Source organism: Chelon labrosus (assembly GCF_963514085.1).
Source record: "Chelon labrosus genome assembly, chromosome: 5".
NCBI classification, from domain to species: Eukaryota; Metazoa; Chordata; class Actinopteri; order Mugiliformes; family Mugilidae; genus Chelon; species Chelon labrosus.
In genome coordinates this window covers 4,763,545-4,907,723 of record NC_140341.1, presented here as the reverse complement: position 1 = coordinate 4,907,723, position 144,179 = coordinate 4,763,545, and the positions used below count along the sequence as shown (strand labels likewise).

Below are 144,179 nucleotides of genomic sequence, written 5' to 3'. Positions count from 1 at the left end.
TGTGCCTCTTACCTGCAGATGTGTCTTCCATGATGTGATCTGAAGACCAAGAAGAAAAAAAATACGTGATACGTGAATAAATCTTAATAATGTCTCTGAGACAACCTCCAACTCAACTGTAACTGTCTGATCTGAGACCTATGAAGTAAATGTCGTAGTATTCAAACGTGGAACAAGAAAAGCAAAGAATATCCTCCTCCATCCAACAGTCTTTACTGCAGCATGTGAATCCATGTTCACATAAAGCAGAAGAGATTCCACACACACAAAGAAAAAAAAAAATACAAAACACACGAATGTAAAGTAAACGATGTAAACAGTATTTTTGTTTCCATTTCAAAGCTGCGCTCCAACAACACTAGTCTCTGTCTGTTTCTGGGTTCCTACCTTTGCTTTAGAGCCTCAGCTGCTTCTGCTGCAAGAGAAGAAAGTGAATCAGCAGCTGAGAGACGGTGCCTCGGTTATAGAGCGACCTCGCACTTTCACTTTCAATATTCCCTAAATCCCCCCTCACTATAAATAGCATGTACTGACACATGGTTTATAAGAAACCCTTCAGCAAAGGATTTCTTGTAACGCCCACCAGGGCCCACCATTTCATTGCATAATTGAATGACAAATAAAGCCCTTTACTTTAAACAGTGAAAACTGAAGATCTTTTGAATGTGCAACCTCAAATTAGAGGTAACATCAGTGAGTTGGTACATACCACTTTCAGGTTGAATATTCTCTTGCTGCAGAAAGTTAAGGCCACACATAATTCCACATATTTTCTCTTGACCAGACACACCTGCTGATTGAAAACCTTTCCAGGTGACTGCCTCATGAAGAAAATACCAAGACTCTATAGTAAATGGAGGCATCTGCCCTGCCCACAGACAACTATGTGTTTGTGTTCAGGAAAATATGTTACATGTTCTACAACAGCTACTAAGTGATCGTTTCTGTTCAGGTAAAGGTACATATATGTGCCAAAGCGTTTATAGCTGTCAAGTTTATAGTGGTGACAGATTCACACCCTGAGTCTGATGGTTGTAGCGTTCACTGGCTTTTAATGAAACTACCTTCGTGGGGTCATGTGGTGTAAGAGGCACGAGTAAAGCAAACGGATCTCTGTCCCACTGTCCTACATTAATGAGCTATTTCACTTTTAACTCATGATCAACTCTTGTGCCTTAACTATGTTTGTACTACAAAGGAATTTAATGTGTGATACAATGTTTATGTGAAATATATGTTCCATTTCAAAGCTGCACTCCAACAATAGTCTCTTTCTGTTTCTGGGTTCCTACCTTTAGAGCAGGGATGGGCAACTGGTGGCCCAAGGGCCACACATGGCCCGCGACCTCACTCGAAGTGGCCCTTAGATTCATTCATTCATTCATCTTCTGTACCCACTCCTGTTAAGGGTCGTGGGGGTCTGCTGGAGCCTATCCCAGCTGTCATCGGGCGAGAGGCAGGGTACACAGGTCTCCAGTCTATCGCAGGGCTAACACAGAGAGACAGACAACCATTCACACTCACACACATCTATGGCCAATTTAGAATCACCAATGAACCTAACCAGCATGTCTTTGCATGGTGGGAGGAAGCTGGAGTACCTGGAGAGAACCCACGCAGACACAGGGAGAACATGCAAACTCCACACAGAATTTTAAAAATGTGTCCAGTTGTAATGACACAGTTGGCCACAGCTGCCGCCTCGTGTAAGCTTCCGCTGAGTCATCTCCACCAGTGAGGAAGAGACTTTAAGCATGGCTAGGAGTGGAGGAAGAGAAAACAGGATCGACAAAATTGTACTTGAAAGATTTGTACAAAGCTAAATACGAGAAGTATACTGAAGGTGCAAGGGCTGCTGTCGTAGCCGACCTCAAACCAAAAGTACACCAACAACAGCGACTTTTTACCAGTGCCACAACCACACAGGAGTTTGCACTCAAGGCTTATGCCGCTGCGCTTGAGCTCGCCAAATAGGAAGCCCCTGTCAGATGGTGAAATTGTGAAGAGGTGTGCTATGGAAATGGCAAGAGCTTTTGGTGACGACAACCTGGTTCAAAACTTTGAACAGGCTCACGGATGACACACTTGTGGTCCCCTCCATCATTAAAGTTGCCCATCCCTGCTTTAGAGCCCTGGCTGCTTCTGCTGCAAGAGGAGAAAAAGAAGCTGCTGAGAGACAACAGGTGTCTCTGTTATAGAGCAACTGGCCACTTTCACTTTCAGCATTCCCCAAATCCCACCACATTATAAATAGCATGTAGTACCACATTATAAATAACATGTAGTACCACGTGGTTTATAAGAAACGCTCCAGCAAAGACTTCTTGTAAATCCCGTTGTTTTTCCCACCAGAAAGAGAAAGAGAAAGTGGCTAATGTCTCTATAAAAGAGCCCTTCCCTCTCTTTCTTCAGAGTCTATTGATCTTCTCTCTGAAACATCACCGCATCACAGGTAGGATTCAGTATTGTCAGTGTTTATTATCTTCTTAGAACAGAGCTGTACTGATTAAAGTCATTAGAGTTTACTTGCAGAGGTTTAAAAAAACTGCTATATTTTAAAAGGATTTAAATAGAAAATTACATGACATATACCTGTCCAGGGTGGACCCCTGCCTCTTGCCCGATGACAGCTGGGATAGGCTCCAGCAGACCCCCGCAACCCTTAACAAGAATAAGCGGGTACAGAAGATGAATGAATGAATTACATGACATATTTCTTTTCTCAATTGTTTGGTTTTAAATTTGTGTTTCGTTTTTAGTAAATAAGTACGTATGTATTTGTTTCTGACCTGTTTTGATGAGAGCATGTTCAGTTGCTGAATTGACCTTTAGATTCTGATTTACTCTTTTTTTCTTTATAAGGGACTTATTTTTTATTGTTTTTACAAGTTCAGGTCAAATAATTCACAAAAATGCAATTTAACCTTTTAATGTTAATATTATTTTCTAGCCATGGGAGGTTCAGAATCAAGTAAGTAAAAAATAAACCACCTGCATGACATAATTATGTGCAGCAGCATTCTTTTCATGCTCTTATTTTAAAAGACACATGTTAAATGTCACTGAATTCCATTTAAAATGAAACTATATATATATATATATATATATATATATATTATTTCTTCTGTTCTACATTGCATGTGATTTAAAACCTTTTAATCATACATTTAACTCACTTACACACATTTTTTGGTGTCTCGAATGACTTTGCTTTATTTGCTCTACAATAAAAATATAAATGTATTTAAATATATATATATTCTTGTCAGTGCTTACATCTCCATGGAGAGAACTACGTTGGGGGTGAGTCAGTGTATATTTGTGTCCATGTCAGTTGCTGTGTTCTTGTATATTTGTGGTGTGATAAATCAAATCTATTCTAATTCATGAATGAACAAGGACACAGGCCTGTTTATGATCTTTGGAAGAGATCTTTAGAGTATCTCCCTGTATATGCAGCCATGTGATGAACATAGAGGAACAAATTATCTTCTGTCTTAGCATGAAGGATCAAAATCAAAAGTCCCTAAATATAGGGATTAATTATCTAAGATGACATAACATAGCTTGTTTGCTTCTCTATTTATTTACATTTGTATTTATTTATTAATTCTATTTACTGTCCTCTAAAAGAATGCCGTGTCATAAATGCAGTAGGCCAACTATATTTGTCCAAGACCAGAATTTTTCTAGACAGACACTGTGAGGGCCAGATGCTCTGGTAAAATAAAATAAAATAAAATAAAATAAAATAAATATTGTTTTTTAGCCTTTGTCAGTGTTAATCATTGACTGCATATAAATATGGACAATGAGTCACCACTTCCTTGCGTCGGTCAGCGTCGTGTTTTCATTTAATTAATACTACGCTCTGTTCTACCTCCACCAGTTACAAGGAAATGTTGGATTATACACTGTACTTATTTTATTTATTTTTTACAACTCTCAGAGCAGTTGGCATAGCAGCTGGTAGTCGCCAGTATGTCACATCCTGTTTCTAGAGTGTCAAATAACTACCTAAAATGAAACTTAGCCAAAAATTTTACATTTGAACATGTATCAACATTATATCAACTGCCTAAAATGACTGAAACAAATTGAAACAAATGAAAACAATTATTTGACGTGTATTTTTAGTGTTTTAGCCCAAGTCCCATCCACTAACATGGAGGGGGTGGAGCCTTATGACCTATACTGGAGCCAGACACCAGGGGGAGCTCTACTTGCTTTGGCTTCACTTTTGAGGAGCAGTTCCATACAGTCTATGGTGTTAACAGACTCATATTACCTGTACTGCCACTAGCGGGGCAATTGCAGTATTTTAGCCTTCATATTCCTGAGGGTGTCAACCGGCCCATCATGTGTAACGTCACATCTTTTTGGCTTGCCCCCAAAATATTCCAATAGTCCTGTCCCACCATCACTAGTTTTAAATCAAATTTAAAGACCCATCTATTTTCTTTGGCCTATAATGTCCATTAATTTATCCCCTTGTTTGTTTATTTATCTTATTTCTATTTCTTTTCAGTATTATATTAACTAGTTCTTTAACTTTACTGTAGGCTACATCTTTCTCTAGTAGTAGTAGTTTCAGAAACCATATGTTCTTTTATCTACAATCATAATCTGTTTATTATTCTAATTATTATTATTATTTTATATTTTTGTTTTTATTACTGTATATATTTTATTTTATTTCTGTGAGCACCTTGGGTCAATTACATTGCGTTTAAGTGTGCTATATAAATAAACGTGACTTGACTTGACTTAGACTCACAGCTGTTATCTTACTTCTATTTCAACAGAAACAATGGCAGTGATCTGAAGTATGCGAAGGATTATCAGCCTCAAAATGCTGAGGTTCAACATCTCAGAGTCTTACTCTATGGGGCAGTCGGTGCTGGAAAGTCCAGCTTCATCAGTTCTGTCAGCACTGTCCTACAAAGGAAAATTGTCACTCCAGCTTTGGCCAGCTCAATCACCTCTGACCAAAGTTTCACCAAAAAAGTAGGTAAACCCTCCTTTATTGATTCTGCCTCAATGGGTTTCACATCATTTCAGGTTTCTTGGCACTAACGTTAACATGCATGGTTAAAAGTCTGATATTCATCTTTCAGTAACATCCATGAAAGCATCAGTTACAACATCACATGTGTTTCTATGTACTTTCATACAACAGACATGACAGAACAGTTCAAGGATGACTGACATGAGTTCTGATTCTTTCTTAATTATTTGGTTCCAGATCTAAAACTTCAGCATCAGCTTAAGTTTAAATCCAGATACAGATCATATGCAGAGTTTACATATCAGAAGGAGAAAGTGTCTGAGAAACAGACCAGAACCCAGCAGAAGATCAACATGAGTAAAAATAAGGATTTGGGGCAAAATATAAATAATTTCAAATAATTTTTTATGAACAAAAGTCAGTGAAACTTGTCTACTTGTCTAATGTTTGGGTTGCCACATACAGCCTCAATAAACGCAGCACTTCTCACATAAACAACATTATAACATTTAAATATTTGTTGTGCTTGTTTTTGCTTTTTGTATCAGTTTGTCATTATGTAGGTCTAAAATTACAGTCTCTGTAATATCCTTCATTCAACGTTTTTGTTCACATATCTTTTAGTATAAAACCCACAAAATCCCAAAAGAAGGCATTGGGAACTTTTATCCTTTTGTCTTCAATGACATCATGGGTCTGGAGGAAAACTCTGGAAGAGGAGTCAGAGTGGAGGACATCAAACTGATCATGAAGGGACACGTGAGGGATGGATATGAGGTACTTTTTTAACATTTTATTTTCTCTAATTTCTCTACAGTAAAAACTCTACATTTAACCCATCCATTTGTTCACACAGCAGTTTGTACACTCAGAGCACTGGGCTGCTACTATATGTGGCGCCTCTGGAGTGGTTTGGATATTACTTAGACATGTAGCACCCACCGAGACCAGACCAGGCACCCCCACCCCATAGCAATGACACTCCTTGATGGCAGCAGCCATCCCCAGCAGGATGCAGCCTGACACAGACACACACACAAAAACACTTTAGGAACAACTAAAAAAAAAACATGAAGAACAGCACAAGGTGTTGACCTGGCCTCCAAATTCACTAGATCCCAAACTGATCAAGTATCTGTGGGATGATCCACAGAGGCCCCTCCCCTCAGAGGCCCCACTGACAACATTCTGTTACCAGACACCACAGGACACCCTCAGAAGGTCCATGTCCATTCTCTGATGAGTCACCACAAAGGAGACCTACACAATATTAGGAAGGCAGTCATAATGTTATGCCTGATTGGTGTATAGTTGTTCATGACAGAACAAATATATTTGTTGTATTAGTGATCATTTATTTGCATTTTTTTCACAATATTTTTCAGTTCAATCCTAAGTCTCCATTGTCCCCTGATGATCCTCACTACAACCCTTCACCCTCTCTGGAGGACAGAGTCCATGTTCTGGTCTGTGTGCAGCCTGCTAACGTAGCAGAAATTAAGGGTTCAGTCTTACAGAAGATGAAGGACATCAGAGAGGCAGCCAGCGACTTAGGTAAGAGCAGAAGGGAAAATTGTGTCTTATTTTTCTGTAATGCTTTAGCTAAACAAATATGTGTAGGTGGTTGAACTTGTGGACTGTGATTTAAGAGCCTAAGAAGAATGTTTCTTTTAACGTCAGGTATCAGAAGTGGTTATAACAGCTGAGTGGCTACACTTGAAGGTGGAGGAAAACTGAATATTGTTTAAATGTGGGGATAACTGCACAGATGTAGAGACAGTCTCTCCAGGAAGGAAGTTATAGCATTGTTCATATAAAATAGACAGAAACTAGAATAAAAGAAAGCTTAGAGAGAAGTTCAAAGCCCTCACCCACACACAGCTGATCACAGTGTGTGGTGTGTAGATGTCTCTTTGACTCTATGCATGTCTATTAAGTTGTGTTGCATTCTTAGACTCCTCTGGAGTACAAAGTTAGTTTCTGGCCTTTTCTCTGCCTGTTCTCTCCCAGTGAAATGTCTCTGACACAGTGAAATGTATAATCCATAGTTTTTCTTTGTTCTGACAGATATTCCCCAAATTGCTATTCTCACCAAAATTGATGAGGCCTGCAAGGGAATTGAGAAGGATCTGAAGAACGTGTACAAGAGCAAGCATGTGAAGAAAAAGGTGAGTTTCATCTGGACCTGTTTAAAATATAAACTGGGTCAGCAAACTGAGGTCAAGATTGAACTGATATATATATTATTTTAAACATAGATGGAAGAACTGAGTGCATACCTGGGAATCCCAATGAACTGCATCTTACCTGTGAAGAACTACAGTCAAGGAATTGACGTGAAAGACGTCATGGACACTCTGATCCTGAGCGCACTGAAAATGATAATTAACTTCGGAAATGACTACATTTGCCATCTGTAATCCTACAGAAACAACTAAAATACTACTAGTATTATACTGCTAGTAGTATTATTATACTAGCTTTGGACAGTATTATTATACTACTGATAATATGTGTTTTTCTATTTAGCCAGCCAGTATTAGATGAGGCAGTGTCAGAGAAAAACTGTGATACAGGGTAGGCCAGAGATATTATCCTGTACCTCTTTCATTCAACATGTAATCTTGTGTAATCATTTCTTAGGGATAGCTAACTTGAACCATTAAATATTCTAATAGATCCTCCATCCTCAGTTATACGTTCACATTGGAACTCAGCAACACTGGTTGTATTACATATATTATATAACGTTTAGGTTGCTGATATGGACCTATGCTTGTTTTCATAATGTGTGCTGTTACTGTCTTAGTGAACTTTGACTTGGGAAAGTTTTCTGATGATGTTTAAATGTTACAGCATGGTACTCATAAGTAGATTTTAATATTTGAAATGTCATTTTGGTTCAAAGAGGTCCAAAGTTAGATGTGATAAACAATAAAGACTTTCATTACTGAGAAAGTGTCTGAATTTTTTATATTTTTATACATTTTTAAAACAAAACAAATGTAGATTATAAGTCTCACACATTTGGCATGGATATAAATGAAGTCAGGATTAACAGTATTTTTCCATGAAGCCATAACAGCTGCTGGAGCAGATTTTAACTGGTATAGAAATGACCGTGCTGCTTAGATTAATGAACTAGTACAGAATCTAAGCATCACTAACCCCTAAAACAGCTCATTCTACAGGATCAGTCTAAACCAAAAGATTTAGATTATTTATTGACTGTTTGGAAATTAACAAAATGAAATGTGGTTGCGGCCCTGCGATGGACTGGAGACCTGTCCAGGGTGTACCCCCGCCTCTCGCCCGATGACAGCTGGGATAGGCTCCAGTAGACCCCCGCAATAAGCGGGTACAGAAGAAAAAGATGAAGAAGAAATGTGGTTGCATGCTGGCTACAGGTTTACTTTCTATCATCACAGTCGCTGTCCTTTTGATTAGCTGACAAACATCAACCTCCCAAATCCCTATGCCTCAATATTATGAAGTATGTGCAGGATACATTGGAACAAGCCTGATCCACAGAGGCCCCTCCCCTCAACCCACAGCACACAAAGGGTCCTACTAATAATGTCCCAGTGGCAGACACCACAGGCAGAAGGCCTGAGTATTCCCCAAATAGTTTTGGAGGCACAGCGGAGAATTGCCTGACAGATTATAACCCTTTGCCTCAATTTCATAGATTGTCATATGTCTCCATCTAGTGGGTATATGGTGGTACTACAAAAGGAAAATACTAAATTGCTTTCTTAGACTTAGACTAGTAGATATTCATCCACAAGGGAAATTGGTTGGTCACAGTAGCTTGGTTGTATAAAAAAAAAACACTCTTAAGAACCACAGATAAAAGAAATATTAAATAAAATAAAAATAAGTAAAATAAAATCTAGTAAAATAAAATAAAAATAGTATTAGCAAAAATTTACAAATTAGCATATTAGCATATTTCTTCTATGTATCCAGACATGTCTTGGTGACTCATTTCCCTGGGGAGTTACATACGTGCAAAACAGCAATATGGTGGAAATATCAATATTTTATGGATTTCTCAATTTGCACAATGGTAGAATTTTACAATGAACTAAAATGTACAAAGCTTGAATTGTGTGCTCATTACCTCCTGTAGAGGACATCAGAAGCATTTTGTTGCCAGATTCCGCCTGGTACTATTCTTTATTAAAACCTTTGTAGAACATGTGTGATTTGTGGCATTTCTTAAGCTCTTGGTACAGTTATAGTTGAGGGGTTATGTTTTGAGGTGTTTTTTTACAATCTAATCAATAAGAAATTTTAGGCGAGGATTAAAATATAAATTTCTCCTTAAGTCCATCACAAATTAATCAGACAAAGAAGAACAAGGGAACTAATGTGATACTAGTGGAAGTTTGTTGAAAGGACTAGATGTTGTGTGTCCCGAGGTTAGCTGTTAGCCTTATTGGCCCAGATGGTGTTGTCTGCAAAGCAAGAGGTCTGGTCGCAGGGTGGTCATCATAATGTCCGGGGCTTTTGCCAAAAGCTGTCGGAGAGGGCAGCATGTCATACGCAGCTTAGACTATGAAGCTCAGCCTGTTGGATTCCATGCCTCAGAGTTCACTCCATGTCAGTTTCCTCTTCTCATCACCCTCCCATTTCTTCCAGCGACCCTGTGTGTCCTATGCTATGGCTTTGGAATGTCTGGCTGCTTCCTCCAGTCAGCGCACCTCCTCTACCACCATGGTTCGACGTTTGGTTGCAGATGCCTTTTGCTAGAGCGGTGTTACAGCTCCAAGGCCAAGGCCTTCTCTGCCTTGTTGGATGTGGCTCACTACGTTGTGATGGAGGAGAGCAGATTTGGCCTGTTGCACAGCTGTGGCTGGGGTCCACTTCCTCACTTTAGCTAGGGTAGGAGTGATGCCTCTCACTCAATTGGGGAGTCCAAGCCACCTTCGCACATGTGAGTTCACTAGCCTTTCCAGTCAGTCGGCATGGGTCATTGAGACCTCGTACATGAAGTCTGGGTAACAGCCCAAACTGGAAGCACCAGACCTTCAGTTTATCTGGTAGTGCAGTGTTGTTGATCTACCTGAGGCTGTTAACCGTGTCCTGCTGGAGTTGTTCAAGTTGCTGGGTGTTGTTTAGGTCTGCATTATACCACACCATCCATGTCAATTTCCCTGTGGGAACCTCCCAAAGGGATCAATAAAGTTGTCTATCTATCTATTATACCAGGCTCTAATTGGCAGACTCAGGCCACTGATGCCATGGTGAATGCCAGAGGGGAAATTGTGCAGCCTGCCATGATGCTGATTTCCAGATGCTGCCAGCTGGTGTTGTTGTTCTCAGCTGTACAGAACTGGAGGTCCTGTGATTTGGTTTGGTACGCCGAAGTAGCTGAAGGCCGTCAACAAGTTCTTGTGAGGGACCGAGCCGAAAGCATTGGCAAAATCTTTGAAAACTACATGCAGGTCACTCCCAGGTCACATTCCTTTTTGGCAATTTGTATCTGGTGCCAGATGATATTGGCATGCTCCAGACATCCTGAGAAGCCCTGGATCCCAGCCTTCTGCACCGATGTATCCACAAATTTGTTGCTTTGCAGGAATGTAGAGATCCTTTGTGCCAGGACAGTAAAGGAGATCTTTGCCTCTACATTCAGCAGCGAGATCTGGCGAAACTGGCTGATGGATGAAGAGTCCTTCTCTTTGGAGACCAGGATGCCTCCGGCTCTTCGCCATGCCTTTGGTATCACACCCTTCTGTCATGCTACCTTCGTCAGCATCCAGAGGTGTTTAAGGACTCCGGGGGGTGTTCGTATAGAGCCTATACGGGATACCATTGGGCGCTGGTGCTGATGCTGATCTTGCCTGCTTCACTGTCTTCTCCACCTCACTCCATGTGGGGGCTGGCTTTGCTCTGGGCTGAAGACTGCTGCTGGCTGTGGCTGGCTGGGCTCTGGTCTGGAGCCTGGCATTGTCTGCGGCTAGCCAAGCTCTGGCCTGGAACATGGTGTTGTCTGTGGCTGGCTAAACTCTGGGCTGGAGACTGCTACTGGCTGTGGCTTGCTGGGCTCTGGTCTGAGCCTGGTGTTATCTGCGGTTGGCCAAGCTCTGGCCTGGAACATGGTGATGTCTGTGGCTGGCTAGACTCTGGGCTGGAGACTGCTACTGGCTGTATCTGGTGAAGCTCTGGGTTGGAGACTGCTGGAGGGTCTATGCAATAGTGAACTTCATTCAAGGTGCTGATACCCTGAGGACTGGGGGGGTTGTCCTGCTTCACTCGACTGATTTGGCCTACTTCTTAAGAAGTATTGGTCAATGCGAGGCCCCTTGTTTGCTGAGGCATTTCTTTAAGCCGTGATATTGTTTGAGGTCCCTCTCTGTTGTAAGCTTTGATCAGCCACAACTGCAACTCTGCAGCTTTTTTCTGCCAGTGTTGATGGTTCATCAGTTGTGGTGCTGGTTGTTTTACCCATTGTCAGATCCATTCCATGGTCTGTCACCGTAAGAGCCATAATGGGTTATCTTGTGCCCCTGCTCTTGCCGACCCTGGGGGTATTTTCTTCCTTGAGGTTTTCGTAGCAATGATGGGTGGACCCTGAAACACTGAGCAGCGCTGGGTACTGCCAGTATGAGTCGCTAACCCATATCAGGCCCGTTGTGGTCTATTCCCTCCTGTCAACTGTCTTTCCAGGCCATCATTTGGTCTTTCCCTGATTGTCATCTGCTCTTTCGCAGCTGTCATTGGATCACTCCAGAAATCAAAGTTCACTGAAAGGACTAGATGTTGCAATCTCTTGTGTAGTTATATTATTCAAATGTCTCTCCTCCAGCTAGACTAGCAGCATTCAGTTATTTGTTTAGCAATATTATTAATTGTCATTATCTGTTAACTTACTTCTTTTTCTTTATTTATACATTCTACATGTAACGTGATTGAGAGTGCACAGTTGTGTCAGGGAGGGATCACATTGCCACTGTAAAGTTTGGCAGCCTTCGACTATCACTATTGGCCTGCGACCCCACGTAATTTCCTGCCTTGCTTGTTTATATCTCTGCTTGCGACCATCAGAGCTGCAGGTACCGGACAGATGAAAGGTATTGATTGCTTACAGGCAGATGTGAGGGAGCAGCGGGCAGCGTTATGAAGGGCGGAGAATATTAGGAAAAATAGGAAAAGGACAGAGTGGGCTAGAATACCATTCTATAAGGATCCATTTGGATTTATGAATTTATTTTTTGGTAAGGAGAAGAATGGTAGCCTCACGGAAACAGAAGCTTGAGGAGTATTTGGAGGAGGTGCATAAAGATAGGGAAAGGTCTTGAAAGTCGGCACTCCCCTCTGATATTCCACCAATTTGTGAAAGGTGGCCAGTGTGATGACAATCCACCAAGGTGGAAAGATTTTCAAGAAGTAGTAAGACATGCAAGAGCCTCTTCAGCCCTGGGACCTAATGGAGTCCCCTACCAGCTGTATAAGAGTGCACTAGATTTGCTGAGGTTCCTGTGGAAATTGATGCAGGTAGTATGGAAGAAACAGCTTATTCCCAAGGCAGGGCAGAGGGATTTTTATTCCCAAAGAGAGGTACTAGTTGGAGATAAATCAGTTTAGCCCAATTAGTCTACTTAACGCTGAGGGGAAGGTTTTCTTCAGTGTTGTGGCACAGAGGCTGTCCAGTGACTTGGAAAAAAACAGACTAGCTGATACGTCGGTGCAAAAGGCTGGGATCTCAAAAGGCTTCTGTGGATGCTTAGAGCACACCAGCATGATTTGGCACCAAATTCAGACCTGCATGTTGTATTCCTAGACCTGGCTAATGCTTTTGGATCAGTACCGCATAGTCTCCTATGGGAAGCATTCATCCTCTTTAGAGTCGCAGGTAGTATAAAAAGCCTAGTCAAAGTCTACTTTTCAGATTTCTACTTTACCACAGCAGAATACACTAAAGCATGGCAGCAGCTGGCATCATAGCAGGGTGTACAGTTTCACCACTAGCTTTTACAGTGGCAATGGGGGTCATTATTAAGGCTTCAAAACGGGTGGTGGGTGGAGAAAAGCTGCAGGGAAGGCTTTGCATCCCCACAATTAGGACCTATATGGACAACAATGTTAACCGCTCGTGGTACCAGCAGACTGCTGGACAAGTTAAAGTAGGTAAAGGAGTAGTAAAGAGGTTGAGTTGGAGTGCTGCCTGGAACCATATATCTTCTTTTGTTGTTAAGATGGTGCTCTTAGGTTGAGGGCTTAATCAAATGTAAAAACCTAGGCACTCATCCAATGAGAAAGTTAAAATGCCTTTATTTTATGGGCAAGTCATACTTAAAAGACCACTTCGACGCGTTTCGGCTCAAACAGCCTTCGTCAGGAAGTGAACAACTCTGTCACAAGTCTGTTTTAAAAAAAATCATCAGTAGCAATGAGTGAACAGGTGTGAGACATTTAGATCAATCAGCCAATGGCAGACAAAGATGGCCAATGATCAGACAGGAAACAAAAAACACAAAACAAAAATCATAGGTGGCCATCAGGGGTCCTCAAAAACGCCTAGTATAATAAGGGTCCATTAGGCAGATACACATCACATAAATACAATAGCAAAAGCATACATTTTTACAAGAAATGGCAATATTCTATATCTTCATTGAGACCTGGATAAAGGGTTGCTTTTAAACTAAAGATCCAAAAGCTCTCTCTTTGATTTAATTGTTTTAATCTATTCCCTCCCCTTATAGACTGTGGGATGTGGTCAATGCCAATTGCCCTTAAGACTGAAGGATCACTTCCGTGTCTGTCCTTAAAATGGCGAGCCATTGGATAGTTGTCATTTTTGGTCCTTATGGCGTACTTATGTTCTGAAACACGGTCCTGTAGTCGGCGTTTAGTCCTGCCAACATAAAAAACGTTACAGAGTGGACATTCTAGCTTGTAAATAACAAAAGTCGTTTTACAGTTAATAAAATGTCGTATTTCATATGTTTTGTCTCCATGTGTATCTCGAAAATCTTTACATTTGACCACATTTGAGCAGTGATTACACTGACCACACTTGAAACTACCACAGGGTCTACCTGACAGCCACGTGTTTCTTGAGGGTGCTGGAAAATAGCTGTGTACAAGTTTATCACTCAAAGTAGGTGACCGTTTGAAGCTGAATATAGGGGGTTCCAAAATAAAGGCATTTTAACTTTCTCATTGGATGAGTGCCTAGGTTTTTTCTATTTTTTTACATTAGGTAAAGGAGTATTTCAATTATTAAAGGAAAGGTAGTAGATAAGAAGTTTGCTCTAAATGTTGAGTTGGTGCCTGCAGTTGTCATGGTTTGTGTTTAGTTTTCCTGGGTTTCTGTTTCCTGTTTTATTTTGATAAGTTTTTGGTTTCCTGTCTTGTGTTATTCCCTGTGTTTTTCCTTGCCCTTCCTGTATCTTCTCACCTTTGTGATTGTCTTCCTCGTCCTGATTGTTTTCACCTGTGTCTCGTCACCCCTATTTCCCCTGTGTGTATATATAGCCCTGCCTCCCCTTTGATTCTCTTTCATGTTGTACTTGTCGTACTCATGTCATAGCTTTGTCTCGCCATGTTAGCTCTGTAGTCATGATTCTTGTTCCTCGTCATAGTTTTATCTTGTCACGTTTAGCTCACTTGTCTGAATACTTTTTTGTTGTTGTTGTTGTTTCATCAAGTTCCTGCTGTCTCTGCAGTGCTTTTTGTTTTGTCTTGCTTTTTAGGGGTCCATGCAATGGTAGAGGATCCCTATTGTTTTTCTTCTGATTTTTATTATTATTCTAATTATTCACCTTAAAATCCTCCCAGCCCGTTCATCCAATTCTTACAAAACGTGGCATGTATCATTTATGGACGAAGATAATGAAAAGTTTTCAAAAGAACTTTAGCAGGGTTGTTGATTACATAGTTAATGGCTAATTAATTTTTACGGCGTGCTGCACAGTATAACTCCAAAGCTAATATTTTGTTAAGTATATACCCAAACTTAATCAAACTTCATATTATTGATAATAATATGATTCTGTAAAAGCACCCCAAGCTTTGTGACCCTTGGTCTCTAGGGGCCCTATATCTCAAAAACTACAATAGCTAACTTCATGAAATTTGGCATGCACATCTGTAAAATACTGCGTAGACGCCCAGGGATTGCTTTGCGTGACATTACATCTACAGGGGCGCTGACATGGAAACCTTTCATATGACTTTAAAGGCTATAACATTTGAAGTACTCACCCAATACTTATGAAACTTAGCAACAGTCATTATAATATACTTGCGTACAATCATGCCAAGTTTCATGAAATTCAGGCTGTAGGGGGCGCTACAATCATTACATGTTTATATCTCACAATCACCACAGCAAACTGCTTGATATTTGACAATAATAATCTGTGGATGACTCCTTACAAGCCCACCAAGTTTTGTGCAATACGGTCTATAGGAGGCACAACTGGTGACGTGTAAATATTTGAGTCCTATCTCCTACTCAGTTAGCAGACCCAGCTTTCCCCTAGTCACACTTGACCTCCTGTCAGGTCCTTTCCCACCAGCTTTAGCCTATGACTCCCTCTAGTGGCAAAGTGAGGCAATGGCACCTGTTGAAGACTGCATACAAGCCCACCAAATTTCGTTGTTTCCGACCGTGTCCGGCCCACTTATTACATTTTGGTTTATTGCCTTAAATGAGCCTCAGCTAATGTGGCTGCTGACAGTGTATGAGGTTTGGGGCTTTTATTTTAATACAACCAAACTATTTTATATTAAAATACTCCACACAGTGCCTTTTCATATTAGCCTATGCAACACATGAAAAGCAGAGTTTTACTGTGTGTGTATTGCAAATGTATATTGTATTTTTCTGTCCATCTTGGGTCCTATATGGATTCTGTAGATTTCCCTTTGAACCTAAAAAGTCCAGCAAGAATAAACCCCTCAAAGAAGCCATGTACATGGGTTTGGTCCATCTACTAAAACATGAATTCCTGCAAAATTAGTGGAATTCGGTATCCCTTTCTGGAAGGAATCTGGGATAAAAAACTCAAATGCCCCGCTCTCTACCCGACTGGCCTTAGGCAGATGGGTCCCTCCATATGAGCTTAGGGTTCTGCTCAAGGTTTCTTCCTATTAAAATGGAGTTTTTCCTTGCCACGGTCGCCGTCAGGCTTGCTCTGGGGGTTTCAGGACAGGTTTCAGACCGGAATTTGTAAAGCGACAATTTGTATTGTTATTGGCGCTATATAAATAAAATTGAATTGAACTGAATTGAATTGAAAACATATTATTATCTTATTGATAAACTATTGATAGCAGGCTGACAATAAAAATAAGAAAGAAATAGAAAGAGAAATAAAAAACATAAATATCATTATCATTCTCAAAGTACTGTTCAGGTTTTTCTCCACTTATCATCCATCCATCCATAGATGCACATGTCTGTATGTAAACAAAGACTCCTCCAAGCAGGAGGAGTCATAGTTGTTAACAGATCTCAAATAAAAACAAATGTTCTTACAACAACAATGTGTTAACAGTTTTCACTCTAGAAATAACTGAAGATTCAAATCATTATCAGGAAATGTTATTTATTCATTCATTTTAATAACACATTTTGTTAGACCTTCATCATCTGAAGTTTTGTCACATAATTACACGTTTTATTTCATTTATGCTCGTATTAACTCTAGACTACACATTTATATATGAAGATGAAACAAAACACTAAGAAAGAACATAATGATCATTTAGACTGTGTGTATTTTGTTATTGTTGCTGCTCTGCTGAAGCAACACTTGAACACCAATGCTGCTACTGTCACTATCACAGTGTGTTATTAAGTAATGCAACATGAATCAGAGTTTTTGGACTGGTTACTGGACTTCTCAGACCTACAGACAGTGCCTCTGTATTTCAGTAACTGTCTTTGCATTTGATTGACAGCCTTCTGGTTTTGTGGACATTCCAGTAATCCTCTCTTTGTCTCGTGGTAGAGAACGTCAACATCCAGGACAACCTTCCCAAAGGTTTCAGACCACTTCTTCTCAGGTGTTGAGTAGTCCACTTTGCGCGTGTGGTGCATCAGAACCAAAATGACTGGTTTACCACCTGCTGACACTAGAAGAAAGGAAATGAAAAGGAGATGAGGCTGGACTTAATGACAGGAGGAGGAACATGACATTCTCCTTGGTCTTCTCCTTGGAATAGTTCAAAGACTTTCTGCATGGAGCTGCCTACATTAGTTGTTGTGTGAAAATGATTTGCATCCAGGTGGTTTCAGAAGGGCTTTGTCCACGGTGAAACACCTGGACCAGTTAAACCCTGAAGCCCTAAGATGTTTCCAGGCTGCTTGTCTCTATCACCAGGTCAGAGTGGTAGTGGTTTAGAAATCTCCAGCCAGAACTGACACGTTTACTTCTTCACACTCCTTCTACTCATCAAATACTAGACTCAAAACTGTAAAGTAGAGAGTTAATAACTGCCTCGACAGAAACTCAACAACATTTTATGAAACCAAAGAACAACACTGGCTGCATCCATTCTGGTCCTGGTATTCCTTGGATGTGTCAGGTTGGGATTTAATAATTAACACATAACACCTGATTCCTGTAAAACAACCGTTAGAAAGGAAATGGAAAAATCTCTTTTCACTTAGTGAACTACTAATCTGCATCAAGCTGGAACCAAGCTGCACTTTGACGTTCAACCCTGCGAGCTGTTTTGTAAAAGCTTAGTTTTAGAAAGAAACAGAGAGGATGGAGGCTGAAACTGAGAGAACAGATGGATTTACAAATGTAACCCCCTAAATGTGGACATACTCTGAAAACTGAAAACAAAGCAGTGATGTACTTTCATGTGTCTATGCTGAGATTTACAGAGAAACAATATAAAAGACTGATCAGTCTTTGTGTTACCTGACATCTTACTCATGGCTGCATCCACATCAGAACCAACACGACTAATGATTGGACAGAAAAGGATGATGACGTTGCAGCTCTGCTGGTCTGTTCTCTCCAGCAGAAACTCCTCAGAGTTCTTCACTCGTCTCAGCAGAACTTCATCAGCTCCAAATGTTTCTCCTGTAGTGACTGTGTGGACCTTAACTGTGTATCCACCTAATAAAATATGAAGCAAAGCATGAAGATGGAATCACTGTGAGCTTCATTTTTATATCAGCTGAGACGCTCTCTCACCTCCACGGCTGAACACCCTCTCCTGACTTCCTGATGATGAACCTAAAGCAGCAAAAGAAACTTCAATTCATATTCAACATGTACTGACTTGACTAACCCTACATATACAGTATATACTGTACTGACTTTAATTTACACTGGTACATATAGCTGATGGAGCAAAACAATGAAATACAACTGTGATACAAGTTAAGTTACTTGATCACAGAGCTGATGAAATTCAGAGGAGTCATGTGAGTGTTTCTTCACTGTTGAACACACCTGTGTTAGTGTTAGAGCCCAGAACTGTTGCAAACAAATCCTCAAAGAATCTTTGGATGTTGGGGTTTGTGTGGCGCTGATCATAGTACTTCTTCAAAGTGTTGGCAGCTACAAAGAAAGAACATGTCTGTAAATATTCTCAGTCATTCAGGTCATGGCATATTGTGGTGAAACATCTTCAAGAAAAGTCAAACAAGTCCAGTTTTCTTTTCTTCAGCTTTGTTTCAGATACAGACAACGAGCATAACGGTGTTTAAAGGCTGCTGAACGTTTCATGATTTCTGACTGACTGAGACAAAAGTCGACAATCATCAGAGAAACATAGTCAGATCTGTGGCTGTCAATCAAAACAGTGACCCTAGAATTGTTAGACACATTGTGACACATTTGGTGACCAAAAAGGTCTGTACTGGTTGAATGCAGTGGTTGATGTGTGTGGAAAGGAAGAAACTTTGAAGCCTCAAACTCAGATCATCCAGTCTGACAGGATTAAGATTTTATTAAAGACATCTTTAATGAAAAAAGGCCTCTTTAGACTCTTCAGACTTGTTTAACAACAGTGGAATCTTAAAATCTGGATTTAAAACCTTAAATTAAAAGTAACGGTAATGAATTAAAAGTAACGGTAATGAGTTGGTACATACCAGCCACAAGGTCAGGTGGAACGTTCTGTCGGTTCGTTCTCTGAAAGTTAAGACCACACATATTCATGAGGGTGTAACATGCAAAGAGTGACAGAGGTTTAAAGGAGGAATTTATCATTGTTAATTATCAGTGAGTAACAGCACAACAGCCCTAAACACAAATTTATGTAATATATACATGGTTAATTGAGATGTAAGACAGCAGATGGCGGTGAGGAACAGAGTACGAGCGCACACAGTTATGAGTGACACTCGTAAAGGAAGCAGCATCTCGCTGAAATTTAAAGACATTGGGAATGGCAGAGCAGAGTGTCTTCACTGCAAAATGGTTCCACAAGGACATGTATACAGTTTGGTTCTGTTTTTTTTTGTTTTTTTTCTAGTGTGGATTTGATTACAGTGTTTTGTTAATTTGTTTGCACAATTAAAGTTTTATTGAAATATTAAACAAAATTAAGAGTGCTTTAGTGACAGAGTACCTGTACAAAATGAGACAGTTATTAGGCTTTATATAAAAACATTGAATGCAATATGTATTTGCTGTGTTGGGCTAAAATAGTAAGCTATAAACTAAATAAAGAGCCGTTTGGGAGCCGAAAGAGCTGACTCTTATTCGGGAGCCGTGGCAAAAGAGCCCCGACTTCCCATCACTAGCATATTTGTTTGTAATTTAGAACATAACAAGAATAAAATAATGTTTTCTAGGATTCATTGCTTCGTTACCACCGCTCCCTCTCTTCATTTACTCTTTATCTCGCTCTACCTCCACTGCTCTCTCTTACTCATTGAGCCTGGTAGGAGCAACCGAGTGTGTTTTATACCATGATCTTATCTTGAAGTCACATGTTGTAACCTTGGTTCTATGAGTGCAGGTGCAGCGCTCTAACAGGTGTGTTACAGCAGGTTAACTAACCTGTTGCCTCAACTGTCCAGATGAAGTGTAGCCACCTGGGGAAACTGACATTTGTCTGGATGAAGTGTGGTCCCCTGGGGAAACCGACATTTGTCCGGATGAAGTGTGGTCACCTGGGTAAACTGGCATTTGTCTGGATGAAGTGTGGTCCCCTGGGAAAACTGGCATTTGTCCGGATGAAGTGTGGTCCCCTGGGGAAACTGGCATTTGTCTGGATGAAGTGTGGTCCCCTGGGAAAACTGGCATTTGTCCGGATGAAGTGTGGTCCCCTGGGAAAACTGGCATTTGTCCGGATGAAGTGTGGCCACCTGGGGAAACCGACATTTGTCCGGATGAAGTGTGGCCACCTGGGTAAACTGGCATTTGTCCGGATGAAGTGTGGTCACCTGGGTAAACTGACATTAGAGTTATAAAGTTAATTTTACTAACCTTTGTTGGACCAATGCAGATGTTTACAGTTCATTTCACACAAAGTTTTACTTCTAATTATTTACAACCCCTGCATTTTTGTGTGTATTTATGTGTAGATGACCTTAATGCTCATGATGAAGATATTCAGGAGGAATGTATTCAGTCACACAGATTTATTTAGTCAAAAAAATTTAATAAAATAAAATAAAAAAAAATTTCTAACAAATTCAGTTGTTGAAAAGTAATTCTCTTCAACTAAGAAGATGGTTTAAATGTCCAACAATGATGAGTTATATGACTTTTAACTCATAAACTTTTGTGCATTGACTATATATGAAGTGTATTTGAATTGTTTATGTGTGAAATATTGAAGGTTGAATGTTTAAACATAAAATCCAGCCCACTGACACTGTTGTAACCCAAGTGTAAAAAAGAAACCCTTGATTACATGAAATATAAATATGATTATTTCATTGTGATCTGATTGTGGCTCTTACCTGTATATGTTTTTTCCATGATTTAATCTGAAGACCAAGAAGAAGAAAAATAAGATGCAGCAGTGAAAAGATTCTAAAGACTTTGTGCTGAATATATCCTAATTATGCCTAGTAAACGTTATCTGAGTTATCAGCAACCTATAAACTGTGTGTTGTAGCGTTTATCGGTGAAACAAGAACAGCAGTCTTTTCTCCTGTATGTAAATATATGTTCACATAAAGCAGAAGAGATTACACACACACACACACACACACACACACCCACACACACACACACACACACACAAAAAAAACCAAAAACTAAAATTATTTCCATTTCAAAACTGCGCTCCAACAACACTAGTCTCTTTCTGTTTCTGGGTTCCTACCTTTGCTTTAGAGCCTCGGCTGCTTCTGCTGCGACAGGAGAAAGTGAAGCTGCTGAGAGACGGCAAGTGCCTCTGTTATAGATCGACCTCCCACTTTCACTTGCAGTAATTTTCTGGACTGCAGGCCTTTTATTTAAGTCAGACAGTGGAGGTAGATGGCAAATGTAAAGTAAATATACAGCCAGGAACCAGGAAATCACTCATTAGGGTTTTTGTGCACATCCACCTTAAACCCACCTATCAGTGTTTCTTTATAAACTGCACGTGATTAACCATGTGATTTATTATAAATCTCTCCAGTCATAACTAACCAAGACTTCTTGTAAATCATGTGGTTCATGCAAGCTCTCTTTCTCTCTTGTCAGGGTTTCTTATCAAGTTATAAAAAGTTGCAATGATTAACCCTTTATAGGCCCCTTAGTGAAATACTTGGACATTCTTAATTTCATTTTCATGTAGAAAACCAAGGTCAATGAATTTACAATACGTGGTTCCTTGCCCTTAAGTGATAAACAAAGGTAAACATGTATTTAGACCATTAGAACATAAGTGATGATTCAGACACTTGCCAACAGTGGCTTCGTGGAACCTAATAAAGCAGTTATGCTCAGCGTTCATGCAGAGGTGGACCTTGCAGACCACATTTGACCTGAGAATGTTGCATTGATCCTCACTGAGAGGCACCGGGACGCAATTTAAAATGTGTGCTGACGTTACCATATATGGTTCCTCGCCCCATAGAGGGTTAAAGTACAAATGTATTCCATGTGCCGAAGTCTAAATGTCATACATTTTGAATTCAATAAAACACAAAATTATGCAATATCTTTTTAAATCGTGTAGGTTTTAATCAGTTCTGTGTTTTAGTAAATGATTGCACTTATTTCCTGTCCCGTCTTGCTGTATGAATTCACTTTTCCACGGTTATATTCTGATGCTGTGTTCAAGTTTACTCTCAGTTGTTGTCATTGGTGATTATATACATATATATATATATACATAGTTGTTATATTTTACATCTTTTTCTAACCATGGTGAAAAAACAATCAAGGGGGCTTCGTGCCTGTGACTATCTCTGTCTGTCACCAATATAATGTTTAATTGCCCTTTTAACCCTAACTTTCCATAGTTTCATGTATGCGTGTGACATATTCAGTCTTGCTCATCCGACATTAAACCGAACTGATGAGGCAGCCGGAACTTCTGCCTCAGAAACCACGGGTGAGCCATGGGTTCATGCTTTTTCTGCTGTGGCTCTTCTTCTACACTGAGGTGGCAAGCACCTATAGGCTAGCTGGAAGATGAGAGTCAAGTCCACCTACACTAAATAGGCACATTTGCACTATTGTATGATGTTTAGTGTTTTAAAAGGCTGCTATTGCTCGCTACTGTGTGCCTTTATTATATATAATGTATTTTATTGGGTATAACTGCTATCGTATTTTTTATCTTTATGCTGCTATCATTTCTATTTTTATTGCTTCCAAAGCAAAGAGCTGCCAAACTGTATTTCATTCTTTTTCACCATGACAATAAAACTGTTGCACTGTTGCAGTACGTTTATTTTTTTATCTTTTATCTAACTGTCAGTTTACTCCTTTTCAAAGCCAGGCTGCTTTAAAAACTTTTGGAAAGTCAAGGATAGATTTGGCTTTGAACAGCTATTGGAACAGGAAACACGTGAACTGAGCAATTTTTTGATCGAGTCATACAGAAATTCACATTCAGTTTATAGCACAGACGAACAGACCAATACTACGATTTATTAATCTATTTTATTTGATCATCATTCTTTTTCACCTGCCTCCCCCCCAACCGCATATCCCTGCAGACCTGGTGCAGTTTACAGTATTAACGGACGCCGATTAACCATCAGATATATCTCTGACAGACTATTAATTAATGGTTGACTTAAAGTTAGCCCCTCATCATTGCTGTTTGGCTCAAATACAGCCATGGACTATGATGAAAATGGGGCCTGGAAGAAGACATCGTCCAGTAACTGTGTCTGCACAAAAAACTGTAAAACCTTTTTGGTTATTTGGTGAACATGTTCACTTGAGGTTGCATACCCGGGAAGCTATTTTCTCCGTTGTTAACTGATTATGCTCCGGCAAAGATCTACGGCTCTAGTAAGTAAGTAGTAAGTAACAGCGGCGTAGTTATACACGTTGTCTAAATGCCCCATTGACTTGAATGCCATGGGAGAAGCAAAGTTATTTAAAAAGATACTGACAGCAAAATAACTTTATGTAATCATTCGTTTTAATAGTATTGAACACAAACAACCCAAACGCTTACAGGACAGGGACAAAACAACAGCTACAAATCATACCCTTTTTAATTTTTATTTGAGAATATTGATGATAAAGTAGAGCAGATGCTCAAGTCTCGTCTAACAGCTAGGCCGCTGTTAACATTCAGGCATTATTCCCAAGTCAAGGATCACAAAGACAGGAAATGTACGTTTCTTGTTAATGAATTAACATCACTCATTGTTCCTGCTGCCTCATCTGATACTGACTAAATTAAAGAAAAATCCTTTCATTGTGCACTTTATATTCTTTTAAACTGTTTTTTGTGTGTGTTGTTTCTGCAGGATCACAGATCACAAGTGAAGTCATCTCCCAAGTCAAGTATCAGTTTCAGTGCGCTCAGGATCAGAGTGTCCAGGTCGTCTTTGGGCTCACTTTCTTCACTGTAGTTCTTCACAGGGTAGATGCAGTTCATCGGGATTCCCAGGAATGCGCTCAGTTCTGCCATCTGTGTTTTAAAAAAACACAGTGTGAGTTCAATCTTGACCTCAGTTTACTGACCACAGTTTGCATTTTAAACAGGTCCAGCTGAAACTCACCTTTTTCTTCAAATGCTTGCTCATGTACACGTTCTTCAGGTCTTCTTCAGTTTCATCGCTGGCCTCATCAATTTTGGTGATGATGGCAATTTGGGGAATATCTGTCGAAACAAAGAAATACTATGGATTATACTTTTCACAGTTTCAGAGACACTTCACCAGCAATTTGGTGAGGGGTTTCAACTTCTCCCTCAGCTCTCTTTTATTATGCTAGCTTGACACGTGTTTCTGTCATTTTCAGCGCGAACAAATATGTAAATTCTTTTCTCGGGAGGCATTCTTAATGATTGCACTGTTCAGTGATGCGCAGTGAGGTCTCTGGGTGGTGAGGCACCGACTCTTTCAGTCAGATTTACGACGAACCCAATTGAATAGCTTAAATCTGCCATTCAGTTGGCCATTCACCTGGCAGTTCATCAGGAGTATCCAGTGTTCATTTTGACAAAAGTGTAATGAGACTACACAAACAAATACCATGTCCTGACCTTAATCAGAATATAAGTGTTGAACGACTTCTGAATTTTTTTAAAGTGGACTAATATGTGGTGAAAGTTGAGTTGACGTCGACTAGTAGATGACGTCACACACAAAAACACAGTCGAAAGTAATGCTTTGAAATGAAATCTATATTCTACACCTGAATACATATTGTAGCATCTCACAAAAGAACCTGTGGAGGCTTTTCTGCAAGGTAATTTTAGTTTGAACACGGGCTACTGTTGACTGTAGCCCACACAGACACCGTAAACACCGCCAGTCTGACACTCTATTATGAGGCCCTCTCAGCTCTAAGATTAACCTCTGTCTCTGGCATGGTGCATTCACTGACATCAAGGACAAAAAAACCTGCTCTACAACCACATCAGCAAAGTCGATACATTTACACATGAGCTTATCAATATTGTGTTGTGTAGATATGTTTTTCTAAAATGACCCACAGGGCTCCTGATCTGTCTTCCCTGAGGTGTCCATGTTGTTATTTTCACATGATCAGCGACTAGTCGACTTCCTGCTTAAAGCGTCTTGGCACAGCAGTGAAGTCCACTAGTCGGTACAACCCCTAGTTGTTAAAGCTTTAACTTCTCAGAATTTTATCCATTTTTTTTTTTTTTTTTTTTTAATACAGACTGTTCAACAAAGGTCTTTCATTGTTTATCACTTCTGGTTTTGACTGAAAGTCCAGTTTTGAGAATTTCTTAAGCTTAGATATACAATCTAATATTTTTCTGCATTCAGTTAGAGAGAATAAATCAAAACACAGTCTGCGACTGTGCTGTGAGCTTGACTCAGTGTAGAAGAAGAGCAACAGCAGAATAAATATGAACCCACGGCTCACTAGCGCCCTCCTCCATGCTTTTTCAGCGTGGTTTTATGTCAAATCAGCAAGACTAAATATGTTACACACGTACACGTGATACATTAAATGTGTTTAGCTGTAAAGTAAAATAAAGGATTTTACTCAGTTGTATCATGAAAGATCCCACCCTTCTGCTCTTACCTAAGTCGCTGGCTGCCTCTCTGATGTTCTTCAGCTTCTGTAAGACTGAATCGTTAATTTCTTGTGCATTAGAAGACTGCACACAGACCAGAACATGGACTCTGTCCTCCATAGTAGGTGAAGAGATGTAGTCAGGATCAGTAGGGGACAATGGAGACACAGGATTGAACTGAAAAATATTATGTATAGTGGTTAGTGAAGCAGCTCTGGGACTGTAAGATCACAGGTTTGCCTATCCTTATGTCTATGACTGAGGTCTGGGCACCACACAAAGTAGCAGCCAACACTGCTTCAAGTGTTTCAAAAAATTAATAAAGTAAGTTTAAAAAGAAAAGTACCTTATATCCATCCTTCACGTGTCCCTTCATGATCAGTTTGATGTCTTCCACACTGACTCCTCTTCCAGAGCCTTCCTCCAGACCCATGATGTCACTAAAGACAAAAGGGTAAAAGTTCCCTCTGCCTTCTTTTGGGATTTTATGGGTTCTATACTAGAAGACACAAAAACAAAAAAGTTTCATGAAGGATTTTTCAAGATTGTACTACAGCAAATATCAAAAGGAATGCGATAATGTTTGTCTTTGGCCACCCAAACATTTGTTATAAGGTTCAATATGGTGTACAGTTTCCAAATGTGTTCACCGGCTAACAAATATGTAGATAAGTGTCATTGACTTTTGCTGAAATTATTTATATTTTGTCCCGAATCCTTATTTTTGATCTTCTGCTGGGTTCTGATCTGTTTCTCAGACACTGTCTCCTTCTGATCTGTAAACTCTACATATGATCTGTATCTGGATTTGGAACACACCATGCTGATGCTGAAGTTTTAGATCTGGGACCAAATAATTAAGAAAGAATCAGAACTAATTGCAATAATCGTTGAACTGTTCTGTCATGTCTGTTGTATGAAAGTACATAGAAAACACCTTTTAAACCAGCAGTATCTTGTCCTCTAACTAACCACCTAACCAGGTGTAAATGCAAAGTGCATGTTAACGTTAGTGCCAAGAAACCTGAAATGATGTGAAACCCATCGAGGCAGAATCAATAAAGGAGGGTTGACCTACTTTTCTGGTGAAACTTTGGTCAGAGGTGGTTGAGCTGGCCTTAGCTGGAGTGGCAATTCTCCTTCGTAGGACAGTGCTGACAGAACTGATGAAGCTGGACTTTCCAGCACCGACTGCCCCATAGAGTAAGACTCTGATATGTTGAACCTCATCATTTTGAGGTTGAAAATCCTTCACATGCTGCAGATCACTCTCATTGTTTCTGTTGAAATAGATGTAAGACAATGAGCTACGTAAGAGCTTGTTTTCTTCATAGTTTTCTTCTAGTTGAGGCTGGAGTGTCATACATTTTCCAAGTACTTGGTCATAAAGCAACCCAACGATGGTACTATACTAAAAGTCAGACAGTCCCCAATGTTATAGAAATTCATCCTGTAGTAAACATGAAACTTTGAACCACATATCATTGCAATCCATGCAATAGACACAAGAAAGGCCTAAAGCCAGATAGATAAATAGATAGATAGATAGATACTCTATTTATCCTGCACCTAAAAGTTGACCTTTAACATACAGCTAGACTACAGTCAACGTCCAGTTGCCACATATGCTCTGTGCTTTTGTGAGATTCAGTAACTCTTCGTAGCAGCAGGAGGCAGCCGTCTGTATCTGTCAAAGGGGAAACTGGAAAGAGCTGCAAACCGTGAATCAGCTGAAATGCTACTGCCAGTGGTCTGACTAATGCAGCGGGTGTGAAACACACAGCGAAATCTCCGGCCACTGGAATTTAAGGCATGCACTGAAAAACTGCCAAAATCAAAAAAACAGAAAGAGAAGTAAATATATAGTAAATAGGATAATGAATACAAAAGTAAATGGATAGAGAAGCAAAATAAAGCAGACGGACAAATGTTTGTCATTTGTTTTATATTAACTTATTAATCCCTTTTTTGTGTATTTAATGGGGTATTCATTTGTTTAATGAGTCATCTTTTGAATTATTTCCTCTTGCTTTTGTCAGCTTGGGACAGAGCTGATTCGTTCCTCCGTGTTCGTCACATGGCTGCATGTACAGGGAGACACTGTGGAGGTCCAGTCCAGAGATCAACAACAGTGCTCTGTCCTTGTTCTGTGATTCATGAATTACAATAGATGTGATGCATTGACTCACCCCCAAGGTAGTTTTCTCCACGGAGTGTCAAACACTGACAAGAAGAAATGTATTTATAGGTATTTCACTTTTTAATAGAGCGAATTAATCAAAAGCGTTCAAGACTGTATGAACCTGTGAATAAGTAACATGACATGTTCATCTTGTAACTTACTAGGTGGTGGAGGTGTTGCAGGTCTTTCTACGTATACCGTCTTCTCTGAAAAGTAGAACAGAAGAGTGAAAATGTTGCTTCATTCATTTCATTAATTTATTTATTTATTTTTTTCGTTTTAAGTGAAATTTAATCATCTGATTCATGATTTAAAAAAGAAAAACAGAAGATGATAAAGGTGACACTGATACTAATACTTATAGTACTATAGTCCATAGTACTGTAGTACTAAAATATGTGTGTCTGTTCATTGGCTGGATGCAAGATTAATATTGTTTTAATACATAATTAACTTACCAATGACAGTGGGTGGTTCTAAAAAGTAGAACATAAAAAATGTGTTGTCAAAAATACATTTCAAAATTTCGTTTAATAATAATAATTTAAATAATACAACAGAATTCTGGCTTTATAGAGTCACATCGGTAATAACATTCACCATCATGCACAAGATTTCTAGACTTAGATAGGCTTTATTCATCCACAAGGGAAACTGCTTGGTCTCAGTAGCTCAGCACATAAAAAAAATATATATATATATATATATATAAAAACAGAAATAAAATAAAAAGTAGTAACATTTATCATGAAACGTACAAAAAAGTACAAGATTTGGATTTGTACACAGAAGAATTGAGTGATGTTACATGAACAGGTGTGTTCCATTAAAATAAGTAGTAGTAGAGAAAATACAACTGAAGGAGGGAAACTTTATGTAACATGTAAACTTCTGAGGATAATAAGAAAAACATTGGTCCCGCTGCAATGTTTAAAACCGTTAATACTGGACTGTGTCATGCCGGTGGTTTATTTTACTCACTTGATTCTCCTCCCCCCATGGCTAGAAAAGGCTGTGAGTTATACCTAGGGAAAAAAACAAACCAATATATATATATATATATATATAGTATCACTAATTACAGCAACTGAAAGTGAACTCAAACTTGAACGCAGCATCAGAATGTAACCAAGAAAAGACGTGGCTTTGAACGTATTGGAAAGCAGCATAATCATTTACTAGAATACAACACTGATTAAAACCTACACTATTAAAAAACAAACTATGACATTTAGACTTTTGATAAAAAAAACACTGATGATAACAAATCCTACCTTCACTGTGTTGACGCAGCTCAAGTGAAGCTGCTGTAAAAGAGAGAGTGGTTCTTATATAGAGAGCTTACACACCGTCATAAAACACATGATTTACAAGAAGTCTAGGTTAGTTATGACTGGGGAGTTTTTTTTTTTTTTTAATAAATCACATGGTTAATCATGTTCAATTTACATTTTGTACACATTGCACAAAAGCAGTGAGTTCCTGGTTCCTGGCTGGATATTTACTTTACATTTGCCATCTATCTCCACGGTCTGACTTAAATAAAAGCCCTAAACTGCAGAAAATTATTGAAAGTGAAAGTGGGAGGTCACTCTATAACAGAGGCACTTGCCGTCTCTCGGCTGCTTCACTCTCTCCTCTCGCAGCAGAAGCAACCGAGGCTCGACAGCAAAGGTAGGAACCCAGAAACAGAAAGAGGCTTTTACGTTGCTTACTTTAAGTTCACGTGTTTTGTATTTTAGTCAATGTTTTATGTGGTATCCCTTCTTCTTCATTTGAACATGTATTTACATCACAGCTGCAGAAAAGACTGTTGGACGGCAATTACACTGCAGGTCAAATGTAGTTAAAGCACAAGAGTTGTTTGTGTAATAAATGTCACAAAAGGCACATTATTGGAGAACATTGAAAGTTAGTTGGACAGAACTACTTCTATACGTCTCTGTTTGTTAGCCTTGACTACATGCCTCCTATGCATCTTTATCACAGACGCTATCATCATGTACACCACACACTATGTTGTAAAAACTGTAACCCTTGAACCTGTACAGCTGCTCTGGTTCAGGTCTGGGTACAATAAAACATTTTCTAACAACACATCAGTTTAGCCAGGTGGCCACTCTTCTCACCAGACCACCCAGTGTTTGTAAAAATGGACATTTCATTAGGTACGCTACAGGAAGAGCAACAAAAAGAGGCTGTGGTTTGTGGAATTGCGCCGACACATGTTCTTATTATTTTGGCAACCCCATTTTGTCACTAGGTTATGTAACTGAAATATATATATATTTTTTTGTTTGGAATTTAATTCATTACAGCTTAATGCCACCACAAACTACATCCTCCAATCTATTCATATACACCGATATGCCACAACATTATGACCACTGACAGGAGAGGTAAATAACATTAACCATCTTGTGACAGTTCAGTGTTCTGCTGGGAAACTTCTGGACCTGGCATTCATTGGTGTGGATGTTTCTTAGACATGTAGCACCCACCTAGACCAGACCAGGCACCCCCACCCCATAGCAATGACACTCCTTGATGGCAGCAGCCATCCCCAGCAGGATGCAGCCTGACACAGACACACACAAAAAAACACTTTAGGAACAACTAAAAAAAACAACATGAAGAACAGCACAAGGTGTTGACCTGGCCTCCAAATTCACTAGATCCCAAACTGATCAAGTATCTGCGGGATGATCCACAGAGGCCCCTCCCCTCAAAGCCACCCCCCCCCCCCCCCAACCCCCCCACCCCCTCCCCCTCCCCCCCACCACTAACAACATCCTGTTTCCAGACACCACAGGACACCCTCAGAAGGCCCATGTCCATCACCACAAGGGAGACCTGCACAATATTAGGAAAGTGGTCATAATGTCATGCCTGATCGGTGTCTATACATAGTGCTGCTTCAATGTATTTGTACCCCTCAGATTTTTTTCTATATTTCTGCATTAAAAAATACATGAAGACATCAGAAGACCTTCGTGCAAGTCCTGACAGTGGACACAGAGAACCCAATCAAACTAATGACGCAGAAATATTAAAAGGATGCTCGAAGAATATTTAATTAGTTTCACCTGGTTCTCTTTGTCTACTTTCACGACTTGTATGAAAATCTGCTGATATCCAGCCTACCCAGCCTTGAGTTTGGGGCAGTCAAGTTCTGTGAAAATTCAGTGATAACCGTTAACAAATGTTCCCTCTTAAAACAGCACATCTCGTACGCACTTTGAATGCCCCAGTTAATATGTGTGGTCTTGACCTTCAGATAATGAGTCGTCTACGTAGACTTTTGGGTATGTAACAATTCATTACTGTCACTTCTAATTTAAGGGCTCAGATTCTAAAGATATCAAGTGTTTACTGTTGTGATTCAAGTTTGAAGAGCCCAATGAGGCTTTTGGACCAAAAAAGGGTTTCATAAAATCTTGGTCTTAATCTGTGTCAGATTGGATGATATCACTTTGAGGCTTTAGACTGTGGGATGAATCAATGTGCGTAGAAAAAGATTTGATTTTCCTTTGCATCCATTGTTTTGATTTGTGCATTAAACTGTACCCAAAAAAGACATGTGCCACAAGTTAACAGCTGTATCCAACCAGTATGGACTATTTTTGGTCACCAAAAGATCCCAATGGTCTATTTGCCAACATCTTTCACGGGTTCACTCAAGGATCACTGTTTTGAGTGATCCTAGACTGAACTGTGCTTCTGTCAACTTTTGTCCCAGACAGTCAGAGAATATAAAATGTAAAGCGACCTTAAAACAATGTTGTTTGGTTTACATATTTCTTTATGTTCATTCTTTGGCTGCTTTAGGTTGTTATTCAACAAGTCAGAAGAAGAAGGGCAGCCATGGAGGTGAGAAAGCAATGAAGCTCACAGTGATTCCATCTTCGTGCTCTGCTCACCTTTTCCTACTTTGTATTTTATCAGGTGGACGCTCAGTTAAGGTCCACACAGTCACTACAGGAGAAACGTTTGGAGCTGATGAAGTTCTGCTGAGCCGAGTGAAGAACTGTGAAGAGTTACGGCTGGAAAGAACAGACCAGCAGAGATGCAACGTCATCATCCTTTTCTGTCCAATCATCAGTCGTGTTGGTTCAGATGTGGATGCAGCCATGAGTAAGATGCCAGGTAAGATCTCAGCATCGACACATGAACGTACATCACTGCTTTGTTTTCACTGTTCAGAGTATGTCCACATTTAGGGGGTTACATTTGTAAATGCATCTGTTCTCTCAGAGTCTAGTATCTGATGAGTAGAAGGAGTGTGAAGAAGTAAACGTGTCAGTTCTGGCTGGAGATTTCTAAACCACTACCACTCTGACCTGGTGATAGAGACAAGCAGCCTGGAAACATCTTAGAGCTTCAGGGTTTAACTGGTCCAGGTGTTTCACTGTCAGTAGAATATCATGTTCCTCGTCCTGTCATGAAGTCCAGCTTCATCTCCTTTTCATTTCCTTTCTTCTAGTGTCAGCAGGTGGTAAACCAGTCATTCTGGTTCTGATGCACCACACACGCAAAGTGGACTACTCATCACCTGAGAATAAGTGGTCTGAAACCTTTGAGGACGTCGTCCTGGATGTTGACGTTCTCTACCACGAGACCAAGAGAGGATTATTGGAATGTCCAAAAAACCAGGAGGCTGTCAATCAAATACGAAGACAGTTACTGAAATAGAGAAGTACTGTCTGTAGCTCTGAGAAGTTCAGACCCTAAACTAGAACAGCAACAATAAAGAAAGATACAAGCAATCTAAATGATCACCATATTCCTTATCAACGTCTCCATGTATAACTTGTACAGTGAAAGTAATTTGAGCATGAAATAAAAGTCTTCCTGGACAAATGCCAAAATAGATAAAACACGGGTCGTAACTGTGATTGTGTTCTTTCTCATTTAACAACAATGTTTCCACATTAACACGTTGTAAAACAGCTGTTGAGACATTGGGTTAACCCATCAATGTAGCATTTCTGCCGTGTTTATGGATGGATGGATGATAGATGGAGCCAAATCTGTGCAGCCCTCTGCAAAGATGACAAGGCTTAAGAAAATGACCTCTGATATTTAATTATGCATCAGTATTTATTTAAAAGGGAGCATCCGTCTTTAAACAGTCTATGCTACGCAACCATTATCCAAAGGTTGCAGCCCAGGGGTGAATGTTTATTAAAGTGTTTGACACAGTGAGCTGTAGTTTCTTTTTAGCTTTTAGTCCAACCAACATGTCTCATCAAGAGGTAACACCAAACAAAGACTAAATCTCAGAGTCACAAATCCTCTGTGGTGGTTCCAGTGTCTCTTTCTAAACATACATTTATATACGTGCTTTAATAGAAAACACATTTTTGATATGATGTGGACTACACAGGCTGACATCTCATTCTCCAAAACAGCTGACCCAACTGAAAGTCCAACGTTAGCGACACCACGACTCGCCTCATTCACCTTATCTAATTCGTAGACTGTTGTTAAACTGGCGAAGGTGTGACTTGACTTTTGTCCAGCATGCGGTGTTCTCTGGCTCACTGCGGTGGAAGTAGTGATAAGAAAAGATAACGGAAGAACAGATAAGACAAGAAAAGAAAAGAGAAAATGAAAGAAAATATAATCAGTCAAGTGGGGTAAATAAAAAGAGGTGCAGCGTCAGGTGGGACGGGACGGTAGCACACATCATTCATCATGAGCTGATAAAAGGTTTGATGGCGTTATGTTAGAAGCGTCGGTAGAAATGTTGCAGTATGTTCGCGTTAGTTCAGAGATAGATAAAGGCAACAAGGAACTGTTAAACAGAGGAGTGGACAACGTATTCAAACCAGCTACAAAGTACTGCAATTGGTCTCATCCACTAAACCGCTACCGAAAGCTGCTGCGGCAGTTAAAATTGAAGTGTCCTGTTTTAAATCGCAACCTTCAGTTTTGACTGTAGGCCCAGGTCCATACGCGGTGACCTATGCTCTAGACTCTAGAGCATAGGTCACTGCATACGGACCTTAGAGGATGAGTGGTAATAGGTAATGGATGGATGGACGGTTCTGTATCGAAGTTGCAAACTTAAAAGAAAACATTTCCATTTGTTTGAATTGTGTAAAAAGAAAAATAAGTGGTGTAGTTTTGAAATTTTTAAAAGTCCTCAGACCAGGCCGACCTTAGATCCTGGTGTAGTCTTAGATCACTGAGCCCTAAATCTGAACATTCGCATTAAAACAAAATATAAAGAGTAAGAAGACCAATTAAGAAAGGGAAAGTAGATCACATGAGTCCAGTCCTCAGATCTTTTTTTTCCTCTGTGCCTCAGAGTTGCATTTTAAACATTATCACATTTTTAACAAAACCATTCAACAGCTTAGCTCAATTTTTCTGCAGTGCATTTAACTCCTGCCACAGAACTAGGACTAGGACTGAGGTCTCTGATCCAGTGTTCTTTTAAATAAGGGGTTAAAACTTGCCTGTTTGTTTTATGCAAAGCACTGTTTTTTTGTGAATGGTGCTATAACTTTCCCTGTCTTCCCCTGTAAGTACATAGATTTTGGTTTGAGGCTGCAGCAAACTGAGAAGTCTTATTGGAAACATCAGCTTTATACTTCAACTGTCATACGTCCCAAGCTAAATCCTGGAAATACCAATGATATCACAGACTTTCAAGAGTGACTATCTCTAAATCTATCTCTAAACAACCGTTCAAGACATCAAACATGACAAGGTTGAGATGTTTCTGACCCATTCACCCATTTAGATTGATGAAATCATTAAGTCGAGCATTAATGTGTTCATCAGCAAAGGCGGTGCTGATTTAAATAGCGCCAGGTTCGTACTCTGTTCCATGGGATCAATAGTCTCGTCGCGTCATGTTTTATTTTTGAAAATATATTTTTTATTAACAATTAAAATCTGCAAAGTAACTAAAGCTGTAAAGTGTAAAATGTCCTCTGACATGCAGTGGAGTGAAGCGGAAAGTAGCAGAGACATAACTATGGATAATAAATCTGAGTAAAACGTGGAGTTTGTTTATGGCGTGCAAATGCGCCACATGAAACACTGGCGTCGGAGGGTCATTTCTGAATCGCATGATGTCCCCAGGTAAAACTGAAAGAAAATATAAGAACAGATAAGATAAGAAAAGGAAAAATGAAAGAAAAGGCAGTCATGTGGTGTCAATAAAAAGATTTACCGCAGATATCACTTCAGAATCAGAATCATAATCAGCTTTAATGGTCAAGTATGTACACATATTCTTTTAAATAAGGGGTTAAAACTTGCCTGTTTGTTTTATGCAAAGCACTGTTTTTTTTTGTTAATAGTGCTACAACTTCCCCTGTCTTACAATTAAAGTAGGTACATAGATTTTGGTTTGAGGCTGCAGCAAACTGAGAAGTCTTATTGGAAACATCAGCTTTATTCTACTATTGTCAGATGTCCTCAAGCTAAATCTTGGAAATACCAATGATATCATGGACTTTCAAGAGTGACTATCTCTAAATCTATCTCTAAACAACCTTTCAAGACATCAAACATGAAAAGGTTGAGATGTCGCCGACCCAGTCACCCATTTAGATGGATGAAATGATTAAGTTGAGCATTAATGTGTTCATCGGCAAAGGTGGGGCTGATTTCAATAATAATATATTTTTTATTAACAGTTAGAATTTGTAAAGTAACTAAAGCTGTAAAATGTAAAATGTCCTCTGCTACTTTCCGCTTCACTCCGCTGCATGTCAGAGACATAACTATGGATAATAAATCTGAGTAAAACGCGGAGTTTGTTTATGGCGTGCAAACACTGGCGTAGGAGGGTCATTTCTGAATCGCATGATGTCCCCAGGTAAAACTGAAAGAAAATATAAGAACAGATAAGATAAGAAAAGGAAAAATGAAAGAAAAGGCAGTCATGTGGTGTCAATAAAAAGATTTACTGCAGATATCACTTTGAGGCTTTAGACTGTGGGATGAATCAATGTGCGTAGAAAAAGATTTCATTTTCCTTTGCATCCATTGTTTTGATTTGTGCATTAAACTGTACTCAAAAAAGACATGTGCCACAAGTTGCATTAACCGCTGTATCCAACCAGTATGGACTAGTTTTGGTCACCAAAAGATCCCAATGGTCTATTTGCTAGGATCACTGTTTTGAGTGATCCTAGACTGAACTGTGCCAAAAACAATATCCTCTCGTGGCTGTCTACTTTTGTCCCAGACAGTCAAAGAATGCAAAATGTAAAGTGACCTTAAAACAATGTTGTTTGGTTTACATATTTCTTTATGTTCATTCTTTGACTGCTTTAGGTCGTTCATCAGCAAGTCAGGAGATGAAGGTCAGCCACAGAGGTGAGAAAGCAATGAAGCTCACAGTGATTCCACCTTCATGCTCTGCTCACTTTTTCCCAATTTATATTTTGTTAGGTGGCTGCACAGTTAAGGTCCACACAGTCACTACAGGAGAAACCTTTGGAGCTGATGAAGTTCTGCTGAGCCGAGTGAAGAACTGTGAGGAGTTACTGCTGGAGAGAACAGACCAGCAGAGATGCAACGTCATCATTCTTTTCTGTCCAATCATCAGTTGTGTTGGTTCAGATGTGTGCTTCAGGGTTTAACTGGTCCAGATGTTTCACTGTCAGTAGAATATCATGTTCCTCCTCCTGTCATGAAGTCCAGCTTCATCTCCTTTTCATTTCCTTTCTTCTAGTGTCAGCAGGTGGTAAACCAGTCATTCTGGTTCTGATGCACCACACACGCAAAGTGGACTATTCATCACCTGAGAAGAAGTGGTCTGAAACCTTTGGGAACGTTGTCCTGGATGTTGACGTTCTCTACCACGAGACTGTGAGAGGATTATTGGAATGTCCAAAAAACCAGGAGGCTGTCAATGAAATACGAAGAGAGTTACTGAAATACAGTGATACTGTCTGTAAGTCTGAGAAGTCCAGACCCTAAACTAGTAGAATAGCAAAAATAAAGAAAGATACAAGCAATCTAAATGATCACCGTATTCTTTATCAATGTCAGCGAAAGTAATACCAGCATGAAATAATGACCACTAATATTTAATTATGCATCAGTATTTATTTAAAAGGGAGCATCCATCTTTATACCGGCTATGCTACACAACCATTGTCCAAAAAATGCAGCCCAGAGGTGAATGTTTATTAAAGTGTTTGACACAATGAGCTGTAGTTTCTTTTTAGTCTGAAACTACAGCTCATTGTGTCAAACATTTCAACCAACATGTCTCATCAAGAGGTAACACCAGACACTAAATCTCAGTCACAAATCCTCTCATAGTGGTTCCAGTGTCTCTTTCTAAACATACATTTATATACGTGTTTTAATAGAAAACACATTTTTGATATGATGTGGACTACACAGGCTGACATCTCATTCTCCAAAACCGCTGACCTAACTGAATGTCCAAGGTTAGAGACGCTGCGACTCGCCTCTTTCACCTTATCTTATCTAATTCGTAAACAGTTAAACTGTTGAAGGTGTGACTTGACTTTTGGCCAGCATGCGGTGTTCTCTGGCTCACTGCGGTGGAAGTAGTGATAAGAAAAGATAACGGAAGAACAGATAAGAAAAGAGAAAGTGAAAGAAAACATGTAGTCATATGGGACGGTAGCACACGTCGTCAGTAAAATAAGTAAAATAAAATACAACAGGTTAGTCTGAGTGAGAGGAATCAGTCAGCTATACATTTCATCATAAACTGATAAAAGGTTTGATGGCGTTATGTTAGAAGCGTCGGTAGAAATGTTGCAGTATGTTCGAGTTAGTTCAGAGCAAGATAAAGGCAACAAGGAACTGTTAAACAGAGGAGAGTGGACAACGTATTCAAACCAGCTACAAAGTACTGCAATTGGTCTCATCCACTAAACCGCTACCTAAAGCTGCTGCGGTGGTAAAAATTGAAGCATCCTGTTTTAAATCGTAACCTTCAGTTTTGACTGTAGGCCCAGGTCCGTATGAGGTGACCTATGCTCTAGAGCAGGGATGTCAAACTCATTTTAGTTCAGGGGCCACATACAGCCCATCTGGTCTGTAGGGGGCCGTCATGTTTTATTTTTGAAAATATTTTTTTCATTAACAGTTAGAATTTGCAAAGTAACTAAAGCTGTAAAGTGTAAAATGTCCTCTGACGTGCAGTGGAGTGAAGCGCAAAGTAGCAGAGACATAACTCTGGATAATAAATCTGAGTAAAACGCGGAGTTTGTTTATGGCGTGCAAATGCGCCACATGAAACACTGGCGTAGGAGGGTCATTTCTGAATAGCATGATGTCTCCAGGTAAAACTGAAAGAAAATATAAGAACAGATAAGATAAGAAAAGGAATCAAAGGATGAATCAATGTGCGTCACGTTTTAAATCGCAACCTTCAGTTTTGACTGCATACGGACCTTAGAGGAAGAGTGGTTATAGGTAATGGATGGATGGATGGATGGATGGATGGTTCTGTATTGAAGTTGCAAACTTAAAAGAAAACATTTCCATTTGTTTGAATTATGTAAAAAGAAAAATAAGTGGTGTAGTTTTGAAATTTTTAAAAGTCCTCAGACCAGGCTGGCCTTAGATCCTGGTGTAGTCTTAGATCACTCAGCCCTAAATCTGAACATTTGCATTGAAACAAAAGATAAATATAAGAAGACCAATTAAGAAAGGGAAAGCAGATCATCTCTGCGCCTCAGAGTTGCATTTTAAACATTATCGCATTTTTAACAAAACCATTCAACAGCTTAGCTCAGTTTTTCTGCAGTGCATTTAACTCCTGCCACAGGACTAGGACTAGGACTGAGGTCTCTGACCCAGTGTTCTTTTAAATAAGGGGTTAAAACTTGCCTGTTTGTTTTATGCAAAGCACTTTTTTTTTGTGAATGGTGCTACAACCTCCCCTGTCTTACAGTTAGAGTAAGTACATAGATTTTGGTTTGAGGCTGCAGCAAACTGAGAAGTCTTATTGGAAACATCAGATTTATACTTCTACCATCCGATGTCCTCAAGCTAAATATTTGGAAATACCAACGATATCATGGACTTTCAAGAGTGACTATCTCTAAATCTATCTCTAAACAACCGTTCAAGACATCAAACATGACAAGGTTGAGATGTTTCTGACCCATTCACCCATTTAGATGGATGAAATGATTAAGTCGAGCATTAATGTGCTTCATCGGCAAAGGTGGGGCTGATTTAAATAGCGCCAGGTTGTTCGTACTTTATTCCTCGGGATCAATAGTCTCATCACGTCATGTTTTATTCTGAATTTGCAAAGTAAATTAAGCTGTAAAGTGTAAAATGTCCTCTGACGTGTAGTGTAGTGAAGCGGAAAGTAGCAGAGACATAACTATGGATTAATGAATAGATTTGAGTTTGTTTATCCCGTGCGAATGCGCCACATGAAATACAGGTGCAGGAGGGTCGTTTCTGAATCGCATGATGTCCCCAGGTAAAACTGAAAGAACACATAAGAACAGATAAGAACCGTTAATTAAGAAAAGGGAAAATGAAAGAAAAGATAAGGCAGATAAGTGGTGTTAATAAAAAAGATTTACTGCTGCAGGTAGGACAGTAGCACACGGTGAAATAAAATAAAATAAAAAACTTGGTGGCTGGCTGGCTTGGTGGTGATACGTAGCTACTACCTGCTGTCACCTATTGATAATGGACAGCACTGGATTCTTAATAGATACATCACTATGCTCCACAATACGTCCCTTTTCATAGGAGCGACGTGTCCAGAACAAATCTCAAAAGGCACTAAGAGGAACTTTATGATTCACAAAGAAACTTCCTTTGGTCGACAGTTTGGTTCAGTTTTAACCTTCAGAGACTGAGACAGCAATGTGTCCTGATAAGGTGTAACACCACGTAACTGGCTGACAGCTGCACACCCATAGACTGTATATAAATATGGACAATACGTCCCCACTTCCTTGCATTGGCTAAACTGACGCTATTTTCCCGGGGATACGGGCGGCTCCATCTTGCAACTTTGGAGCATGAGTCTGAGGAGTACGGTTCAAGAGTGGAGCCAAGCGGAGCCGCGATATCGACGGCCCGTCCAATTCAATTCAATTCAATTCAATTCAATTTTATTTATATAGCGTCAATAACAATACAAATCGTCTCAAGACGCTTTACAAAAACCCGGCCTGAAACCCCCAGAGCAAGCCTGAAGGCAACGGTGGCAAGGAAAAACTCCCTTAACCTGCAGTCCACACTTCCTAGAGACTCATTTGCGTTTTTGTTTAATTTGCGTTTAATTAATACTCTACCTCCACCAGTTGCAAGGAAACGCTGGATTATACACTGCACTTATTATTTATTCATCCACAAGGGAATTAAAAATGACAGAAACCATCCTTGACGTGTGTTTTAGTGTTTTAATTTGGTCCAAGTCCCATCCACTAACATGGAGGGGGGTGGAGCTTATGAGCTATACTGCAGCCAGCCACCAGGGGGAGCTCTACTTGCTTTGGCTTCACTTTTGAGGAGCTGTTCTATCATCCATCTTTGTGCAGTCTATGCTGCACACCCATTATCCAAAGGTTGCAGCCCAGAAGCAAAATAAAAAGTGGTGTCTACAACAATGCAGTAGAATTAAATAAAATGTCTGAATGTAACAAAACTTAACATGATCTAAAACCCCTAAAATCCGCCCCTCAAAAATACATGAAATAAAGCTTTGAATTGTAAAAGTGTTGAATGAATCATAATACAACATTTCATGATAATGATTTATCAGTGATAACATTTTGCAACACAGTTGTCAATGGCGTGTTTTGACCCACGCATTAAATGTTTTGTGGCTTTTGCACATGTTTAAATAGCCATTTACTTCTCCTGTCAGTGGTTTTAATGTTAAGACTGATCTGTGTATGCTGGTTTGAGGAGCATTCTTTGACATCTGCTGCCGTAGCCGCCGTGAAAATGTGCCTTCAACTGGAAACACAGCAACAGACTCGAAAAAGCTCACACATCCACATGGGAACCAGGTTTTTGTGACATTTTAATTCCAAACAGGTCTGTGACAAATCCTCTGAGTCGTCGTCATTCGTCCACTTTCCCGCTCTGCACAAATTACTCTCTGTCTTTTCTGTCCGTCGTCTCGCCGAAACTGAACCGCTTCAGGGTGTAATAACTCCTGGATGAGGAGCCGTCGGGTGCCGGCGAGCTACTTTTAGCTCCCCAAAATGGCCGAGAATTTAAAAATGGTCCAAAATGAACCGTGCACCGGCCCGCTGAGGAGCCGTGACAGACGCAGAGCGTGGAGGAGGGAAGCGGTCGCGACCACTAGCTCACAAAGTTTGCAGCAACGTGAGTGATGAGTGCTGATATAGAAAGACTATTTGTGGAAGCCGGGGGCTGAGACACGGCTTAGAAAGATTACTTTCCTCTCTACTTTTCCCCTCTTACAAGTCACTAGTTAGAATAACAGGAGGAGGTGTACAAATATTTGTACACAGACTTTTCTACTTTTGATGCACGTATTGGAGGTCACATGGTGGCAAAACTATTGACGCTCTAATCCACTGATTAAGAAAATTTTTCAGACAGGTTTGTTTCCCATTAATGTGTGTTTTATAGGTCAAGCCAACTTTGCACTCTCTACCTCCGCTGTTAAAGATCCAGTAAAATAAAAAGCTTTGCAAAACAGCGTGTATCGAAAGAAAATGACTGAACTCCCTGCAGCTTTCAAATACACCTACCAGCCACAGCACTATGACCACTGACAGCAGAAGTAAATAACATTGACCATCTTGTGACAATTCAATGTTCTGAATTGACATGTATCACCTACACGCTTACATACAGGCTTGCTCTATTGTTAAGAGTGCTCATTAAAGAAGAAAGAGCAACAGCAACCCTAACCCTAACCCTAACCCCTAAACGATTAGGGTTAGGGTTAGATTTTTGGATACTAATTCTTTTCCAAAGAGGATGACCAACAAAGTCAATGAAATGACACTGTTCATCAAACCATCCTCACCCAACCTCCCCCAAACCTAACCCCCAAACGATTTGATTGGCCCAGCAGGTCTTTGCAGGAGCATTATCATTTCCTGACTCAGAGACTACAGTCTTTTACCACAAAAAATAGTTGGTTAAAAGTTGGTTTGACTTCCAGGCTAATGTTTTAGGGTTTTCCTGGGCGTTCGTTCATTCTCTTTTGCAGATACAGTCGCATGAACCAATATTGAAGTCACATAATTTTTTTTGTTTTTTTTATTGCTGTACGTCATGTTACCACTGAGCTGATTCATTTAGGTTCGGTCGACTTCTCACGAGAAGCTATTCCTTTCAGTAATCATAAGAATGTTTGTTATTTTTAATGCTAAAACTTTACAAGCAATATAGTTATAGTTTATGGCTTAATCTGCTCTAGGATTGTGCTGGGGATGATAAAAAAAACCCCTGCACTTTAGCTTTACACCGCGACTGTTCAGTCTGTTCAGCTGGGGCGGCTGTGGCTCAGCAGGTAGAGCTTGTCCATGAACCAGAGGGTTAGCGGTTCAATCCCTGCAATGTGCCACATGCCAAAGTGTCCTTGAGAAAGACACTGGACCCCCAGGCACTGTGTCTGTACGAGTAAATGGGTAGATGTGTATAGACTGTATATAAATATGGACAATGTGTCCCCACTTCCTTTGATTGGCCAAACTGACACTACCCGGGGATACGGGCGGTGCCATCTTGTGACTTTGGACCCAAGAGTGGAGCCACGCAGAGCCGTGATATCAATGACCTGACCACGTGTTTTTGTTTAATTAATACTAAGCTCTGCTCTACCTCCACCAGTTACAAAGAAATGTTGGATTATTCACTGCCAACTGGTGGTTGGCATGGCAACTGGTAGTCGCCATTATGTGACATCCTGTTTCTACAGCGTCAAACTAAAACAAAACTTGTTCAAAAAATTGGCACTTGAGCATGCATCCACATTATATTAACTACCTTAAAAAGGTTATTTGACGTGTATTCTAGTGTTTTAATTTGGCCCATGTCCCGCCCACTAACATGGAGGGGGTGGAGCTTATGACCTATAGGCTACTGCAGCCAGCCACCAGGGGGAGCTCTACTTGTTTTGGCTCCACTGTCCATCTTTTTACAGAATCTAATACAACTCAATGCCCACAACACATAGGCAACATGGAGTAGATTTTGTTGCAGCACCCTGCATACTTTAGCACATTAAACATTAAAATGAAATATGCATTCTTGATGCCAGTCTGCCGTGAGAATACGGTGTCATGGACATCATGCTGGCGTGAGAGCTCGATCAGCAGGCAGCCTCAGTTAGGTGTATTTATAACGGCAGGGTCCAGCCACCCCTGAAGAGGAGAGGAAAAAAGGAGCATGAGTCATCACCCACTCCTCCACCTGCACAGATGGAGGGAGGTTAATTGAGCTATTCTAATGACCAGAGAAAGAGAGAGGCTATGATGTGTTCTCATTGAGGGAAAACAGGCTGTTGAACATTTAATGACCAGACACACATTGAATTAGGATAATAAGTTGTTTCTAAAGAAGCTTTCTGGTGTTTTTATTTATTTATTTATTTATTTTAAGTTCCCCATAACTGCTGTGTAAATTATTGCATTACCATTTTGCACATCTTGCACTACACACTGTTGCACTACTTGCACAACATACTGTCTCTATTATTCATTCAGCTACAACTATTTTATTTTATTTTACTACTTTTTTATTTTACTTTTTATTTCTTTTTATTTAATTATTTTATGATTTCATTTATTAATTTTTATGATTTATCTTCACCTATACTATATTTACTTGTGGTTCTCAAGAGTGTTTTTTATTTGCAACTGAGCTATTGTGACCAAGCAATTTTCTTGTGGATGCATAAAGTCTAAGTCAAACTTTAAGATCTAAAGTTTATCTATCTATTTATTTATCTAAATGTTTTATACTGCATCTTATTTTTAGCCTGGCTGTCAACATGGCTCTAGTCTCTCAACTACTACGCTGACTGTAAACACAAGGACTGATCCTCTAGCACCCCCTGCAGGTCAAAGCCTTCAATTACAGAGACAAACATTTCATTAAGAGCCTTTTTTGTCAATCCTACACTGTGAAACATTACAGCGTCATTAAGTTATGTGAGCATTTTTCTTCTTTCCAATTCTAATAGTCACGTTTTTGATATTGAACTCAAAATTTAATTTTAAAGTAATGCATTGTCTTGACTTCTTGTGAGTCTGTGTGGTCAGTGTTCATTTAACTCATGTCTTAAAGTTTTGAGTTGGAAAAAGTGACGGGGGAGGAGGAGGAAGGGTGATATGATTTGAATACCCTAACCCTAACCCTATAACACTAACCCATTTTCACATTTTTTAATTAGATAGAAATATTACTATAAAACAGAGATACCTTTGAAACAAGGCTCTTCGAAGAGGATTAAACCACAGTCTTGTGACAACAGTAAAAATGTTGGCACCATGAGTGTAAAGGATGGGTGGATCAAATTTTAATTTCCTCCTCTCTAAACGGCCTAAATAAAATAAATGTCAAATGTCTGGCAAGGTGTGAGTAGAATCTGTTTGAAGTTTAACTTTAAAACTTCAAAACTTGCTATCAGTTTTCAACTAGTAGCAACTTAAATTGGCAATAATATGAATATAGTTAACCTGTTATGGGGCAAGGAACCATGTAACTTCCTTGCACACTTTAAATTGCATCCCTGTGCATCTCAGTGAGGTTTAGAAGCATGTGGTTTCCACCCAGCCAATCAGACAAGATCAAGTCAACATCCTGAGGTCAGATGTGGTCTACAAGGTCCACCTCTGCATGAATGCTGAGCGTAACTGCTTTATTAGGTACCATGAAGAAGAAGTGACCCAACATGGATGTTGTGATTATGTGATAATGTGTATGTTGACAAGTGCCTGAATCAGCATGTTCTAATGGTCTAAACACATGTTTACATTTGTTTACCACTTAAGGGCAAGGTACCATATCTGGTTCTGGCAAAAAAGTTTTAACATGCATTTCCTTTACGTAAGGAATATTTATTGAGATTTTATTGGTTTCTAACACTTTTAGATGATTAAACAAATGTAACAGGAGGATTAATGAGTAAATATGACAACAGCAACCACAGCAATTGTAAAGCAGGTGAAGTCCAAAAAGTTCAGAAAAAGTGTAACACACATCCAGGGGAAAATGGGAACAGAAAGTCCAAAACTCAATACCAAGAAAGAGCAGAAGAGATTTAATGCTCAGTATGATGACATATGGGACAGAAAGCGACCCAAAATGAATTTTGTTCGTTAGTTTAGACGTTCTAATTCACAACATTTCCAAGCCTGTGCATGTGCAGATAAAGAAAATCATTATACTGTGGGCTGAAACTGTTCTGATCTTTGTCACGGGGGGTAACATGGTTAACTGGGAGTATAATTGTGTCCTCCACACACTGCTGTGATTCCTTCTGTTGTCTTAACAAAGTGGATTGCTCCAAACTAATTTGCTTATCTTCATTTCCCATCCATCATTTGCGCTGCTTGTCACAAGAAATAATGCAACTCCATAACAGCAGCAGCAGCAGCAGCAGCAACAGAGGCCATTAAACTCTGAGAGTACTTCGCCGTTTCTTTCTTTCTTTATTTTTTCCCTCCATTTTAATTTATCACCAAAATAAAAAGTGTGGACGCCAGAGGGTCTGAATTTGATTCATGCAGACACCAGACAGAGCCGAGGTGGAGCACCGTGGAAAATAACTCCGGAAGGAAATGGAGTGTGACAGTATGGTGCTGTCCGCCAGGACGGTGGCACGCGTTCCTCTTTTATCTTATCCTTAGCGTAAATCTGAAACCTAAGAAACACACACACTTAATTTACAGTTTGATTTTACAGGAAAGATGCCAGAATATTTTCAGGACACAGCTGTTCTTAGCTTTAGGAGTAAGTTGGAGCAATACAAAGAAATTAGTCAATTGCAGCTCCCAATTCTAGTGGACAAGGTTCAGCTTATTGAGGAGTACCTGGAGTGAGTGTGTGAGTCTTTATGACAGTCCTTGGTGCAAATGGGTGTGTTACAGTCCAGGGGTAGGGGGTAGAGCTCAGCATCCCGACAACCTTGTGGATGAAGCTGTTTCGTAGTCTCCGGTACCTATTCCCTGAAGGCAGGAGGCCTCCACACCAACCACACAGTGAGGACACTGTCAGTGATGAAAGAGCACATGTTAGGGGGGTCAAGTGATGTGGTGTTTTTCGGTCCAGGAGACGTCCTCAGAGATTTGCAACCCCAGGAACTTGGTGAGGCTCCCCCTCTCCACAGTGGCACCATCCACCGTCAGTGGGGGATGCTGTCGATGTGCTTTCAATCACAATTTGTGCACAGTGGTTAGCACTGATACCTCAAATCCACCAGCTGACTGGGGCCTTTCTGCATGTTCTCCCTGTGTCTGCGTGGGTTCTCCCCGGGTACTCAGGCTTCCTGCCACCGTCCAAAGACATGAGTATGAGTGTGAATGGTTGTCTGTTTCTCTGTGTTAGCCCTGTCATAGACTGCCGACCTGTCTAGGGTGTACCCCGCCTCTTGCCCAATGACATTTGGGATAGGCTCCACCCCCCCGCAACCCTCCACAAGCACTTACAGAAAATGAACGATTGACATGATGCTGAACCTGTCCTGCACTGTGGAAGAGGGAATGGGATGAGTTATTGATGCGCATCTCAGGTAGTGGTGCCTATTGACAGTCGTCAACAACAAGTCACATTTGTCATATTGATATTGTCACCATGAAAAGGCCCCAAAAAGCCCCCAGGTGGACTTTTAGAAAATAGAGAAAACAGGAGGCGGAAAAGAGGTGGTAATCTCTCCTAGGACACCAAAATGGCTAGCGCCGACTGCAATTCACTAGATCCCAAACTGATCAAGAGTCTGTGGGATGATCCACAGAGGCCCCTCCCCTCAACCCATTGGACCCAAAGGCCCAACTACATTCTGTTGCCAGACACCAGAGGACACCCTCATAAGGCCCATGGCCATTCTCTGATGAGTCGCAACTATTTTGGAGGCACAAGGGAGACCTGCACCATATAATGAGATTATGAGAACGTCGCTGCTGGGCAACTGCTGGTGTCTAAAAGTCACAGATGCCAACAAGATGAGCAAAAGCAGTTACCTGAAGCAGTCCAGGTATCTTAGTGTAGAGGATGCAAAGACATTCAAATCCTAAAATGTTGGAAAACCTTGGAAAATATCTTGATGGTTATTTCGTCTATGTAACATCTACCCTTATAAGAATCTGCATGTTTCTAACCCTAACCCTAACCCTAGCCCTTTTCTAGACATGGGAGAAGAGTATGTTTTGCACCAAAACATAAAATGCACGAACAATCTCTACAAACTACTTTTAAAAAAAGAACATGCTCTTGTTTTTTTTTTTATTATGTAAGAACCTGTCTTAATCAGTTTTTGGGAAATAATGGCTCTCTGGCAAAGAAGACTGAGATATCAGGACACACAATATTTGTTAATAGCACACAAGTGCTGCAGGGACTCTTGACTCGAAAGAGGTGGTATCTTTTTTTATCCCTTTATTTTCCCACTGCCTTATCTCCTGATGTCTTTGATTTTTATCTACAGTATAAAACATCTCACATGTTGTTCGTGTTCTATCATGCTTTAATCTTATTTGCATCTTAATCTGCTGCAGCTAAAGCTTCACGTTATCTCAACAAGCTCCCTGGCTGAGATCTTCTCCTCAAACTGTTAATGCTGTGAATGCATACATCCAAAAATAAAGCCTCGCCTCATTTTTGTGATCCTCTCAGAAAATAAAATGTGGAGGAAGAGGATTTGACTGCTGTGAGATTTTGCTATTAGTTTCACTGGGATGTGCAGTTAGGGTTAGGGTTAGTGCGAACATCTCAATTCTTTTTACATGCATCAGTGTTTCCCTCACATTTCCCAGCCTGTAAAACCCTACTGGATTGGATTTATTATACCCAAGATTACCTCCTATTTCTTGACAAACTTCCTGGTCTTTATTAAATGCTTAAATCAAATCTACAGCCACTTTCTTAAGCCAGCATACCATCTACCATACTATTTAGCAAGTGCAGGACCATGGACGTATCAGTACAAGGATCATGACTCATTACAGATTATGAAACGAGCATGAAGACCATGAACTGGGCTAAAATGTGCTGTGCTTCAATCAGAGTGATTGTTGTGTTATTACTTTATTTTAATGTTTTTTTTTCCTTGGTGTTCCGTGTCTTGCTTTACTCCCTGTCCTGGCTTTTCCCTCCTTTGATTATATCTTTGATTATATGATTGGTTTCTCCTGGTGCGCTCCTCCCTCAGTTGTCTCGCAGGTGCCTCGTTAGCCTCTCTGTGTATATATAGCCCTACCTTTGTCCAAGTCCTCCAGCTCCCCCAGCCCTCTTGTTGTCCACTTGTTTCTACCTGGTTTCCCTGCTTCCATGTTCCTTGGTTTTTGATTTCTCTTGATTGGATTTGAACCTTTTTTTGTTGTTGTGTTTGCTGACCTATGCGGCACCTTTTTATTTAGTTTCCTTTGCCTTTCTGCACAGTGTGTCTTGCACTTCGGTCCTCCCTCCCCTGACGGTTGGACACAACCCTTGTTTTATTTATTCATTCATTAATTTTCTGTAACCGCTTGTCCTCTGGAGGGTCGTGGGGGGCTATCCCAGCTGGCACTGGGCGAGAGAAGGGGTACACCCTGGACAGGTCTCCAGTCTATCACAGGGCTATCACAGAGAGACAGACAACCATTCACACTCACGCCTACGGACAGTTTAGAATCACCAATGAACCTAACGAGCAGAAATGCCTCAGTTGGCCAATGGATTCGAACCCAGAACCTTCGTGTTGTGAGGCATCAGCTCTAACCACACCACTGTGCCGCCCACCCTTGTCTTAATAAAATTTTAAATATATATATATATATCTAATATTAAGATTAAATTTGAACTGACAGTCATTCAACATGCACATGTTCATTATAATGAACATAGAGAACATAATCTATTAATCAGCCCGCATATTCCCACCAACCTCATTACCTGTTACCTGTGTGTGTGTGTGTGTGTGTGTGTACTCTAAACTGTTTTGGTTCCCCTTTATTTAGCGAGTCAATTATCCCACGTTTCCCAGCAGCAGAGAACAAAACTCAATAGAAAGTCACCATGACAACTTCTTTTCCGTCAGCGGGAGCAGTCACATCGAGTTCTTCGAGAACAGAATAGAATATGTGTCCACTAACACGCCACAAGGATTTCATTATGGGGGTACGTTTTGACACGATACACAAGCTGCGCGTAGAGGACCTGTTTGACCGTCAATTCTTCTCTCCACTGAGGAAAATCCAGCCCAAATGATTTGACTGGGGCAGACGACCTTTGCTGGAGCACAATCAGTCCCCAACGGCGACAACTTCGGATCAACTAATCCTCTGTTAAAAAATAAATAAATAAAAATTGGGTGGAAAGTGAAGCTGGTTTTTAGTCTAGGTCACATCAGCTAAATGCTTGTGATTCCACTATCATCATATTAGGTTAATTTTATTTTCTATATAGCGCCAAATCACAACAGAAGTCATTTAAGGTCACATTTCCTATAGATTATGTCTATACCTTGTTCTTTTTGATAAACAAACTAAACTGCCTTATGCTTATTTATCTAATTTAATCTGTGCTTTGGTTTTGTTTTGATTAAAACTCTTGGTGAACGATTTAACATATGAGTTTTTTTGCTCTTGGAAGCGAATTATTCTCCGTGAACAGCAAAGGCACAGCATTATTCCTCGGAGATGTCTCAGAATATTTGTCATTTTAAAATATAACGAAAATCTGGTTTGTGCTTTTTCCTGTTGGCTCTTTTGTTGCTGTGCTTATCTTTTTTTTTTTTTTTTATCCAACTCTTGTCCAACTTTCCTAATTATTTTTGTTTTATTCCATTACTTGTTTCCTCCTTCATTAAATACGGTATATTCTGCACACTCAAGCATCGTTGTAGTCAGTAGAAAGCCAGCGTGTGGGCCTGCTGAATTGTGAAAGGCATTATTCATTTGAACAGAGCAGGAAAGGCACTGGAGCGCTGTGCATAATGCTATGAATTGTGGGTAAATTGGGGTGGTAAAAATGAAGTAATCTTGTGCCTTCTCTCATCGGAGACTCGGGGGGGGGGGGGGGGGGGGGGGGGGTGACTGCTCCGGAGGCGAGAGGAAGACGATGCTCAGTGTGCCGCTGGGCAGTGAGACAAAAACACAGCAGGACTCTGAGAAGAAAAGAGGACCATTTATTTTGCAAGAGCTGCAATTTTATTATGGACAACTACTTATCTGTGTCAACAACCTGTTTAAGTAAAAAAATTAAATAAATAAATAATATATTTAGAGTTTACATCACCTGTTTGTGTTGTGGTCTAAATTTTCTAATTTAGTTTTATTTGAGACCGTTTCCACATAAAGATCTTTCTTATGAATTTGATCAGCTTAAGGAAAACTAAGTGAATTTTGTGAAAATGAAAGAAAGTAAAAGTGCTTTTGTCAGCGTCATAAACTGTATAAAGATGCTCGGTGGAACTGCTCCTCCAAAGTGAAGCCAAAGCAACTAGAGCTCCCTCTGGTAGCTGCCTGCAGTATAGGCCATAAGCTCCACCCCCTCCATGTTAGTGGATGGGACTTAGGCCAAACTAAAACACTAAAGTACACGTCAAATAAATTTCTTTCAAAGATGGTTTCTGTCACTTTAGGTAGTTAATATAATGTTGACGCATCTTCAAGTGTCAGTCTTATTATTTGATGCCACAAAAACAGGATGTAACATAATGGCGACTATAAGCATATAATCAATTTCCTTGTTACTGCCGGAGGGAGAGCGCCACTCTCGGACCATACTCCTCAGACTCTGGCTCCAAACTCGGCAGATGGTGCCGCCTGTATCCCTGTCAGTTTGACTAATAGAAGGAAGTGGGCACGCATTGTCCATATTTATATACAGTCTATGCGTGGAAACACGTTAACCCTTTACAGGGCACTCATTGAAATACCTGGAAATTCTAAATTTCAACCCTAGAGTGTTATTGAGTGTCAATGAATTTACCACATATGGTTCATTTTCCTTAAGTGGTAAACAAATGTAAACGTGTATTTAGACCATTAGAACATAGGTGCTGATTCATGCACTTGTCAACATTCACATTATCACATTAGACTACATTAGGACACTTCTTCATGGTACCTAATAAAGCAGCTATACTCAGCATTCATGCAGAGGTGGACCTTGTAGACCACATTTGACCTGAGGATAATGCCTCGATCTTCTCTGATTGGCTGAGTGAGAACCACATGCTTCTCCACCTCACCGAGAGGCACGGGGACGCAATTTAAAATGTGTGCGGAAGTTAGCAAATGTGGATCCTCGCTCCATGAAGGGTTAATCAGCGTCAACATAAATTATAGGCGACTGAAATAAACTGTAGCTGACAGGAGCACTACACTCTGTTTGCTCCAGCTCTGTTGTCGAGGGGAGTGCACACACAGAAGGAGATGTGAAGCGATGTGACAACAAGAGACCGTAAAATGTTAATGAAATGCAGTGAGTTGTGGAGATGACAGGAGGAGAAAAAAAAAATGTGAAGCGACAAGTTGGACTAGTGAAGGACTACTGGGATCGACTGGTACTGACAGTTTTGCAAAGTACAGCTGACGGTTGTGAGTCCAAAGCTGTTCAAAAATCATCAAAACCTCCCAAAATATTAGACGCTAGTGTAGCCTAACATAGATGCAGTCAAAGTATAGAAATCATCCAGCAACAAACTGCAGAAGAAAATGCACCACAACTACTCCCATCTGGCTGCTACAATTTGATGGTGTCATGTAGTCCACTCACTGTACTTTGTACTACATTGTACTCTTTAGAAAGCAGCACAAGCACATTCAGTCTTGGAAAGAGTAAATGCACTTTGTTTTTGTTTCAAATCAGCTTTAAAGCGTAACCCACCACCAAAATGATCCAAACCTGCCAAAATTTTGACCACCCAAATAACTCTACTTGTAAAATTATAAAATTCTGAACTTTGGACTTCTGGTATAACACAGACAGCTGCCACATCCAGAAGTTCTCAGACGATACAGCCATCGTTGGACGGGTATCGGACGGGAACGACCTGGAATACAGGAAGCTGGTCAAGGACTTTGTCGACAGTTACCTTCACATCAATGCCACCAAGACAAAGGAGATGGTGATTGACTTCCAAAGGAAGGCAACACAAACCGCACCGATGAACATCCAGGGATTGGACAGCAACATCGTGGATGGATATGAATAACTGAAGCATTCACCTGAACAATAAGCTGGACTGGTCGGACAACATTAATGCCCTATACAGGAAGTGCCAAAGTTGCCTCCACCTGCTGAGGAGACTGAGGTCCTTTGGGGTTTGTGGGACACTACTACGGACCTTTTATGACACTGTGGTTGGATCTGCAACCTCCTACGCCGTGGTCTGCTGTGTAGAGGAGTCACGGAGAGGGACAAAAAGAGACTGGGCAAAGTGATCATGAGGGCCAGCTCCATCCTGGGCTGTCCTCTGGACTCAGTGGAACAGGTGGGGGAGAGGAGGATGTTGGCTAAACTGTCAAACATCAGGAACAATGCCTCTGTATGAGACAGTTGTGACTTTAGGAAGCTCCTTCAGCCAAAGCTCCTTCTACCAACAGTGCAAGAAGCTTCTGGAGGTCTTTTGTCCCGTCAGCAGTCGGATTCTTTAACATCTGCATTTCTTAGCATTGCTTCTGCTGAGCTTCTTTTCTTCCACTAGCGATCATTTTTATGTTCTGCTTGTTACAAATAAACACTAGGGGGTAACGTAGGCAACCAGAACATGGGACGTCCACTAGCAACCAAGTGTCTGGCAAGTACACCTGAGGCGGTTGGAAATGTTCCTGACTTCGCAGGTCTATTTCCAAAAGTTAACATTAATAACATGGAGTTATCCGTTAAACATTACTGCATTGGTACTAACTTGCAGCAGTGCTCTTGTTGTGTATAGTGGAGCTAAAATTAAAGTAAACTTTTTTTAAACTAAAAGTTCTTTTGAGATGTACACACAATAACAATTTACAAGCTTTTCCTGTGGGTGTGAAAGATTCACTTTAGTGAAGCGTGCCCTTTCTTTTTTCTTTTCGTGTTTCAGAGTTGTATTAATGTCGGTCTGTCCTCCTCTTCTTCCTCCTCCTCCTCCTCCTCCTCTTCCTCCCACCTCGTGCCGCTCGCTATTCTCGTTACTCAGATAATAAAAGTGCCGTTCTTTGACGAGGAGGTCTCTCCAGGGAGGCGCGTTCAAGTGGAGAGATTTTGTGACGTGAAAATGTGATAATTAACACACAAAAATGCCTTTGAGCTTCTTCCAGACAGAAATCGAGTTTACCCAGCACGCACTCATCTCTACAGAAGAGGCCACTCATTTATCAAGTGTTTTATGTAATGTGTGTAATAACAGAAGTTTTTAGCTTTGATTACAGCACACATTCTCTGTGGCATTGTTTCTATAATCTTCTTCAATGTCACCAGATTTATTTCCATCCAGTGCTGCATTCATTTTTCACCAACATCTTGTATTGATGATGGGAGAGTCTGACCACTGCACAAAGCCTTCTCCAGCACATCCCAAAGATTCTCAATGGGGTCAAGGTCTGGACTCTGTGGTGGCCAATCCATGTGTGAAAATGATGTCTCATGCTCCCTGAACCACTCTTTCACAATCTGAGCCCCATGAATCCTGGCATTGTCATCTTGGAATATGATCCATTGATGGAATAACCTGGTCATTCAGTATATTCAGGTAGTCAGCTGACCTCATTCTTTGGACACATAATGTTGCTGAACCTAGACCTGAGCAACTGCAGCAACCCCAGATCATAGCACTGCCCCCACAGGCTCGTACAGTAGACACTAGGCATGATGGGTGCATCACTTCATCTGCCTCTCTTCTTACCCTGATGCCATGGTTCCCCACTATCCTTCCAGTTTTTAATAATGACAGTTGGACAGTTCTTAACCCAGTTTTAGTAGTTTCTCCAATCTCCTCAGTGTCTTCAGACACTTGTTTAAGAAATGAGAAGCTACTCATTGCATCAGTTGGGGTTAAATAACATGTTGCCAGCTGAAAGATAATCACCCATGCAGTAATTGTCCAATAGGAGGCTCCTACCTAGTGCTTAGTTAAATCCAGGTGGAGACTTTTTTTTTTTTTTGGCCAGGCAGTGTAGGCTATATATGACTCACAGTCATAACGCCATCCACAGTAGACCCAAATTTTGCATTTTCTGCAATAACCAGATGACAATTACTGCAAGTTTTTACTGGTTATTGGATCGGATAGACTTGGGTTTGATTGGTGTCACTCTGAGAAGCTCCGCCCTGGCATCACCCGAGCATTTGAGGATCCTGCCATCAGTACAGACTGTGAATGAGTTTATCTTGCTGCAACACGACATGTGATAAGCTTAAAATGCGTAGACCATGACACACACCACCAGTGTCGCCAGATATACGGTGATTATCGTATCTATACGATAGTTTCGGGGCCTATACGATATACGTAAAAGGGCAAATATACGCTATCCAACGAAGGTTCAAAAAAGCCAACTGGACTTGTAGAGTTTTTTGAGAAGACGTTTCACTACTCATCTGAGTAGCTTCTTCAGATGAGTGGTGAAACATTCTGAAGCTCTTCAGAACTGAAGTAGCTACTCAGATGAGTGGTGAAACGTCTCTCTACAAGTCCAGTTGGCTTTTTTGAACCTTTGTTGGATATACCATGACCTGGATGACTGAGAACCTTCACAGACAAATATACGCTAGTTTGCTGTTTCATTCAAATGGCCAAGCCTCCGTGTTTATTCCTTAGGTTACTGGAGCTCCATGCACTTTGAAAAGCTTTGATTTTAAATGAACTGTCCTAGTGTGCCAAAATACGATAATTTTATAGCGCCAGTACGATATTTCTTCATTTCCCATCTGGCAACCCTAACCCACACATCCTCTTTCCTTTTCCACTTGTTGCACGCATAACACATGCATCATGCTAGGAAGATTCCATGTGGAAGATAAGACAGAATAAACCTGAAATACATAAATTCACACAGAGAAATGGTCGCTTTAAGTTGGAAATTGTATTTTTCCACCATCCAAAAAACACTAACATAGTAATTCTACAATCAGTTTTCTGTATAATTGAATTAGTGCCTATAACTAAGTCTGACCTTTTCATGTATTTCTAACTCTGCGATGAAGGAAATTTGTTCGTTGTGTCACGATGATGAGCAACAGCTCATCAAAAAAACAGTTTGAATGAGTAAGAAAGCTGCAGAGGGCTGATGCTGCTGTGAGTAAACACTGAGCGAAGCAGCGAGTAAAACCACACGTGCAGATGACGATCAGTTTGAAACCTGCCAGGAACTGCAGACCAGGGCAGAGATAAAATATAATCTCCGCTGCCATCTCCTCGGGGGGAGTTGCGGTGAGGGGGAGGGTCGAGAGGCAGTGGATGAGTGAAACGTTTGGGATCAATTCTGCGGCATCTTCTCCTGCCAACAAACCCCTCTGGTTCGCTCTGATATCCGCTGCTCTGGTTTTATTGTTTGCTCCAAAACGTGGGCTCGAGGGATTCCTTGAAAGCGTGGTGAGACCCTGAAAGTCAATATTCAACCTAAAAAGAAAAAGCTTTTGATAAACTCCTAATCTGAGGTGCAATACCGATTGTATTATCTCGCTCTGCTGTGTTCAGCCAAGTTAAATTCATTTGGAGTTTTTTTTTTTTTGTTTGTTTTTTGCCTGCGGAGGCATTGAAATGAAACTAATCTGTCATCGATGTAAAAGCTGTGAAAGTGCTGATTGTTCGGTTTAGAAAGAGCTGAGAGATGAGCCTCGAGGAAGCCGTTGAAATCGTAAACTAAAAGACACAATAAGAAGAAAACAATGAAGAACTAAAGACTATAATTATTCGCGTTCGGTTGCTGACTCCGTGACTTCAGGACGTAATAGAGGCCTGTCACAGAGCGTCAGAAGAGGAGAAATCAGCTGTCATTGGGCAAGAAGCGGGGTACACCCTGGATAGGTCTCCAGTCTATCTCAGGGCTAACACAGAGAGACAGACAATCATTCACACTCACACCTACGGCCAATTTAGAATCACCAATGAACCTAACCAGCATGTCTTTGGATGGTGGGAGGAAGCTGGAGAACCTGGAGAGAACCCACGCAGACACAGGGAGAACATGGAAACTCCACACAGAGGCCCCAGTCGGCCTGGGAACGAAACTCAAAGGATCAGTAAATAAATGTTTGCAGTTCTTGCATTCATGCTGATATCAGTTTGATTTTATTGTAGGGCGCGTTTCAGCCGCTACAGAGAATATTACATGAAACTGGATAGTCTTCCAACCAATCAGAGGCATGTTGTTGCAAATAAATTCAGTTCCGCAGTGCTCAAATGACGGTTGTCTCTGTTCGTCCTCTATCTGCTCTGCATGGAGTGATGCACAGTCCCAGGAAGTTAGTTAATAAACCTCCTAGTGCAGACAAAATCAAAAAAACTTCATCTTCATGTATTTTGAATCCCATCCAAATCTGCTTTTCTATGTTTTGAAGTTAAATGTTAAGCTGATCTTGCATTTTATCAAAATGGAGGAAGAGGATGACGATGTTTTTAGCAATCAGGTGCTAAAGTTGTTGACACCAGCATACACCGATCAGGCATAACATTATGACCACCTTCCTAACATTGTGCAGGTCTCCCTTGTGGTGACTCATCAGAGAATGGACATGGGCCTTCTGAGTGTGTCCTGTGATGTCTGGTGACAGGATGTTGTTAGTGGGGGGGTCTTTGAGGGGAGGGGCCTCTGTGGATCATCCCACAGATACTTGATCAGTTTGGGATCTAGTGAATTTGGAGGCCAGGTCAACACCTTGTGCTGTTCTTCATGTTTTTTTTTTTTGTTGTTCCTAAATTGTATTTTTGTGTGTGTGTCTGTGTCAGGCTGCATCCTGCTGGGGATGGCTGCTGCCATCAAGGAGTGTCATTGCTATGGGGTGGGGGTGTCTGGTCTGGTCTAGGTGGGTGCTACATGTCTAAGTAACATCTACACCAATGAATGCCAGGTCCAGAAGTTTCCCAGCAGAACACTGAACTGTCACAAGATGGTCAATGTCAGTAGTCATAATGTTGTGGCAGGTCGGTGTATGAGCCTGCTTTGGAAGCAATATGACGACAGTGAAAAATTCAAATCATAAGCTAGGCAATGTAGGTGCTGCCACAATTTCCTTTTTCTGGTTTAGATCTTGTCAGAGCAGGGACACTAAAGACCTTAAAATAAAGTAGTTTTAGAAACTCATTTCTCGTGTATCCGTGGATCTGCAGATAACTACTCAGGTAGTAAAGGAAGCTGTGATGGCTCTAAGGCAGGACATGAAAGATGTGAAGCAGTCTGGTAATCAGTTTTGTCTGAAGTAAAGCAAACCCAGCAGCGCGCTTCACCTTTTTCTTCTTCTCGTTAACGCGCTCCTGTGACGCCACACTCAGACGGCGAGACTGATTTATACGTCCGCTCGACGCTTCAGGGAGCGACGGAGAGTTCGTCTTTCCCCGCGTGACGGCATCACGCTGTGGGAGAGGGGCGATGGGCGACAGGAGGACGAGGGGATGAACGAGGCGAAAGACGTGTTAAAGACGGAGGGAGGCTTAAAACCTGTCAGACATCATTTCTGTTGTTTATGTCTTCCACCTTCGCCTCGCTATTTTTCCCTTCAACCCTTTTTACTGCCGTCCTTTCATCGCCTCTTCTTCTGTTTTTTTAACAGCTTCCTCATGTGGCCTCACTTGTTTCCCCTTTCCCTCCCTCTCCTCCTCTCTTGTCTTCATCCTCTCCTCCCGTCATCCCTGTCCTCTCTCCGTTCTTCGTATTTGTCGTTACGGTACATTTTTGCCCTTCTCCCAAACCCCTCTCTCTCGCTGTCTCTCGTTTCATCTCTCCCTCTTCCTGTGTTCCCCTTCCTCCCCCTTTCCTCTCTGATTTGTAATTAATCCCCTCTTCTGCCTACGCCTATCTCCGGAGGGATTTGGGAGGAATCCTTTAATTACCCCGTGCTCACCAAAACCACTTAAAAACTTTCTACGCCCGATAACAACCTCTCAGAAGGCGGCTGAACCTCCAAAGTGAACCCCTGGAAGGACGTTTTTTGATTTTTGAACTTTGGGCTTCTTCATCTCATCGGTTAGCTAGCTAGTTAGTTAGCTGATGTTTTTCAGGCATCGAGGATTCCTAAGAATTCAAGTATTTACTGTACGTTTCCCTCTGTGGCTGCCTCATCTCAGGTTTTCGGAGTGTGAGCCAGGGAGCGCAGAATATTTAAGCGATCCCCTGTTTGAATAATTTATGCCCGAAATGGAACGAGCTTAAAAAGGAGGATATAAGTGTGTATTTAAAGGCTAATGATGTGTTTTGTGTGTGTGGAGAAGCAGGTGCACCAAGCAGAGCATTCCCGCTGACTGACATTTCACGAACCGTGAATTTGCACACGCACAGAATGCGGGCTGATAGATTGCGACCCGCCCGGAGGATTATGCATTCGCGGCCTTCGTCATCTCAGACAGACAGACGGAGAGCGCCGCCGTCAGCCGAGGCCACCGGGGAGGTTTCACCGCGGCGCGATGGCGGCGTCAGGTTTCAAATCGGAAACGTTTGTCAGTAATGCATGACAGAGAATTCCCTGCTGGCTTCTGGGGGTTCAGAAATAATCAGTTACAAGGACCTGTTTTCGTTTTTCTATTTGCATCAAACCACACTTTTTATGAATTTCCTTTTGTTTTCAACACTTTTGCAAGAAATGTCCTCAATCTGGAAAATCTCCACACCAGGTAAAATGCCTTAAAAAGAGCATATGTTAATATTTTTTTCTGCTTTTTTTTTACATAAAGGTTTTAATCAACTTCAGTCCTAATCATAAATACCAAATGTTTGATTCATTTCATAAGTTTAACCCTTTATTTGCCAGTGTTTGTGGTTGCATCACAGTGCCAATTAGGACTGCAGTGTCCAACAACTTAGATCGCTCTAGAAATAAAACATAAATACGACACAAGGAACAGAAACGTACATCACTGGCATGAGGAGGCATGTTGTGGAGGATGAGGACCACATGCACCGCAGCCAGGGTGGCGGGAGCGCGAGGGCCACAGCAGAGGGAGGACAGTGCCAGCGGGTACCCAGACCCCTCCAAAAGGTGACAGTGTATGCGGTGCACTGTCCAACGAAAGAAGGCCACCGACATCTGCTGCAAGTGTGGAAAAAATACATTTGCAAAGTTCACACATCCCTTTGCTGCAGTTCCTGTGTATGAGAGTGAACTTAACTCAATGCACATGCACACACAGACACCACAACATTCCTCACGGCATTGATGTGTTTCTTGTGTCGTATTCAGTGTTACTTTTAATCATTGGCATGTCCAAGTCTCTAGTAATCCCCCAAGAAAAATCCACTTTACATTTAGATTACTGAAAATATTTCATAGTTTTTTTTTTGTTTTTGTTTGTTTTTTTTTAAGAAAATTTTTTGATGCCATCACAAACACTGGTATATAAAGGTCTAAAATTCTGAAATGAATCAAACATTTGGTATTTATGCTTAAGACTGAAGTTGATTAAAAGATTTATGTAAAAAAAAAAGCAGAACAAAATGTTAACATATACTATTTTTAAGGAATTTCTGAAGAGGACACTTTTGTCCCTTTATGGTGACAACGTGAAATTATTTTTTTTTTTAAATGTGACACTAAAAAAATCCATCAAAATCAGTGTTACTTTTAATCATTGGCATGTCCAAGTCTCTAATAATCCCACAAGAAAAATCCACTTTACATTTAGATTATTGTAAATATTTCATTGTTTTTTTTTGTGTTTGTTTTTTTTTAAGAAAAATTTTTGATGCCATCACAAACATTGGTATATAAAGGGTTAAAATTCTGAAATTAGTCAAACATTTGATATTTATGCTTAAGACTGAAGTTGATTAAAAGATGTATGTAAAACGTAAGATGTAAAAAGCAGAAGAAAAATATTAACATATGCTGTTTTTATGACATTTTTGAAGAGGACGCTTTTGTCCCTCAATGGTAACAACGCAACTATTTAGGTTACACGGTGTAAAAATAGAGTATTATGGGATTTGTTTTTGAAATATCAAACTGTTTTAAAAGAAAATACACACCTTTGCCAAACATCATAGCAACAAGCATAACCAAGGCTAAAAAAATAAAACTTGAAAAGGACACATTTGTTCCTATGGGGGCATGAGCAAAAGAACAACGTCCCCTCTGTCCAAAACATCCTCTTAACACACTCTGGTTGAAGAATCGTCTCCTGCTGTCAATAATAGATAAAAACGTACTTTAAAATTACAGATCGTGTGTGTGTGTGTGTGTGTGTGTGTGTGTGTGGTGGTGGGTGGATGTGTGTGTGTGTGTGCTCTGAATTGCTCTTGGCTTGTGCTATTTTAAAGAGCAGAAGACAGATGGGGCAACAATAAATTCTTCACAAAGATAAATTGGATGGCTGGACAGTTCTGGCTGTGGGCGAATCACATTAGTACAATATGAGACTCTCTCTCTCTCTCTCTCTCTCTCTCGCTCTCTCTCTCTCTCTCACTTTCTGCTTGCAAATGAATCATTCGTGATGAATCAACGGAAGAGTAAAAATCTGTGATGTCGGGCCTCCCATGTGAAACAATCAGTAAAGCTTAGAAATTGTAAAAGGCCCCTCGGTCGCGGTCGTGGCCCTGCTTTCATATATTATTATATATGCAGCTGTCTCCAATATTTAAAAATTCAGCCTGAGTCTGTATGCTACACAGACCAGGCATAACATTATGACAACCTTCCTAATATTGTGTAAGTCTCCCTTGTGCCTCCAAAACAGTTGTGACTCATCAGAGAATGGACATGGGCCTTCTGAGGATGTCCTGCGGTGTCTGGTAACAGAATATTGTTAGTGGGGGGCTTTGAGGGGAGGGGCCTCTGTGGATCATCCCACAGATACTTGATCAGTTTGGGATCTAGTTCTTATCACCCGAGCTATTTCCCTCCTGTCCTGCGCCGTGCAGCTCCCATGCCCATGGATGCCCAGGAATTTGATGACACTGACACGCTAGACCGCCTCCCCTTGTATGAGGAGAGGAGTGTGCTCTGTCTTCCTGGACCTCCTGTGGTCTACAATGACCTCCTTGGTCTTGCTGGTGTGCAGAACAAGGTTGTTGTCTGAGCACTACTCTGTCAGGTGTTGAATCTCCTGTCTGTAATGGGTCTCATCATTGTCCGATATGAGACCCACCACGGTGGTGTCATCAGCAAACTTCACAATCGTGTTTGTGGGATGGATGGCAGAACAGTCATGTGTGAAGGTTGTAAAGAGAGCTGGGCTGAGCATGCAGCCCTGCGGCGTTCCTGTGTTCAGGACCAGTGTGGATGATGTGCAGTCCCCAATTCTCACCACCTGAGGTCTGTTGGTAAGAAAGTCCCTGATCCAGAGGCACATGGAAGCAGACAGCCCCAGGTCATGAAGCTTCAGTGTCAGCTTGTCCGGGATGACAATGTTAAAAGCTGAACTGAAGTCGACGAAAAGCATTCTGGCACTCAAGGTGGGACAGAGCTGTGTGCAGAGCTATGGAGACTGCATCCTCTGTTGATTGGCTCCCCCTAGGCGAACTGAAGGCTGTGAAAATCAGCAGGGGTAACGTCCTTGATGTGCTTTAGAACGATCTTCTCAAAGCTCTTTACGATTACCGGGGTCAGAGCGACCGGGAGGTAATCACTGAGTCAGGTTACCACCCGGTCGCTCTGACCCTGGTAACCATGAAGTGCTTTGACGACTTAAGTCTGCTGTGAGGAGATCAGTGTAAATTCATAGCTGCTTCTACTCCAGTGAAACTGGAAGCAGCTGTTCTTTGGATTTTCTGGGGTCAGATGTTGCATAACCCCACAATTTGGGTTCTTGTTCGCTAACAGACCCAAGTCATGCAAGTTCCCGATGGACAACACCTACAGATGTTCCTACTTGAACCCCAACTCCCAACCAGTCATTTTGAACTGAATAAAGCTACATGGATGAATCGTCTTCAAAAAACCCAACAAGTCTAGCTGCTGTTTTTGTGATGATGATTTTGTGAGTGATTTGTATTAGATTTCTAAAAAAATGAATAAAAATATGTTTGTTCTGCACATGTCAGGAGATATTAGTTCTGTTCTTTCACTGAGCCGTTGGTTTAAATGCTTTAAGCAGGTTGTAAAGAATAAATCAAAAGAAAGAAACAATTCTCTTGATGCCTGAAGCCATCAGCAACAATAAAAAAAGAAATTTGTTGAGAAATGACTGTAAACAGGCCTTTAACAGTAACCACACTGCAGCATTACTTGCAGACAGTCTCCGGTTTCTCTTTCTCTAGTTTGCGTGACCCAGTTTATTTTGTCAATGCAAATGTGTATGGTTGTCAGGTGTGTGATGCAGCGTCGCATCACATCACAACACAAGCCACGTCAGGACAACTGAGCTGCAAGGGTGAATATTTATTCACTTTAAAGGATGTCGGAGGGATGTGTTGGTATGAGGAGATGCTGGATGGATGGATGGATGGATGGATGGATGGATGGATGGATGGACGGACAAACTGTTGTCTTGAAAGAATAAAAACTCCCACACTTTACTTCCAGTTTTCCTCCAGTTTTACTTTGATTTTCAAAACAAGGAGGCGATTAAAAACTGTTCCACACAGTTGACATACAAAAGAAACACGACTGTCACCATCGAACATCGAATTCCAAAAAAGACACTAGTAAAAATGAAAAAAAAATGAAAAAAAAAAAATAGAAACACCTCCAAACCAGAGTTACATTATGGACGTCATCAGAAAGGTGTCGAAGGTCTTCACATCACTGCAACGCCTGCAGGACTAAACAGAGAGCTGATGTGTCATCTGAGTGGCTCCAGATCCATTAACAACCCAAACTGGGCCTGTTAGAGCAACGCAATGATGGACAAACAAGATGGTCAGACCAGTCCTCTACTGACCATGGCTGCACTTTAGCTTTGACAATCCTGGATTTTATTATTCTTAATTTATGTCAGTTGGAATAAAAATTGTGATGCGTTATCATGACAGAGCTGGTAATCAACATGGCTACACATTTCATTCATTCATCTTCTGTAACCGCTTATCCTGTGAAGGTTCGTGACAGGGCTGGAGCCTATCCCGGGTGTCATTGTGCGAGAGACGGGGTACACCCTGGACAGGTCTCCAGTCTATCACAGGGCTGATCACCACAGATCACCAGTGAACCTAACGAGCATGTCTTTGGACTGTGGGAGGAGGCCTGGCCAAGAAACAGCGAGAAAAATCATAATCTGATCGGGGTTCATGAAAGTGCAGTGTCAGTGGTCAGTGTGCCAGGCTGTATCATCTACAGAAACTCTTTTTAAGAAAGTGAAAAGCATGTCTCCCAAAATGTCAAATTTGTTGTTTAACATTATTCACAATGAAATACACCAATCAGTCACAACATTATGACCACTGACAGTAGATGTGAATAACATCGATCATCTTGTGACAATTCAATGTTCTGCTGGGAAACTTTTGGGCCTGGGATTCATTGGTGTGGATGTTACTTAGACATGTAGCACCCACCTAGACCAAACCAGGCACGCCCCACCCCAAAGCAATGACACTCCTTGATGGCAGCAGCCATCCCCAGCAGGATGCAGCCACAAAAACGGTTTAGGAACAACTCAAAAAAACACAAAGAACAGCACAAGACGTTGACCTGGCCTCCAAATTCACTAGATCCCAAACTGATCAAGTATCTGCGGGATGATCCACAGAGGATCCTTCCCTCAAAGGCCCCCCACTAACAACATCCTGTTACCAGACACCACAGGACACCCTCAGAAGGCCCATGTCAATTCTCTAATGAGTCACCACAAGGGAGACCTACACAATATTAGGAAGGTGGTCATAATGTTATGCCAGATCGGTGTACGATAATGTTAAGGTTTAGAAAGCCTTTTGAGCAGTTCTTTGAAACGACTGTCAACGGCCTGTTTGAATTGCTATAAAACACGCCAGCCCAGATTTGGACTCCAAGTGGTTTTTGTTTTGGGTATGCGGGTTAGGATTAAGCTGGCAGTTTATCTTCTATCCTGTTTCGTGAGTCTTAGTCATTATACTCTGTTGTAAATAACAGCTATGGCCTCAATAAATAACTTTCCTAGCTTTCTATTTTTTTTTTTCAAATAGCAGACTCTGACATTTAGTGCAACAAGTATCTTTGTTTAATTCTTAATATACCCTGAGCTACCTTAAGCTCTCTCCTTGTAGGTGAAGAGTTCAGCTCTGCAGTGAAACAGCCACTTATTTAAAATGCTTCAAATAGTTTAACTATTATCATATATATATCTTTTAGAAGATCGTTTGCTTGTAAAATTATAATTTTTACTCCATTCTGCACACGGTTATTTAGCAGTTAGGAAGTGAACTCCTAGTTACATTCCATCTATAACTTTGTTGTAAAATTTGGCAAAATAAGAAATGTATCCTTTTTTTTATCCTACTCACTCTCATTCATTCACTTAGGATGTACTTCTTGTTGCCTTTTTGTTTCCCAAAGCATCTGTCAACTGCTTTCTGCAGCACCCCCTACTGTGTGGATGCAGGAGTCCTGTGAATTTGCTGTTTTCTCATTATTTAATGCACATTTTCCCATACAATGTGCAAATTACAAACATGATAATGTTTTTTATTATTATTATGTTGAACCACATTTATGTCCATATAAAGACATTCAAAACCAATTTTCTTTTACTGTCCAAAAATACACTGTAAAATCACTATAAAAATATATGTCAATAAAATGGTTCTAATATTTTTATTTTTTTTGGAGCGGGGAATACATAATTTGAATCATGTATTTGAGTGCTTTCTTTCTTGTCTGCGAAGGCTCTCAGTCATCCATGTCATGGTATACCCAAGAAAGCGTCTAAAAAAGGCAACTGGACTGTAGAGTTTTTGAGAAAAAAAACGCTTTTTTGGATATGCTTTCTTCTTTTAATTTTGTTTTGACTAAGCATTATACTGCGATAATTATATTTAAGGTAAAATCTTAAAACCTAGCTCCAAAGATAGCTGCTCCAAAGAGGTGTTAACATGGTGGTCATTGCACGAGCATGGACGATGGATATACAAAGCCAGAGCTGTTTTGGGGTCAGACCTGCTACTGCAACAAAAAACCATGTTGTGGCTCAAAAGGATTTTAGCTGTAGAGCACTATCATAAAAGAAATGTGTGATTTAGTTTTAGAAATTTTATAAATGTAATGGCCTTGAAATGAAAAGCACCTCCTATGTTTTTGACATCATCTTAGTGTATAAAAACGAACCCTGTCATTTTATTGAGGTCAACAACAGAGCCACAAGAAATATGTACACAATTCAACAAATCAGGATTGTTTACAGGCAGATGACATTGCCTTTTATTTTATGTTATATTAGTTTGCTTTGCAGACGACACTGCCTTTTATCTTAATCTTAGGTTTTATTATTTTTCTTTGCAGACGACACAGCCTTTTATCTTCATTTTAGTTTTTTCAAATCTGGAATGACCACACTGGCACTGCAATTTTTCAGTTCCGCAACCCAAATTAAATCTTTGTTGGGATGCGGGGGTAAAATATTAAAAGACAGTGCCCTGCTTAAAGGTGCCCTGTGGAGTTTTTAACCACTAGTAGCCACTTGGAGTTATTTTTGAAATCCTTTTCACTTAATTTCACTTCACAACTGACATAATCCATAAACGCATCTCAGCCTTTCAATATCTGTCTCCCTTTTTCCAGCAGCAGCTCTCAGACCAACACACTAACTGCTCCTGTGGATGAAGGACAAAAGTAGCTGAAAGGTCTGTGATCTGTGATGTTATGTCATTGTGTTTCACAGCTTTTCCCATTTCCACACTTTCCAACAATCGTTGCGATGAGCCTGCAAAGATGGCAAAAAGACCGCATTTAAAAACCTGTCAAAAACTCCTCAGGGCAGCGTTAAATGAAACAAATTCAACTGTCAATGAACCGACAGTGCATGTTGCTAATTAACAGGCCTGTGTGTACATTGGGAAGCCTTTGAGAACAAGCCCACGCCAAATGTTGAGTGTGCGGTTCTGGTCTGAAATCCATGCTACAAGACGAGCCTTCGTGCATCGGTTCACCTTCTGTCCTCCATTCATAGTTGTCTCTTTAATTTTTACACAGCAGCTCTGTATTAGCAGGCTTTAAGGAGATATTTGACCATAAGACAGCCAAGCACCAGACCATTCGTTACAATGTGTAAAGACCACAGAAACAGCATTATGTTTCTGGACAGGTCACCTGGGAAAACAAGTGCCACTATGCACTGATCATTTAGCTGGAACACGATAAAAATTTGGACTTTTACACCGATACATGTGCACTTAAATTCTCTTCATATCCTGCTATGTCATCTCGTTTTACAGTCATCATAACAGGTACAATCGTCTCAGTTGTAAATAAACTCTTCTTAAACTCAACAGTCATATACATTTATTCACATATATCTGCACAAAATACAAATATAGATTTATTTACGGTGTCTCTCTTTAACATCCCTGCATCTGCTTCCAGTCACAATCGTGATTCTCCCCCCTTGTTATTTTCAACAGAAAATAACAGAAGCAGTGGGAGGTTATTCTTCTCTCCTTTTTTTTTGGCAGCATTCTCTGGCCTCTGCAAGTGTCTGGATTCTTGATGTGTCTCCCTCCCCCACGCTATCATCTGATATGGTGGCAGAAAATCCAGTCTAATCCATGCTGATCCACCCAAAGGTATGAAGGGAGGTAGAAGCCACCTGATTGATGCCAAGTAGCTGGCAAAATGAAAGGGCATCTGAGGTCACAGCAGCTGAGCACGCATGGTAAATTTCCTCGATAGTGCCGTTACAAAATATGTCACTTTTTGTTGCTGCCATGTGCCCTAAATGTGTTTTCACATCATTTACATTGACAATGTCTTCCCTTCGTTTGATTTCACTCCCGCACTGAAATATATCCACAGGTTCAAGACCTTTTTCAAAGAAAATGATATGTTTTCTGAGACAATTTCATTTTCTGGCAGTGTGCAGAAGGCATTGAAAGCTATGAGACCAAAACCGGGGGTTTTAATCCAAGTCACCAGTGCTCATTTCCATTATTTTTCAGTAAATGGTTAACAAAAAGTGATTTCGTTCAGCTGATCCAGACCCAGTGGATGAGTCATGGATCGGTAGCTGGATAGATGGGGTGACTAGAATTGCAAATGGGAGTACAAAGGCTTGTACTATATTTTCAATTTGCTTCCCAGGCAGGGGAACTCACGACCTAAGTATTTTATAAGATCTTTGACTCTGAGGCACTTTGTCTTTGGCACTTTAATTCTCAAACCCTTAGCCCCCACGTACATTGTGACCACAGAGGTGAAAGGTGAACGTCTTATCAGATCTCTGACTTGAACTGGATTGACATTTTGGGTCAGTTTCTCACACACAGCTCTCGTCTTTGTCTCCGTGGCTTATGTCCTGTCTGCACTTCCCTTTTTCCTGCCCAGGTGAAGAGAATTCCTTCGCCTCGTCACAAGAGTGCACTGCTCCATTTCGTAACTTCCCAACGTCGCACAAGGGTAGCTGCGTTGAGTTGTAAGCTAGTGGCGGAATGGTGTTCACCAGTATGAGCTGCAGCGGTTTCTTCTCCGGCTGGTACTGGCAGCGGACATAGCGCAGGAATGCCGCTCGGTATGTTTTATTGAATAGTGTGTAGACCAGCGGATTGACTGCAGACGACAAGTATCCGACCCAGACGAAAACGTTCAGGAGACCGCCCATGACTCCTGCGTCACACACGGCCGGGTCGCACACCACCACCAAGACGTTGGTGAAGAAAAATGGGCACCACATTACGACGAAGAGAAAAAACACCACCCCGAGGACCTTGGACGCCTTCTGCTCATTGCTGATCGACTGCATGGTGCGGCGCCCAAACAGCGACCCGGAGACACTCCCCCGCGCGGCGCCCAGGCCGCCGCTGCTTCCCCTGCCCCCGGCCTCGCGGCTTATCGAGCGCCGGAACAGTTTCTCCGAGGACAACGAGGTCTGCGGCAAGAAGCTCAAGGTGAACGTCGTGCTCCATTTGGGTCGCGGCACCAGTTGGTCCAAGCACAGGGTGGCCTCGTTCTGCAGGGCGTTGATGGTCAGGAAGTAGGTGACAACCATGATGGTGAGGGGCACGAAGAAGGCCACAAAGGAGCCGACCAGGACAAAGTTGTTATCCGTCAGCAGGCAGCTGCCATCTTTGAAGACCTTGGAGTGGTCTCTGAGCCCCAACACGGGAATCGGCATGGAGATCCCTGCGGAGAGGAAGGAAACAGCTGAGTAATGAGAAGAGAATTGCAAACTGAGAACAATCCCTGTGAATCATGTAAATATTAGTGTTTGTTTGACTCTCCGTGAGAGGAGATTGGGGACAGCTGGTGAGAGGAAAGTTGGATGATTTTGTGCAGTGGTGAAAAAGGTACAGATACCTAAAAGAAGCAATCCATCAATAAGGTGTACTATATTCAACGGTCAGCTTTTTAGCCATCAACTCACACAGATTACTCTGAAAATTACAAATGAAGGCAGCAACAAACAACGTTAATTAGCTGCAAATACAAACCCCTTCTTTCCTGTTGTGTCACTTCGTGTTAAAACATGCTGACATTTAATCAGCTCATAGCGGTCTCCATGTGAATGCATAAATGCTCATTTCCAAGCAGCAGACAAAAATCTGTGATTATACAACAATGTTAACTCCTCTGATTTGACTAATTTAATTTTAGCAATAATGCGGTGCAGATGTTCCTTGTTAGTCATGCAACAATGGGGAGGCCGGGAGGGTTTATAATATTTATGCATAGTTTCAAGAATTTGCAGGACCCCCTGTTCTTCTTGTGGATGAAGGCAACTCTTTATGAGCTCATTGTCCTTATGCAGATTTGAAGCAGAGGTGATTGATAAGAAATTCAAGATCTAGGAAATATATATACAATGGGGAAATTGCAGTTCCTGCCTTTGGGTCAAACAGCAGGAACTGCAATTTCCCCATCTACAAGTGGACTCAGGGAGTAATTTGGGGGGTTAGATACTTGCTCAGGGCACCTCAGCCATGGCTTAGAGTTGCTCAAATATTTATTTTGATTAATGCAGTTTGGTGGACTCAACTCCAGGTTTACGTTTCTCAAACAAGTAGATGGGCTGATATGTAGGAATATAGACAAACTTTTTAACATCCCCAACTGGACCTCCACATAGACTGTAAAAAAAACATGGACAACACATCTCCACTTCCTTGCACTGGCCAAACTGACGCTATTTTCCTGGGGATACGGGCGGGGATACGGTCTGATTGATACTTTTCGAGAGTGGAGCCACATCATCGATGACCCGCCCACACTTCGTCTAGACTCACTGGCATTAGTGTTTAATTAGTACTGCGCTCTGCTCTACCTCCACCAGTTACAAGGAAATGTTGAATCATACACCGGACTTATTTATGTTTTGTTTTATTTCCTACTCTCACGGTCCTATGGGAATGCTTCACAGAACGGTTGTCAGTGGCAACTGTCAATCATCGTGATGTCACTTCCTGTTTTTATAACTAAAACAAAACTTTAAAACATTTACACTTGAAAATGCATCAGCATTATGTTAACTACCTAAAATGACAGAAACCATCCTTGAAAAAGGGTGTGGAGCTTATGAGCTATGCTGCAGCCAGCCACCAGGGGAACTCCACTTGCTTTTTGAGGAACAGTCATGGCGTCCCCTTTTCTTACAGTCTATGATGAAAACAGTGGTTAAGTTGAATCCCCTGAGGAACATGAGTGGATGAAGGCAATTTCAGGCAGTCCATCTAATAACTGATGATCTATTCCCATCTGACAGCAGCATTTATTTTTTTTTTGTGCATTTTTTCTTTTCCATGATTCAACTTAAATTTGTTCTGGAGAGAACAACATGTTTTGTACATCATCATATCTGCCATGTATTTAAATTGTTGGTGTGGGTTTCGTCCCGGTGGCGTCCAGCAGTGTCAAATATTTCACCAGGCAGACACAGCAATTCGACACTATCCACTCACTACTAAACGTGTCAAATTTTCCATTAAGTCTGGGGCTGAAACTCTTATTTATCAATTTTTGTGTCAGTCACGGTGTGTGAGGAGTGTGCGGCGTTGCCTCCACCTCTCTTCTGTGGGCTGAGGCCTTACAGCATTTCTTTTTCTCTCCTCTCTGTGGTCGAGCGTATGGTCACTACAGCAGTCCAGCTTGCATTTTTGTCCTCTGTGCAGCAATTTATTACCTCCAATTCTGTGCCTGTATCGTTTTCTTAAAAGTAGAGGGTACAAGAAGGGGGCCCACCTTGAGACACGCTGGTGGCAAAAAAGCCTTTCTATAAATTGGTTTCCTCCCATTTTTGCTATTGTTTTTCAATTTTTTTTTATAAACTGTTTGCAGTAGCCTGGGCAGTCACACGATTCAAATATAAAAAAATGTGCAAAAGCTATTTTGGATAAGGGTAAGGTACCTGACCGTGATATCAGCGGGGTTTGGGTGGGAGGAGATAAACTGAGCAATCTTCCTCCCGCGGTGTTCTCATTACCAGCTCATAACAAGTAGCAGGGAAGTGAGATAAAGAGACGGAGATAGAACTGGCGGAGGAAGAGGGCGAGAGGGCCGGAGATCGACATGAACAGGCGAGGCCCGACTGAAATTGTTGCTGCACGTCGGAGGCAGCGCGGTCAACGACGGATAATTCTCATTAAATCTGGACGGGCTGACAGTGATGCAGTCTGAAGCTTTGTACACTTTATTGAACAGATCATTGCTTTCCATCCCGGTCAGCCTCAGACCTGACATTTTCAACTGAAAGAAAGTACAGAAATCATCAGTGTGTTAATGAATTTGCTCACAACAATTGTAATTTTGGAAGATGAAGCAGAATCAACATATTTCTGGAACATATGGGACATAACTGTGATAAATGAGTGAGCGTGGGAGGCCACATTGTCATCCTCCCACTTTAAAGGGATCAGCCATCTAGCAATTAAAGCAATAAATAGAAAAACAAAATCTTGTACCATTTGTTTTCTCCACGTGTGGGAAGTTTAGATTCATCACTTACTGCACCACACTGGACTAAAACTGCTGCTCCTCCACAACAGAAAGAGCTTCTGGTTTTAAAGCTGGTTCTGTTCTAGGTATAAGAATGTCATACAACAAGACAATCCACATTTCCACCCATCCACCCAAAGATAGCGATGGCCAAGATATACATCCATCAGCCACAACATTAAGATCACCGACAGGAGAAGTGAATAACATTGACCATCTTGTCTGTGAAGGTTCTCAGTCATCCAGGTCATGGTATATCCAACAAAGGTTCAAAAAAGGCAACTGGACTTGTCCACATTGACCATCTTGTGACAATTCAATGTTCTGCTGGGAAACTTCTGGACCTGGCATTCATTGGTGTGGATGTTACTTAGACATGTAGCACCCACCTAGACCAGACCAGGCACCCCCACCCCATAGCAATGACACTCCTTGATGGCAGCAGCCATCCCCAGCAGGATGCAGCCACAATAACGCTTTAGGAACAGCTAAAAAAAAAACATGAAGAACAGCACAAGGTGTTGACCTGGCCTCCAAATTCACTAGATCCCAAACTGATCAAGTATCTGTGGGATGGTGGCCCCTCCCCTCAAAGCACCCCCCCCCCCACTAACACCATTGTGTTGCCAGAGACCACAGGACACCCTCAGAAGGCCCATGTCCATTCTCTGGTGAGTCTCCACAAGGGAGACCTGCACAATATTAGGAAGGTGGTCATAATGATCAATCTGTGGTTTTGACTCGGGGGTCTCTTGACATTTTGGGACCGTGGGTCTGTCCATCGGGTCGGTCTATAGAAACTCAAAGAACGGTCCAAACGGCATGATCGGCAGATGATGAGCAGACCCTGAAGTTTAGGGACAAACTCAGTTTTGTCTTCTGCTCTGTGCTGTCATTAAGCTCCATGGTGATAATATGCAGGCTAAACGTCGAGGCGCTATCCGGCTCCTCATTATAAAATGAATGAGGATGAATGCGGTCTGTCTGGAGTGAATATGTGAGTTCGTAGAGGTGCAGGTGATTAGTCTTTCTGGCACTGCTCCGGCGTGTTTTTCATCACTGGAATCAAACAGTCCCGTGGCTGACAGACAGACAGACTGAAGGCGTGAGAGAAGAAGAGACGCGCAAATAATAAAAATAGAGACAGATGCAAGGAGACAGAAAATATCATTAGTAGCCTTAAACTGCTGTCTGCGTTCACATCCAGCTGATCAAAGGCTGTTTGTCGAGGTGACATTGTTGATATTCTCCGTGCACTTCAGATAAACCCCGCGAGCATCCATCACACAGAATCAGGGAAATCAAACTGTAGTTTTTGTCAGTTTTTTCTTTTTTGGTCTTCTTCTTCTTCTGTCTCTCCCTGACGGCAAACTCCCGGCTCTAAGCGCACGAAACAAGAGACAAGAGACGGCAAGGAAGAAAGAATGAAACTTGACAGAAGTGGGGGAGAAGATAAAAGCGGATCAAGCGGGAGAAATCAGAGGGGAGGGAGACACAAAAGAGATGAAGGGGGAGAGAGAGGAGACGCCTGCCTCGCAAATGCAAACAGAGGAAATAAGGAGAAACACTCGGACAGCGTTGCAGAGGGTTCGGCCTGTGCTCAGAACGCCCCGCTCCGAGAGCAGAACATGACTCACACACTGTTAAATTGATTTTTATTACACCGCAGTCCTCTGGTAAAAGCAGTGATTTCTTTCAATTGACTGTGCCCGGAGTGAACCGTGAGGCCGTTAAGGTGGAATGTGCAAGAGAAACAAGCATTCCTCCTGCTCAAAGAGTGAAAAGTATTAATGCGCCAATGTTGTTCAATAAAAAAAAAACTTCCAAAAGAAATCTGGCATTCGGCAAAAATGCTGAGAAGTTCACATGCTTTGTCCAAGAATATAAATCAGCTCATTTTTATGTAACGTTACTGAGAGATTTGGTTTTGGCCCGGGGCCCTCTTGACACTGTGGCCCCTTGGATTCTTATATTTATTCGGCATTAAAATGAAATGAAATGTCTTACAGAGGAACCCACGGCTTTAATCTGATCATGAGTCTGACAAAACTTTTTACTTACTAGGAAATAGACTACCTACTACCTACCTACCTACAAACACAATCACAGCAAGTCTTACATTCTGTATTTACAAGGACACTTGTTTTTCACTAATAATCAAAGTAATAGTCTCATCAGAATAAATATTGACATTGTGGTCTGTATTTAGTTATTTTTTATAGATATAGATATTTTTATAGATAACATTAGAAACTAACTTAAGACTTAAGCATGGTTTATACCTCTGCAGAACGTAGATGCCGTAACCTACGTACGTAGCCTACGCGGATGCGAACCATTTATACTCGGCAGTCTGGCTCGCTCTGTAAAAACGCCAGCCAAACACTAGTCGGCGCTGTGTCTTTTCAGCCAGTCAGGTTAATTTTGTTTTTACTTCCTGCTTCACTTTCAACAATGGCGACCGAAACGTTCGCCGAAAATTCGCAAAAAATTTGCAGAAGACGAGTTGTACAAATGTTTGTTTCTCCGAACCTCCTCAGTTGACCCAAAACAATCGATTTGAAAATTCTGAAGCGGAAACGCGCTACTACCAAGCGGACCTATCACAGCTCTTGTGGTCTGTGACGTCGTGACGCATAGTTACATTTCTGTGGAGGTGCACATCAGGCTACATCACTAAGCACAGTTTATACCTCTGCAGGACAAAGATGCCTTACCTTACGCACGCACTGGCTCGCTCTGTAGAAACGCCACCCAAACGCTTTGTCTTTTTAGTTTCTGCCAATCGGGTTAATTTTTGTTTCTACTTCCTGCTTCACTTTCAGCGATGGCGACTGAAACTTATGCTGAAATTTCGCCGAAGACAAGTCATACAAATGTTTGTGTCTCCGAACCCTCTGTGTTAACCTTTCCCCGATGTGTTCCATCTTTACTGATCCAAAACAGTCAATTCGAAAATTGCGGAGCTGGAAAAGCAGCTGGGAATACTAAAGCAGAAACACCAAGCGTTAGGGTCTGGGTAGGGTTCGGGCTGACGCTGTAGCTACCCCGTCAAATTGACGTAGAAGTATAAACCACGCACTCTTATTGGCACTCCTTGTATATTCTCGTGTAATGACATTAAATGCTTATCATATAGTCATGTTTGTCCGATGTGGGATTGAAGACGTATTTTCCATCTAAATGAAGCCACTGATGCAGGTTTGACTGTGGTTTGAAAGCGGACTAGCCTGACTTTTCTTACTCTGCCCAATAGTTCCTGAAATGTGATCTCCATGCTGTGATCAGGTTTCATCCTCTAGTCCAGAGCATCTCGAGTCTTACTGAAAATGAGTGGATGAATGTGGCTGTGTTTGACCACCGATAGCTAGAAAAGCACAAAATACAAGATCATTTAACCTAATGACGTGACTTCTATTTAAGACTTTTCTTTAAAAAATAAAAGAATAAGAAGGAAACCTTTATGGTTCAAAACTTTTTCAATCCAAACCATGCTCTGACCCAGATTGAACTACTTTGCTCGTCTTTCCGTTCTGATGAGGAGGAGACCGGTTTCTGGGTCATGAAAAGCAGGAGGTAAAGGAAGGAGGAGGAGAGGAAGGAGAATTCAAATCCCACACAAACAGAATAAACTCTCGAGACCTAAGCAACAAATAAAAACATGCACGCGAACGCACATAATGGACTTTTTTTGGAGGATTTTTAAAAAAAATTTTTTTTACCCTGACATGAATGCCAAACTCCCGCTCTGCACTGTATCTGCCAGGCTGAGTGAGTAAAAGGTTTGTTTGGCGCATTAATTCCTGCTGTACGAATGTGTTGACTCTCAGAACTGAAAGACACTTGGATCACAAGTGGCTATAAATTTGGCAAATGTGCTTTTGGTGACAGAGAGCCAGCTCTGGTATTTACTGTTGGCTGATATTATTCCAAGACATTGCAGCATCCAAGTTGTATTTTTTATTGCAGAACTCCTTTTAATGGACCTGGCCTGTGACCGTTTTGACTTTTTTTTTCCACATCAGCGTCAATATTTTTTAAAATTACTAACTTGGATACTCTCCACAGGTATTGTTACAGCAATAAACTATGGTTAACGAGCATAAAATCAATACTTTGCTGAAAGTTAGACATCTAGATTGATACCACTCTCATGTCTTCATGTTATAATAAAAGCTACTGTCAGCAGTTAGACTGGAAGCAAAGTGGAAAGCTGGTCGGTGAGCGCAGAATCGGGGTCTTGAACGTTACTAAATGTTCTCTGAGGTTATTATTTTGCAAGTGGGAAAATCCAAAGTATAGCAGCACGGTTACTAAGTGAGGATGTGATGCAACAGATCTCAGATTTATGGGAGAACAATTAGAATTTAAACATCGGTGAGTGCTCTTGAGACGAGACAAGCTATGACGGGGTAGCGCAAGTTCAGATTTGTTAAAGTCGACTGTTATACTGACTAGCCGCTGATGATGTCATTAATGAAACCACAGTTGAAAGTAATGATTTGAACCTTGACCTGAATACATGTGCTGAGAACAGACGGCTCATGTGCTACATATTGTGAGATGCTGCAGACACTGTATGTATAGTCTGTATAAAAACAGGCAGCACCTCAGCACCATTAGTAGCATTTAGCATTTGTAGCCGGGTTACTGCAGCTAAAGGTCTAATAACTTTATCAAATAGCTGATGTGCAGCCTCCTTCTCTCTGTTACCACAGGACATTTGGTGAAGTTGTTAATTGACTGCTGTCCAGAGGATTTAGACCGTTCCTCTGCTAGCATTAGCGGATGTCTTTTCAGATACATTGCAGTAGTACTTTAGTTGTATTTCAGGACTGACATGTCACTGTAGTATTGGCTTCATCTTTAGAGAAGTATTTCCACACACTTGATGAACCGCTGCTAGTTTGCTGCAACGACCCACTGGGCTCCACCTGTCTTCGAGGAGGCGTCCGTTTTGTTATTGTCAAGTGATCAGTGACTAGTCGATATGATGTTTAAAGGGGAATTACGTTTTTTACAACCTGGACCTTATTTCTGGCATAAAATACGATTGTTTACTCACCCATATAACTTTGGTGTCACTTGGAGTCGTTCGGATGATATTTAGATCTGCGTATATCCATATAGTGGGAGTGAATGGGGCACCGAAACACAGCCTCTAAATAACGCATTATCTGCTGCGAAACTCGTTCATTTCACCAATATTTTGTTATGATACGCTAGTGCTATGCCCCATTGAGTCCAGAGTTACCTGTTATCTATTCGCAGACGTGCAGCTGTTTGTTGTTCTTTGGCCAGCTGTTCCTCTCTCTGCCTCCGCATCCTCCTTTCAACGAGCTCCTCATCCGTATACTATGGCTCAAAACGGTAAGGACGTCCATCATAAACAAAGTCGTCGTCCACAACCTCAGAATCGGAGAAATATTCAGCCATGTTGCAAAAAAACCCTAGCAGTAGCAAATTACAGGTAAACAAGCTCAGAGATGACATCATCCAGGTCAGAGGTTAGAAGGTCAATCTCCAGACCCCGTATGATGATAACAGGTAACTCTGGACTCAACGGGGAATAGCACTAGCGTATCATAACAAAATATTGGTGAAATTAACGAGTTTCGCGGCAGATAATGCGTTATTTAGAGGCTGCGTTTCGGTGCCCCATTCACTCCCACTATATGGATATATGTTGATATAAATATCTGACGAAGGACTCCAAATAACGCCAAAGTTATATGGGTGAGTAAACGATCGTATTTTATGCCAGAAATAAGTTCCAGATTGTAAAAAAACAGTAATTCCCCTTTAAAGCATGAAGTCGGCAAACTGACCAGTCTGTACGACCCCTAAAACCTACTTGAGATTATTTTACACCTGTCCTTCCTCATACAATGGATTTATTAGAAAATATTGCGTGCCGGAAGTGTATCAGACCTGAGGTTCATTCATGCACCATGGTCCTGTCAAAAGCAGACTCGTCACCTTTTGTGGGTCTCCATTGCTGTGTTTTTCTTCTGCCTCAGGTGTGTGGATTAGAGCTGCTGCTGGGCTGCTAACTCACCTGCCTCCCGTTATCCAATCAAGCCAAACACTACTTAAGGGCTCACCCACTCGTCGCCAGTTCTTCAGTCTCCCTCGGTGATATTCATTCTTTTACTGAAAGCCTTTTAACCTTTTCCTTTGTCTGCTGCTGGCTCAATGGGCCGTCTGTGAGGCTTGAACACAATTGTTAAAGTATGTCCAAAAATTACTGACTCTAAGCAGAAGAATTCGGGCGCGATCTGGGAGGAACGAGTCGCTCAGAGAGCAAAATCGATAATCGGCCAACCAGATCACATTTTGTCGACTGAGTTTTTATTGCTGCCTTCCGGTCGTTGCTATAGTGTGCTCATTGGCAAGACAAATCTTTACGTAAAGTCTTTTATTCCTTCTGCTATTAAGCTTTGAAACACAAACAACATTCATTTTAGATGATTTTTTTCTAAGGTTTTATCCATTTATTGGATTTCTACTACTGATTTTATTGATCTTAATGAGTACCAAGCCCTTGCACTTATTGTTTCCTTGGCTTGCTTGTTTGTTTATTTGACTGTGTATGGAATGGATGTGGAAAAGCTGCAAATGAATTGTCCTGTTGGGATAAATATGGTTCTCTGAATCTTATAGTTACCTGTAAAACATTTAGTCAACTTTGGAAGTATAATTCCTAATGTTCCCTCTCCCTTTTGCTACGGGTGCAGCCCACGCTCTAGTATTTGCCAGCCAGCTTCAGTACACCACTTGTCTTCAACGTAGCAGATCCTGCCTGCAGTTCTTCTGCAGCGAACAGCTAGATTTATGCTTCTACGTCAGCTCTGCACTGTAGGCACGCTGCACTGTGTTGCGCCATATCCTGTGCCGTAGCAGTCTAGACGTTCACCTCCTCAGAAATGCAGCTACACATTGCATTGACGCAGACTGCAACAATGACCGTGATTGGCCCCCAAATTCTTTTCCTTCTCCACGGTTCTCTGAAAGCTCTCCCTCCTTCTGCCCTCTACATGGTCTTCTCTCTTTTCTCACTCAGTTCCAGCCGTCATAGTTTGAAACACACAGCACTGACATTTAACACGTCATGGCACAGCAGTGGAGTCGACAAACCGACTAGTCGACTAGTCTGTGCAACCACTAGAAGCTACTTGAGATTAATTTACACCTGTCCTTCCTCATACATTTTTTATTTATTAGAAAATAATGTGTGCAGGAAATGTAGCAGACCTAAAGTTCATTCCTGCACCATTGTCCTGTCAAAAACAGACTTGTCGCGTTTTGCTACAGGTGCAGCCCACGCTCTAGTATTTTCCAGCCAGCTTCTGTAGACTTGTCATCTTTTGTTCATTAAACTCCTGTTTTTTTGTGCCTGAGCACCTGAGTCCTGCACCTCGGTCCTTTTCCAGAGTTTTGAGTTGTCTTGAACGTAGCAGATCCTGCCTGCAGTTCTTCTGCAGCAAACGGCTAGATTTATTCTTATACGTCAGCTCTGCACTCTAGGCATGCTCCACTGTGTTGCTCCATATCCTGTGCTGTAGCAGTCTGACGCTCACCTCCTCAGAAATGCGACTACACGTTGCATTGACGCAGACTGCAACGACGTCTGCGATTAGCCCCAAATTATTTACCTTCTCCACGTTTCTCAAAAAAATCCTCCTCCTTTTGCCTCATACACACCATCCGCCCAGACGTCTTCTCTCTTTTCTCGCTCCGCTCCAGTCAGCATCGTTTGAAGCACACAGGGAAACTCAACGCATTTGGCTCTAACTGGTCTGTTAACAGCGTATTTACAGGACAGTGTCAACGCATCAACGCATATACATCTGCTGCAGAAGTAGAAACCAAACTAAACTGTGACGTAACCCTCCAACCATCTTTGTTGTTTAGGACAACAGTTGATGTCAACCTATGCAGCCAAGCTGGACTTTTTTGAGATTAAAGAACTGTTGAAGCTGCTGGAGCTGTTTTAATTTACAGTATAGTCCATGTTTTATGATTTTAGTGCAGGGGTGCCCAAATGAAGGGTTGAGGACCTTCAGAGGGTTACAAGATAAATATCTGAGGGATCGTGCATTTAATATCTGGAGCAGAAAGAAAAAGATCTGATAGAAGAATCTGTGTTTTTAAATTTTATTTTTATTCATCAGCTTTTGTTTCAGCTTTGCAGCGAAGCATCTCCTTAGGATTTAGGAACAGTCTTTGTAACAGCTGTCAAATGTTGTGTAGTATGAATTATGAAGTACGATATCAGAATTCTTAATGCATATTTGTGCAACAATATAATAAATTGTGCGGATGATAAACTGCTCGAATCGTCTCATGACAGGTAAATATTAACCGTCTGTGTGTGACTTATAAAATAAAGCATTGTTTGTGTGTGTGTGTGGGTGTGTGTGTGTGTGTGTGTGTGTGTGTGTGTCATATAAACGTGTGTATTTAGAGTGTGTATATCTGTATATGAGGCTCAGTGTTTCCCAGAGGGAGTGATACAGTGCTTCATCCACAAACTGGATGGAGACCAACAGATGGATCGGTCCGTTTGGCCGCCTGGTCCTCAGATCTCCACGTAAGGCAACAAACTGGGCGCAGTGTGCACGTATTGATCCAACACACATCTGATGCCGCTGCATTAACAATTTGATTCTTTCTTTATCAGTCAGAAAATCCAGGACCATCGTTGGCCCTGAAGGAGCATTTCCTTCATCCAGCCGTGTGAAGTATTCCTTATTGTGCTATAAATACAGGAGTTACAGGAGAGTGTCAAAAGACACAAAGGCATCCTTTCACCGAGAAATGAATGCACTGATTGGAAGCAGCAGAGTATAAAAGACATTTTTGCTGCAGTCTGATTAAAATAATGATTAGTTGAAAACGTTTAACTTTAAGACTGATTTATTTATTGTCTGCTACTTGTGCCACGCTCAGTCTGCTGTGTTTATCCCGTTTTCTCTCTCGTGATCATTTACTCCAATCAACTCAGGTTAGTCTTTCTTCAGCAGGAAGTAAAACAAGTGACGGAGTGACGCAGGTGAAAAGTGAAAACAACAACACTTGCAGGAAACGGTCCAATCATCCCACAGATACTTGATCAGTTTGGGAACTAGTGAATTTAGAGGCCAGGTCAACACCTTATGCTGTTCTTCATGTTTTTTTTTTAGTTGTTCCTAAAGTGTTTTTGTGTGTGTGTCTGTGTCAGGCTGCATCCTGCTGGGGATGGCTGCTGCCATCAAGGAGTGTCATTGCTATGGGGTGGGGGTGCCTGGTCTGGTCTAGGTGGGTGCTACATGTCTAAGCAACATCCACACCAATGAATGCCAGGTCCAGAAGTTTCCCAGCAGAACACTGAACTGTCACAAGATGGTCAATGTTATTCACTTCTCCTCTCAGTGGTCTTAATGTTGTGGCTGATCGGTGTGTTTAGCTTTGTTGATCTGAAAAAGCACGAGATGTGGCAGCCAGTACTTCTGCCTCACGAAGGAGGGCGCTGGTGAGCCACAGCTTCATGCTTGTTCTGCTGAGTCAAGTTCACGGCCGCAGTCCATTTATTTTTTTTTTCTCTGACTGAATGCCAAAAATGGAAGATTGTATTTCTAAGCTTAAATAAATTAAACAATGGAAAACCTTTTGTTGAACATAGTCAGGCACCCATTTAAATCTTTCTGAAGCCCAAAGAAAGCACTCCTGGACGGTAGAGGTGTCCCTCAGCAGGACGATGCAACCTGCAGGACGGCTTGGATCAACCCTGATTCAAGGAGGCACCAACAGGACCCCAACTATCTGCTACAAGCTACAGTCAATGTAGTAGTTTGTCAAGAAGATTTAAACTGGCAGTGCAAGTGATTTAAATTAAACGTGGACCATTTGTCATACTAAACAAAAGTGAAAGTATCAGGGGTGACCTTAGAATTTGTGAAAAGTTAAAAAAGAGCATCAGGGGAAGTGAAGTGAGCGAACGAGCGCGCTGCGATGGTTAGTAGAGCAACACATTTGTGAAGAAACGCGTGAAACATTTCTGGATTATGTAATTCTGGAGGACGCATTCATGCGTGCCAGCGTGTGCATGTTCGCCCCCTCCTCCGCATCGGCGCGTTACATCCAGTCAGATCAGAGCGTGACCACGACTCCACTTCAGCAGCCGCGACTTGACACCGAGCGCCAAAAACACTCCCACGACGGAACCGCAGGGCCGCTTCTCCTGACAAACCCGTGGAGAAAACCGAAGCGCTGTGTTTGCGTGCGTGTGTGTGTGTGTGAGAATAGAAGTTAAATCAGAGCCCTGGTAAATAAACCCTGAAATGATCTCATTGGGCTCAGTGGGCGGCAGCGTAGCGTAGCACAGAGGCGTGTTTGGGCTGCCTGAGGGCGGGACCTGCTGCCCGCCATGGCGTTAACTCGTCCCACTGTCGCCTCTGTGCAGCTTCAGCTCGAAGCTGCATTACATGAGAGGCTCTTTTAAACGTTAAAAAAAGTAAAAGTTTAAAAAAATGATGCATCACTTCTTTATTTGTCCGTCAAGGGCATGGGTAACTTTTCTCACTCTCCTAGCACCTTTTGCTAACCACTAGTCATAAGACAGAAGCTATATTTTTGTCATTTTTGGAATTAATACAATCATTTATAAATATTTAGTTTATATGAAGTTATATAAGTCCATGTCTGAAACATCCAATTACCCACACCTGCCTATTTAGACTCTAACCTCTCCTTGCCCGTTTGGCTCAGTTCTCAAACCCTCCATCCGAACATTAGAGGACCACATCTTCCTTCATCCCATCCCCTCGACCCCTTCATCCCATCCCGTCAGTTCTTTCTTCTCCTTTACAATCTCGTTGCAGGAACCGGGGGTGACACAGAGCGGGGGCTTCCAGGGATATGCCCCCACCCTGAATCTCACTCCTTGGCTTCCTCCATCCGAACATCAGAGGACCATCGTCAGTCTCTATATCTTCCTTCATCCCATCCCATCGACCCCTTCATCCCATCCCGTCTGTTCTTCCTTCTCCTTTACAGTCTCATTGCAGGAGCCGCGGGTGACACGGAGATGGGGCTTCCAGGGATATGCAGAGGACCATCGTCAGTCTCTCCATCTTCCTTCATCCCATCCCCTCAACCCTTTCATCCCATCCCGTCTGTTCTTCCTTCTCCTTTACAGTCTCATTGCCGGAACCAAGGGTGATACCCGGAATCTCACCCCTTGGCTTCCTCCAACCGAACATCAGAGGACCACAGTCAGTCTCTACATCTTCCTTCATCCCATCCTCTCGACCCCTTCATCCCATCCCCTACTGTTCAATCCCCTTAACCTGGTCAAAATAAACTTCTTTGGACAATCTGAGGTGTGGTCTTGTTAGCAAATTCTCAGTTCTGAGAGTCTGTTTCGTGTTCTCGTTGATCTTGCAGACAGCTGCTGCAGCGTCACATAGAGTGACACCTAAACGTGAATCAGTTAGCGCAGTTATCTCTTATCACAGTTATCTCATAATCATGACTTTGGGTGGCTCATAGCGTGCACTGCTCCACTGTTCTTCTGTGATGCATGCATAGAAGCAGAGATGATGCATTGGCAGAGTTTTTGTTTGGAGTTGCTCATTTGAATCTGTTCCGATTCTGGTAAAACCTTTAGAGCAGGGGTGTCAAACATATAGGCCCGCCAGAGGGTTCGATCCGACCCATGGGATGAAGTGTGGGAAAAAAAACTACAAAGAAGACATTATCTGTAATATTTCAATAAAAGCAACTAATATTCCTATATTTGTCATATGTTGTGGACATGACAACAACACTGAGACCGAAAACTAAATAGCAGATGGAAGCAATGTGCTGAAATCGCCCTTTTTCTTGAGAAATTTCATGTTGTTCTTAAAATGTTTTGTAAGATGATAGCTCACTAAATGTAACATTTTCATAACGTACTTGTACTTCTTTGTATTCAAACAAAAGAGGAGCATTTGGAGTTGACGTTGTTTATAGTGTTTTTTGCTATTGTGTTTCTGGGACGTCACGCTTGAGATCACATTGGGCTGTATGTGGCCCCTGAACTAAAATGAGTTTGACACCCCTGCTTTAGAGCCTCTGTCAGCTTTTGGAGGTAGCGGTCGCTCTTTTCTTTTCTTTTCTCCAACCGTGACCACAGCTGCTGGAAGTCAGTGTTTTCCACGAGACTGGCATCCCAAGATGGAAATTTGTCCTGGAATATGAGCTGTGTTTCCAGCAGCAGGGTCGAGGCAGCTGAGGAACCACGTGAGATTCTCTCAGAAATTAAATTCTCTCGGGGGCTGTAACAGGACGTGTTCCGACCATTTGTCCTGCACACACAAAAACAAACTAATCAGTTTCTAATTTTCTTCATCTTTACGCTCCATTTCTGCTTTTAAATGATCTGATTCACTGATGCAGGCTCGGGTACATCTTCATCTGGTGAACTGTTTCACGGAGAGAAAAACCCAACTCTAAATCAAATACAGAACGCTGTAACAGCACCAATTCTTGTCACGTCATCTGACGTTTACCCCACGTGGGGGAAATGTGCCCTGAAAGAAGTGGATTCATTCCAGCCAGAGAGAAACAATCAGATTGCATGTTTACACGGTTATTAGGAGCTAATATTTTCTTTTGGAACAGATTTTCCAAAGGTTTACACAACCCCTGTCAGCCTGATGGAAAATTCCTTCTAATCAGGTCAGTCTGCTCTGATTGAGGCCGGAGGCATTTTTATTCTGACTATTAGTGCAACATTCCTATAAGATAAGATAAGATAGGACTTTATTTATCCCTGTGGGGAAAGGTGTTACAGCAGCAGGGAACAACAGTGCAAAATGCAAAAAAAAATAAAAAATAGAATAAGTAAGACGAAAGAAACTATATAAAAGTAAATATGTTAAAGGTACAAAAAATATTTATATATGGTACCAGATTTAAAGTAGCTAACCAACTATTACTACTAATACTAATAACTACGGTTGGTGAAAAAAACAACTGAAGTGGTAGGAGGCTTTATACCATGAACAGAGACAAGCTTCAGTGTGGATATTTCACTTGCAAAAAGAAAAAAAGCAAGACAGTATTACACAGTAAGTAAGTAAGTAACCGCTGCTGTTCTTGTGGCTGAACACGCTTTTCTGTTCGGCCAGCAGAATTAATTTGGGACAGTCAAACTCCTCCCTGATGAGGCTGTGTGACGGATAAGAGCCTAAACATCTAAAGAGCCTAAACCATAGACTGTATATAAAGATGGATGGAGGAACAGCTCCTCAAAAGTGAAGCCAAAGCAAGTAAAGCTCCCCCTGGTAACTGGCTGCAGTATAGGCCATAAGCTCCACCCCCTCGATGTTAGTGGGCGGGACTTGGGACGAATTAAAACACTAAAATACACGTTAAATACACTTTTCAAGGATGGTTTCTGTCATTTTAACTAGTTAATATAATGCGTATGAATGTTCAAGTGTCAATTTTTTGGATGAGCTTCGTTTTAGTTAGTTATTTGAGGAAACAGGATGTGACAATGGCGACTACCAGTTGCCATGCCAACCGCTCTATAAAGTGGTCCCGTGGGACCATGACAGTTAAAAAAAAAAAGATTAACATTTCTGGATTATGTAATTAAAATTAAAAGAAATAAGTACAGTGTATAATCCAACATTTTCTTATAACTGGTGGAGGTAGAGCAGAAAAGTGAGTCTGGAGGAAGTGTGGGCGGGGCATCGATATCGTGGCTCCACGTGGGTCAACTCTCAGACCGTACTTATCATACTCTGGATCCAAACTCACAAGATGCCGCTGCCCATATCCCCAGGAAAATAGTTTGGCCAATGCAAGGAAGTGGGGAGACATTGTCCATATTTATATACAGTCTATGTCACAAATGTATTTTAAGTCGCGGGAAAAAAGAGCCCACAAAGCAAACAGCGAAGAAACTACATGAAAGCGGAGAGTAAGGGAAATGAAATGAACCTGTCAGAGAGACCTGGATTAGACGGCTAAAAGGAACCAAGAACATCAAACCTCGGCTAATTAGAGAAGACGTTTCTCTGGAACAAACTCGGAGCTATTCTAAGGAACACGCCGCTGGTTTTGTCAATTATCTGCAGAGGTGCACTTTATCTGCTGCTGAGCATATACAAAGAAAACCCTCGGCTTTTAGACTGATGGCGCACCGTCCAGGCAGCCACGGGCTTTGGTTTGTTTTAGTTTGCAGAGAGGACTGAGGACGCCAAAAGTAAATCAGAGAAAACTGTAAACAGAATAAGATCGCCTCCTTATGACCTGAGCGCCTGAAAGAGTGGTCACCAGTAGAAGTATATTTTTATCTTTTTAAGTTATTCTTAGTGTGTTTTTTCACTTTTTTAAAAAAATTTAGCCTGGAGATGTTTTTTTTTCAGGCTTTTTTGTGTTTGGCTGCAGTGCTCAGCAGAGAAGTATATTTGTTTTCTGTTTCTTGTAGTTTGTAGTTTGCACATATGAAAATCTTGTTCATTTTTAGCTGTATATTCGCTTGTATGTGCAACTGAGCTACTGTGACTAAGCAAGTTCCTTTGTGGATCAATAAACCTTGTCTTAGTCTAAAGGCTCATTTAAAGTACTGCAGGACTAGACGCCGTAATCTACGTATGGATTAGAACCAGCTGAATGGTGGAGTTTCTTCATTCCATCAGGTGTATTGTGCCAAAGTGGTACTTATGAGGAGCAAATAGCAGCATTGACTACTGTAGTAATCCATATTATGGCAAGAACCGGTCAACTAAGCGAAGACAAACAACAGCCTATCATTACTCTGAAGGTCAGTCTGCCTGAAAAGATTTTCAGAAAACTTTCTGCAAGTGCAGTTTCAAAGAAAGCATCGGGCGCTGTGAGGAAACTCGCCAGGAAAGAACCAAGAATTTCCTCTTCTGCAGAGGAACCCATCTGCTTGAGGCCAGCCGGGTAGAGAAAGGGAAGAAAAAGAGGAAGGTGTAAGGGAGGAAAGAGGGAGAAAAGAGAGAATTCAATCAACTGCTGCAAAGGAAGGAGGCCGATAATAAGAGAAATGCTCGAGCTAAGACTCGAAATGTGCCGTGTGCCTCTTCTAGAAAAGGGGTGGAGGATGATGGGAAGGGAAGGTCATTTGATCTGCAGGTATTTGGTTATAATCCAAAGTAATGGACAAATTAAAATGTTGATGATACTTGAGGGGAAGTCAGAAGATCACAGAAGTTATTAACGTTTCTCCTGAGGGGAACATGAACGTCTGAAGAAGATTTCCTTAGTATCCGTCAAAGAGTTTCCCAGTCTGAACCTGAGCGTGATCTGCTTGTCTTTTTCCAATGAGGTGAGAGCTATATTATTATTATTATTATTATTATGATGATGATGATGATGATGATCTTCTGTACCACTGCAGAGTAGATCCAGTTCAACTAAGTGGTCTCAGTGGAACAGGGCAACGATGGCTAGAAGAAACAGGACGCCAGCAAAGTGACGTAACTGCATTAGCTTATTGGGGAGATACTGCAAATGACGAGCAAATAATTCCCAGCTATCGTGGCTGTGATCTGGGCCAGGAAGGAAGGCTAAATTAGATATCAGCAGCTCCGGTAGGAGTTGGTCATTAGCGGCCACCGTGCAGAATGACAGGGCTAATGAAGTGAAAGCCGGGGGAAGCAAACACAGACCTCGGGGTCCGCGTACGGGCTCGGAGGCATTAGGCGAGGCCGACAACTCACTCCCGATGAATTACTGTGTTTGTTTTTGGTCAATAAAGCTTGGAGGAAACACGGTGAATGGGTTATTCGGTGTAATGAAAGAAGGGAGCTGAGAGGGAAGCGGCCTCTTGTTTTTGGTTTGCTCTAAATCCCCTCCTGGCTTGTTTCACACTTTTTCATTACATCCCTTCCTCGTCTCCACCTCCACCTGTTTGACTCTGACCACTTTAAAGCTGCTGTTAACTTATTCATGCGCAATTATTTTAATAGGACTGATTATAATGGTCACGTTGAGAGATGTCAGCAGATTTATTGTGATCTCATTGATGACCTTTGCGTTGATATTAAGCGTTCCCATGTCCATTTGTTGTCCTCTGACTTTACTCCTCTTGCAGCTTCTATTGCCTCCTCAACCATCTGATGAGGAAAGATTGCTCTTCAAAGTTTTTTCTTTGTGGGCCCATAGCTATACCACTAACCCCTACCAGTTTCTTACACAGGAGAAATTAAATCTTTAAAATGCACTTGTCAAGGATAATTAGGAAATAAATCTCGCCACTCACTCTGCAGAGGTCCAGGCAAACACCAACACTAACATTACAGCTTTAAAAAGTATTGGGCTTAGTGTAAGAGCCTCTGGGCAGCTTGTTGTGGTCATTGTGTGTCTGTAATTTGTCTTTTTGCGTGTTTCAGTAGTTGTTTTTATAGGATTTATGTCTCTGCTGTTGTTCATTAGTAGCTGTTTTGTCTCTTTGTACTAATTTTGTCATAGTTTTTTTTTTTTTTCCGGATAGTCAGCCAGCCAGTCACCCCACTTTCACTCAGGACAGCCACGCCCCTAAATTATGCATAACTTTTAGCTAAATGAATAGTCTCCCTTGTCATGGATGGATGTAGAACTTAGCTACCAAAGACCAAAACCAAAACATTTTTTGTACCAGGCTATAAACATATTTATTTATCCTGTAAAGGGAGAAACTCACTTTTGGAGAAAGCCTCAAGTGGTCATTTGAGGAACTGCGGCATTCAGACCTTACATTAACATCCTCTAAGGGCAATCTGAATGAACGTGGCCAGTTTAAAGTACAGGTGTGAACAGATCTCAGACCATATTAGGAGGTGATCTGGGATGCATTTGACCCAGGGTCACATTAAAAGGAAAGAGCGGTAGGTAGGTAGAGATCTGTTAAAGAAAGCAGATGTTAAAAATATTTTCTCAAATGATGTTGGCATAAATTTGCATTCAGAGCATGAAAGTGATATCGGATCTCAAGTGAAGGCGCATTTCAATGCCAGGTGTGACCACTGGTACATAAAGCTAGACGCTTGCATTAGTATTATCCAGGTTGAATATGAATGAGAAGGGTGAACAGGACCTCTTTGGTTGTCTTGATGATGATCACATGCCGGATGGCTACAAACTTCCTTCGGTTAAATGGTGACAAGACTGAGGTAATCATATTTGGCCCTCCCAGCTCTGTCATTAATTCAAACATCTCACTGGGGCCCCTGTCCCCCGGCACCTGCACTCTGAAGTTAAACATCTTGGTGTTTTCTTGGATTCCTCTCTGAATTTTAACAGGCAAGTCAACTGTGTGGTGAAAGGAAGTTTTTATCAGCTCAGAATCATCACCAAATTAAAGCCATTTTTATCTTGGAAGGACCTGGAAACAGTTATCCAAGCTCTTATAACCTCCTGGCTTGACTACTGCAACTCCTTATATACAAGACTGACCCATTCCACCCTTTCTCAGCTGCAACTAGTGCAAAATGCAACTATGAGACTGTTAACTGGCACAAAGAAACACAACCACATCACTCCTGTTTTGGCCCAACTGCATTTTAAAATCCTACTATTTGTCCACAACACATCTCCGACAAGCTAATTCCATATCCTGCCCCCAGGCCACCAAGGTGATCCTCACAACTCCTCTCAGTCCCGAGCTCTCGTCTTAAATCTAAAGATGATCAGGCTTTTTCATTTGCTGCTCCAAAACTCTGGAATAGTCTACCTTCCCACATTAAGCTCCACTATCGACTGTTTTAAATCTGATTTAAAGTGCTACGTCTTTTCTCTTGTTTTTAGTTTGGTGTGAACTTTAAACTGGTTTTTATTGTTCTACTGTTGTATTTTACCCACTCTATTTACAGTACTTTTATTTTATTACTTTGGCTTTGGTTTGGTGCTTCGTTGTTATTGAATCATACCGTGCAATACTGTTCCTCTGTGTTATTGGGTTTTATTGTATGGAGGCAGATGTTTTTCTCTGCCCTGACTGGAAAGAACTTTGGATCATCTTGTGTTGTTTTTAAATGTGCTGTATAAATAACGTGACTTGACTTGACCTTTGTCTTTCTTTATCACTAAATGCATATTGACGATATTCTGGTGGACGTCTCAGGAGGCGATGTTGCATCAGAATATTATTTAATTTGTAGCTGCGAGAGAACATCACAGTGCAATTATTGAGCGTGACATATATCACTCTCCTCTGTATTTGTGTTTGGCATTTGCATCGCGGTCCCGAAGAAGCAGCGGCTTGTTTTGTGTCTTATCTTCCAAAATCAGGGTAATTCAGTTTGCTGTAAATCATTCAGGGGTCCAAGCTGCACTGACATCGAGCTGTAATGTTTCTGACGTCTATTAATGTGATACAATCTGAGGGCTGGGGGCGCCGCCGCCAGGAGAAAAATCAACATTTCTATTTCCAATCCTGATCTTAACCGGTTTATTTTGAAAGAGTAATGAGCAAATCAATCGGGGTGGGAGCGTGTCTGAATAATTCAAACAATAACCCACGTTTCAACTGTTGTGCTGGTCTTGATTTTCCTTCTTGTCTTTTTTACCCGGCGAGTGTAAATAACTCCGCTTGTCCCTCTCCCACCACCTCCATCACTGCCGCCCCATCATTACATTTCCTGCTCATCTAGGCCCATTGACCTGAACAGCTGGAGATGCGCCAGGCGAGCAGAAGCCAATTATCAGGACCTGATTGTTCCCTGTCCGCCATAAAAATCAGATGGACTCATAAACGTCACTTGTTACATGTGGAAAATTGCATCTCATGAAGAGCTGACTGCCTTCCTACTTGCATGCTTGGAGGGTCTGTTCTCTCTCACACAGTATTGTGGCCTCTCTTGTGTTATCTTTTTGTGGACTCAAAGGGCTTTTGTGTTATTTTATTTAACCAAATCATACCTCAAGGACCTGTGCCAGTCTACAAAGAACACTTATCCTAAATATGAGTCTGCTTACACGCCACTGGATTTCCATTACGTCGTTTGTTTCAACTGACGCACAGAAAATAAATTCCTGGATAGACCTCCAACCAATCAGAGCAATTTTGTTGTAAACTAATTCAACTCCACAGCACCCACATGACGTGTATGACAACATCACAGTTTGTGGCCAAAATGATTGACCCGGTAGATATTAGGGGTTGAACCGACTAGTTGCTTTAAGCAGGAAGTCGACCACCACTGATCACGTGACAATAACATGGACGCCTCCAAGAAGAAGACAGTGGGTTACCGGTGGGTCGTTGCAGCAAACTAGCAGTGGTTCATCAAGTATGTGGTAATAAAGATGAAGCCCATACTACCGTGACATGTCAGTCCTGAAATACAACTAAAGTAATACTGCAATGCATCTGAAAAAACATCCGCTAACGCTTGCAGAGGAGCGGTCCAAATCCTCTGGACAGCAGTCAGTTAACAACTTCACTAAACGTCCTGTGGTAACAGAGAGAAGGAGGCTGCACATCAACAGTGTGTTGGTGAATTTCATTTAGTTGACATTGTTGCTGTCGTGTTTTTTGTCCTTGATGTCAGTGAATGCACCATGTGAGAGACGGATCCTATAGTAGAGCTGAGAGTTTGTCGAACGAGAGCCCCATATTATAGTGTCAGATCGACGGTGTCAATGATGTTGGTGTGGGCTACGGCCGACAGTAGTCTATGTTAAAACTTCAATAACCTTCCTTTGTGTCAGAAGCTGCAATATGTATGTCAGGTCGAGAATATAGATGTCATTGTTGCAAAGCATTACTTTCTACTGTGTTTTTTTGTGTGACGTCGACTCAGTTTTCACCACATATTAGTCGACTTTGATTAGTTCAACCCCTAGTTGACATATGCCAGAGCACAATCAGTTTCCAATGGAGAGACTTCAGACCAACTTTCCACCGCAAAAAAAATTAGATGTATCTCTACATTTAGCAAATTCTAGTTTTATTCTTACAGGTACTACTTTAAAGGTTTACTGCTCTCTCAGAACTATCTCCATCACTAACCGCCACCCTTACCTTCTTTCACCTCTGATATCTCTAGTTTTAACCTGTCTGCAGCAGCTTTTAATCCCTCTATTGAATGCTTAATAACCTCCCCTTGTAAACTTTCCCTAACTCCACTGTTTCCCTGTCACCTGTCGCCATGTTTGTTGCTGACATTGCTCTACGAGTTCCGTGTACTCGTGTTCATGCACAAAAAAACCAAATCAAACACGGACTAAACCTCTGGACCCCGACATCGCTGCTACCGATTTGCCTTGAAACATACAAACCTTAATCAGATTAAAGTCTTTTCAAAAGGCTCTGTTTGGGCTTTTTTAATCCCTGATTTGTCTCATTTATCTAAACGTCGCTTTTCTGAAGACAAGAAAGAGGAAAAAGGATTGGATTTTACAATTGGACGGCTTCAAGTTTAAGACTTTAAGACAAGAGTTACTTAATACGCCGTGTATTCAGTGCACAGAAGATCATATTTAGGGGGATCTTGCGTCTGACTTAGGGCATTTTTGAGTTACTAACCTAAATAATAAAAGTTTTTGTTTTAACATGAGGATGAAGCATCAAGTGCAATATCCAGCTTTAGTCCACCTGCATGTCCTCCACTCATCCATTGCCCTCAGTCCTCTCCTGAACAGCTGTCACCAGTGTTGGAGTTCTGTCTCTCTTGGACTTGACAACACTTTAGAATCGGTCTTATTACCCTCACATCGCTTCACTCCAAGTCTCTCTCTCTTTGGAAGCTATGCACGTCTAGTTTCAGACTGGCTCCAGTATTTAGGACCGGTGAGGGCTCGGTGGTGCAGTAAGAAGTGTGTGTAACAACATAAGTGGCCTAATTAAGACATTTAATGGATTTAGTAACTTCTTTATTGTAAACGGCTTGCAGATGAAGCCGTATATTAAATTACCCTTTCCAGAATTTGTATTATTAACACTAAAAAACACAAACACAAAACAATAATTTAACTATAAGAGAACATGTTGTAGTAGATGGATTTCAAACTTCTACTTTGCTCATAGGTAACTTTCAGGGCCTTTATCCTCCTTTGGAGTCATGACTGCTCTTTACTTTTAGATCTTCTTTCTTCACAAATCAGACATTTGTCCTGGAAAACTACTCGTGTGTTTAGAGCAGAAAGGTTAAAACGGCTGAGGGAAATATTTGACATCCGTACCCAGTCTTAATTCACTTCTCGAGGGGAGCTGTGGAGTAGTCCCAGGCTCACCTCCCCCCATGTCCATGAGGCTGGGATGCCTTGAGCAAGCAGCTAACCCCCAAATTTGCCCTTAGAGGCTGCAGCCCACTGCTCCGACCATAAACACTACATTGTGAACGACTGGATGGGTCAAATGCAGAAAGATAATTTCCCCTTGTGGGATCAATACAGTACCAATTAAACAACTGAGCTACTGTGAGCAAGCAATTTCCCTCGTGGATGATTAAAGTCTATCTAAGTCTGAGTCTAAGTGAGTTCTGACCGTTGTTCCAGTCAAAGCAGATATCGTCTGAGCTAGTTTTCTAATTCTCACGGTTCAGCTGTTGTTTTAAATCGTCTGATCTGCAGAGCTGCTCTCATCAAAACCCTCCAGTGTCAAGGAAAGCGCTGCGACATCATTTTACTCATACAACTAACTTAAAAACACATGCTTTTTCTGTTTCGTGTCTGTATATCCACTGCATCGAGGGACGACAGCACGGCCGCGAGGACCAAAATATTCCCACCGCTCACAAAAAACAAACGAAAAACTCGCTCGTTAGACATTTTCCTTCGTCTCTGTTTGTCTGCACTCACCCGCGGAAATGGTCCACACCGCCATGATCTTGACGCGGGCCTTGGTGTGGGAGTTGAAGCGGCTGTGGTGGATCGGGTTCCGTATGGCGATGTACCGATCCAGAGAGATGGCGCAGAGGTGCATTATGGACGCTGTGGAGAACAGGACGTCCAGGTAGATCCAGATGGGGCAAAGATCGGACGGCAGGGGCCAGCCGTAATCTGCGGGGGGGTGGACAGAGAGTAAAAGATTTGTTGAATGAATATGAGTGGAAACATCTGGGTCAAAGGTCAAAGAGGTTTTCATTGCCATTTCAACCATATACAGCAGGTGCAATACACAGTGAGATAAGAGGACGCTCCTTCAAGACCATGAAGCTACATGAAGACATACATTGATCAGGCATAACATTATGACCTCCTTCCTGATATTGTCTGTGAAGTTTCTCAGTCATCCAGGTCATGGTTCATCCAAGAAAGGTTAAAAAAAAAAGGCAACTGAGCTTGTAGAGTTTTTTTGAGAAGACGTTTCACCACTCAACCGAGAAGCTTCTTCAGTAAAATTAGCTGCACCGGTTTCTGATTGTTAACATAACACGCAAGTTCCAGTAGGAGTTCCTATTTAAAACTCAAGAGACTTCCCACCAGTCCCCTAGAACTGAAGAAGCTACTCGGATGGGTGGTGAAACATCTTCTCAAAAACACTCTACAAGTCCAGTTGCCTTTTTTGAATCTTTTTTGGATGACTTCCTAATATTGTGCAGGTCTCCCTTGTGGTGACTCATCAGAGAATGGACATGGGCCTTCTGAGGGTGTCCTGTGGTGTCTGGCAACAGAATGTTGTTAGTGGGGGGTCTTTGAGGGGAGGGGCCTCTGTGGATCATCCCACAGATACTTGATCAGTTTGGGGTCTGGTGAATTTGGAGGCCAGGTCAACACCTTCTGCTGTTCTTCATGTTTTTTTTAATTGTTCCTAAAGTGTTTTTTTGTGTGTGTCAGGCTGCATCCTGCTGGGGATGGCTGCTGCCATCAAGGAGTGTCATTACTATGGGGTGGGGGTGCCTAGTCTGGTCTAGGTGGGTGCTACGTGTCTAAGTAACACCAATGAATGCCAGGTCCAAAAGGTTCCCAGCAGAACACTGAATTGTCACAAGATGGTCAATGTTTACTTCTCCTGTCAGTGGTCATTATGTTGTGGTTGGTGTAGGACTGAGCATAAAGGACACGTGTTTGGGCTCATGCAGGCAAGACAGTGCGAAGACAAACCATACAAACCACTTGGGAGACAATGGGCTTTCAAAAAAGACACTAAACAACAACAGAGAGAAGCGTCGACTAATAAGTAGACTAACAAAGAATGAGTCAGGGTGATTGTAAACACTGGACTGATTAGCAGCATGGTGTGTGCAAAGGATGCAAAGACATGTGCTACTAATTACTGTATATCTTCTTATTTCTTGGGATGAATGAAACTAATGAACCATCTTTGTTCTCGTAGCCGACTGGAAACTCTATTTGTTGTCATGTAGCTGCAGTCTGTGGTGGTTCTCATGGACTCTGAAAAGCTAATTACCCAGAGACCACATGCACTGAGTCATAGAGACGGAGCACGGCCGAAGGCTTTCAGACCTCAACACTCCAGATACACCCAACACCGTCTGAACTGCAGGTGCACATGCCGCGACTACGCATCTGCACAGCATGCCCCCCTCACGGCCGTCACGCTGCTGCTGCAGAAGCCATGTCTAAATATAAGCCAGCAAATTGGTCTTGAAACCACTCGGCTGCTGATGGGAATTGCATTATACAACATTCGGAATAATATTAAAGCGAGTTGGGAGGCCGAGGCCGCTTTTTATGTCCAATGCATCAAGGTGAGTATATTTATGGAGGCCATTCCGCGCACACAAGCCGGTTCAAACGGTACGGCGCAGACACAGAGCATCAAAAGTGGCACAGATGAAATCAGAGTAAATTGAATAAGATACTGAGGGAAAACTGAGAAACAGAGAGCGGATGCAACAAGTTTTTTAAAACGTGCAGCCACCGTGCTAGGCAGCCCCGTGAGGCTACAGCAATGATCACACATCAGAGAAAGGAAACAGTGGCGAGGAGGGGGGTGGTGAAAACTGGAAAACATGACTTCACTATACTTATATTGTTGCTACCAGGGAGTAAAGCTGGTGGCATCATTGAAAGAGTTCCTCTTTGGACGTTTTTAACACATCTCTGACAAGGTTTGGGAAAATTGATCCTCAAAGTATTTATAGGGGAACTACAGTGTTTTACAACCTGGACCTTATTTCTGGCATAAAATACAATCCCATATAACTTTGGTGTCATTTTTAGTCTTTCAGAAGATATTTAGATCCAGCGGAGCTCCGCGTATATCCATATAGTGGGAGTGAATGGGGCACCAAAACGCAGCCTCTAAATAGTGCATTATTTGCCATGAAACTCGTTCATTTCACCAATATTTTGTTATGATACGCTAGTGCTATTCAGTGTTGAATCCGGAGTTGCCCGTTATCTATTCGCAGACATGCAGCAGTTTGTTGTTCTTTGGCCAGCTGTTCCTCTCTCTGCCTCCACATCCTCCTTTCAACGAGCTCCTCATCCGTATACTCTGGCTCAAAACGGTAAGGACGTCCATCATAAACAAAGCCGTCGTCCACAACCTCAGAATCGGAAAAATATTCAGCCATGTTGCAAAAAACTAGCAGTAGCAGATTACACGTAAACAAGCTCAGAGATGACATCATCCAGGTCAGAGGTTAGTAGGTCAATCTACAGACCCCTGATAATGATAACAGGTAACTCCAGACTCAACGGGGAATAACACTAGCGTATCATAACAAAATATTGGTGAAATGAACGAGTTTTGTGGCAGATAATGCGTTATTTAGAGGCTGCGTTTCGGTGCCCCATTCACTCCCACTATATGGATATACGCGGCGCTCCGCTGGAGGTAAATATCTTCCAAAGGACTAAAAATGACACCAAAGTTATATAAGTGAGTAAACGATTGTATTATACGCCAGAAATAAGGTCCAGGTTGTAAGAAACGGTAGTTCCCCTTTAAACGACTTATACGAAGACTTGTTTTGCATCATTTAATAGTAATAGTAACTGTGTTTTGTACAGTGTCCTTGTGTGTCTTTAAAGGCGCTTATAAATTAAATGTATTAGTATTATTATTATTAAGTAGTTGTTGCAGGAGGTGAAACTAGGACTTTCAGTTCTTTGTATTCTTTGTATCTTTTCTTTTATGCATTAAAGGTGCATCGTGATTCTGGTGTTTCGGATCTTTTCAGGTCAATTGCATCCTGGATTGTGGTCTAATTATCCTCTGCTTTCTTTTCATCGTTTAATTACAGTGGGTTTTGGGCTGACTCTGCTTTCAGTCAGGTCCGAAGAAGAACCACATAAATGACATGTGAGCCTTTTGCGGACTTTATACTCGTGCTGAAGAACAATGCACGGCTTGAGTTCCCGTGACAGATTAAAATAACAGCAAACACACTCATTGTAACGAATATCAAAGTGAGTCTAAGGAGGAAAATGTAAAAACGATTTGCATTAGGGAGATTTTTCCGTTGCCCCAGTGTGTCGCCGCCTCCCCCGGCATCCATCCTGACAGGTGTCGACAGAAATAGACCTTTAGCCGAGGGGTTTAAAGCTGGTTCATCACGAGCGGCTTCATATTCCGGGTCATGATGGAGTATTACCTCCTCCCCCTCCTCCTCCTCCCCCCCGTCACCCCCTCCACACCATTCGACAGGTGAGGGACGACCCGATCCAGGCTTTTATTATTTAGGAGGAGATGACTCATCCGTGCCGTTCAGTGTCACCATGGTCACCGCCAGACTCTCTGCTATCACCTCCTCCTCCTCCTCCTCCTCCTCCTCCTCGCCGTTATCACCGCTCCTGTTCTCTGCTGCCCTCTCTTCTGGTAGATTTTTTTTTTTACTCTCATGGCATTTATGCCATCGTCCACGTCAGACGGTCACCTTGCACTCGGGGTATTTCAGTCGTCCGTCTCCCTCTCTCTGTCCTGCTATGTCTCTTTCACCTTCTTTTACACTCGTCAGTCTCATTTTGTCTCCCTCTCAGGCTCATTATGCTCGGGCACTGGTCACAAACGGCATTCATTCTTCTTCTTCATGGCCTCCACCTCTCCTGCACTTGAGGTTCCTTTCAGTCCGTGTCTTTATGAAGACTGAAAAAAAGAAAAACGTAGAAAAGCTCTGTCTGATTTCCCCTCTCTGTCCTGTCCTGTTCTTAAGGTTGTCAGGTTCTAGTTGTTTCCAGAGAAAGTTTATAGCAAATAAAAGTTGCTTCCAAATAAGAAGTTCACCGGATTATAGAGGGGTGGTGGAGCTCATTCTCCAGCAGACTGATCCAGCTCCACTCCCACAGTGAATGCTACAGGACGTCATTCATACCAAACTCTATCCAGCTGTACAACAACTCACCTTTATGTAACAGATAACTCCAAGTTATTCATGTTAATGCACATTAGTGCACCTTATTAATTCTGTATGTAATATATATTTACTTCTGTCTGCAAATCTGCAAAAAAATTTTGACGATACTATTTTATTTTATTTTACTAGATTTTTACTTTAATTTAATTTAATTTAATTTTATTTTTGATTGGCCCGGAGCCTCCACTGTCCTCACCAATCCAACACATCTTATTAAAACGCTGCTCCCATTGACACGTCCACAGTCTGTTAGATTAATTATATTCGACTTTTATTGGTTAGCTTTTGATGCCCTTCCCTGTTACAACCTGTAGACTGAGGGAATGTGACTCCTCGCGGTTACAGCGGCGTTACAGAGAGCTGCTTCTCTGACCTTATAACAAGTCTTCGGTTGGCGTGTCTCTGCAGTCTTAACCCTGCCAGACAGCCGATATGAGCTGCCAGCGGCTACATTTGTCATTTTGAAACAGAGTACAAAAGAGCTTCACAGCCTCTCAGCTTAGCTCGGCGCTTTCACCGACCTTCGCTAATGAGAACGTGACGGGGGAAACAACAAAGTTTTTCTCAACCTGGGTGTCAGAACAAAGCCGATTACTGTGTAACCAAACCATTTTTACGCATTTAAAAGCTACGGCTGTCTCTCTTATCTGCAGGTAATTGATGCAGCGTAGAGCCGGCTGTCATAGCACTGACTGTTTCGCATTGCTTTACTTTTGATCAGAGGCAACCTGACTCCTCTGAGACACAGCATGTCTACAGTGACGTCCTCCATCATGTAATTGTTATTTTTTATTAGAAATTGATTCTGGGAGATTTCACCTTTACTGCAATGCATGCTAAGACGTGAGCAGAAATAAGCTAGTGCTTTTAAATTACTTTTTTTTTCCATGAGGCGTGCTTTTCTGGCAATATCGGCGTTTCGTTTGGTCAGATGCTCATTGATAAATACGTTTGATACTTTTAGTTTCCTTCCTTGTTTTAACAGTGCGGTTTTGTGTTTTTTCTGTTGATAAATCTCATGATCACGGCTCGTTTGTCGCTGTCATCTCTCCGGGGCAGAGGGTGGCATGCCTCAACGTTGCTCCAGTCCATTTCAATCCCTTTGGATTGTAGAAGGGCAGCCACCTGTTGCTCTACGGAGCTGACATCCTGCTCACCGGGCTCCCCCCCCCCCCCCCCGTTGTCAACGGTCACCGCCCGGACGTATGACCAGGGTTTGATACGGAGCCCGGTCACAATCACATCATTGACCCTGGTGTACTGCTCCAGCTCCGCCACTCGACTCACCAGGTGCACCAGACGCCGGTCCTTCTCGGGGTTCTGGATCCGGAGAGCCTTCACTTCCTCCATCAGGTCCAGGATGGATTTCTGCTGCAGTTTCACAACTGAAATCTCCTCAGACAATAAGTCCAGAGACTTCTTAATGTCATCGCCCTCCTCGGCTGTCATGGCCTTCTCTAAGACCCATGTTGCTAGGTAACGCGAGGTAGCGTCTGCTGTTACCCTAGCCGCACGCTAGCTAGTTTGTCAACTAGCCGCCTAGCTCAGTTCTTTTCCGTCCGTGTTCCGAAAATCAGCGTCGTTAAACCAGGCAATATTCAAACCAAGGGTGTCCGCAGATAGTCCGATGTCCGTAATCCAAAATCAGTAGCCAATAAACACAGAAATAGTCCAAAACCGAGCACCAAAACACACGAACTCTCGCCAAACTTTTTCTCCAAACTTTTCTCCAACACGGAACTTAATGAATTAATGATTCATTGGACATAACCAGTTGAACTCTTTAAAGTTCTCTAAAGACACAAATATACCTAATTACACTAAGATAACAATAAACGAATGGGAAAAGGGGTTCGTCCTACATTCAGACCTATATTTCTACATGAAATTAATAAGGTGAAGTGAAATACATCCATCAGCCACAACATTATGACAGGAGAAGTGAACAACATTGACCATCTTGTGAAAATCCAGTGTTCTGCTGGGAAACTTTTGGAGCTGGCATTCATTGGTGTGGATGTTACTTAGACATGTAGCACCCACCTAGACCAGACCAGGCACCCTCACCCGATAGCAATGACTGCTGCCATCAAGAAGTGTCCAAAAACCAAAAAGGCTTTAGGAACAACTCAAAAAAAAACAAAACATGAAGAACAGCACAAGGTGTTGACCTGGCCTCCAAATTCACTAGATCCTAAACTGATCAAGTATCTGTGGGATGATCCACAGAGGCCCCTTCCCTCAACCCATAGGACCCAAAGGCCCCCACTAACAACATAATGTTATGCCTGATCTGTGCAGTTGCTTGCATTACTTGGTTGTGCACACATAAACCTTGCACCAGCGCTGTTGGGTTTCCGTTTCCAACCCCCTATTTAGTTTTTACCTAAAAAAAAGACTAAAGCCGGGAGATTGCTCAGCGGCTGATTCTCCGTTCTCACTTTCCCACTGAGAACCGCAAAGAGACAAGACATCTCGCCCCTCAGGGACTGATAAAGTATCACATTATTACTGGCTCTGCAACTTCTGATGGCGGTGACCTGGAACCGCAGTGAATTATCACTAGCTGAGAGATTTCCCCCATGAACCCACCACTACACACACACACACAAAAAGAAAACCAACAACAAAAAAAAAAATAAAAAAAAGAATCCCCCAGGACCTGCTGAGATGTGCTTGTTTGCTCCCACGCCTGCTGCTGCAGAGAGAGAGCTGTCGTCGTGAAACTGTTGCTGTAGTTCTTTATACTCGACACGTTCTGGCGTTGTCACCTCTGCCTTGTTCCTCTCAAAGAGCCAGCCGGGAGTTTGATGTTGCGGTTTCGCCCGGCTTGTGAAACCCCAGCGACTTCAGAAGAGTCCGACCACAGCGGAGAAGCAACGGGTGACGCTGTTTCTCGGTAAATGACACCAATTAGACGGAGTCAGCTCTGCACCACAGATCAATCCGCGGGAAGACACTGGAGAGTTTTCTTCTTCAGGTGACACAACACCATTTAGTCTGAACTACTGTGTGTTATAGCCTCAAGTTTAAATGCAGACAGATCAATTGGTCTGATCAGGATACTGAGTTCTTCTCCTTAGAGGAACTTAAATAATACTCCATTCTGGTGGAAATCAGATGCGGATCAGGTCTGCCAGAGCGACTTCTGATTTCCGATCAGGCTCCAGGCTGGCAACATGTGAATATTGATTCACTTTCATTTGCACTGTTCTCTTGCGGACACGACAGACATCGACAGTGACAAAAGGGTGATGATGCATGCTGATGTGTGAAAATGCGGTGATGCTGTAAAGTCCTCAAAAGTCAATGAAACAAGTGCAAAATGCAAAAGTCGCAGGATGACCAATACTCTGTGGCCTTCAGGTAACGTCACGTAATACATGCAAAACGTCAGCGACCATGGGTGGGTTTGAAAAAAAGAAATAAATAACAGGATTCAAGTTGATCTTCATTTGAAAGATGAGATATTGCTACATCTCACGAGACAATGAGATTAGTCCACACGTGAAGGAGATCCAAAACATGACAGGAGCTACAGCTCTGTCTGTCAGGTCTGAAAGCTGAAGAGCTGCAGAAAAGCAAAACCATATGCAAGATGTGCCAACTGGAGGAAAAGTCTTGTGGAAATTCCACAACTCTCCAAAACCATTTGTTTACAAGATGAAATACCTCTCAATAATTTCAATACGCAGCTCCCTATCAGCAACACGTCCACGCAATCTCTCGCCGTGGTCAAACACATGTTGAAAACTTCACATCTCTTTCAGCACTACAGGATGTGCATGGTTTGTGCAACTTCAACGGTTACTGTGCTTTACGTCGAACAGGCATAACATTATGACCACCTTCGTAATATTGTGTAGGTCTCCCTCGTGGTGATTCATCAGAGAATGGACATGGGTCTTCTGAGGGTGTCCTGTGGTGTCTGGCAACACAATGTTGTTAGTGGGGGGCCTTTGAGGGGAGGGGCCTCTGTGGATCATCCCACAGATACTTGATCAGTTTGGGATCTAGTGAATTTGGAGGCCAGGTCAACACCTTGTGCTGTTCTTCATGTTTTTTTGAGAAGTTCCTAAAGCGTTTTCCTGCTGGGGATGGCTGCTGCCATCAAGGAGTGCCATTGCTATGGGGTGGGGGTGCCTGGTCTGGTCTAGGTGGGTGCTACATGTCTGAAGTAACATCCACACCAATGAATGCCAGGTCCAGAAGTTTCCCAGCAGAACATTGAATTGTCACAAGATGGTCAATGTTACTTACTTTTCCTGTCAGTGGTCATAATGTTGTGGCTGATAGGTGTATGTCAAGGGTTTGCTTGCATCATCACAGGTTCTAAGGTAATGTTTCTGATTTCTCATATCGTTTCTGCCCTAAAATGGAAAATGGAACAAACTGGAAATCATTTTCATGTACAAATATTTAAAACAAGCCAACAGGGTCATCCAACAGCCGTGGTCATGATCCATATTAGTGAAATATCAGCAGACCTTCATTTTACTTTGAGGAGAGGCTTTGTCAGACATTTACAACAGTAAAAATATGAAACAGTGGAGTCTGAGGTCCAGGCGGGACAGCAGGATGATTTTGGTTCTCGTTGTGTAACTGTCAAGGTGAACGGTGGGTCAGGCTTCTAAGTCTTTCTAGAGCTTCTTGATGTGGTTTGTGGAGAGAGCGGGAACAGCGGGAGAACCGAGAGCAGAGTATCGATTTGCTGATGGACGCGGACACGAAGAGCTTGATCGCTTCAGCTGTCTCTCGGGGAGTTCAAACCCGGGTGACTGCACGGACCGAACGCCGGAGACGATGCAGGCTTTCATGTGACATTAATCTACTCTTTGGCTGTCGTGTTCAAGGTCTTCGGTGACTCAGAAACAACAACAACGACAAGTGAAAGCTCCTGTAGCTGTGGCTCCGTGCTGACCGTGTGTCTCTTGTTTGTCTGGAGTTGGTTTTCATTTGCTGATGGAAGTTATTTTTTCGGTTACAGCTAATTTTACCTGAAACATGCTGCACGCCAGCTGCTGCTTGACGCACGTCTCTTTGACAGACACAAAAACTGAACTCATGCGTTTTTAAACATATTAAGTTTTTAGCCTCCGACTACAAAACAGAAATGAGGAAGTGTGACTCATAGCCTGTAGCGTAGCATATGTGGGAATATATTCACCGAGCAAAGCAATTAAAAGAGAAAATGGAAAACCAAGGGACAAAATATTAAACATTTCAACTTTACTGCTCTAAATGGAATCATATAATGCTTTCTCCACCGCTTATCAACACGTCCTTCTGCAACTGCCGCAAATTAGCCCTCTAGCGCACAGCAGTCATCGCTCTAACTCCTGGCAGAGGTTTAACTTTTCTTGTTAACTTACGTAAAAGTGGTTTGTCGGCTTCATATTTGTATTTGTGTCCCCGAGTTTACGCCTAAAACGCGGCTTCTGCCCAGACATGATGAAGTTTTAGAGCAGAAAGTACCTTAAAAGTCAGGGAAGAAAAAATCCTCTAGGATTATCGGTTGACTTCAAGTCCAAATCTAATCGGACTCGAGTGTCACTCTCGTCCAGTGCCCCATTCAGTTAAAAAAAAAAAATCAGGGATTTGTCTCAATCTGATATTTCATAACGGATGATTGTGGAAGTGTATGGTGGCAACGGACAAAGGACAAAAGAGTTGTTGTTGCTCATCAGGCTGGAAAAGGTCACAAAACCATCTCTGAAGAGTTTGGAACCCACAAATAATCCACAGTCAGACAGATTGAAGACGACTGTTCCCCTCCACAGGAGTGGTCCTCCAACAAAGATCACTCCATAATAGTCTGAGAGGTCCCAAAGGAACCCAGGGGAACTTCTAAGCAGCTAAAGGCCTCTCTCTCATTGGCTAATGTTAACGTTGACGAATCCACCATCAGGAGAACACTGAACAACCATGGTGTGATGGACAAAGACACTGCTCTCCAAAAAGAACATTTCTAAACATCATGTGGACAAGCCAGAAGACTATTGGGACAATGTTTAGTGGACAGATGAGACCAAAGTAAAATAGTTTGGTTTAAATGAGAGGCGTCATGTTTGGAGATGAAACAACACTGCATTCCAGCATCAGAACCTCATCCCTCCATCAAACACGGGGATTCTAATGTCCTTGTCTGGACCAGGACGGCTTGTCATCATTGATGGACCAATGAATTCTGAATTCTACCAGTGAACTCTAAAATAAATCATCAGGACATCTGTTTATGAACCGCATCTTAGGAGAAACTGAGTCATGCTGAAAGAAAACGAGCCCGAGGACACAAGTGGTTCTACAAAAGAAAGGTTAAAGAAGAACAAGATGAATGTTTAGGAACGGCAAAGTCAAAGTCCTGACCTTAATCCAACAGAAATGTTGTGGAAGGACCTGAAGCGAGCAGTTCATGTGAGGAAACCCACCAACATCTCAGAACTGAAGTGGTTCTATTCTGAGAAATGGGCTGAGATTCCTCCAAGCTGCTGTAGACGACTGGTCAGCAGTTACCGGAAATGTTTAGTTGCTGTTATTGCTGGAAACAAGGGTTCACTTACTTTTGCACCTCACATATATGTACGAATGATTAATCTTCTTGAATAAACAAAAAGAAAAGCCCAATATTTCTGTGTTATTAGTTTGATTGGGCTCTGTTTGTCTACTTCTAGGAATCTGCTTAAGTCTTGAGTCATTTTAAAGTCTGTAAAGCATCATCTTGCTTACGTAACATGCTGCTTCCAGCGTTTGTGTTCTCTTTCTGTCTCTCTTTTTTTGAAAATGAACGTATGTCTGCATTCCAGGGTTTGGGCAGGGGTTTCCATTGGTCCCATTTTATAACTCAGCTCTAACTTATAGAAAAGACTGCAGCATGATTGACTGCAGCCTTATGGGCGCTGATATGCTGATACATATCTGTGGCTGCGTTTATGTACATAGCAAATATGGACGTTCTCTTTTCCATGAGCTAAAACGCTGGCATGGTCCTCAAAGACAAAGAGCACTAACACAAATCTGCTTCATCAGTTGAATGAATCCGAAGAATCCAGATCTTGACAGAGCCAGACGCCAGCTTGGGCTTTTTTTGAGATGCAACAGTCTGTCGAGACTCGAAGTCAGACCACTACAAACGAGGACAAAAGACTGTGCTTTCTTCCATCTACAGCCAAAATTTGCAAACAGATGCCGTTTTCTGTGAGGACATAAAGCAGCAGGGGGTAATGTTCATTGAATGAAGAAGATCATGAGTCCCGATTAAGAGCGCAAAGAGTGCAAAGTTTCAGCCGCGGCCTCGTTCGTGGCTAAGTGCGCATGCTTTCGTAACCAAAGAAATCTGAAAATAATTGATAGGAGAAGAGCGAGAGGAAGCGGAGAGCGGGAAAATGAGCTCCCACGAGAACAGAGTCGCACACAGGAAGGTTGATGTGATGAAAGGGAATCGGGGAAAAGTCTGAAATCTGCAGAAGGGGGAGGAGGAGGAAGAGGAAGAGGAGAGACGAAGACAGCCGATCACACGCAAACACACACACACACACACATATATGCGTGAAAGCCGCACACTTACCAGAGAGTCACGGTAACACACACCGGGATTACAACACTTCCCAAACTCTCAAAAACCAGGGTTGGCTCAGTTTGACTCTCCGGTTTCCCCTAAAGTCTGACTTGTTTACTTCGTCTGAGATTCTGCCAGATGTCAGAAAACGAAGCCAAGAACACGCACACACGCACAGTCACTGAATTACATTAATTTGTGGAGACTTACCCTAAACACCCCCTACACACACACACACACACACAAACATGCACACGTTATGCACACTCAGCCCAGTACTTTTCCAAGACAAGTTTCCATCTTGTGAAGCCAGAACAAACTCTCCTGGAAAGCTACGGCCGCTGCGGTCAACGAAAAAGTAACGAGGAGCCGTGAACTCCAAAAGCCAGTGGATGTTCTTAAAATCGCGCGCCGATTTCACATGGGGGTGACTCATCCTTCCCCCCCCTCCGGCGCTCGACGCCATCAACACTCAGCGAGCGGTGAAAACTTGGGACAATAACACAGCTGTCGTAATCACGAAACATGGGTCCGTGATTAACGATTATTGTGCAAGGAGGTATCACTTTACATTTATGAGAAGTTACATATCCGTCTAAACTGAGAAGTACACCCACTGGCAATAAAACGTTCTGTTCATCTGGTTCTTCGATGATTGTAAACATTTTACAAATCACAAAATTTGTGTTTGTTTTGTTATGTCTTATATAAGATAAGACGATCCTTCTGCAGACTCTCTGCAGTGTGGGTGATGTACAAGTTAGAGTTCAGCAGTCTACTTTAATCACCTCCATCAGAGTGTACATGCTATTTTTTTTTTAATCACACCTGTACATGTCAGCTCAGGACTGTAACACCCTTATTTGTCCCACTGTAAACAATGACAGGTAGGAACCAAACATCTCAGACTAAGGGGACTAATTATATATTGTATAATAAACCCAATCCTGCAAATTCCTAAAATAATATTGCACGATATTAAAAAGATAATGTGCGCAGAAACTAAGGTTTTCCATCTATGCAACCTGAAAATAACAAAATATATTTCGCCCCCTAGTGGCCGTTTGCAGTATATGTCATAAGCCCCGCCCCCTTCATGTTAAAAAAGCTGTATTTTAACATATGAGTTAGTCTTATATAAGACCAGATGATGTTTCTGCCAGACTTTCTTGACTCTGGAAGATATGCAGGTTACGGTTTGGCATTAGGTCGTCTTCTTTAATCTCCTCCGACACCTGCACAGGTCTGTCTGTTTGTCAGCTCAGGACTGTTACATCCTCATTTGTCCCACTGTAAACAATGACAGGTAGGAACCAAACATCTCAGACTAAGGGGGTCATCAATAACAACAAAAATGTTACAAATAATAAATAAAGTGTAGGAGCTGATAATGAAGTAATTATATATGAAACCAAATCCTGCAAATTCCCAAAATAATATTGCATAATATTGTGTGTAACAACTAAGGTTTTTCGCCTATGCAAACTAATATAAACAAGATATCTTTCGCCCCCTAGTGGCTGTTTGGAGTATATGTCCTAAGCCCTGCCCCAAGCTGTATTGCCATATTAACATGTGAGTTAGTCTTACATAAGGCCAGATAATGTTTCTGCAGACTCTCTGGACTGTGGGTGATCTTTAATCACCTCCGACACGGCAGGACACTACTTCATTTTTTCGCAGTCACACCTGCACAGGTCTGGAGCGCAGGAGCTGATGATGAAGTAATTATATAATAAACCCAGTCCTGCTAATTCCTAAAATAATACTGCACAACGTACAAAAGTAATTGTGTAACAACTAAGGTTTTTCGTCTATGCAAACTAAAATAAACAAAATATCTTTCGCCCCCTGGTGGCTGTTTGGAGTATATGTCATGTCATAAGCCCCACCCCCTTCATGTTAAAAAAGCTGTATTCTTGTCATAGTGAAGAGCTCACGTTTCTGTAACGTTTGTGCTGTAATAAAATAAAATAAAATAACATAAAATAAAAGGTGTATCTTATTATAATTGAATAAAGTAATTATGGCGGCACTTGCAGACAAATGAGTAACTCTTCAGTTAATTGTGCCAACTGGTATTCTGATGGATCTGCAGCATTTTAATGGCTACATGTTGTGTTTTGAATGCAAACAAAATGAGAATGGTTTTACTAATGTTATATCAAGCAGGGTAAGAACATAACTAATCTTGGGGAAAGCTCCCTAGCTGTTCAGGGAGCTAATAACGGTTCACGAAGTGTGGGCTCGCGGTGGTACGCAAGAAAATATCTCAGGATCACGTCTCCACCAGGTCCCGACTGCAGGGATATTGTCATATTTTGACTTGAGGAATGAGGTGACGCATCATCAATCTTTATCTATTATTACAGTTTATGACTGTAAATGACAGCTTTAAATCACTCTCATTCACCTGCAGCCGTGGCCGTTTATCTGAAGTCTGTGCCGTTTGGTTTATGATTTGGTTTATTATATCATACACATTAAACCAAAGACGCGCCACAGTGATAGCTGTCTTTCACGCTCCTGACTTTTGATTTTCATTTGATGCGAATGCCTTGTTGTGTTCTGTTTTTGTCCGTCCTGCTGCAGGAGTGGACAAAGACTGAGTTGAGTTTCTTCCACAGACAAACCACATTCTGTAAAATCTTGTTTGAAAAAAATTGCCCAAATTGTCAAAATTGCAAACCGGAGCCACGGGTGCCTCTGTTTGCACGATCCCACCATTGCTACGCTCCTGGTTACAGGACGCTGACTCAGCTGTCAAACAGATTTACACTTAGATGCGTCTTTTCTCTTTTCCCCTGCGATTTCTCCAGATGCTTTGCTGCAAACACATTTTCTAATTGTTCCGTTCCCAGACAGCCACAGCACCCAGCAGAGCCGAAAGACGGCCTCGGCTGGATGGGAAGTGCCGGCAATTATTCCTCGCCTCCATCCAAAGTGTGTTTGTGGTGATAAAATAACTTGATTGTGTTCGTTTTCGTGAGCGCTCCGACTCCTGAGGCGGCGGGGATGATGAGCGCGGGAGACGAGACGGGAGGGGAGAAGCAGGCAGTCGAACAATGGAGAGCTGGGAAGCTGAGTGCAGAGGAGATTGCCAGAGTGCTATCATCTCTGAGCTCACATGCTGGAGTCAAAATCCAAATAACAAGATGATGAGGGCGGCAAGAAAAGGAAGAAACAATGTAGATGATTAAAAAGAAGTGAGGGCTGAAGAGAAGAGGGTGAGGAATGAAGAGAACAACAAAGAGTGATGCAAATTGAGAAGCAGTTCCTTCTACAGCTGAGAGGACTGAAACGAACAGGAAGATTCTGGCCTCGGAAGATTAATCTGGCGTTACTCTGCATCCCGGTTCCCAGAGCTCGGCCTTGTTTTCACCTCTTCACCTCATCTTCCATTCACACCCGTTGTCAGCGTGCGTTCGTTCGTTCTTTGTCAGGTTGCATTGTGTTATTTTGATCGTTGCCCTCCCCCTTAATCACCATACAAAATCAGACACTTGTGCATTTCCTGCTGTTTAAAAAAAAAGGAAAATAATCGTCAAATAAACACAACGAACAATGTTTTGTCGTTAAGTCCACTCGCTTCAGGTTCAACTCAAAAACCCGAAGGATCAGCAGTAATACTCCAAACACAGCTGGATAATGTAGTTCTCATGTTTCATTTAAAAAAAGAAAAAAGTGCAGTTTCTGGTTAAACCACAACATATGCACCAATCAGCCACAACATCATGACCACCGACGGCAGAAGTAAACATTGACCATCTTGTGACAATTCAGTGTTCTGCTGGGAAACTTCTGGACCTGGCATTCATTGTTGTGGATGTTACTTAGACATGTAGCAACCACCTAGACCAGACCAGGCACCCCCACCCCATAGCAATGACACTCCTTGATGGCAGCAGACATCCCCAGCAGGAAAACAGTTTAGGAACAACTCAAAAAACCATGAAGAACATCACAAGGTGTTGACCTGGCCTCCAAATTCACAAATTCACTAGACCCCAAACTGATCAAGTATCTGTGGGATGATCCACTGAGGCCCCTCCCCTAAAAGGCCCCCCGACTAACAACATTCCTGTTACCTAGACCAGACCAGGCACCCCACCCCATAGCAATGACACTCCTTCATGGCAGCAGCCATCCCCAGCAGGATGCAGCCACAAAAACACGATAGCATACATGTCAAACATACGGCCCGGGGGCCAAAACCGACCCACCAGAGGGTCTAATCCGGCCCGTGGCATAAATTTGCGAACTGCAAAAACTACACTGAAGACATTAACTGTAATTTTTCCAATAAAAGTAATTGCTATTCCTAGGGTTCACACAGATTTAGTAAGAGCTGTGGACATAACACAACGCTGAGGCCTAGAACTAAACAGAAATTGCATTTCTTTTTCTTAAGAAATGTCGAGTCATTAAATGTAAACATTTTCATAATGTTCTTCTTTGCACTAAAACAAAGGAAAACATTTGGAGTTGTCGTTATTTATGCGTGAATATGCCATTGTGATATTGGTCTGGTCCCCTTGACATCAAACTAGGCTGTATGTGGCCTCTGAACTAAAATGAGTTTGACACCCCTGCACTATAGGAACAACTTAAAAAAAAAAACATGAAGAACAGCACAAGGTGTTGACCCGGCCTCCAAATTCACTAGATCCCAAACGGATCAAGCATCTGCCCCCCCACTAACAACATTCTGTTGCCAGACACCACAGGACACCCTCAGAAGGCCCATGTCCATTCTCTGATGAGTCACCACAAGGGAGACCTACGCAATATTAGGAAGGTGGTCATAATGTTATGCCTGATCGGTGTACATAAGCCAAAACGAACAACCACTCTCATTTAATATAATTTACATTACTGCAGCCTGCAGCTTGTTAGAATGAGTTTGGCACATTTAAGGGACTTGTCTTGCATTGGTACCGATACGGGAAGCGTTAGCATTCAGCAGCAGCTCACCCCATGAGTGTTTGGCACGCCGTCGCAGCTGCTGGGGTCGACGGCCACCAAATACAAATTGGGCTTTTGGTAAAAAAAACCAAAAAAAAAAACCCACAAGCTTTTACACACACACACACACACAAAACAAAACGGGTCCCAGAATTCGAAAGGCCATCAACATTCATCAGTGAGGAGAAAGAAAGAAAGACAACAATGAGGAAGTAACAAAAGCCTGACAGGCTCATCTGGGTGCACTGGAGGACCGGGATTGCAAGAGAGCTCGTGTTGACATGGGAATGAAGTGTCCGACCGGCTCGTGTTGTTGTTTTTTTTTTTTATGGCAAATACCAACCAGGAAAAAGAAGTAAACGATGTTTGTCTCTTTCTTAAATAAAACAGGTTCCAACAAATAAAGAATCGAGGGCGATCCGCCAAGAAGCATTTAGACAGGAAACATTTTGAAACTGATCCCGTCCAGAGCTTTCCTTTGAGACAACATTAATCCAACAAGAAGAAGAGTCTTTCCTCTTGTTGAAGGGAAACATGATCATGCACCGATCAGGCATAACATTATGATCGTAATATTGTGCAGGTCTCCCTCGTGCCTCCAAAACAGTTGTGACTCTTCAGAGCGTGGACATGGGCCTTCTGAGGGTTTTAATGTTGTGGCTGATCGGTACAGTACAATACAAGGGGCTGAAAATAAATGGTGCGTGTGCAAGCTGATGCAGACAATACAGAAGGGAGACAAAAAGTACACTACACAACAACAGAGAGAAGTACTGACTAGAAAGCAGACCACGAGTTAGATTGAGTGTAAACGTTGGACTGATTGAGGCGGTCATAATGTTGTGGCTGATTGTGTATTTTACCGTTATTCACTGTATATGTAAATGTACATTTGTTTTATGATAGTTTTCTGCGGACAAAAAAAACGAACCGAGGCTCAGATAAATGCCACAGCAACACCTCGCTGGGTCAGACACACTGAAAATGAAATAATTCAGAAAGTTTAGAAGCGAGAGTTCTTGTTCTGATGTAAAATGAAGAAGAGATATTTCATATTCTGCACTATTTCAAGGTTATCAATCAGGCCTCCTTCAGATGACACCCAGCGTGGCTTTGATTGACTCATCAGAGGCTCTTTCAGCTGAATCAAGCCGCAGCCATTGTTCTCCTGTTATAAATATGGATGTACTCGCAGTTTTCAGTTTGCTGACTGAGCGTATTTATGATAGAGGGAAACATAACATTAGAACTGGAAGTCAGATTGTTACTAAGAGCAAAGACGGGCTCTTTGTCAGCATCAGATCATTCACACTGAAGGTTTCACACTTTGTGGGCTCTGGATCAGTCGGATCCAGAGAGTGGACCATCAGAACATCAATACCTCGATCTATGCTCCCTGACACACGCTTCAGAAAGGCGATGCAATCAGCAGACGTCAAAGGAAGGCTTTCTAATAGCGTCCCAGAGGACCAGCACCGCCTCTAAAGCCCCAGTGAAACATGCTCCTGGAAATATTCAACATGCAGAAAGCATTCCTCGCAGCGCTCCATTGTCAGGACACGTGCTCCACCCTCTTGTTTGTGGAGGATAATGAGCACAAACATACCTCAAAGCTTTCAAGACCATTAGCAAAGAATTCAAAAATCTGCAATAGAAGGCCGTTGCTTAGTGATCTGAGTGCTTTGGACCTGTCTGTAGCCCGTATTAATTAAAAAGCCTTCCCTCCACGCTGCACAGTAGATGTTTAAAGATCCAGAGCATAGACTGTATATAAATATGGACAATGCGTCGCCACTTCCTTTCTCTGGCCAAACTGATGCTATTTTCTCGGGCATATGGGCGGCGCCATTTTGTGAGTTTGGAGTCAGAGTCTGTGCAGCGCGGTCCGAGAGTGGAGCCACATGGAGCCGTAATATCGATGCCCCGCCCACACTTCCTCCAGACTCACTTGCGTTTAACTAATACTACGCTCTGCTCTACCTCCATCAGTTACAAGGAAATGTTGGATTATACACTGTACTTTTTATTATTATTATTTTTTTCCTGCGTGTTAAAAGTTCACTGCTCACTCTCTAAGTGTTAATGTAATTGTAAATAACAGCTCTGATGACTGTAATCAGCACACAGCGAGCCGTGGCCACGGACACAACACAGACGCGCTAACAACACCAAGATGAGAGCCGTGAGCCTGTGACTGATGTTTCCCACCCACAGTGACCACTTACCATACACAGTCCACGGGAAAACAGAAACTTTAGTGCATACTATTTCAACAGGATGCACTTCAATCACATTTATACAGATATAAATACACTGGTCAGCCACAACATTACGACCGCTGACAGGAGGACTGAATCTTGCGACAATCCAGTGTTCTGCTGGGAAACTTCTGGACCTGGCATTCATTGGTGTGGATGTTACTTAGACATGTAGCACCCACCTAGACCAGACCAGGCACCCCCACCCCATAGCAATGACACTCCTTGATAGCAGCAGCCATCCCCAGCAGGATGCAGCCACAAGAACGGTTTAGGGACACCTCAAAAAACATGAAGAACAGCACAAGGTGTTGACCTGGCCTCCAAATTCACTAGATCCCAAACTGATCAAGTATCTGTGGGATGATCCACAGAGGCCCCCTCCCCTCAAAGGGTCCCCCCACTAACAACATTCTGTTGCCAGACACCACAGGACACCCTCAGAAGGCCCATGTCCATTCTCTGATGAGCCACCACATTGAGACCTGCACAATATTAGGAAGGTGGTCATAATGTTATACATATTCATATTCTGATTTAACACTTTGTTTTTGTTTTGGGGAACCAGATAATGTTATTTAGCAGTTAAGTTGGAATCTCTGATCAAATGCGTTTTTTGCTATCATGTTAGCATCGCACGGTTGTTGCCGCTAAAGTTGAATTTGTGATCAAGTGGTTCATCACCTGATCGGCGCGCTTCCATCCAGTCAGTGGCGGCGTCATCTTCGTCAGAAACACTATTTAAATGTCACGCTGGTGTCCTTCTGGGCTGACTGTGACTTAGAGTGAGCGCTTCACCCTCCTACCCTCGTGTCCTGAGCTCTGTGAGAATGTTGTGATCTGCGGTCGTCGTTTAAGCAGTATCTAACCGTTCAGAGCTCTGTGACCTGAAAGCACTTGACTTATTTGGCATTTACTCATTTTCCACTCGTGACGGTTTAGTTTTATTTTAGAAACAGGGCGTTGGCTTGTTGCTTGAGTTTTTGATTTGGTTAGGGAGTAGGGTTTTCTTTTGAGATTTTTGTTTTAGGGACTGTGTTAGTCCTGTGATAGACTGGAGACCTGTCCAGGGTGTACCCCACCTCTCGTCCAATGACAGCTGGGATAGGCTCCAAGCCCCCCGCGACCCTTCACAGGACAAGCGGTTACAGAAAATGAATGAATGCGTTGAGATTTGGTTTATCTTGTGTTCATCTTGTCATGTTTTCTGTCATGTCTTTGTTTTTTTCATAGTCATGTCTTATGTTCTTGGTTTTCAGTCATGGTTTAGTTTTCTGTCATGGTTCTGTCATGTCTTTTCGTCATGTCTTTCGTCATGTCTTTCGTCATGTCTTTTCACAGTCATGGTTTAGTTTCTGTCATGGTTTCTGTTTATTGCATTTTGTTAAGTTCCTGGTTTTTCAAAGTCAGTCCTGTCGTGGTTTAGTTTCTTGGGATTCTTTTTATTGTATTTTGTTAAGTTCTTGTTTTTTTCATAGTCATGGTTAGTGTTTAGTCTTTTCTGTTCTGTTTCCTGTTTTATTTTGTTAACTTCCGAACTTCCTGTTTTTGGTACTCCGTGTCTCCATGTTTTCTTTTGATTAGCTCATTGGTTTCACCTTGGTTTCTTGATTTGCCTCACCTGTGTCTCGTCACCCCTCTATTCCTCGTGTGTGCATATATAGCCCTGCCTTCCCATTTGTCCCTGTCGCGTCATGCTACCGTCACGCTTCGTCCTGCACTTGGGTCCTACCCCCCCCATAAAACCGTAACACATCTATTCTAGCATTAACTTACTCAAACACACACACACACACACTTGACTGCATTTGAGTTAAGTCAACAGCTTCATTCACGTGTGTGTTATGCACATTTTGTCCTTCCTTTGACATCACTGAAAACAATCAAACCTTCACTAGAACCATTCACATCTGCTTTAATGTTGCTTCCCTCTTCCCCTTGGCAGAGCTGGGTCGTAGCAGGGGTCGGGGCACCTTTTATGTTTCTTTCCCAGTCAGTCAGTTACCAGGAAGAAGAGTTCTGTGACAGAATAATGCGAGGGGTTCGGCGTTCCTTTCTCAACACATGCACATAAAAACCAAAGTTGTGTGATGATGCACGTTTCGCAAAAAATATCTCTTAAAGCTGAATTTTGACACAAGATGCAACACGCTGTCTTTCACCATTAAATGGTTGCAACGTCTTGCGCGCAGATTTCAGCCATCTCGGGTAATGTTAAACAAATAAATATCAATGATAATCTCCACACTCGCACTAATCCTCAGGTGATCGTCACTCTGTCAAACGTTTCTCTCTTTGGCTTCCCCCCCTTCTGCTCCTGTCGCTGTGATGTTCTGACAACACTCAACGCGCTCCTTTGATTACGGCACACTGTCTCGATAAGAGGCCGGGTCATTCGTCTTTCAGGGAGCTGTCTCGTCTAATCACGTCCGTTTCCCCCCGGCTTTGTTGGAGCGCAGACGAAGAAGATGAATTCAAAGTCACTTACGGCGAACATATGTCATCAGGTGTCGCTATCGATATTTCTATTTCAGTCTCTGTCTCGTTAGGCCGTGATATATATTTTATTACAGGTGTTTCTGCGAAGTTATCTTTTATCAAAAGTCGTTTGCACCTTGTCACATTGCCTCATATATCAGACAACTGAAAAATAGAAAGATATAGAAAAGATGTGCAACAAAACTAATCATATATTCATTTATTTTCCACCTTCACTATACTGTTTTCATAAGGCACATTTTCATTTTGGATGCGTATGTTGTGGATGATGTGTGAGCAGTTGATTGTGATTTTATTTTTTATTGTAGACTCTATTTATTTACCTGTTAAGCTCTTTTTCTGGCTGTGCATCTGAATTTTGTTGTGTGTGCATAGACTGTATATAAATATGGACACTGCATCTCCACTTCCTCGGATTGGCCAAAGATATCTATGCCCCGCCCACACTTCCTCCAGACTCACTGGCGTTTTCGTTTAATTAATACTACGCTCTTCTCTACCTCCACCGCTTACAAGGAAAGGTTGGCATGGCAACTGGTAGCCGCCATTGTGTCACATCCTGTTTCTATAGCCTCAAAAAACTAAACTAAAACGAAACTCGTCCAAACAATTGACACTTGAACGTTCATCAACATTATATTAACGACCTGAAATGACTGAAACCATGCTTGAAAATAAATTCTTTGACATGTAAGTCCCGCCCACTAACATGGAGGGGGTGGAGCTTAAGACCTATACTGCAGCCAGCCACCAGGGGGAGCTCTGCTTGCTTTGGCTTCACTTTGGAGGAGCAGTTCTGCCTTCCCTCTCTATACAGTCTATGGTTTATACTGAAATGTGCAATGACAAAGAGTCTTGTTTTGTCTGCATGAGGGAATCAACCTGTACTTGCTAGAAAGAGCTGCATCCCCTTTAATGTTGACCTCTTTGTCTTCCCGGCTTTGTAGAGATGTCCTCTTCATGGTAATGAGACTGCTGTGCCATATTTCTCTCCATTTGTTGACGACTGTCTTCTCTGTGTTCCATGCTACCTCTACAGCCTTTGAATAGTTTTCGTAGCCCTCGCCCGAGCAATACCTTTCAACACTGAGAGCCTCTTGAAGCCTCTTTTGTTGTGCGGGGGCTCTTGCCGCAGCATCAGACCAAGAAGATGTCAAACAAATTCCACTAGAGCAGCTGCGATTTATTTTGATCAGAATCAGCATGCGTGTGCTGTTTCACATTAGCTTTGATGAGATTCTGAGAAAAGCCGCCTCCCAGTTATAAAAGGCTGTGCACACGTATGCAGTTAGGTTATGGTTTGTTTTTTTTTCTCTTAAATGCATCACATTGGTTTTTAGTGTAATGCACTGGTTGTGATTTTTAAATCACAGGTTCAGATATGGTTTATCTAGGCAAAAAACTACTTTAACAGAGGTGTACAGGTGTTTTGTCAGTTTATCTTTTAATGCTGCATACTGTGTTTTTGCATGTTTCAAACAAATGATGCTATGAAACCTTACCCACCCTGCAGTTATATTTAAAAACATACACTGATAAGCCACAACATTATGACCACCGACAGGAGAAGTGAATAACATTTCAACCATCTTGTGACAATTCAATGTTCTGCTGGGAAACTTTTGGACCTGGCGTTCATTGGTGTGGATGTTACTCAGACATGTAGCACCCACCTAGACCAGACCAGGCACCCCCCCTCCGCCCCATAGCAATGACACTCCTTGGTGGCAGCAGCCATCCCCAGCAGGAAAAGACTTTAGGAACAACTAAAAAAAAACATGAAGAACAGCACAAGGTGTTGTCCTGGCCTCCAAATTCACTAGATCCCAAACTGATCAAGTATCTGTGGGATGATCCACAGAGGCCCCTCCCCTCAAAGGCCCCCCACTAACAACATTCTGTTGCCAGACACCACAGGACACCCTCAGAAGGCCCATGTCCATTCTCTGAGGAGTCACAGTTGTTAGGTCATAATGTTATGCCTGATCGGTGTATTTAGTGATGGATGAGCTACTGTATGTTTCACATACCTAATGTAGAATATCTTAAAAACCTCATGTAGATTTAAATTAGTAGGCACCGTTGCCATAGAAACCTAAAAGATTCTGACTTTCTTGGAAATGTGCTATCAATTTGCCGGTAAATACCAGGAATTTTCCAGGGAAATTACCGGTGACCCATTTCTTCAACAGTTAATAAATGGTGTCGCTTTGAAACAGGCTTCACGCTCCGTCTAATCCCGCTGTTTCATAAAGACGGGACTGCTACCATACGTAACGGCAGAAAGAGAAAGCAGGTAAATATATCAATTCCTTCTCGCTCGGCCCTTTGTTCCCTCCTCTCTCACGTCTGACAGCCGGAGAATGCGTCTCCAGCCTGCAACATGACGGGCCTCGGCATCGCCCATGGTAACGCCGCTCACATGTGACGTGAGCTCAACAACTTTCATCTCTGTGGAGACCGGGCATCCGCTGTGCGTCAAACACCGGCCCATGAGTCACACGGCTGCAGCTACCATGGGATTTCTGCTCTTGGCTTGTCAAGAAAAAAAAAAGACTTGTTTACATTATAATAATCTAACACAGCCTTCCGTAATGTGTGTGTGTGTGAGTATTTATAATTCTCTCGTTGTGGGAACATAAATCTGTTGTAGAAGTCACACTGTGGAGAAAAACAAGACCCTAAAGAGCAAATGAATATATTTGAGGCTCGAGACTTGGTTTAAGTTTGGGGTGAAAAACGATTGAAGTGATGAAAACACGATTGCGTTCGTCCGTGTGCTCAACATGAAGCCCCACGAGCCAAAATCTCACGTTAAATGCCAGTAACGTTTTCTGAATACAGATGTTTTACATGAAAATGTCAAACTTTTTCTTTTTGTTTTGTTTGTCTCAAAGCCGTGGAGCTCCAACACAGTTTCACCCCATTGGATGATAAAGATTCTGCAGGTGTGAAATGCAGGCGTCACATTTTTCTCGTGATTGTTTGTTTTAAAGTGAAATATTCAGGATGTGTTGAGCGTCTTTATTTGATATAACCTCCATTCATCTTTGAACTATTTCGTCAAATCTGTTTCTTTGTAGCTCCTTGAAGTAATATGTACAGACATATTGTATTTATTTCTTTAATATCTTCAGATTTGTCTTTAATTAGCACATACACCGATCAGCCACAACATTATGACCAAGAGAAGTGAATAACATTGAATAACATCTTTAGTTAGGCCCCGACGAAGTGGATTTTGAGTTTTTAATCTAATATTCTTCAGTTTTTCTCATCATTTTGACTTCACAGGGTTCTACAAATATGTTCCTGTTCCTTTATAATTCAGCCACAACATTATGACCGGAGACAGGAGAAGTCCATAACATTGACCATCTTGTGACAGTTCAGTGTTCTACTGGGAAACTTCTGGACCTGGCATTCATTGGTGTGGATGTTACTTAGACATGTAGCACCCACCTAGACCAGACCAGGCCCCCCCACCCCATAGCAATGACACTCCTTGATGGCAGCAGCCATCCCCAGCAGGATGCAGCCACAACAAACGTTTTAGGAACAACTCAAAAAAAAAAACATGAAGAACAGCACAAGGTGTTGACCTGGCCTCCAAATTCACTAGATCCCAAACTGATCAAGTATCTGTGGGATGATCCACAGAGGCCCCTCCCCTCAAAGGTCCCCACTGTTGCCAGACAGTCATACAGAGCTGTCCCTGACCTATTTGTCCTTCAAACAAAGAACTACAACAGCAAAATGTATACCTGCTTCATAAGGAGATATGGAAATCCCAGTTTCGGAACAAACATGAGCGTAAGCGTAGCCCAAAATGCTCAACAAGTGAAGGTATTAAGGTATTTATATACTCTGTCACTGCATCACCAGGCTGGCAGATAATTAGCATTTTCAGAGAAAGTCTTATGGCGCTTTATAGTTTTAAGTTTTTAAACTGAAGATTTCTTAGTGTGAGCCCTCCTGCAGCAGCTCAGGTTTAGGCCTCAGGTTTGTAACGGTCCTTTAAAAACACACCGTCGATATCTTTATCACTGTCACCAAAACACAGCTAACTTACGACACACCAGCTCTCGAGCTAACAAGGTAACACATGTAAATAAAGCAGCGGGACACCACGACCATCTGCTTGCATCAGCGTTCACCGGCCTGAGTGCGTCTCTGTTGCTGCAGGGAACTCTGTCATCACAGCGGTCCTAATTGTCTTTGCCGCAGAACAGTTCAGAGCGAAAAGAATAAATAAATAAATAAAAAGTGTAGAGGATTAAGCAAACGATTAATTAGCCGGGAGAGAATCTGTTTAGCACATGAAAGGGGTTTGACAATGAACGCGCGGCGGGATCTGACGGAGCGCCACATGTACGCATTTAAACACTGCCACGTGAAAACAAAGGTAAAGGATCACTCAGATTCAAGAATGATTCACTGAGAGGTGACGACGCTCCATTAAACTGACACCTAATGACTAAATAAATCAAATTTGGTGAGAGGAAGAGAGGCTAAACTGGTACTTAAAGAGCAATGATCACCTGAAAAACTCGACTCAAGTCTTTTTATTTACATTCATACAGTCACACTTACACTATATTGCCAAAAGTAAGGTTTTCCAATCACTTCCATGTCCAAAGTTGCATAAAATAAAGCACCTAGTCATGCAGACTGCTTCTACAAACATTTATGAAAGAATGGGTTACTCCCAGGAGCTCAGTGAATTCCAGCGTGGTACTGTGATAGGATGTCACCTGTGCAACAAGTGCAGTCGTGAAGTTTCCTGTGTCAGTGGTATTATAACAAAGTGGAAGCGACTGGGAACGACAGCAACTCAGCCATGAAGCGGAGGTCGCCAACTTTCTGCAGAGTCAATCTCTACATACCACCAAACTTCATGTGGCCTTCAGATTAGCTCAAGAACAGTGTCGAGCTTCATGGAATGGGTTTCCATCCAAGCCACACATCACCAAGTGCAATGCAAAGCGTCGGATGCAGTGGTGTAAAGCACGCCGCCACTGGACTCTAGAGCAGTGGAGACGTGTTCTCTGGAGTGATGAGTCAAGCTTCTCCATCTGGCAATCTGATGGATGAATCTGGGTTTGGTGGTTGCCAAGGGAACGGTACTTGTCTGACTGCATTGAGCCAAGTGTGAAGTTTAGGAGGGGATTATGGTGTGGGGTTGTTTTTCAGGAGCTGGGCTTGGCCCCTTAGTTCCAGTGAGAAGAACTCTGAATGCTTCAGCATACCAATAGATTTTGGACAATTCCATGCTCCTAACTTTGTGGGAACAGTTTGGGGTTCCTGTCCTTCCTTTTCCAACATGACTGTGCACCAGTGCACAAAGCAACGTCCATAAAGACATGGATGAGCGAGTTTGGTGTGGAAGAACTTGACTGGCCTGCACAGAGTCCTGACCTCAACGTGATAGAACACCTTTGGGATGAATTAGAGCAAACTGTGAGCCAGGCCTTCACGTCCAACATCAGTGTCTGACCTAACAAATGAGATTCTGGAAGAACGGTCAAACATTCCCATAAACACACTCCTAAACCTTGTGGAAAGCCTTCCCAGAAGGTGTTACAGTTGCAAAGGGTGGGCCGACGTCACATTAAACCCTATGGATTAAGAATGGGATGTCGCTTAAGTTCACATGTGTGTAAAGCCAGACGAGCGAATACTTTTGGCAGTATAATGTATCTCACGTAGAAGCTTCCCAGTGAAACTTCAGTATCCAGTTCCCGGGTATTATCCAGATTTCATTCTTCTCTTTTCACTCCCTCTGACCCACAGTCAGGTTTAAAGTCTATAAGTCAAACCAGGTCAAGCTGGTGGCGGCGGCACGATAAGCTGCTGTCCCTCCTGCAGGATTCAGAGGCCAGATGGGATATATATATAATCCTTCCAGCATGCTCTGGTTCTGCCTCGGGGTCTCTGTCCACACGGACGTGACTGGCATAATGTGGACAGGGAGGCGGAAACACTGTTAATTTTGGCACCCTAATCTGGATTCGGTGTATTTGAAGCATTCTCCTGACAAAAGCGTGACTGCGTGTTTTTGTTGGGCGGCGCTGAAGCTGCACTTGTGTCTCTTTAAACTCAGCTGTACTTACTTTTGTTTAATCCATTTCGCCCAACGTGCGAGCCACATGATGCAAAAACCTTTAGATTAATCACGACTTGCCAGCGTTTGACAATCCCAATTCATTTTAATTAGATTCGTTTGTTTCCTTCTGCTTTGGTCGTGTTTATTTATTATTGAAAGAGACATTTTTCTTCCTCAGTGATAAAAAAAAAAAGTACTTGCCCAAGACACTACAAGAACCAGTTGACTCAATTAAAAGTGGAAAATACAAATATTTCAGACTGTTTTCAGCCGTAATGAGTCACTGGTTTCTATGTGAATAAATTCCTTTACTGCTTCTCGTAAATCTCTCTATTTGCCATTTTCCAACACAGACTTTTCTTTATAAAGAAAAGCTCCTACATGTCAAGTAGGCGTGGGGATATTTGACAATCACATGATCTGATTCTGATCTTGGGTGTTAAAAATGATCCGTTACTAAATGAAAAAGCAAGAAGGGAACTATATTTTGACTTTGACTTGAATTTACTGCAGCAGCATTTGGGTTTGAACCATAGACTGTATAAAGATGGACGCCGGAACTGCTCCTCCAAAGTGAAGCCAAAGCAAGTAGAGCTCCCCCTGGTGGCTGGCTGCAGTATAGGTCATAAGCTCCACCCCCTCCATGTTAGTGGGTGGGACTTGGGCCAAACTAAAACACTAAATGTCAAATAAATTTTAGGTTCATATAACGCTGATGCATGTTCAAGTGTCAATTTTTTTGGATAACTTTCATTTAAGTTAGTTATTTGACACTATGGAAACAGGACAAGATGGCGTCGCCCGTATCCCCCGGGACATTAGCATCAGTTTGGCTAATACAAGGAAGTGGAGACGCGCTGTCTGTATTTATTTGAACCTGCACAGAACGAGTCTGGTTCTGGTTGCTTAAACCTAAATCAGAAAACCTTTTATGTCTTCGTCTGCAGAGTATCCATAACTGGGTCACATGATAATGATAGTAATTTCCTTAAATCCAATGCAATACTTTTTATATAGCAAAATTAACCTGCTTTATAATCCACATACACATAGAGGTCACAATTTTAACAGATCCTGGCTTAAACTATGAGAGGAGCAAGTATCTGAGCAACAGAAACTAAGCAAAGATGGTTTAAAAATAATCTAAAACTTGAATAGGTGATGGTCTTTTAAAACTTTTTTGTCTCTTTGTTCCATGCAGACATTTTTCCTTAGAGCAAGGACATGTTGCTGTTGCCGTCTTAAAGCGGTTTACTTGTTGTGAATTGTGAAATTTGTGAGTGTTAGCGGTTACATAAATCGTTTTATTTATTTTTTATTTTTTGGTCAGTCAGCAACGTCCTTGGAATCTTAGAAGAATGTCTACTGTTAACTGAATTGATTTTCCAGTTCTCCTCCAATATAAACTTAAACAGCCGTGAACAGCCGTGCAACATAACAGTTTCCACCAAACCAGAGCCTGGTTGCTTCTAAATAAATGATATGAGCAGAGAATACAGTTAATTATTATGCTGGGGTTAGGCTACTGGAGTTTGGGGCTGATTTATCCCCAGATTTAGCCTTCCATAATGGGGAATAGAGTTGTGATGTTCACGTCCGAACTGAATCTATTGACTGGCTCTTTAGAACGAACGATGGGAACCGAGTTGCAGTTGCAAGCCTTTTTTTTCAAACAGCTGCGCACAGAAGCACCTATTTTGTGTTGAGGATGGAGATGGTGAAAAAAAAAATCTGAACACAATTGGATAGTCCTCCATCCAATCAGAGCAAACAAATTCAACTCCACAGCGCTCAGATGACATGTATGATAACATCGCTGGTATTCCTCTGGTTAGATTAGTCAGAAAATAATCAGTTCCCACTGGAGAGACCCCAGAACAAATTTACACCACAAAAAGTCCAGGGTTCCCAGATTCATCCACTCGATGATCGATGAATTTTGGGGGTTTGCTGATGTGTACAACTCACAGACTCCTCTGGGCTTCCTTGATTAATAATAATAATCATATTTTTGTTTTTTCTTATCCCTTGTGGTTTTTTTTTTTTACCCATTAATTCAAAAATGACTGTGAGAGCCTCAGTTGTGACCCAAGTACAGAGTCTCCCCAAACATTTTCTCATGTATAATTTCTCATGTTAATTATAATATGTCAAGATACTCAAAGGCTCAGCAACACACTAAAACCAGGACGTAGTTTTTATTTTCATATCCAACATGTTAGCTTTATGCCACATTTTTATGTCAGTTCACATTTATTTTTGATCTACTTTTTTAATCCCATACTTTTGAGTTTCACGTAATTTGGATTTAGGATGAAGCCCATAATTTAGTCTCTATTTCCTTTTTTTTAATTATTATTTTGTTTGATTTTGATGTTTTCTCAGTTGTGACTCAAGGACATTATGTTTTACATGTCATCACTCATCACAAATGATTAGGTAAGTCAGAACATAATCAGTTCCCAATGGAAAGACCCCAGAACAAATTTCCACCACAAAAGTCCAGGCTTCCCAGATTCATCCACTCGATGATTGGGACATTTTGGGGGTTTGCTGATGTGTACAACACACAGACTCCTCTGGGCTTCCTTGATTAATAATAATAATAATATTTTTGCGTTTACTGATCACTTGCGGGGTAGTTTTTTTTTACCCATTAATTCAAAAATAACTGTGAGAGCCTCAGCTGTGACCCAAGTACAGAGTCTTCCCAAACATTTTCTCATGCATGATTTCTCATGCTAATTATAATATTTCAAAATACTCAAAGGCTCAGCAACACACTAAAACCAGGGCGTAGTTTTTTTTTTAGTAGTTTTTTTTTATTTTCATATCCAACATGTTAGCTTTATGCCACATTTTTATGTCAGTTCACCACATTTATTTTTTATCTTTTTTTTTATCCCATACTTTTGAATTTCACATAATTTGGATTTAGGATAAAGCCCATAATTAAGTCTCTATTTCCTATTTTTTATTATTATTATTATTATTATTTTGGTTGATTTTGATGTTTTCTCAGTTGTGACCCAAGGACAGAGTCTCCCCAAACATTATCTTGCTTTTTTTTTTTTTTTTTAACTGTTCTTCTCGACTTGTTGCACTACTGTATCCATTATGTTTTACATACCATCACTCATCTCATGGATTCGGTCATCCCTGATTTGGCATAATAATCAAAAATAATATCCAGCAGTGTGTGATGCACCATTACTCATTTCATATCTTGTCGCTTTTGCAAGTTTTTGCAACTCAAAACAGTCTTAGCCCAGCCTTCATGCAGCATGCTCTGCACTAATTAACTGACTGATGAAAATCCATTAAACAGCGTGACCTCAGCTTTCAGGCTGACGTATGAAGTAACCATAACTGCTAACTCAATCACAAACAGATAAATTCAAGATGTCATCGCTTTAGCAGAAGACGTTCCCACAATAAAACTGTGAAAAACAAAATCCAACCATTAAAAAAACAGATAAATAAATGATTTATCAAGGCAGAAGAGCGGCGAAGTAAATATGTGACAGTGTGGAGGAGCTGTGTTCAGTGCTCTGATGAAAACAAAACTGGACTGACTGAGATGCTCCAGGCCCGAGAGAAGAGAAGAAACACCTGGAGGAACGTTGCCGGCACGCATTTCCATGCTCATAAAGCTCAGAAAGTAGCCGTGGAGTTTCGTCTTCACCGCGGCTTGGATAGAAAAGTTTAGTTTTGCTTTTCTCCCCTGAGACTGAAGCAAGCAATCTAAATTACAGCTTGCCACAGCAGTATGTCATCATAAAGCCTGATTATTCACCATTAATTACACACCGCTCTCAAGCAGAAACGTTTTCATATAAGTGAACGTCCACATCTGATCAGGGACTTTCTGATTCTACTCAGATGTTGCTTTTATTATATTGCATAACAAAGGCACAGTTCGGTTTTGTGATCTGTTAATTATAATATTTCAAGATACTCAAAGGCTCAACAACACACTAAAAGCAGGAAGTAGGGCATACATTATATGTTCTGACTATTTTTTTTAATTTTTATTTTAATGTCATGTTGGCTTCATGCCACATTTTTATGTCAGTACATCACATTTACTTTTTATCTATTTATTTAATCCCATACATAAAGAGCATAATTTATTCTCTATTTCCTATTTTTCTTATATATATATATATTTTTTTAATTTTTGATTATTGTTTTCGTCATATTTTGCCTTTACAGGGATATGATTATTAATCAATTTATTCATTTAATTTTTTTGAGTTTTTAATGCCACATTCTTGATTTTTTTTTCTCAAAATTTTAACTTCACACAGATCTTATTTTATAATTTTATTATATTTTGGAGCTTTTACATTACACTTTTATTCTATTTTTTTTTTTGGAAAAAAGAAAAAGTCATAGTTTTCCCTTTCAACTTTAATAATTCTCAGCCAGTGAGAGAACATTTTGAGGTTTTACGTTCTGATCCCACGCTTTTGAGCTGGTCTCATAATTTTGAGAATTTGATTTAATGTCTCTGAGCTTTTAACTTTTCATTACAATTATGAATACGATGCGTTATATAACATGCTAGCTATTGTATTTGCCTGAATTACCTTCAGATCTTGCATTCATCTCATGCCTCCCCTCCTCACGCCCCACCCACGCTCTTATTTTGGCATTTCCTTTTCACGTCTTGACCTTTTGCCCCGCTGTCTCACATCTGGCCAGCAGAGCCTGATAATAGCTCTGTCCTTTTGTTCGCATCTGTTTGGTTTTGTTCCGTGAGGTCACGCAGGAGACGAAGAGGAGGAGGAAGGCTAACGATTTGGACGCTTGCCTGCTGCTGCCGCTGCTGCTCTGTTTTTGTCCGGGCTGCTTTGTGCTTCGCTCTGCAGCTCGGAGACACACAAAAAGAAAAAGAACAAAAATAAATAAATAAAAAAAATCTCCTATCTCGTTGCGGTTGAGCACGAATGGATGAGCCTCGCACAGGCCCATTTTCCGCTTGGGATTCTCTATCTCACCTCTCTGTCTCAGTCGCTTTGCTCACATCTCTTCCTCATCCCTCCTTCTCTCAGGAGGAGAATTAGAGGTTATTTTTGCTCAGGGCGATCAACCGCCTCATCAGGGCGACCACGAAGGCAGCGTTGGAGGAGTTTTTCTCACTGTTGTGTAAGGCTTGTTACACTCGCCCTACTTCTCGGGGTGAAACACAAGCCGTGTCCAGAGGCAGTCGGACGTTCTTATTTCCAGAGCACCATAAAACAACCACGTTTGATCTGTTTAACCTCTCCTGGTCGTGACGCAGGCGAATCCCAGACTCACATCATAGTAGAAATGTCCTGAAGGTGAATTTTGAGTTTTTAACACAGTATTCTTCATTGTCTCTCATAATTTGGACTTCACAGGGTTCTACTAATATGATCACGTTCCTGTTTCTGTTCCTTTATAATTCAGTTTACACACCGATCAGCCACAACATTAAAACCACTGACAGGAAAAGTGACAATTTATTGTTCTGCTGGGAAACTTTTGGACCTGGCATTCATTCATTGGTGTGGATGTTACTTAGACATGTAGCACACACCTAGACCAGACCAGGCACCCCCACCCCATAGCAATGACACTCCTTGATGGCAGCAGCCATCCCCAGCAGGATGCAGCCTCACACAGGCAGCAAAAGGGGAACCTACACAGTATTAGGCAGGTGGTCATAATGTTATGCTCGATCGGTGTATAGTTCTTTCTCTGTTAAATTCAATAAAAATGAAATAACTGCTTCGAAATCAGGTCCCGGTTACAGGAGGCAAAGTCAGAAGTCTTCCGATGCATTCCCAGACTACATGACTTGATTTGATCTTTTTATTGGTTTCTACTCCTGGGCCTTAGTTAGATGTGCCCAGAAAACTTCTAGTGGACCATGAGGATCCTGATCAGAGGCCTGAACTCCTGGCAGTTCTGCTCTGGATGGAGCTCCTCTCCCCTCTACAGAGGAAACTCATTTCATCCTCTCACATTTGTGATCCCGTTCCTCGAAGTCCATGACCGGGGGAGAGGTGGAACACAGCCTGACTGTTAAATCAAACACTCTGCCTTCTGGCTCGAGGCTACGAGGCTGCTGACACAGCACAAAGCCACCTGTCAGCGTCCCGCACCAGTTCACCCTCACCATGAACAAGAACACTGAGACGCTTGAAACACTTCACTCGGGACGGCAACTGGCTGCTAACCAGGAAAATAATGCAGTCATATAGAAAGGATTGTCCTCCAACCAATTAGAGACATTTTGTCGTAACGTCCCTGTAGCTTCAAAATGTCATCTTGTTCTGCTATACCAGGGTGTCAACAATGTTTGCACCTCTCAACGTCTGACTGGAGCACGAAGCTCTGCTCTGGAGGGACTACTGTACCATGGATCAATGCAACCACTTTGAAAAGTGGCAGAGAGGCAATCGAGAGGAAAAATCCTGAGCTATATCAGAAGTTTCTGTTGTTATCTTTTTCCCATATCACTGAGGTTGACTAAATAACCTCCCCCTGACATGAGGTTGAGGTTCTGCGCAAGGTTTCTTCCTGTTAAAGGGGAGCTTTTTTCCTCGCTATCATCAGCTTTGTGCTCGCTCTGAGGGTTCCAGACAGGGCTCGAGACAATTTGTATTGTTATTGACACTATTTGTCAATGATTTGTAAAGTGCTTTGAGAGGCCATTGACCTGTGTAAAAGGTTTGATGGAGGTGTCACTGGAACAAAGGGGCCGAGAGGAATACTATTTTGGGTTGTTGTGTCAACAACTTTTGTACCTCTCGACGTCTGACTGGAACATAGACTGTATATAAATATGGACAACGTGTTGCCACTTCCGTCCATTGGACAAACTAGCGGTATTTTACCTGGGATACAAGCGGCACCATCTTGCGACTTTGGAGCCAGAGTCTGAGCTGAGCAGTACAGTATGGAGCCGTGACATCAATGACCCGACCACACTTCATTCAGACTCACTCAAGTTTTAATTTAATTCAAACTACGCTATACATTGTATTTATTTATTTATTTTTTCCAACTCTCATGGTTCCACTGAACTGCTTCACGGAGTGGTTGGCATGGCAACTGGTAGTCATCATGATGTCACATCCTGTTTCTATAGCGTCAAAAAGAAAAATGGACTTGAGTATGCATCTGTATTGTATTAACTACCTAAAATGACTGAAACCATGCTTGGAAAAAAAAATGTATTTTAGTGTTTTAGTTTCGCCCAAGTCCCACCCACTAACATGGAGGGGGTGGAGTTTATGACCTATACTGCAGCCAGCCAGCAGGGGGAGCTCTACTTGCTTTGGCTTCACTTTGGAGGAGCAGTTCCGCCGTCCATCTTTATTTACAGTCTATGGACTGGAACATGAAGCTCTGCTCTGGAGGAAATACTGTACAATGGATCAGTGAAATCACGTTGAAAATTTTTTTTTGACATAGTTGGACAATGTAGAACTCCTTTTTTTGAAAATGTGCCTCGTCCCCTGATGAACCCTCCTCGAGTCAGTCAAGTGATGATGAGACGAAGCAGCAGGCAGCAGAGGGACTGATTAAAGCACTTGGGGAGATTTTCTTGAGGTTGCAGATGGTGTGTGCCACGGTGAGAGTTCATGCAGGAGTTTAAGATATTCTTCAAAAGATAAAATGTGGATGCAGAGTGTTTTCGATGGAGAAGAATGGAAACAACTGTGACGTGTATAAAAAGAAAAAAAGAGCAAAGAGCGTGATCTCAGGTGACGGTGAGCTGACCTAGTGAGCAAACAAAAAAGGATTTCCTGTTTTCTGGCTTGGTTTATGTCACTGTATTTTCCGACATGCACAGGGTTTAAAGATGTGGATTTGGTTTGGGAGTGAATCACAGAGGATTCCACAGAAGAAACAGAGCCTAATCTTTTCAGTAAATCTCATCCCGCACAGCTGCCCGTTCCACAGAAAGAGGACAGAACCCGGAGGCTTCGAAACACAAGTGTTTGTTTTCCCTCTGTCAGACTCCATCTGAGAGGAAAGCTATCAACAACAGGGACAGATGAAAAAAGCAAGGCAGGAGTGATGGCCGAATGGTGGGGTTAATGTCTTCAGAGAAAGCGAGAGGAAGCATTTTAACTGTGTGACAGACGTCAAAAGACCAGAGGGAGGCAGAAAACGGAGGAAGTGAGCGTTCGAACCTAAAACTCGGACAAATCAATATGACATTAGGTCATTGATGTGGCTCTAAAGAGCAGAGGAGGGACCGTGGCAGGAGCGGGGATCGAAGCTGGCAAGCTGGAGGACTCGGCAAGCGTCCACAGAGCTCAGGCTTTTTTCCCATAGGTCCTCTGTTTGTCACCGTTGCCTCTGGTGACCAGAAAGGACCAAAGGCTGAGTGAGGCTTCAGCTCGAGAAGGATTGATTTCCAAGCAGGCTGAATTACAAAAGCCAAGACCTGACTGGAAAGAGGGGGGTAGCCTTACGCTCCACCAAAGTCTGCTTCCATTCGGGAGGCTGCTTGAGCTTGAGAGCTTAAAGGGGAACTACTGTTTTTTACAACCTAGACCTTATTTGTGGCATAAAATACAGTCATTTACTACCTCATATAACTTTTGTGTAATTTGTATTCCTTCGGGAGATATTTAGATTTGCGTATATCCATATAGTGGGAGTGAATGGGGCACCGAAACGCAGCCTCTAAATAACACATTATCTGCCGCGAAACTCGTTCGTTTCACCAATATTTTGCTATGATACACTAGTGCTATTCCCCGTTGAGTCCGGAGTTACCTGTTATAATCATCCGGGGGAACAGTAGTTCCCCTTAAAACAGTGACCCTTAACTCCAAAGCACCATACTCCACCGTGCTTGTCCTTCAAGAAGTAACATCATCAACCGGTAGTCATCGTGATGTCACATCCTGTTTCTATAAGTCAAATAACTAGAAAAATGGATACTTGAACATGCATCAACATTATAATAACTACATAAAATGACTGAAATCACCGCTGAAAAAAATTATTTGACATGTATTTCAGAGTTTTAATTTGACCCAAGTCCCGCCCACTAACATAGAGGGGGTGGAGCTTATGACCTATACTGCAGCCAGTCACCAGCGGGAGCTCTTCTTGCTTTGGCTTCACTTTTGAGGAGCTGTTCCGCCGTCCATCTTTATTTGATTGTTAATCGTTGATTGGTATTTAGGTCTATGACTGCCAGTCAGTTAATCTGCCTGCCTCGGTTCAGCAGGTCGCATTGCCGTGGGCTGCATTTTGGTCGGCAGGCTGAACTGTTGTTTGACAGAAAGTCCAGATGAACGTTCTGCTTCTGAAAGCCACACAAGCTGTTGTCTAGGGATGCGTTGACACGTGTTCACGCACTGCTGCTGCTCAAACACGAGGCTAGTTCCTTCATCAAGTCATGTCAAGGCGACAAAAGAAAACGTCGCCGCCAAACCCTGAATGTAGGATTCACACTTAACTGAAGCCGACTGAGCCCACTGACCTTCCAGCTCAGCAAATAAAGAACAACATCACCGCCCTTTCTATTTATGAGTTCTCTGTTCAGTATTCGAGTTTGCCAATTAGTCAAGTTTGTCTCTGAAGGATTCTGCCAGCTCTGTGGTTCCTAAACTTTTCACTCCGAGTTTATTTCTGCCTCCGAATCAACTCTGCCACTGACAAATGTTGACATTTGCCAATAACAAATGTGATAAATTGCCAAAAAAGTAAGTCAGAGTTTATCCTGACCCGGGTCACAAACCTGAGAAACCGCCGCTTCACATCCAAATGAGCGGTCGTGTTTGAAGGGTTAGTTGAGCTCTTTGGGGAAAATAAACACAGCCTTTGGATTTTCTCCAGAGACAACCCCAAGCGTAGGAACCAGCTGTTGAGAGGAGTCCATGGCGATCATTATTTTGATTTTTGAGATGGTGGACACCTGCACATCGTCAACTACCATGGGTGCAGATTCTATTCAAGTGAAACCCGGAGCTGTTGGAGCTCTTTAAAGCATTGAGAGGAGTGTCGGGAGGATTGCGTAAGGTGAGAAACCGCATCAGTCTGTCAAGTTTGTTTTGACAGCTCCTCCTCTGGGGGTCGCTGCGACAAAAAAAAAAAAAAAAGAGGTGGGGAGGAGGCGACGCGAAGCAAAGCTACACGGCAAGAAATGTATTTGCCTTACGCGAGTTCAAGTGAAATAGATGAAGGAACCAACAGTGTCCACAATGCTAGGTTAAATCCCAAATTACCCGAGAGACTTCAAATGTTTGCTCGGGCCAAACAGAGCTTGTCGAGCAGAGCTGGATCTCTAAATCATCGCCGGGAAGCGCGCCAACATGCCAGGACGAGACGGACGTCAGGCACAGCCAGAACGTATCAGGATTTGGCTGCTAAGCTGAAATGTATGTGGCGTGCTGAATATACCCTCATATCAGAGAAATGACCAAAACTCCTCACTGTGGAAAACAACAGAGACTAAAGACTGAATAAAGTGAAGAAACATTTTTAATGTTGGACATACACCGATCAGCCACAACATTATGACCACTGACAGGAGAAGTAAATAGCATTGACCATCTTGTGACAAATCAATGTTCTGCTGGGAAACTTTTGGACCCGGCATTCATTCATGTGGACGTTTGTGCCATAGTAACCTACCTGCGTAGCCTACACCGATGCGAGCCATTTATACTTGCGCGCTCGTCGGTCTGGCTCGCTCCGTAAAAACGCCACCCAAACGCTAGTCGGCGCTATGTCTTGTTAGCCAGTCGGGTTAATTTTGTTTCTACTTCCTGCTTCACTTTCAATAATGGCGAATGAAATTTCCGCGTCGTACAAATGTTCGTATCTCCAAACCTCCTCAGTTAACCTTTCCTCAGTGTGTTCCATCTTCATTGACCCAAAACATTCAATTCAAAGATTGCGTAGATGGAAAAGCAGCCAGAAATACTAAAGCGGGAACACGCTATAACCAAACGGTAGTGGTGGGCGGATCGATCCAAATATTGATAATATCGATGCCAACGTTGGTATCGAGATTGATCGATACCAATGTAATGAGATCGATACTTAAGTTTCAGTTTCTCTTGTTTCATTAAAGAGGCTACCTGACTCTGTCTAAATGCCGATCCTCAAGTGATCATTTAGTGTTGTTTCTGAACAAAAACTTTTCAAATTCTGTACTGGATTTTAGCTGATTATAATCAGAAAGGCAAATCACCCTTAAATGCCATGAAAATTTATCCAGAATTATATTGATTCAGATTGATAATGCATCCACGTAATTATTCAAAAGTACTGATATCGGTATCGGTATCAGTATCTGCGATACTAGCCCTGTATTTATCGGATCGATGCCAAATCTAGTGGTATCTCACACCACTACCAAACGGACCAATTACATTACATTTACATTTCTGGGAGGGTGCACGCTATGGCGTTAGGGTCTGCGTAGGGTCTGGGCTGACACAGAAGTGTAAACCACGCATTAGACATGTAGCACCCACCTAGACCAGACCAGGCACCCCTAGGAACAACTCAAAAAAACATGAAGAACAGCACAAGCTGTTGACCTGGCCTCCAAATTCACTAGATCCCAAACTGACCAAGCATCGGTGCGATGCACCGGATCGAGCCTGATCCACAGAGGTCAGTCCATTTAATATGTAAGTCTGTAACAAAGTGTGGGACCGTCGAGCTAATAGACCAGCAGTTCGATTCCTGGCTGTGAAGTTCAAAATGAGGACAGAACACTGTCAGACACGTTCCCTGGCATTTACTAAAACCTGACATTACAGGTAACCCTGGGATTGCTCATCCAGTGCTCCTGCTGACAGACTTAAGCCAGCTCATAGGGCACTTACTCTCCACGTCTGTGACTGGGCTTCTCCTTCACAGCACTTAACCATGCCTCCTGGTGCTTCTGTAGAACTATGGTTCAGAAATTGTATCTTGTATCATTCAGCGCTCAAACTGCACAACAGCACGTGATTTTTTATTTTTTTTAAATGACAGAAATATTTAAAACATCCTGTGGTTATCTTGCATACTACTGTATATACGTACAATACTGCACCATGCCCTTCAGATATGTTGCATTTTCAGTGCAGACATGTTAAGTGACACAGCTAGAGTAGCTTATATGGTAGTATATTATATGTCGGGATTCAGCCAAGCAAGAGCCTTATTTTAGCTCTGCCATGAACCAAAACCACATCTCTGTCAGCGTAGTTGATCAGTTTGGGATCTGGAGGCCAGGCCAACACCTCGCATTGTCACAAGATGGTCAGTGTCATTTGCTTCAGTGGTTTTAATGTTGTGGGTGATCGGTGTACATACACTCTCAGGACCAATGAGCTGCTCCGTGGACTTATAAACAAAAATGATGGAATAAACGGGGTTTACTGAGCTAATAAGACACATACTGACTGATGTTTGGCATGTACCTCGTGCAGTCCTTTGTTTTCTTTGGAAGTTTCAGCTTTGATTGACCTCTGACCTTTGATTACCTCTGTTGTGTTTAGTTTATGTGTTTTCTTTGCTTGCATGTTTGTTCTGTTGGAAAATCTATAAATATCTATCAATAAAAAGTTTTAAAAGAAATGGAAATGGGTTGTAGCTTTGCCGCTGCTAGCGTGAACGCACCATTAGACATATGGTCGAGTTGACTCAATGGGAGGGTGCTGGTGGCAGGTTTCAGTGGATCCCGCCTGCAGACTTTTTGCCCAGGGGGCCTCTTAACTAGTCCTGCGTATTTATGTGAACCTCATTAATGACCCCCATTAATAATCGCACTTTTACAAGCTCAGCAGCACAAACTAATCAGCGACCTCATTAATAACCACTCACTGCCTCGTCTCTTGATTTCACCTAGACTCTTCTTTCTTCATCATTAAGCACCTCCTGCGACCCCACCCTTGACCGCTGTCTCGCTCCGTCCGTTCCTTCGGCGGCGGCGGTATTATCCTTGCGCCCTCTGGCCCCGAAACGATTTCGAGTTTGCTCTCTGAATCAGTGAAGGAATCTGAAGCGCCGCGGCCGTGAGACACAAAGAGAAAATAAGTGTGCCGCGTGTGTTTATGCTTAGCGTCGGCGTAGCTAATGAGTTCTTTTGTCTTCTAATTAAAGACCGGGGGAGAGCGAGTAATAAGCATCGCGGGTCGCTCTTTTTCGGAGACGCTCTTCCTTCTGACTAATTTAACGCGCTCCTTCTAATGCAAATGAATTTGGTACTTAGGGCTGGAAGCTTCTTACGCAGCGGCTCAGCCTTCGCAAAGAAAGGGAAGAAGCTCGCAAAGAGAAGGGATCGGCTGGAAATGGGCAACGGTGAAGGATGGCAGGAGATGTGAGAGGTTATCTGAGCGGACAGTGACAGGCCGAGAGGAAACGAGCCAGTCTTCCTGCTGCATTAAACATCAGCCACCTGCAACCGCCAGGAAAAAATGACAGCAGCGCTCAAATCCAGGCGAGAGGAGGGAGACAGGAGAGCCAAAGGGTTGCGGAGGTTCTGTTCATCTGACTGTCACAGATGGATTATGAGAGGAACGGGGCCCCCGGGCACGGACTCGAGGAGGGTCACCGTTGTCAGTTCGGTTGTTTCACACCTCTATATGTTTCTTGCGCATCTATTTTTTAGCGATTTGACAGATTTTCGTGCAAGCGTTGGCAGATGCTTCAAGCGGAGGCTCAGACCCAGTGGTCCCCGGGCCTGTGTCTGGTAGGACTGTTCACCAACCTATTCACATTCACTGTGATCTCATGCTCTCAAGATTTCGTTCAGCTTAGAGATGACAAGGCCAACTTGTGCCACACTTCAGTAATCTCAAACAACTAATAACTGGTCTGCCGCAAAAATATCTTCAATTAAAAGTTCTAAATCCTAAATTGACTCTCCCATTGAGATAACTTTAGAAAAACTTTCAACTATTTAAACATTTCCATGGTCATTTAGGGTTCCGATAAATCCTACTCTTCCTCAGGCAACTTCTTTTAATACCTCAGCTAATGCTAAATGAAGAAGTTGTGAGATATATGTGCCACCATCAAGTTAACAAACGTGATCATTAGCAAATGTTAGCATGCTAACACACAGAACTATAATGATGAATGCTAACATTAGCTTTTAGCTGAAAGCGCAGTTGTGTCTAAGTAGAGCGTCAACGCTATGTTCATCAACATTAAGACATTGACGTATCCAGTTTAACAAAACTACAACTTTACGTCATGACTGCTGCTTATACACCAATCAGCCACAACAATATGACCACTGACGGGAGAAGTAAATAACATTGACCATCATTGACAATTCAGTGTTCTGCTGGGAAACTTCTGGACCTGGCATTCATTGGTGTGGATGTTACCTAGACATGTAGCACCCACCTAGACCAGACCAGGCACCCCCACCCCATAGCTGCTGCCCTCAGAAGGCCCATGTCCATTCTCTGATGAGTCACCACAAGGGAGACCTACACAATATTAGGAAGGTGGTCATAATGTTATGCCCGATCGATGTACGTATTCCAACATTTTTCTCTATCCGTTTGAGCCACAGGATTGCAGCTGCTTCGACTGTCAGCAGTTTTACTCTTTTCAACTCGGTGTCGCCTGACAATATTCTAACATTTGCACCTTGTAATTAGGGTTTTAAAAAAAAAAATCTATTTCCTCTATTCAAATCCATCTTCATTTGAATGCTCCGATATTGATTCCAATATGGATTCGAAATATCTGCCATTCCCTGCGTGTCCGTGAGACTGGTTTCACACGGCAAATCTCCCGAGGGTCGCGCAAGGAGATTAGTTCGAGGGAGAGAGGGAATCTCTGGGGCTGAGTGAATATAAAAAATATGACGACAAAGGGAAGCTGTGCGCGAGGTGTGAGACTAGAGGTGAAATGCTGTGGAAATAACCACGAATCTCTGGAACCAGTGCCAACATGGGAACTGAAATACCTCTAAATGAAATGAAACAGAATCAAATCAAATCTGGATCCTGCGAATTTAATAGTAATATCCAGTCTTGAGCGCGGTTTATACCTATGTGGGTGCCGTAACCTACGTACGTAACCTACGTACGTAACCTACGCCGGTGTGAGCTATTTATATGTGTGCGCTCGTCAGTCTGGCTCGCTTTGTAACAACGCCACCAAACACTAGTCTGTGTTTGTTTCTCCAAACCTACTGATCCAAAATAAGCAGCTGGAAATACTAAAGCAAAAACTTGCTACTACCAAGTGGATCAATCACAGCCCTTGAGGTCTGCACCACCGCGACGTGTAGTTACATTTCTGGTGAGGTGCACGTCAGGCTACGGCGGTAGGGTAGGGTAGGGTATAGGCTGACACAGAAGCATAAAGTCATACAAATGTGTGCATCTCTGAACCTCCTCAGTTAATCTTTCCTCGATGTGTTCCATCTTTATTGATCCAAAACAATCAATTCAAAAAAGCAGCCGGAAATACTAAAACGGAAACATGCTACTTCCACGCGGACCAGTCACAGCTCTTGCGGTCTGCGTCGTGGCGACACACAGTTACATTTGTGGGGAATGAAACAGAATTTAAACAGATGAACTGGGTCAATGTTTTTGATCAGGTGCTTAGTGATAACATAGTATTACCATACCCAATAATGAGTGTTGTGCAAGTTCACACTAAACAACAACTAGTCCAAAGCTCAGTTCACACAGATAAAAGATAACTAGTTCAAGTTCACAGTTAATTTTTTAATTTTGAACTAAGTCCATAGACAGTTTGCGTTCATTTCCTCTGTTTTTTTTTTTGTTTTTGTTTTTTTATGAGCAGCTTCAAGCCATCCATCTCCAGCACGTCATATTTTTTTCCGCCAGGATCTGTACTGCTTTTTTGAATAACCATTGACTTTAAATACTAGGACAGTGGTGTCCAAAGTGCGCGCCACGGGCCTCAGACAATTGGAGGGAAGACAAGAAAAAAATCACAAAAATAAAAAAATATCATCTAATTATTGTTTTTAATCATTTTCATAATATAATAAAATATAAAATAATATAATATTATAAACGTTATTTGCCATGCTCATCTTTCTGATTCGCTGCCAGTCAAAACATCGTTCATGACCTCATGTGTAGACCTGGCGGTTTGTGCCACTTATCAAGCTGCTTTGCTCCTCAAGCTAGCATGTAGCTAGCACAAAATGGACTGGTGTTTGACAAGAAAGAGACAGAAGGAACAGACCAACAGTCCTGCTGTTGAGGACACTGCTGCTGCAAAAAAAAACCTTAGAACTCCTGGCCAACTAAAATCAGAAAATATGAGGCAGCACTTATGCTAAACAAATGTAATAGTTATTGAATAGTGAATAAAAGAAAAAAAATTCTAAAAGTTGATGTTTCTTTACATATTTTGTAGCATTGTCTGTAGGTTTGCAAAGGGGGTCCTCGACCAGAAGCTAATGCTGTTTGGGGGGCCTTGGCATGGAAAAGTTTGGGAACCCCTGTACTAGGAAATAACTCAACTATTTGTGTGGATCAGCATGCTGAATGCTGTAAATCGTGCATTGGCCGACGGCTGTCGTAAAACTTTTTTGTTCTCTTTTTTCCTGAACGTTGTTATTTCCCTCCAGATTGAGCGAAACTGACGTCCACGCTCGCAGTTGGAAAAATGATGCGTTCAGTTCACAGCTCACAAAAAAATGAATGTGTTCACTGAACGCGTTCATGCACAACGCTGCCAATAACACAGCAGACCAATCACAGGTGGCGTTTCCTAAGTGAAGATAATCGTTCGTCAGACTTTGTGTCTACCCCACGCTTGCACCTATCATCAGTTTACTCTGAATGTGCACTGGTGCGTTTGGCATGTTTGTACTCGTGTGAGCTATAAAGAGGGAAGCGTTTGCAGCACCGCGCCCCCGACCGAATCAAACAATTACACACTAATTTCACACAGATGTTTGTCCAGCACAGGAGAATAGGTTCGGGTTTTCAGACGAATGGCGAGGCCGCCGTTTGCAGTCTGCTGCGCGGCTCCGGGATGCGTACAATAAGCGGGAGGCGGCGGGGGTCGGGACGGGTCAAAATGCGCCGTTCGCGATCTGCCTGTTTATGTGCAGCGTATGCATGAAAGTTTATGTGGAACTGTTAACACTGCAGTCACGGTAGAACGGGTCTTTTCATTCATGTCTGTGCTGGTTCATAGTTTTCCACGTTGTGTGTTTTTCTTAATTTCCAAATAAACACATCACATCATCAACAACAGCGACGCCGAACACCTCCATCACTGCTGCTTTCCATCTGTCCTCGGAGTCATGCATGGATTCCGACATGAGCGTTTGGCCCGCGTGCATCGCCTCGAATCTAAACACCACATGTATGACCCAGACCGGAGCGGCGATCCCCCGGCCCCAGACACAATGAGTAGTGTCCTGGAGCGGAGAAAGAATCTCTCCCCTCGGCGTGGAGCAAATGAAGCCTTCAACATGCAGGCAGGTGCCGCGTGTTTAGCCATGCAACAGTTCATCCATGTGTGGAAAGAAAAAAAAACAAAAAAACAACAGCGTGCCCGCCTGTCGGACTCGAATCAGCAACACACCAAATGTCAGTTTAACAAAGCCCAACACGAGTGTCACTCAGCGCTGCTTACCGTAGAGGATGGTCACCATGGAAACCGGCATGACCAAGATGCCCAGGAGCATGTCGGCGACCGCCAGCGACATCAGGAAATAGTTGGTGGCGTTCTGCAGCTTCTTCTCCAGCGACACCGCCAGGATCACCAGGATGTTGCCCATGACCGTGACGGCGATGACGGCCAAGATCAGCAGCGCCGCCCAGTTCTTCTCCCCCGGCGGCTCCGAGGGAGGGCACTGAGGGGAGCCGGCGTTGCGGTACGACGACCAGTTCCCCAGCTGCGCGTCGACCCCGTTGCGGACCGCGACCGCGTTCCCGAGGCACGCCGGGTTGGTGGCGTTGCTGATCCTGAGGGCGAGGGTTTCCTCGGGCCCGCGCGGAGGCCACGGGTTGGACTCCAGGGTCGCCCTGACCGTGTTGGAGATCAACTCCGACACGTTGGCGCCTCGCAGGTTCATGGTGACGCCGTGAGACGAGAGCCTCGGGATTACTGCCTGGAAAATGGGTCAGAGTAGAATAAGAAGGAGGAAAGCCTGGTCATCGTTTACTCGCTTCCTTCGCTCAGAAGAGTACCGCAAATAAAACACCTTTTCCCCTCGAGGAAGGATTCACTTATTTACTCCAACATCTCAGAGGAAAGCGAAGCTTCGAACTGTCTGTCAGAGGATCAAGAGAAGATCTCCACACATTGGGGGAGGGAAGGGGGGAGTGAAATAACAGACTGGTGAATTGAGTCTAACAAAAAGAGAGCAGCTGTTCGATCTCAAAGGACGACGCCAACGCCGCTCGGACAATACCTTCGACGCGTGCCACGTGGGGCGAACAAACAAAGTGCTCCAGTGGCTGGAAACATCCAAACGCCGGATTGGTTTTGGCTCACATGTCTTCAGTTATTTAAAAGAAAGCAAAAAGAAAAAAAGAAAAAAGAACATCTTCTCATCTTCTGATTATAGAATCCATTTGAAGCCGGAGCGATGGCAGATGCAAGGTTTCTCATCCTCCAGGTCCGGGCTCGGGGGTGGAGGGGGTGAGCTCATGTTAAAAATATAAGGTCCACGTGAAGTCCGGGACGTTAGGGTCTCACCTCCCCCGGGGGCCGGCGCGGGATGACCTTCACTCTGCGAGCCTTGAGGAACCAGATTTGCTCAACAGGCACACCTGCACGGATCACTCTGCGGGCGTGTTGTCAAACGCGCGTGAAGATCCCCCGGCGTCCTCTCTTCTCGACTCGTCCCCGCACCTGTGAGCCGGCAGCCGACAGAGACGGATGATGAACATGATGATGTCTGACTCGTGCGTGTGTGTGCGTGCGTGAATGTGTGTGTCAACAACTTTCCCTTCTCCCTTTCACCTTCGCGCGCTCAGTTTGCCGATAAGAAAGTGCTGACTCGCAGCAGGAAAACATTCCTCCGTGTTCCCTCTCCTCGCCAAAAAAAACAAAACAGCGTCAGCCCTCCAGAGATCTTAAATATTCCTTTAATTTATTTTTTTATATATATATATTTTCCTCCCGTTTGCACGAGCTCTCAGTGGAAAAATGTCAGTCACTCTCCAAATAGAAACCGACGCCAAATCAGACTCTTGCACGAACCTTCATCTCTCCCTCTTGGTGTGTTTTTCGCGTCTTGCCACTTTCTGAAGAAAAAAAAAAGCAGAAGAAGAAAAGGAGGAGGAGGAGGAGAAGGAGGAGGAGGAGGAGGTGGAGGAAGAGAGAAAGCCCCCGTCTCTCTGGAAATCATCAGCAGGCTGAAGAGGTTTCATGTGGTTTCTCAGGTTTCCAGAAGAGTGTTGTTAAGTTGTTGAGTCGCCTTCGGTGGTGGTGGTGATCAGGAGCTGAATGCTTTCCTGCTTGTACTCTCCTCACGCTGCTCCTCACATGCAGCCTCTCTCTCCCTCTCTCTCTCTCTCTCTCTCTCTCTCGTTTGCGCATGTGCGGAGTGAGTGCTGGAGTGACTTGTGAGTGTGAGTGAAGCGGCCTCTTTGGCCTGTTTTCAAACTTTCTATCTTTTGTTATGTTGTTTATCCGTGTTGTTGGTAGATTGTTTTTTTTGCTTTTGGTTACTCTACAGACACTGTTGCCGTTGCGTTTTTTCTCTTAGTTTGCCCCCCCGCGGAGTCAACCACCGGCTCCGGCTGGCAGCGTGGCTTCTGCGGGAAGAATGGAGTTTGAAACCCTGACAAGACAGCATGGTGTGAAAATTCAGTGTTCCGCAAGTGTAGAGGATTGTAGTCTTGCGATTGGTGATGTGGTGGGTCATGAGAATGTTAAATCAGCCTCGCGCATGAATGGCGCGGTTGTGGCTTTTATTGGTACGGTTGAGAAAGCTAGGGAGGTAATTGCAGTTGGCATTACTCTTCACAACGAACATATAGTTGTGCTCCCGCTTAGTTCTCCCTCAAAGAAAATTATCATCTCTAATGTTCCACCATTTATTAAAGATAGTGTGCTTGAAGGGATGTTAGGGGTGTATGGTCGGCTGGTCTCATCCATAAAAATGATTCCTCTGGGGTGTAAATCACCGCTGCTGAAACATGTTGTTTCCTTTAGGAGGCAAGTGTATATGGTGCTGCATAATCCTGATGAAGAGCTCAGCGTGACAATGAAACTCCGTGTTGGGGGTTTTGATTATACTGTGTTTGCTACGTCTGATTGTGTGTTAAAGTGCTTTAACTGTGGTCTGATGGGCCATGTTGTTCGCAACTGCCCTCAAAAAAGTAACAACGCGGGTCAGCCACCAACGGCGGCTGAACCGAGTGTGGACTGTCCTGTGACCGCGTCCGCTTCCGCCGAGGCCAGCGCACCTGTGCCTGACGCAGCGGGAGGAAAAGCCGATAATGATACTGGCAGTTCGGAGGTAGAGCTGATAAATCCGATTGCAGATGACAGTGAAGTTGTAGTTGGTGGTTCCTCTAGAGTTGAGCCGGAGGTGGAGACTGTTACAGTAAGTGAAATGATCACGAAAGAGTTGGCTCCTTTGAACGGGCCAAAAACTGCCGATAGGACAGCGCTGGACGGAGGCACGGAGAACGCAGGTGCCGAAGTTGCGGGCGCACGTTCCTCAGATCCTGTTCAAGACATTGTGATGAGTGGAGATTTTAAGATCCCTTTCAAAAGGAAAGTTGATGAAAATGTAAGTGGCACAGTGTCTAAGGCTAAGAGAGGTGATACAGTTGCAGACACTGATAGCGATGACGAATCTGTCTGTTCCGATGTGTCTGATTCTTCGCAGGGAGACTTTATTTCTCCTGAAATGTCGGTGCAATACAAAGCAGAGGATATAAGCCGCTTTTTAACTGATACAAAAGGGCAGCGTAATGTTGAAGTTGAGCATTACTTTCCTGACCGTTCTCAATTTATTAATGATGTTTTGTATTTGCTTAGAGAGCATGCTTTTACTGGGAAGGAGGCTGCACGTCTCCGAAAATTTCTGACTAAACTCAGGAAAAAAATTAGGGCCCAGCAGTCATCGTCACCAATGGCATTTTAATGACTGTTAATACACTAACCATTGGCACTCTCAATTTAAATGGTGCCAGAGACAACATGAAAAGATTGACTTTAATAGATTTTATTAATTTGAAACAGGTAAATGTCATGATGGTCCAGGAAACGCATAGTGATAAAATAAATGAAGTTGACTGGAGGAAGGATTGGAATGGTCAGATTTTCTTTAGCCACAGGTCCTCCATTAGTGGCGGTGTGGCAATTTTGTTTTCTAGGGATTTTCTCCCTCTCTCCTGTCATATACAGGATTTAGTAGATGGGAGACTTCTGATGGTCAAAGCAGTCTTTGAAGGCTACGCCTTGTATTTTTTAAATGTTTATGCTCCTACAAATGGGGCTGAAAGACTTATTTTTTTTAATAGACTAAATGAGGTGTTACATGGTCTGGATTCAGAGTGTCGTATTTTTGTGGGGGGTGATTTTAACTGCACGGTAAATGACAAGGTGGATAGGAATCACCCAGAGCCTCATGTTCCCTCCCAGACTGCAGTGATCCAACTTATCAATTCCCATGATCTATGTGACACATGGAGAACCATGCATCAAGGGGTCAGGCAGTACACTTGGTCTCACAGCAGGGAAAATTATATTTCATTTGCAAGGTTGGATAGGATTTACACTCTGAAGCATCATCTCAACACTGTAAAGACATGTTATATTCTGCCAACTGGTTTTTCTGATCACTGTGCTGTGTTTTGTAGTGTGTGTGTGAAGGCTTTTAGGCCTAGGAGTGCGTACTGGTGTTTTAACACCTCACTACTTGAGGATCAGCACTTCAAAGAGACCTTTATTTTCTTTTGGGAGACTTTTAGGAAGCAAAGGGATGCTTTTTCCTCTTTGCGAAGTTGGTGGGATTATGGCAAGGTCCAAATCAGAATGTTCTGTCAGCAGTACACGTCTAGTGTCACTAAGGCAATCGTCTCCTCTTTAAGAGTGTTGGAAAATGACATCTTAGGGTTACAAGGGTTAGTAACACACACAAGGACTGATGACTTTTTGAAACTCCTAGATGAGAAAAAGGGTAGACTAGCTGAACTACTTGGTGTCAGGGCACAAGGGGCGTTAGTCCGCTCCCGTTTTCAGAGTGTTGCCCTGTTGGATGCTCCAACCAAGTTTTTTTTCAATATGGAGAGAAAAAATGGTCAGAGCAGGATAATGTACACCTTAAAGTCTGACACGGGTCAGGAGCTATCTGAACCTGCTCAGATACGCAATCATGCAAGATCTTTTTACTCCAAGCTGTATGGATGTGAATTGGGATCTGTTGGTTTCTCACCCACTGTTTTTTTTGATGGCCTGCCCAGAGTGCCTGACGAGTGTCACGAGGTGACAGACAAAGTGTTAACGCTTGACGAACTTGATCAGGCTCTCATGAGCATGCAGAACGGCAAAGCTCCCGGTATTGACGGGTTACCGATTGAATTTTATAAGGTGTTCTGGACAAGTATAGGGAGGGATCTCCTTGCAGTGCTCCATGAGAGCTTGAGGGTAGGATGCCTTCCACTTAGCTGTCGCCGGGCAGTTATTACATTATTGCCTAAGAAGGGTAACCTGCAAGAAATAGGCAACTGGCGCCCTGTCTCCTTGTTATGTTCAGACATGAAGATATTATCCAAGGCTCTGGCTATAAGGCTGAAGGAAGTAATTGGTCATGTAGTGCATTTAGATCAGTCCTATTGTATACCTGGCCGCTCCATTTTTGACAACATAACTGTAGTCAGAGACCTGATGGCTGTTTCAAAAAACTTGGGGATTAATGTGGGGTTGATCTCTTTGGATCAGCAGAAAGCTTTTGACCGTGTTGAACATGAATACTTGTGGTCCACTTTAGAGTCCTTTGGTTTTAGCCCTGTATTTACAGCAATGGTCAGGGCTATTTACTGTGACATTGAAAGTATTTTGAAAATTAATGGGAGCTTGAGCGCACCTTTCAAGGTTAAGAGAGGGGTCAGGCAGGGGTGCCCCATGTCAGGCATGTTGTACTCCATTGCAATTGAACCCCTGCTACATAAGCTGCGTTCTGATCTGAGGGGTGTCTCTTTACCTTTCTGTGCTGACCGTTTCTTTTTGTCTGCTTATGCTGATGATGTAACTGTCTTTGTTAATGGAAGTGATGATATTAATGTGTTGGAAACTACTGTAAATGAGTTTAACCTGCTGTCATCTGCCAAAGTGAACTGGGGGAAGAGTGAAGCCATTTGGGTTGGGGAGGTGGAAAAAAGGTGTACTGGTTTGCCAGGTGGGTTGATTTGGAAAAAGGAAGGGTTCAAATATCTGGGTGTGTACCTGGGTGATGATGCCTTTGTTCAAAAGAACTGGGATGGGGTTTTGGAAAAGGTTAAATGTCGTTTGGGGAAATGGAAG

At 42.2% G+C, this 144,179-nt stretch overlaps 2 protein-coding genes across 2 annotated transcripts; both read right to left on the bottom strand.

Annotated features, from left to right (window-relative positions):
- Nucleotides 1-23,582: 23,582 nt before the first annotated feature.
- Nucleotides 23,583-27,476, bottom strand: LOC311488759 (interferon-induced protein 44-like). The gene is made up of 4 exons (XM_084545608.1): nucleotides 26,643-27,476; nucleotides 25,965-26,117; nucleotides 25,627-25,795; nucleotides 23,583-24,229 (listed from the first exon to the last, which is right to left on the bottom strand). The coding sequence occupies exons 1-4, from the start codon at nucleotides 26,979-26,981 to the stop codon at nucleotides 24,078-24,080; spliced, it is 813 nt and encodes a 270-aa protein (XP_084401734.1). The 5' UTR covers nucleotides 26,982-27,476; the 3' UTR covers nucleotides 23,583-24,077.
- A 39,952-nt stretch (nucleotides 27,477-67,428) lies between these two features.
- Nucleotides 67,429-138,768, bottom strand: htr2aa (5-hydroxytryptamine (serotonin) receptor 2A-a; the record flags this gene model as incomplete). The annotated part of the gene is made up of 3 exons (XM_084544796.1): nucleotides 67,429-68,291; nucleotides 92,883-93,083; nucleotides 138,327-138,768. The coding sequence occupies 3 exons, from the start codon at nucleotides 138,766-138,768 to the stop codon at nucleotides 67,429-67,431; spliced, it is 1,506 nt and encodes a 501-aa protein (XP_084400922.1).
- Nucleotides 138,769-144,179: the final 5,411 nt, after the last annotated feature.

Excerpts from the sequence above, each read along its gene's own strand:
- LOC311488759 (XM_084545608.1), bottom strand. The coding sequence starts at position 26,981 with ATGACACTCCAGCCTCAACTAGAAGAAAACTATGAAGAAAACAAGCTC. Across the intron at positions 25,796-25,964 it reads ACGTGAAGGATGGATATAAG|TTCAATCCTGTGTCTCCATT; the intron begins GTACTTTTCTTT and ends AATATTTTTCAG. Across the intron at positions 24,230-25,626 it reads AGAGGCAGCCAGCGACTTAG|ATATTCCCCAAATTGCCATC; the intron begins GTAAGAGCAGAA and ends TTGTTTCGACAG.